Here is a 144,179-nt window from a genome sequence, read left to right on the forward strand (position 1 = left end):
CAAGAAGAACATCATCATGCTTCTTTCTTGCATATTCAACTTGAATGGTCAAAACTTGATAGTCTACAACTTCCTTTTGTGTGGCTATTACTACCTGACATTCAAGACCTACCTGATCTTGAAATGAATTGCATTCAAGAACCTCTTATTGCTTTTGATGAATCTTCAAGAGTAACTTTTCTTTGAACCTAGGTATCAAATATAAAATCTAATCCAAATTCAATTGCAAATGAGCATGTTGCTAATGCTTGAAATAACTCTTTTGAACCTCCTTGAAACTTCCCTAAAGTCTTATCTTTAGGATAATAATCGTGCTAATCAGGATTCAAGGTACCATGCCCCTCTTGATAATCAAACTCCTCAAGTACTACTTTTCCTACCATTTTATGTAGCTTCTTGACTTGCTTAGTTTCCCTTTTCCTGGCTTTCTCCTGTTCTTGCCAATCAAGTTTCAAACCAACTTGGCTTCTTCTACTAGTACCATGGCAATCCTCTACTTCAACGCAGTTAGAACGATCACAATGAACATGCATACTTACAACATTAGAGTCACCTAGCATCTCCTCCGCCCTTCCTTGATCTTGCTCTTGATTAATACTCTCATAGCCAACAATCTTTGCCTCTTCATTGCCTTTGCTCATCTTCATTAGGTAGTCCTATCAAGAGTACTACTATTGGGGTGAGTGAATGTTGTTGATGAGGTGCTCCTGCAAGTCTTCCAAGATGGTGGGTCCTTGCTACTACTAGCATTCCTCTATGAGTCCTATGCCTTCCCCAAAGTTCACAGTTTGGCCCTACAAAGTGTCCTTGACCTCCACAATAATGACATGCTCCCATTTGAGTAGTTTGTTGTTGTGCTTAGAAATTTTCCCATGGCTGTCTTGCTAGCATTCATCTAGGTCCCCTCCTAAAGGGTCTCTAAGGCATTGTATCAGTAGTTTTTTAAAGAGTAGGCCATGATTTATAAGTAGTCTATTTTTTGTTTGGTTTTGGTTCATTTTCTCAAGTATAAGGTGCTATGGGTGCATGGAGGATGAAGATTGTAGCATTTTTCTTTAAATACAATACAAATCAATGTCCAAATACCCTAGTTAATGATGTGATGCCCAAGTTTTGTTTGCAAACTTAATTATGAACTAGTGTTCCTTGCACAGGCAAGGAATGCTAAGCTAATTCGCAACAACTACCATGAAGTGGTCTTGCAAGGGAAGTGAAGTTACCATGCTACCACATGGTACCGCATGGCAACTTCCCTTCCCTCACTTCTTCCCTTGTCCTCCCTTTCCTCTTTTCTTCTTTTCTCTCTCCCCTCTTTTTTTTTCATTTTTCTCTCCTCTTTTTTCTTATTACCTCGCTCCCTCTCTCTCTGTCTCTCTCCCCTTCATTCTCTCTCTATCTACCTTTATTTATTTCTCTTCTCTCTCTCTTCACTTTCTAATGCATACACACACACACGCACACATGTTTGTGTGTGTGTGTGCGCGTATCATTTTAGTTTCTTTCTTCTTATTCCTCTCACTCTCTCTCTCTCTCTCTCTCTCTCTCTCTCTCTCTCTCTCTCTCTCTCTCTCTCTCTCTCTCTCTCTCTCTCTCTCTCTCTCATGTTTCGAATAGATGCATTATGACATTGTGATCATTTTTTAGGGATATATGCTTCTATAGTCAATGTGGATGGACTACTGAGACCAATCTTAACATTGAGGACCTCAACATGGATGAAGAATTATCAAATGGATCATCAAGTGAGGAGATTGAGATGCATGAGTACTTTGCTAAAGATAATGATATGACATCAGAAGAACGTGGTGGCATTGCATCAAGTGAGGAGATTGAGATGCATGAGTACTTTGCTAAAGATAATGATATGACATCACAAGAACATGGTGGCATTGCACCAAGCCCACTCAGTTTTACCTCGTCAAAGTACTTCCCTCTCAAGAGAGAGCTATAATTTGATGCTAAGTAATTTAAATGGAAAAAAAGCCATCACATTGGAGGTACTCAAATCACACAACAAAAGGGAGTTGCTAAACTTGAAGAAGTGGAGAAGGATCAAAGAAAGTCTTTACACTGACATAAATGTTATTGGTCAACTGCTGACCTTGAAATCAAAACAATCGTTGCAATTTCATCTTTGGAGGATTAGGAGAGCATCGTCTATAGGTTCTTATGAAGATGTCAATGTGACTATCGACTTTATCAAATCCAAGTGGTGTATCAATGTGAGGAAACACGACATTCCTCTTTTTTATGTGAAAGAGCTCATCAATTCTTGTACTCACAAGGTGTCTACAAAGTCCAGTGACTCTAATGGTTCTTTTCTATTTCTAGCAAAGGGGATGAAAGAAGAACACCTATCTTGGAGCTTATGTTAGATAGATCTCTTATGGAGCACAAGCTTTAAGAGATAATGGTTGAACACAAAGTTAGATTTGGCATGCTTCATTCAACCAAAATGCATGGTTCATCCAAGACAATAGTGGAATATGCATGCCATCGCTATGGTAGCATAGCTCAAAAGGGCCCTCAAATATGTAGATTGAGAACCTTTAAAAAACGTGGTTGCCCATTCAAGGTGCAAATCAAGTGCACAAATGATCTCAAAGAAGTTATTATATGAGTACATGCTCTACATGAGGGGCATATACCAAGTTCTCACATTGATTTGTATTCATTTACCAATGCATCCACATGTTATTGATTGCTATAAGGAGGATTTGTTTGATGTTGGAACATGCCACCACGTTGCCAAGATGAGCATGGCAATAGAGTAATTTCATTTGAAAAGTGCCTTAGCATTGGATGCCATCTTTAGGTTCTTCATGATCCCAAAGAAAGTGTAAGCATTATCTTATCAAACATGAAATTAAGCTATGTTCTCTTGTTTTACACTATAATTTTATGATCTAAGAGTTTTTTGAACATCAATGGTATTGCTACTTGTAGGCAAGCTTTCCAAGCATAGTTGGACAACAATGTACTTGGAGGCTCTTCATCTACGAGACCAAAACAAGTTATTCACCTTAATACTTTTCATATTTGGGTATTATAAATATTACTAAATCTATGTAAAAAAGTGTTTTTAATTCCTATGTGGGTTGTATTTGCTAGCCATATAATCCACATGCAAAAGAGGACAAGGATAGATCATTTGTATTGGTTATCCAAGATGGATGGATGTTAGAAATTGTTGAAAACATGGATCTAGAGAATGGCAGCTATGGAGGTTGGAAGATGAAGACTAGATTCATAGTGACATGGACAATGAATAGACCAACTGTTAGACAAGTGAATTAGGTTCCAAGATAGAAGCTTGGACTCATAAACACAATCTTGTGTAAGAGACTAATAATGACAATGATACTAATTGAAAGTACAAAGCATCATGATATTGCATTACTCATCTTGAAAGTGATAGTCAAGTACAATGCTTTATAGTAGTTGGGTTGTTCCACTCTCCTCATTATGCATATGGGATTCAGGACATCTCTTCCTAGAGCATACATCATTTGTCATTTCTTTCAACACCCCCCCTCAAATGATGAGTTCCTACACTTGCTAGCTTTTGCCCCCCTAAATGATGATATGGGCTAGGAGACTAGCTCATAGGTACGCTAGTCAAGTTAAAGCTTGAAACTTTACATCTTTGGCAAGGGTTTTGTTTTACAAAGAAAATCTACTAAGGAAAACAAAATACGCTATGGGAAAACATAAGATCCACTATGGGAAAGATAATTTCTTCAAAACAATCTATTAGAATTGTTATTGATGGGGCAAAAGCATCTTCTTCATTCATGAGCTGATTTTTGATTATGGTTACCATTCTACACCTGTTGTGCTCTTTTACGACGGAAACATTCACTGGCTATATGGCTAGTCTTACCACAATAATGACATGGCATCCGATCTTTGTTGTCAGAGTTAAATCCTTAGCCTCGGTCCTTTGCTCCATAATTTCCTTTGGTACACAACAGACTGTCTTTCTGTGTTGAGACAGTTCCCTTTGCATCTTTGTTTTTATGTTTAGTTTCTTCATCAAGAAGAGAATGCTCAATGTCCTTAAGTGAGAGATTTGGAACATTACTTAAGGTAGATACAAGGTTTTCATATGGCTCTTGATTTACACTTGCTAGTAATACTGCTATGGCTTCATCTTCATCAATGTTCTTCTTTAGAGTAGCAAGTTGAGTTTTTCGGCTATTAAACTTATTAATGTGCATGGTCATAGAAGAACTATCTTTTACATCCGGTTTGTAGAATTGCATGAGTAGTTTTACCTTGGAGTTTTTTGCTTGAGTTTCAAAGATCCTGTCAAGCTCATCCCATGCCTTTTTTGCATCTTTGATGCGGGAGATATGGTGCAATACATCATCAAATAGTCCCCAAGCAATGATGCCTAGAGCCTTGTTATTAATCTTTTTCCACTCTTTTGTCTTGAGCCTGACTTTTTCAATGAACCCATCTTCATCATCTTCCTTCTTGTTATCTGCATCTCTTGTATCATCCTCAAATAGATCCCAAAGATCCTTCCTCATGAGATGGTACATTGTCTTTTCTTTCCAGGTATGAAAGCCTTCACCATTTAATTTGGCTATTTGCTCAAGTTTAGACATTTTGAAGGAGGTCTTACCGCGAGTATACTTGGGTAGTGTCTATCCTTTTACAATGAGATTGAAGCTTACAATGGATTTAATCAATTGGGTATTCCATATTAAAAATCTTCATGTTTGTCATTGCAAGTAAAACTAGCAAATAAATTGTTCTTCGATGTGTCAAAAAACATAAGTGCCAAGAAGCACTAGATAAGTATCAAGAGATAATATCTTGATGTCAGGCTTGATGATGCTTGATCTTCAAGTAGGTTGCTTGATCTTCAAGCAGGTCACTTCAAATCTTCTTCTTGAAGTTTGCACTTGTTGGAACTGATAAGATCTAAATTATAAAAACTCCAGCTAATTGAGAAGGATGAGAAATTGAAGTGGGAGAAGAGCTTGAGTTTGGTGGCTATGGATGCTTGGTCTTCTCTTGAATCTTTTTCTTGCTGACTTGGACGGAAAATCTTGCTGGGAACTTCAGTGACTCAATGAATCAAAGTAGCATGGACTTCTTTGAGCTAAGAGACGTAAGAAAGTGAAGAGATTTTTAAGCTTGAAATGAGGAAGTTATGGCTTCCCTATTAGGGTTTGCAAGCAGCTACTAGTTTTCCTTCACGTGCAGCTTGTAGAAGAAGAATTTCTTGGATATATTTTATGGGGAGAGAGCTTGGATATGGAGCTTTAAAAGAACTATAGTTATGCAGAGTGAACCGTGGCGTGCAGGAGGAGAATCGACGGTACGAACAACATTAGGCGCAAACAGGACAGTGATGATGAATTTTTGAAATGTTCAACTGCATAGTGGCTAATGTCTCACTGTGATGGGCCAAGGAGAAGAACAGAGTCAAGGGAGACAACTCTAGAAGGATGCTCAAAGAGATAAGGCTTGAAGAGAGATATAAGAGCTCAAAGTGCTGTAGGTCTAGTCTAGCTATGGCTACCAAGCAGTGAGTGTGAAATTCAAGTGAGAAACTGAAGTCATGCATTCAAACTGAGCTAACTTGAGGCTGAGTAGAGCTGAGAGGAGTGAGAGGAGAGTTGAGCCATGCTCAATTGACCTCTGATACCATGTTGAAAACATGGATCTAGAGCATGGCAGCTATGGAGGTTGAAAGATGAAGACCAGATTCATAGTGACATGGACAATGAATAGACTAATTGTTACACAAGTGAATTAGGTTCCAAGATGGAAGCTTGGGCTCATAAACACAACCTTGTGTAAGAGACTAATAATGATAATAACACTAACTAAAAGTACAAAGCATCATGATATTGCATTGCTCGTCTTTAAAGTGATAGTCAAGTACAATGCTTTATAGTAGTTGGGTTGTTCCACTCTCCTCACTATGCATATGGGATTCATGACATCCCTTCCTGGAGCATACATCATTTGTCATTTCTTTCAACAAAAATGAGTAAGAGTTTCTCCAAGAATGATGCTTGGGTGATTGATAGTACATTTGAGACCAATGTGTTTGGATTTCCACTTCATGTAGTTGTTTTACCAAATCAGCATGGAATGAGCATCCCTATCTCGTTTATGTTGTGAACAAGTGACGATAGTTCCAACCAAGAGATTATGCCATTGTACATCACAATAAAGTTAGTGCTCTCTAGATTGGGTGAGGTGCACCTTGCTACTCTTATGATTGACAAGTCCTAACAAGAGCTAGAGACACTCTCCATGGTTGTTGCGGATGATCCTCATTGTTAGACCATTGACTACCTCAATGGTGATAGACCTCAAATTTGCATGTCATAATATATTGTGTTGGTTCCATACAAAAAAAGCTTGGGTTGAGAATCTTTTCCTGCATGCATACATTATTTTCACTTTTAATATTACTATATATGTGTGTAGAATGATTTTGGAAGTGATTGGTTTTGATCTTCTTAATATATGTCCCTCCAAATAAGCATTTCTATGTTTACATATCCTTGTCCAATCTCATGCACTATCCAACTGAGTTACAATTTGATGAGATGTTTCAATAAATGGTGCAATGTTATTCTTTCCATCTAAGTGTGGTATGTTATACCACTAATGGATGGTGTGGGCACACTTGTATAGAGGATGGCCAAAGTTTGGTCACATGTTTCCACATGGTAAGGTTGACATAAGTAATCTCATTAAGAGGTTATGGCAATACATCTAAATGCACTCTTCTTGATGCTAGGATCAATAGGTCTATACTTTCTCTACTTCATGCCCTTGTGGGAGACTCAACTTTAGGGTCCAAAATCCAAGGAACTATACTTGAGTTTTTCAAACAAAAGTAAAAGATAGGTAATGCCTTCTATTTCTAAATTTGATTTTTGTTGTCCTTATATTGCATTAGTCCTTTGAACATGGTTGTATTGAGTGGTTGAGTCTAAGCAGACTTGCTTTTGAGTAGTTGAACATGGTTGCATTTGAGCGGTCTTGTTGTGTCATTGAATAATTAGACCAACTAGTTGAAAATGATTTTCAACAATAGGAAACTTTGTATCAAAGTTGCTAAAGTTCATGCATTTCAAAACTCAATTTGACTAGCTTAGTCATTTTATGTGATCAAGTTAATTACATGTTTGAATATCTTCAAGATTGCATTCAAGAAATATTGAATATCTTAACACCTTATGTTCGCCTATGTATAACATTATCTTCATACCCTTTAGTCCAAACAAATCTAACAAAGCAATAAAAATCATAATGTTGCCCAATAATTAAAGGTACAACCCTCACTTCCAAACTACCATGTAAATATTGTTCATGGAGCCAATTGAGAACATAAGGATAACCTCACCCAAAATCAATAGGTTTAACTTACCTTACTCTAAGGCACAACCCTCACTTCCAAACTACCAGGTAGAAGTTTATTCATGGAGCCATTTGAAAACATAAGCATACCTAGCCCAAAATCAAAAGTATAACCTTACCTAGAATCAATAGGTTTAACATTACTCTAAGGTACAACCCTCACTTCCAACTACCATGTAGAAGCCATTTTATGTGATGAAACTATACATATCAATTCCATGACATCATGAGACTCAATGTACAACCATACTTGTGTGTACTAATGAAAATACCATACTTATCAATTACCTTGATAACACATTACAAGAACAAAGATACTTGCACAAATTCTACATAGACAAATTCCTTACTTATCAAGTACTTGCAAAAACAAACATACTTGCATAAAGTTCTGCATAGGCAAGTTCCACATAAAGTAGCTATAAATAACCATGAAGTCATTGCACTACACAATTACATCGTGCCTACATCTAACAACCATTTGTACAGCTCCTCTTTGATGACACAAACAAAAGCACTATTGAACTAAGCCCTTCTCAATTAGAAGCATGAAAGACAAAGATGATTAACCACTCATGCATTGAAATATGAACATGTAGAATACAATGTTTATATAAAATTTTGTGCGTGGTATGTCTACCCAATTTCATGATGGTTATCCAATGACGCCACCTTCAATGATGGCTTTCATGTATGCCATCACAAAAGCCAAAATCCATGGCACTGTGTTGCTAGGGACCCTGCAAAATGAGGAAAAACAACGAGATTAGGAAATGACAAAATGAGTGGAGGCTTGCATGCTTATTTATCCTTTAATGGCCTACCTTTAAGTTGATGAGCTTTACTTAAGATACAAGACCCAAAGCCTGAATACTGTCAATGTTTAGAAATCCAATGATTGCCATGTCACAATAAAAAGCAACATAAATTTTTTCTATCCCATGAAAAGTACCAACATAAATAGAAAATTAGAAAATTGCCTCCTAACACAATGTAAGTATTTCATATGATTTACATATCCTAGAGAGTCCAAAAATATAATGGCCCCTCAATCACTGGGCAATCGGGTAACCTCTTTGAGATGTGGGTTCTATACAACAAACAAGCACCAGCGACCTTTGCAGCAATTGCAGCTTACTAAGCCTAAACATTAATTTGTAGCAAATACTGAAGTAATGGAAACAACATTCTTACCTCAATACCACAAGAGGTAGGAAAATAAATACAGAATGACTAGCATCAATGCCCTCAAAGTAGTTGTTCAAGGATGCCTTGTCATCCTTGTCCTCGATTACATTGAGGTAAGGATACCAAAGGCTATCCACCATGAAGCACACTAAATGGAGGTGCTGCATCCAACTATGAAATCAATCAAATTTAGGCAAGCAACACAATCTTATGAGAGACATGTACTAGCCATCGGCAAAAATAAATACACATGGCAAATAAGTTCATCCTTTTTGTTGACATCTCCTCAATATGCAATAGTACGTCTATCAAGTGTGTGTCAACATGAACTCGAAGCTTCAATTAGCTTGCCATGAACTCCACATGTATACCCTACTCTAATCTAAAATGGGTAACAAACATATTACGAAATCATAAGAAGGTAATAAATCTACACCAAGTAGGCACTATTCATAATATAAACATGCCTCACCATTTCCACTTTTTTCCGCCTAGTATTGATGGGACTAATACCATCTTTTGGTATTAGTATCCGACATGAACACATAGTGGGAGGCATATGGGGTGTATTGCTAAGGAGAGGAGATGCTAATAGGGGGTGCGACACTCTCTAAGATGACTTGCTTGATCATTGTATGGTGATAGAAGTAGCACCATGAAACACTTCCCCTCGCCTTACAAATGCATGGGAATAAAAATTTATATGATAAATCAATATAAAAATGCAAGGGAGACCTCAAAAAAATGTAAGAGAATTCATCTACTCGCAATCACAACGCTTAAGAACTTACGAATAACGCAGTGTCGTGCAACTCAAGACCATTATGAATGGCCTCACGCTGATCAAGATCAATCCCCTCACCCTCAACTTGTGGCACTTCCTCTGTTTCTTGTGTGCATGATCATTTCTACATAGAAATTCATACATAATTAGGAAAATGTGAATGAAGAGTTTTATCATTTAGATCATACAATACATGGTATTGTTTATGTCAATAGTAATAATAATCAAATTTTGTTCAAGCTACTTACATGCTTTTTGTAGCCCTCACCAATGAGATTTTGCATTCTCTAGATATGATATTCTCTTTTTGAGTCATTCTCCATGGCTCTCATACAAACGCATGTATGTACTCCTCCCATGCTATGGTATGCTCTAAATCTTCCAGCAAGTCCCATAAGGAACTTCTCTTATTGTGTTGAGCCTTCTCGTGCTTTTTTCAAGCCAGATGCAACTTTCTTTCCAAATTTTCAAAATGATTTTGTGCTTGATGGTGCCATGAATCTATAGCAACATGAGCATGAGATATTCCTATGAGATGGCTTTGCCGAGTATATCAATGTGCACAACATGCTCAACTCTCAGATGCTCAATCATCCTCACTCTTCTAGTAATATTCATGTGCCTTTTTAGGCAAAGAATGTTAGCACGACACTCACATGTAAAGGACCCATCAAAGAATGCAACCTCTATGCATGGCAGGTGTCCTTACATAGAAAGTATATCTAGTTCGTAGTGGACTTGAGGCAGGTAGAGAGCTCTAACAAGATTCTACTCCATATCCTAAAGAAAATAGTTGAGGATAGTAGGAAGGATTGGGATGCAAAGTTGGATTTTGCTTTATGGGCTTTCAGGACTGCATACAAGGTGACACCAGGACTTACACCTTTCAAGTTGGTTATGGATTAGAGGAAATTGTGCCAATGGAGTTTGTGGTTCCTAGCGTAGGAAGTATATTAACTCCTAAACCCCCATCAAGAAGAACATCATCATGCTTCTTTCTTGCATATTCAACTTGAATGGTCAAAACTTGATAGTCTACAACTTCCTTTTGTGTGGCTATTACTGCCTGACATTCAGGACCTACCTGATCCTGAAATGAATTGCATTCAAGAACCTCTTATTGCTTTTGATGAATCTTCAAGAGTAACTCTTCTTTGAACCTAGGTATCAAATCTAAAATCTAATCCAAATTCAATTGCAAATGAGCATGTTGCTAATGCTTGAAATAGCTCTTTTGAACCTCCTTGAAACTTCCCTAAAGTCTTATCTTTAGGATACTAATCGTGCTAATCAGGATTCAAGGTACCATGCCCCTCTTGATAATCAAACTCCTCAAGTACTACTTTTCCTGCCATTTTATGCAGCTTCTTGACTTGCTTAGTTGCCCTTTTCCTGGCTTTCTCCTGTTCTTGCCAATCAAGCTTCAAACCAACTTGGCTTCTTGTAACTACTAGTACCATGGCAATCCTCTACTTCAACGCAGTTAGAATGATCACAACGAACGTGCATACTTTCAACATTAGTGTTACCTAGCATCTCCTCCGCCCTTCCTTGATCTTGCTCTTGATTAATACTCTCAAGCCAACAATCTTTGCCTCTTCATTGCCTTTGCTCATCTTCATTAGGCAGTCCTATCAGGAGTACTACTATTGGGGTGAGTGGATGTTGTTGATGAGGTGCTCCTGCAAATCCTCCAAGATGGTGGGTCCTTGCTACTACTGGCATTCCTCTCTGAGTCCTATGCCTTCCCCAAAGTTCACAGTTTGGCCCTACAAAGTGTCCTTGACCTCCACAATAATGGCATGCTCCCATTTGAGTAGTTTGTTGTTGTGCTTAGAAATTTTCCCATGGTTGTCTTGCTAGCATTCATCTAGGTCCCCTCTCCTAAAGGGTCTCTAAGGCATTGTATCAGTAGTTAATTACCCAATTAACTACACCTGGCTGCACAACTCTTGGCCTAAGCTACTTCATTATCGGCACCTGCTATGCCATCTTAATATTAGGATTGTACCACCAAGTTTTGGTTTCACAACCATTCCTCTGGCATATTTCATAGTACTTGTCCTTCCTCTTAGTTTTAGAAAGACCCAAGTCTTTCAAATTCTACTTAATCTTCTTATCCAATTTACTATCCTCTATCTTCTTCTTGATTTTCTCCTTTGTCTTCTTCTTCTTGCTCTTGGACGAACTTGATTTCTCCTTCTTCTTCTTCTTCTTCTTGTGCTTCTTTTTTCTGAACTCTTCATTGTCCAAATCACTAAATTCATCTTCTATTGTTGAACTTGACTCGGTACCCTCATGCTCACTATCACTTTCTAATCTTGAATTTGAGTCTAAATTAGAATGTCAATTTGAGGAATCGTCATCCTCACGGGTCTTTGATTGGGAGGTACCCAGCCTCCTCTCCACCCTCATAGCAGCCCTTATCATGGTATCTAGTGTATCATTCTGACCAATCTCCACATTAGCAATTGGATTCTCCATTTTATACCTCAAATTTCATGAAATAAGTAATATGTATCTCTATTGATTGTGCATGTGCAGCATCCAACCTATTAAGCAAGTTCTTAAGCTTCTAAGCATAATCTACAACCAACATATTCTTCTGCTTGATCTTCCTAATCTTTCTCAAGATGTCTCCAAGAGTTTTATCCTTCTTGAACTTGTCTAAGAATGGAGTCCTTAGTGCATCATATGTATCAAATGCAACCATGCCATAATTGCTAAACCAATCCATGGCTTTCCCCTGCAAGGTGGCTGCAAACTATTGCTTCTTAACTTGATATCCATACATTTGGTTCAATCCACTTGCTGTCCACCTTGTCTCAAACCGCGAGTCACATGGTAGCCATGATCTTCATTCTTTTTACTTGGAAACTTAGAAGTTCTCACCTTTGGGTTGACGTTGATTTTGATTCATTGTACTTTGCTTTTGAGACTTCCTCAATGGTGGCAAGGGATTAAACTTCAGATACTTCCTTGATTGAAGTCTTGTACTCCACAAGAACATTGTCCTCCCAAGCACTATATACTGCAATCTCTTAAATGCTTGTTTAGGAGGAGTATTGCGATCTTTAGGTGACAATATTGATCCATCATCATCCAACATATTTGGTAGGCTTGAATGAGTTGGAGGGGTTGGAGGAGACTTTATAGAGGTAGAGGGGAATTGTATAGTATTATTGCGGTACTTGCACAGGTACCCATATCTTGATAGTTCTATCTATCATTTGTGAATTGGTTGGATCTTGAGCTTTGATAACTCACCTGGTTCTTGGATTTTTTGCGGGCTACTTGGTTGATCAATGGACTTGCCAGTGTTTAGGTTGTAGTTATGGCTTTTATGCTCCTTTGTTGCCTAGCCTCTCTATGCTAGTTGGGCTCTTGTTGCCCGTGCATGTTAGAGAGCAGATGTTATGTATGCTTGTCCATCTATGCACATGGTCTACTGTCATATACATTTCAGAGCCGCGTCTTTGGATGTTGTCATATAGATGTTTGGGCTTTTCCTGGAGCTTGTCTCTTGTAGGATTTATTGTCGTTTGCCAGTCTTTGTTTGACTTGGCTGTTTCTTCATCCAACTTGCCTAGTCCTCCTACTTCTCCTCTATTATTCAGCAATGCATCATATTATTCTTGTCTTGCCAATACTTCCCTTAATTCCTAGGATTTTCTTGTTAAAAGAGGATTTGACAAGTATGGATAATGTTTTGACATATATGTTGTCCATGAAAGGCACCTGACACATCTTCAATGCCATTAGCATTGTGCACTCCTGTAGCCTGTTGATCTTGTAGTAATTGGTTCTATGCCTGATGCGTAATTCATGCAAATTATGCCCATGAAACCGCAAGGATTGCCAAAACACAAACCTGCCTAAAATATCCCTATTATTGCAGACAACTTCTTGAATCGATTTATAGCCATATTAAACATTTAATATTTTGGACTAATATGCAAACATAAAATACACATTATAATCATTCACAAAGCACTGCTCTCCTAAAACATATCAATCAAATTACTCCCATTATGATCATTCCCTGAACAGATAGCTTATCACAAACATCATTATTTTCAAGGGGACAAGTAGTACAGAATAGAAGAACCAGACATATGCGACCCAGTATGGACACCATCCTGAAGATTTTCACATTTCAAATGATCCAATATATGAAAAGATATAATCATAATACACACAATAGTCACCACACTTCAAGCGAAGTCACACATTTCCAAGACACTTTTTTACATATGTTGATTTACTAACGCCTACATGCATATAAGCATTGAGGGGAATGATGCAATTCGATCCCTAACACTTTACATCACAATGGCATTCCACTATTTACAATGAGTAAACAATATAAACCACTTAGAGAAGAATTGGAATTTTTGTATTAACAAAAAAGGTGATTCAACAATGGCTTTTTATGCTCCTACACCTCTAAAAGTGACACTTAGACAATGATTTAAATAGATTTTATGTCAATGTCTTCAAGCTTGCTAGATGATCTCTAACTCATTGAATGGATGATCATGATTCTAGGAAGGTTCACCTTCTTATGACCCACGAATATGGTAGGTCAACTTGATTGATATACCATATTTTCTACTTTCTTTCAATGTGGCATTGAGCATGTCTAACATTTAGGAGCTTGACACTGGGATTTTGCAATCCTTATTTTTTTTTAAACTACATCACTTGTTCTTGGCACATTTTTCTCACGTGGATGGCTTTACCTCTCACTCTTTATCTCTATCTCTTGCCTACTTCACTTGTCACCCCATGTTGAATGCAAGAAAACAAGAAAAGAAAACAAGAGAATGTGAGAAATGCTACTAATGCTCTCCTTCTCCATTGTGTTCTAGATTTTGAAGGTGAATCTTGAATACTTACTTGATTCAAGGAAAGCAATATGTAGAAGCTCATTTTTCCTCTACTCTTCCTTGATCAAATCTTCCATTCCTTAGTCGATGAAAGCGAATAAGAAAAACAGACTCATGAAAGCTAGAATTCTCTCTCTCTCTCTCTCTCTCTCTCTCTCTCTCTCTCTCTCTCTCTCTCTCTCTCTCTCTCTCTCTCTCTCTCTCTCTCTCTCTCTCTCTCTCTCTCTCTCTCTCTCTCTCTTCATGGAGTAGAATTTAGAAAGAAGAAGATAACAAGAAGCTAGGAGCTCACAAAATTTGCACAACCAAGAATTGGATCTCTATTCATTTTTTGTACTTTAAATGTGGGATTACAAGGTTTGGTACCCGCAACCCTTTCCTTTCTTGTCATATCCATTCTAATGTGCATAAAACTTTGCACCTTGCCCATGAGACTCAAATGTAGAGTATACAACTATCTTGATTTTTATAAATTTGCTTGTGGATTTAGATAGTTTATACTACTTTTATTTACAAGTGGAGAACAAATTTTATATGTACGTAACTTATACATGGAGAACAGACTTTATCGGCATATTAATAGAATACGTAGGAAAGTGAGTCAACATTCCCAATTACATTAGATAAATTCCCTATACTACTAGAGTTCTTTGAATCGTTGTTAAAGTTTATAGAACATAAAAAGTAATTGGAAAGCTCTACTTTCAACAATGCCAATACCTAAAATAATTCTAAAAATTACTCTTCATTTTATCATAGGAGGCATTCTTCTGTATGGAACCAACAAAAGTAGAGAGAAACAAAGAGATATATTTACACAAAATCTAGCATTGTTTAATACAAAGTTATTAAAGAATTCTCTACACCACACTGATTACATTGGCATATCACAAAAACCCGTCTATGTATTTTAAAAGGACATAAGTACTTACATCTACATGTCGTTACCTCTACATAATAACATAACACTAGGTCTACATATAAACTTAACTAAGATTTCAATCACATAATAATAAGCTTATCAGCAATGTAGAATAATGTGATATTTTCAAAACAAATCATACAATGCATATATATTTCTTGCCTCATGTATAATTACATTTTCTCAAAAGAAAAATCATCCTATTAGTATATCTTCATCTCTCTTAACCACTCAAATTTTTCTCCCGATTTTGGTAAATAGCCTATACATATTCATTTATGGAAGCAATTCATTACAAATAGAGCTATTATAACTTCATTTTCTTATATTCCCTTTGACTTTTGTATTTTACCAATTATTTTTTCTTTTTCTTTTCTATTCATTTTCCTACTTACTTGAGTCTCTATTTTGAAAGCTATTCAACTTATATTTCTCTTGTGAATGTATTTTTGAGTTATCAATTAGTTATTTATGTATAACATTTTATTTTTATTTTTATTATTCAAATAAGTATTATTAAAAAGTATGATTTAAATTTACTTTTTATTAGCTCTTATTTTATAGTGTAATTAAGACAATTGATGTAGCTGAGATACCCTTAAACTAAGATGTCATTAACATACAAACTCACTAATTAATAAATATAACTAAATAATTGTTTAATATTGTTACCATAATATATGTGTTGATGACATGGCTACATGTTGAGGTATAACACGTGATCAAATAATGTTAAAAATATGAGGTCTAACATGTTGATGAGATATAAGATATATAGTTGATGACATGTATGCGTGTTATACCTCATATTTTTATATCAATCCCATATTTTACATCTAATATGCATCCAACCTAGCTTCCAAGCCTCAATGCCTAGCAATAAGACACATGAATAAATTTAGTTGTCTAATATGTAGGCTATATATTGATATTGAGCTTGTTAATATTATCCAACCTTTACTTATGATGCTAGAGAGTACTTCAAGGTTAAAGAGTAAAGAACCAAAAGAGGGAAAATGTGGCAAGACCAATTTGGAATTATGTCTAGTTGTTATCATTAATTAACCAAAGTAGATGTGCTTGGCAATGCATCACACGGAGGACATAAAACCAACTTGGAGAAACAAATTTTTAAAGCTTATTAAGAAGAGGACACCAAAGTATACATGGACAAAATTTTGATGATGAATGGCTACTACTAGCCAACATTGATATATGCCTTAATATATGCATCAAAATAAACATTGGATTATATCAAGGCTTAGTCAAGAGCACATATTGAGGGTTTTATGTCCACACAATGTATATATATTGAGGTATATACCGACATCATTGAAGAAAAAAATATGACATTATTCCTCTCAATCTGCAAAAAAAACTACAAATTGAAGGCACAAAACATGTGTAGCAAGATACTTGCTCAATTGAAACCAAAAAGATGAGATTACTCCTTTGACTTGATCTACCAAAAACTTGCATTTTAAAGGCACAAACATGCAACAATATACTCCACACTCACTTTCTCATTTTCTTTCACTCACACACACAAGCATCTACGATTTCAAGGTTTCATAAGTTCTACACATGTTAGAGAGAGAGAGAGTAGTGTACATGACTATGGTGTGTGAAAGAGAGAGAGAAAGAGAGGAAAATGTTTAACTACTGTTCATTAAGAGCAATAAGTATGTCGATTTAGAGAGAGAAATAAAGAGAGAGAAGCTTGCATTATAAGCATGAGCTTAGTATGTCATACAAATGTTAGTGCATATAGAATAGGTAGAGTATGTGTATGCATGAGTAAGTGTGAAGAACAAGAAGAGAATGAGCAAGTGTAATTGATATGTATAAACCAATCATGTTTTTTTTTTAAATTATACATGCAATTACTAATTGAGGAACAACGAGAGAGAGAGAGAGAGAGAGAGAGAGAGAGAGAGAGAGAGAGAGAGAGAGAGAGAGAGAGAGAGAGAGAGTGTGTGTGTGTGTGTGTGTGTGTGTGTGTGTGTGATTTTGATACCCAAATATACAAACATTTAGTGAATATTAATTACAATATAGATGGACCAATAACACTAATTGAATTGGACTAATCAAATATACAAACACCTAGTAAATATGAAATACTATGTAGATAGACCAATGACACTAATTGGACTAACCTCTCTCTCTCTCTCTCTCTCTCTCTCTCTCTCTCTCTCTCTCTCTCTCTCTCTCTCTCTCTCTCTCTCTCTCTCTCTCTCTCTCTCTCTCTCTCTCTCTAATCCTGGCCCACGTATTTGTAATATATTCATAAGAGGATACAAGAGATTATTGCTTGTACTATAGTTAAGCCGCCCCATGTACCTCCATGATATTATTAGTAGTCTTCCATGTACACAGCTTCATCACTTATAATTGAACCAACTAAGGATTTTCTCATAAGTTACATTTATTATTTTTTTGTATCACCAAGCATATGATTGTAACACTTAGTCCCACAAGTCATTTTTGCCTTTTGCAAATGTTAATGAATCATTTTCTTTCAATTTTCTCTCACAAAAATATCTAGCACCTCCCAAAACCCTAAGCCTTACTACCAAATATAACCTTGCATGTGAAAACTCTAAATTACTCCCATCCCTTTCTCTTACCCTCCTCCCTTTTGATCAAGAAGCTATCCTAAGTATGAATAAAAAAGTCTAGGGTCCAAAAAATAAATTTAATAAACATTTAGGAAGCCTCTATATAAGAGTTAAAAGCTAAGAGAATATATTTCATTAGATTCTTGAGTTCTCTATGTTAAAATCACCATTGCTTGCAAAGCAAACCAGCCTTTGTGCAATATAGTTATTCTCATATAAACTTATTTATGCTAATTCGACATGGGCCCATCAAGCTTGTAACAACACAATTTCACAAACAACAAACATTGCTTGCAAAGTGAGCAAGTTGTTATTTAATTTATATACATATATATGCACTCCACTCTTGCATGCAACCTTGCACTTCCAATAGTATACTGCTCGTCATAACAGGCTGGTTGCCTGTCATAAACTGTGGAAAAGTCTAGTGACAATCAACATAAGTTCTATGCATCTATTGATACTTGTATGGATATAGTTATTACTGGGATGTTTTGCCACTAGCATAGAATGTTTTGAATTGATTTGAGCTTGATTTATGCTCAATTGACTATGTTTTTTTCATTGCTGGAATACAATTAATAGCAATTATGTTATCTGGAAACTCTACTTGAAGAACTGTAGGAAGCTAGTCTTGAACTGTAGGAAACTGTTTGTGAACTGCAGAAAACTATTCTTAAATTGTAGGAAGACCATTCCTAAAGTGCTGGAAGACTGTTTCTGAACTACAGAAAGTCTATTCCTAAATTGTAGGAAAACTGTTCCTGAACTGCAGAAAGTCTATTCCTGAATTGCAGGGAGTTAAGCACTTACAAAAAGATATACACACTTAAATTTGGTTGTTGGTAGCATTATCACATGTCATAAATGATAACTTCATTTTGCAAAAGAACACCCAAGGACACAAAAAGAGAAATAAAAGGTAAGGGACTGCGCATATAGTCCCCTAAAATTTTGGCAAAATGCGAGGTGCTAATACACATATCTACTAGCTTGTGACCTATAGGAAGCACATGCATTTTTACACCTAAATCACCTTCTCTAGCCTTCCAAACCCAATGGTTAGAGAGAACATTCTTGCCATCCCCTATCCCTACTCCCTTATATCATCAAGGAATAGTCATCATCACCAGCTTTGTCTTACACGACAAAAAGAAGAGCCATGATCGCCATGCTTTTGGCTTTTGCCTCTCACAATGGACTTGCACTCTCGTAAAAATCTTGAAAGTAAACTTGTTTCATTCCCCTTGATGACAACCTTGTTCACCGGCGTTAGAGTAGGTTCATACTCAACAGTAGACGAAAAAAGGCAAGGGATGCTATCTAATGTGTGTACTTTTCATTCGAAAAAAAAATACAAAAACACAATACTTCACACACCATAACTTGATTCAACATGTGCAAACTTTTGTAATTGGTGGTGCTTTTCAAGAATAAAAGACATATTACCATACACTTTTGCCACTAGTGTGAACACCCATGGCAAATCTCAAAATTGTTAAAACTTTTGCCACCTTAGTGTGAACCTAACGTTAATCTCATCTCTTGGGATCTTTGGGACACCAAGAGCCACTCAACAACAAAAGACTATATACAACAAGTAAGCGTTGGTGGAGGCGCGTCCTTCAAGAATATGCCGTTCTACTTCCTATTTCTGGTTAGTTTATGAGGTCAAATCAACTTAAACCCAATGCATATCTTTGCTGTGTCCTAGCAATACTTACGTGGCATATTATATTGGGACCCCAAAGGTGCTCTCTTTCAAACTCCATCAAGTATCACATATTTAATGCTTTTGATTACCATGTGATGACGTGGTTGCATAATGCTTATTGCTTAGCATGTTTTAATGTGGTTGTCTAGTCTTAGGCACAACTGCATTGCTGCAAAGTAATGCCTATAGACATTAACTTGTAGACAATGGAGTAGGATGGTGATAAGTAGGGTGGCAGAGCTCCCATCTCCTGACCAAATGAAATCCCTCATGAGGCCCTTCATTTGGCCAATACATGACCAAGCTCTTCAAAAGTCACAGGAAAAGCATAAGAGAGTCACACAAGTAGTAGCCATAGTGGCTTTGATGGCTAGCTACTAAGATAAGTGTTGGAGGAATCCATTCCACAAACCAGCCACTGCATTCAAAAAAAAACACTGGCAAACATGAATTTATATGAGTGAAGCTTATAGGCCTCCTGGTGTGATTTCACAACCTCAGCCAACTACAAAAACAATCGAGTGCAGATTATACCACATCTCAAACTGAGCATGAAGTGCATTCTGTAAGATTGGGCTTTCAAGCTAAAGCCCTATTTCTAGCCCTTAGCATCCTCTCTAAATAATGAGCACATCCTTGTGTTCATTATTATCCTTGGCAAGGTCTGTCGGCTGCAGCAATTTGAAAAACACCACGCTTGCAAGGATGGCCAGGTAAGCTCAGCCATTTTCAGGCCTATCATATGCATTGGACTTGTGACGTGGAGTGAAAGAAAAGTTTCTGGGGGCAGGTCCCAACAGCATTTCAGATATTCGAACCTGCAATAAAAACGCATTGCTGACTATGAACAAATAGATTTTGTACAGCTCGAACAAATGTGTACTGCACTAAAGAGAAAACTGACCCAATCTGCAGCACTATCAGATGCCATAAGAGTTTCAAGTTCATTTCGCCCATAATAATGTGGAGGCCTCCAATTGAGCCTTTGAGGCAGAACTTCCAACAAGCCAACAGGAATATAGCGATGCATATAGCTTAGCCATTCCAACAGGAAATGCCTTGTTGTCTCCACGCCTGCATAAAAGAATATGTCAGAATATGCAGTTCACTTGAAACTTGCCTGCAACTGCGTTATGTTGACAAGAAGCATGTCAGGCTTTTATACACTTATGGACTTAACTGCCATATCACCTTCACAATAAGCTTGTCCTCATTCGATTTTGTCTTGTGGCAAATGCAAGAGTGCAGTAAAACAATAAACTCTGAACCATCTGACAGATTATCCAGGTTTGCATAGCAAACAAATGAAGTTAAAAGTTACTGCTATCAGCGTGGAATAGGTGATAACTTGCTGACTAGCTCTGGTCAAAAATAAAAGTATTGAACCACAATCCTATTGAAGGAGTCAGGAGGAAAAACAAAAAGAGCATATTCATTTCATCGCCCAAGTAAGCTATTCTCATCTCTTCCAAGTGAACATCTACAGAACAGCACGTTTGTAATTCCTTGCAGTCCGAATGATCCAGAAGGCCTAATATTGAGTCAAGTTGGAAACAAAGCATGCAAGTACAGCTACATAGTAAATCCACCAAGCCCAAATTTTTCCTAAATCCACCAAGACCAAATTTTTCCTAAATCCACCAAGCCCAAATGAAAATTTTAGGCTTGGTGGATTTATTATGTAGCTGTACTTGCACGCTCTGTTTCCACCATGCCTTAATATCTAGTCAAGTTGGAAACAGAGCGTGCAAATACAGCTACATAGTAAATCCACCAAGCCCAAATGGAAATTTAATAATGCAATTAAGCCATTCATCTGACAGAATCTCTGCAATTTGCATCGTAAACTAACCCACCCCATATTGTGTATATGGCAGTTTCAACTGACTGTTGGCAGCTCCAAAAAATCATGAGATATTTTAGTCGTAATGGATATCAGTCAGGCACAAAACTCCAGGATAGTATCCCAAAGACTTGAACCGCCTATCTGAGTGAACCCTAAACAAGATAGATGTGGGATGAATATGGCTACTCGAGCCAATTCTCAGATAGGGCATTCTCCACTCCTACATTTTCCTCTTTCAAGAAACTTGACATCTTTGTCTACAGAAAATGCTTTATGTCACACACACGACCTTTAATGACAGAAATATTCTGTCGCACACAAGATGTCACTGAAAGATGATAATCACACAAGAACGTGGAACAAGAATACCAACTGGTACACGTGAGAAGCACCTATTCCTTTTCTGAAAGTTCATTCACCTGTTTCATGCTTTCCTCTTGTTGATTTTGGCTAACCTCATAAAGAGGCCTATCAAGAAATGAGCTCCCTAGAACATAATTAATTCATGATTCTCACCTGTAGATAAATTGTGACTCTGGCCATCACAACCCTAAACTTGAGAGTGGATCTATCATACCATACGGTGATAAACTGATACCAAAACCGCAATGTTTTTTCTGCTGGAAACAATTCCCTTTCAGTGGATGTGAAGGAGAGTAAACATGGGATTGAGATGCTCTATCACACAAGCTGCAACTCCATGCCACAGAAGTCTGCCATACTGCAGCTGCCGCACACTGCATAGTAGTTTCTTCAAACTTGAAATTAGCTGCCTAGACATGGTGCCCAGATTTTGCTTATGCTGCTACAACCGTGAACATACAGAAACCCAATATGATGATTTAACCAATCTCCTGTTGACAACGTTATACAAAGCCTTGAAAGTCATTCTGGGAATTGACCCTGAACTTAATTGCTACTTCCCAGCTCGGCAACTAAAGTAATTCATCAGACAGCTAACACCAAGGCCATAAAGCATGCCTTTCTTATTCACTTCAGTAAATCCAGTACAATACATCTACAGGTCTGCAATCATCCGGCAAATAGGTGAAACCTGATAACACGACCACATGCTAGCAATTTCCATCTAACTTGGATTCTCTCTAAAGACTTCATTGTTATAAAGGAACATACACGGAAAAGCAAACCAGTTGAAATTTGAAGAGTCAAAGAAAAGACACGTTTCTCATAATCGAGCTTGTGAGCGAAAAAGAAAAACTGAGAAAGGGGGACCTTTAGAATCTGATCCCCAATGCTCAAGTCCAAAGCGCACATAGTCCTGCAAGATCTTGAATCTCTCATTTGAGGATATGTCCCAATGATGTTGCTCCTTTATTTCTGTAAGCAACCAAGGCTACCCAAAACTTCTAGGTTAGCTTCAGAAGATGGCTTACACTACAAAAGCCATCTATGTGAAAGGGTTCCATGTTCTATTTTCACTTTTCCTTGAGCATGCTCCTCTAGACTTACCTTTATTAATACACCCCTGGCGAGCATGCAAGTTGACAATTTTGATCTGCTCAAATGGTCATTCCAATCTGTGTAAGAAAAAATGTCCCCATTCCCAATAACTTGCAACTGATCAGATGCAAGGGAGCCAATTTCATAAACATAATTCCAATCAGCAAGCTTGCTGTATCGCTGCTGACGTGTGCGTCCATGAATTGTTAAAGCAGAGGCTCCCCAATTGTGAACATCAGTAATGAAAGAATGAACACAATTCCTCCCTTCAAAGTAACCAGTGCGAACCTGAGAATAAGCAACACCAATTCTGTCAAAAAATGCCAATTCTGGCAAAGAAAACTTCTTGATATGTCAAGATTATTATTCTGGATATGACAGCATTGGGTTGTTTACTGGTTTGGATTAACGTTGAGAGGACAATATACTTCTTTGTAAAAGCTGTATGTGTTTGAACAAATTCTAAGAGCTCCAAAGTTAAGACTGCATCCTGAGGTAAATGTAAGGTTTGAGAGTTTTTATTGACCCTTTGGCACTACAATATTCTATGAATTGTCAGTTTAAGCTAGTATGAAGGTCAATTGAGCAAAAGACCCAATTTGGTGTTCAAGGTCAAAAAAAGATAGCATGAAAGCCAATCGGGAAGGTTTCAGATTAGATATTTGCCATTCTTCTTGACCAGTTTACTAAGCAGCTTGGGTTTTAACCATAGTCACATGGAACAGGAACATATAGATGGAGTGAGACTCCTTTTTGAAATCGGAACAAGGGCACGAGATATATTTGGGAACGCCACATTACTATGATGCATTGGCAAGCTTTCAGCATAAGATGATACAAAGGCTCAAAACATACAACTATGTCAGCGCAGCATTGCAGAACACTCTCGTATGATTGAGAAGTGATTTAATTTTAGGATTCACCATATAAACGCTAAGGTAGCTTCATCGCACCATGCATGCTATGGAAATCGGAATGGTGATGCTTATGGGACGTGTTCCAAGTTCCGTAAGCCATGGAACAGAGTTCCATTGGCTATGGAACTTTTAACATAGACAGATAACCAGTCAGAAGGCCAAGAAGAGGAATCAGAATAAATTAGTGATGGATTTAATGCAATGAGTTGATGGTGAGAACCACTTCAAGGATAGAAATATGGAAGTGAGTATGCAGAAATGTAAGTCAAATAACCATATCTGGGAAATAAGTACAGGAATTATAGCAGTGTCATTCCCAGATTTATAATAACCTGTAGAATTTTAAAAGAGAAATCAGCCTTTGGATGTGAGATTGGTGAAGCATCATGAAAAGGAAGTACTCAAAACTTCAATCATACCTTGATCTGTGAGCCACAGAACAAGTTGCCAATTAGAAAGAAAATAAGCAAATTCAAGGACGCCTATAATATGTTGCTGCAAATACACATGGACATATGAAGAAATACAAAGCAGTACATTCAACAAGGAAGATAAGTAGACAATAAAGATGCAGGATGTACATAGAAGTAAATTGTAATGGAGACAGCATGGAACCCAAAGTCTTCACCTAGAGACCATAGAAGATCGGGTATTTTTTGTTTAGCAATGATGGTTTTATGACAAGTGCGAATAAAAGGAGCTTGACTTTTAGAGCAAGTTACTTACAGAAAAGGTAAATTCAGCATGGCACCCAAAGTTTTAACTTAGAAACCACAGAAGAAGACAACAAATTAGGTGAGTATCTTTCGTTTAGAAGTGACGGTTTTATGACAAGGTGTGAAAAACATGAGCTTACCTCTTAGAGCAAGTTGGCTCTGACAGAGTTTGCAGGAATTTAAAAAGCTGCCATCAAAAAAAGATGTGATTTCTGACAAGGATTCACTAAAGCCTTAGCAGATGGAAACACGAGTGCAGAGGAATTTGGACAAAGGAAAGAATGAACACAAGAAATGTGAATGCCCAACAAAATAAGGATCCCACCTGGCAAAGCTGAGATAATGAGAACTGTCGATACGATCGTGGCATGTGGTATATGCACAGATGCTAAGATGGTCCAACCTGAAATGTTGTGAAATATGGCCAACCTAGTTACCCTTCTCTGTCCTGGATTGGCAGTTGAGTACCGCTAGTTGGTAGAGGACTTTGGGTGCCCCTCCCCTCATTTGTTGATGCAGTGATGGCTGCGAGTGTTCCAAAGGTACGGGCGGCAATGGAAGACACCAAAAAATACCCAAGTTCTAAGAGATCGAGGTGGGCTGGCACACATTTAGACAGCAGATTATTGTGATAGGGCAGCCTCGCCAATGCCTGTGATGCCATGGCTTCAGGCATCAAGCCCCTAAATGTTCTCAGTTTGGGGCAAAGGCATCTCAGCCTATGGCCCCAATGCAGCTGATGATGGCTTCACAAGGGTTCAGCAGCGACAGCAGGTGAGAGCCCCGCATGCAGCTGATGATGGCTTCACAAGGGTTCAGCAGCGACGGCAGGTGAGGAGGTAGGATGGACCTCAGTTGGCCTCTCAAACAACGCCTGCAACAGAGGGCAGGACGGGAGGTGACCACCTGCCGATGTCCCCAAACAGCCACCACACCCCCGTCTGCGGGAACACAGACACCCCCCTACCCCACTCACCTATCCTCACCCAAGACAGCCTCCCTCTCACCTGGTCACCCCACCCCAAGACTCGACACACCATCCCATCCACCCACCCCTGCCTCCTGAGTCAGCTCACCACCCACTCACTGCCCAGCCCACCCCCACCACAAACCTCTTGACAGCACAATCCCCCCCCCCCAAAAAAAAAGAAATTTCTCACCCCCCATTTCCCACCCCCAGCCTCTTCCCACAGGAGGTGGTGAGCCTCACACACCCATCTCTTCTCATCAGCGTTTCCCCCCCCCCCTCGGGCAAAAAAAAACAACACAGTCACTAGTGCAGTCACCCCGGCAATACGCTGCACTTTCCTCAGACAAGCACAACTCATCCCGCAAGAGTTCTTCCACGATGACCCTTGGTCCTACATGAGAGTTGTGGACCAAGTAGAGTTTTCGCTTCCTCTAGAAGTGGGAATCTTTATGGTCCACAAGGTGAGGGGCGGTTAAGGCGCATTTATTAGCACCACTAGATGGGCCGAAGTATAGCTTCTTCCTCTATACTTCTAACTCTACGACATGGACGCCAACACAAGTGGAGGAGATTGTGAGGGACTACGTAGCAAACCATGTCTCTCTGTGGCTAGGAGAGGTAGGACTAGCATTACTAGCACAGTAGTGGCCGGGATGCATGATGGACATTCGTCGGCATTGTGGGGCAAAGATCCCACACCTCAGCATTATTTTCAGAGCTTCTCCACTATAAATATTACCGATGGATGTAATCAACTGGACACTCGCACAAGCTACCCAATTCTACCAGACCACTAAGTCATGCCTCTTAGCCTAGCTTACGGAGGCCCTTGTAGTAGTGCAAGGGGCAACCATCAACCCCCTTCTCCACCCTAGGTCCACCATGGGGGGATGTAATTTTCCCTCTAGGCTTGCTACGAAGCGCATGTGCATGCCTCACAGTTCCTCTTCTTCATCAGCTTCTTCTATGTCGAACAAATGCCTATTCTTGAGAAACCCTTCACCCGCAGTTTGCGTTTTTTCGTTTCTGCGTTTTGCGTTTAGGGTTTGCAGCCCCAACAAGGGGCGCCATCCTAGACTGACTATGCCTATTTATAGGCCACTCTCTCATTCATTCCTTACAACTGATTCATTCAGTTAGTCACCTCTTCTCTTCACTACCCTCACACCCCTTCAGGAGGACATTGCGTTTCGTGGTTCGTGGTTCATGGCTGTCTTCATCATCTTCCTTGTGCTACAGCACCCTTTTTCCCTTGTATCACATTCACTCCATGACTCAGGTCTTCATCATTCCATTCTTCTCTCTTCTCTTCTCTTCTCCATGTTTGCCAAGTTCACTCCGTGTTCCTCCCCGCAAACCCTACTATCTCGCTGGTACGTCATCTTTTGACATGGTATCAGAGTTGGATCTGCTCAAACAACGGCAAAGATTCTCCACTCCAGTGAAGGCAAAGACCGGTGGCGGGTTCGGCATCCACTTCCCTTCTTCTTCCGCTGCATCAAAATCTTGTTTTTGCAAATTTCAATCTCTTACTGCTAGTCGCATCCTCCTCCCACTGGCAGCTCACTTCTAGCCTTTCCACTACCCTCCCACCCCTTGAGGCGAACATTGCGATTCGTGCTTCACACTGCCCTCACACCCCTTGAGGCGGACATTGCGGTTCGTGGTTCATGGTGGTTGACCTCTTCCTTCTTCAGCAAGGCACACCGGTACCATGGCGTCTCCCCCAATAGATTGCCCTTCTACTAGGTGTTCCTACTGCAACACGAACGGTCATCCCACCAAAGATTGCTAACTTCGACCCTTGCTCCCTACCCAACGAAGTATATGCGTCTTCCACCAGGCACTCCTTGTGCCACCTTTCCTTTCTGGGCCACAGAGATCGTTCTGCATCGGCTATCAGAGTACTATGCTCAAGGCACTAAGATGCATCCAATGCGCACTAAGTCCTTTCGAGCACATGGAGGATTGATTGGCGCTACAACCTCCTGGAGATCGTCGCAATGCCAACGGCAATCTTCTCCCACTTATTTTCAAGTATAGTGGCTTCCACGACCTACGGATCTGCAATCCGCTCCATCGAGAGACAATGTGTAAGAAACTGGGAATAATGACTTAGTGTAAAAATAATATTGATATTATGCCATGTCACACTAACACTGGTATAAAAGGAGAGGACATGTAATTTTTCACATCTTTTTGACACATTAATACAATTTCTGTTCTTTCCCATCTTGCTCACAGCTTCCATGGCTTCTCTCTCTTTCCTGTCTTTCTCTCTCCAAATCTAGTCTTTCTCTCTCCTCGTCACTCTTCTTCTCTCTCTTCCTGCAGTCTTTCTCTCTCTTCTACAGTCTTCTCTCTCCTCTTTCTCTCTCTCTAGTTCACTCTCTGACAAGTGGTATCAGAGCATTGGTCTTTGATCCATTTTTCCTTCTATTTTTCAGTCCTATTTTCCTTCATCAAAATCAATTTCAGACAAGTATTGTACAAGATAGTGACTAGTGGAGTGCTGCAGACCATCTACAGTTAGTAAGAGACTACATCTGGAGATATCCAAGGTCAGATATGGCGGAGGATGGCTAAAGTGACAAGTCGTCATCAAATTTCATGCAAAACTGGAGGTAACTAGGGTAAAGGAGAGTTAACCGGGCTTAGTTTGAGGTTAAACTCCAGTTACTTTTCAAAAGGGAGCTTCTCTTCTCTCTCTTCCAAGCTTTTGGTTGAAGCTTCAATGGTGGCTGCCAAGAAATCTTCCAAGTTCTCTCTCTACTAATCATTTCTCACAGTCAAACCATGGAGCAATGATTCCTTATCATCTGAGCTTCAAGTTGAGTATCCTAGTCAGGTAGTTGATGTAGAAGATGGAGCAGCATGAAGCCCGAAATTTGCACCAAAAAATGTGTTGATTTTCCTGCTCTCAATCTCTTCCTGATCTGCTCAAGATCTTCTACAGATTGATTACTTGCTTTGAAGCACTTCATCAGGCTCTATTTCAGTAACTTTTAGCTCGAGGGGAACTCTAATCTTCATCTCCTTTGTTCAAAACCCTAAAACACAGCAGGGCAACCATAGCCACAGACCCGGAAGCTCAAATTTCTTCAAATTTTGGACTTCTCCGACCTCCAAGGCTTCTCTAGTACTATGTGCAAGTCGGATAGACTTCAAAATTGAAGACATTATAGAGATTTCAGCTCGTGGAGGACATTGGAGCTCAAATTGAAGGATTATTTTGGGGCTTTTCTTCAAGAGGCTTGAATCTTTAGTATTCAAGTGTTCAAGCAAGCCCGGGGCATTGATTCTTTACGAATTTGATCATATTGGAGCTTGTATGGACTGATTCTATGGATATTTCAAGCTTTATGATGGATTTATGGTGGATTTTGAAGAATTCTTCCATCAATGAAATTGGAGCTGACATCTATCATCTTCTTCAAGCTTAACTGAGGTATTTCTTTTACTTAATCTCTGAAATCTCTCAATAATCCACTTACTAATGCTTTTCCACTTGTTGATGGGAGATTATTGATCAATTAATTCTCTGAATTGATCAATAGATCAGAGATTAGTGTTATTCCTCATTAATCTCAGCCTATTCCATTGAATTTCAGTCTTAATTCAATCATTACTTCATCATAGATATCATTTGCCAAGTTTGATGCATAACCTTGACTTGTTTTGGTTGAATTCTTTTTTCCAAGCTGAAAATTTGTAAAAGGGTAAGTACTAGCAATCAGTGAGTCACTGAATTGCATTGGTAAGACCCTTTCCCTATCCAAACCTTCAAGATTCTATTCAATTGCATCTCATGAAAGGGGCTAAATGGATATTTCAGAAATGCATTTTATGCTGATTGATTAGATTAGCAAGCTACTGCCATGTTGATATACCCACCGAGGAAAAAGGTGGATGCCGGGGGAGATAGTGAGACAAAAGAGAGATGACCCTTCCTCACTATCAAAGATCCCGAAGGGGTGCAACCAACTGACCCGGGGGAAACTTTGCCCACCTCCCAGTGATTCGGAACCCGTGTAGGGAGCTTGTCATGCCGTTTTATCCCTCACACAGGTACAGCGAGTGGAGAATTGAAGATTGAAGACTTTCCAAGCTCAAGTATCTTCAGGATCAAAACAGGGTAAAACAGGGATTTTACAGGGCACTACAGGGCATTTACAAGTTGTTACAGGTACACCCTTCATTACTGAAGTATAGGTGCAGGTACTACAGGGTACCCACAGGTCCTATTCAACCTTCTATAGGGTTTGGTAACCATTTGGGGTTACTATCTTACCTTATAGGGTCAAAACAGGGCACTTATAAGTTAAAACAATGTGCAGGCCTGGACAGTTCAGACTCAGAAATCGAGTTGCAGAATTTTCTGTCCTAAATCTGTTATAGCGTGCTATAGCTCATCTCGAAGAGTGTAAAAATAAAGTCCAAGAAGATTATGCTCAGCAAATCAGAGATTCCATGTTGGATAATGCACCTCAAGAGAGCCCTGAAGAGCCTCAACAACAAGGGGAAGTTAGTATACTCAATAATATCTTGTGCGTACATGAACAAAGACATAGGGAACGTCATGAGGCCATATTATCAAGAATGGAGCAAATGGTTTTGTCTACTGATCAAACGAAATCTTCCATTGAGAAGTTATTAGATTCAACGACTCAAACAAAGGCTTTTATTGATAAGTTGGTGGAATCTAATACTCAAATTATGGCACAATTCTCCCAATGGATGCAAATGCAAATGAGATCTAAAGAAGCTAAGGAGAAAGCTTATTCAAACAGTGAGCCTTCAGTCCCACTTCAGCCATCTAACCAAAATGGTCATGGTCATGGGATTATTGGAATAAGAGGCATCCCAAATAGCCAATATGAAGTAGGTGAGGCTTTGCAACGGCATGATGACTATTTGGGCAGTTTGAATGGAGCTAACTCTCAAGCTTTTGGGCTAAATACTCAAATTCCTAGGAGTCCTCTACAAACAGGAAGATTATATAGTGGTTCTCAGCCACCTATTGGGAGATTTCCACCTCAATTTGGGGGTTCCATACATAGTACTCATGATCAGTCTATTTTGGAACAGCAACCATTCCATGAAAGAGAGCTAAAGGACAAGATTGTTCTAGCCAAATTTAATGGTCAATCATCTTCACCATCTGATTTAGAGAAGTGGACCTCTAAGATGGAATCCTACTTTGACATATTCCCTAAAACTGATGACATGAAGATTCATTTTGCTTCCTTGCATTTGGAGGGATTTGCCCATACTTGGTGGAGGTATATAAAAAAAGAAAACATACTTGTAGAGAATTGGGAAGCTTTCAAGGCACTTATGGCTAAAGTATTTGTCTCCCCTCTTGAAAAAAAGAAATTGGCATGGAGATTGTATGGTTTGGAACAAAGAGGCCTAAGTGTAAGAGAGTACACTAACCAATTTCTCAACCTAACCATGTATGTAGAAAGCATCGGTGATGAGGCTAAGCTCCACAAGTACATGTATAGTTTAGAGCCATCTTTATCAGCTAATGTCATGGCACAAAACCCTACTTCCCTCTTTAAGGCTATTGAGCTTGCGGAGCGCTATGGAAGAAAATATAAAAGAGAATCTTCATTTCAGCCTGGTTTTGGACAGCCAAGGACTGTTTTTCAACAGGGGCAAGTTGGTAACACTTAAGGCAGCAATCATGTGCCAAATGGGAGCTTACGGGTACCAACTTATCCACCATTCAATGCTTCTAAACCTCAAAGTAATTTCAAGACAGCAAACAGTCCTAGAGTTGACTTCAAACAAGGGGACAGCAAGCCTAAATCCATTTCAACCAACATGAATCCTCAGTCTATTCCTATGGATCTTTACAAAGAAAGATTATGTTTCAAGTGTGGGGAAAAGTATACACCTGATCATGCCTCAAAGTGTGTATACAAAAATGTCAAACCCAAGCTTTAGAGTATGTTAGTCTTTGAGGATTTTGAAGATGAGATGGATGAAGCTAATGCAATTGCACTTAATGCTGAAAATGAAGATCTTGAGGAAGAAGTTGGATAAGAGTATTTCTATGATCCAGCCGACTCTTTTCCTTTTGATCCAAGTGAAAATGTTCCTTTTGATCCGGGTGGGACTTGTCATGAGCCACTTGCTGCCACTAATTGTTCTATTTCCATGGATGCTTGGACAGGATCTAAGAATCCTAATACACTCCGTATGAAGGGAAACATTTGTGGAAAGCCAGTGTTCATTCTGATAGACAGTGGCAGTACTCATAGTTTTGTGAATAAGTCCATCATGGACAAGCTGAATTGTATTCCCACAGATTTACAGCAGCCCGTTAGAGTTCAAGTGGCCAATGGTGAAGAGGAAATCAGCACACAAATATGCCCACATGTTTCTTTACAGCTGGATGAAAATTTTGAAGCAAAAGTAAACCTGATCACTTTGGAAATGGGGCATATAGACATTGTACTCGGTTGTGATTGGTTGATGATATTAGGCAGAATCACTATGGATTTCTCACAATTGTATATGGAGTTTATCGACAGCTTATCCATTTACAAGCAGGATCACTATGGATTTCTCACAGTTGTATATGGAGTTTATATTCAATGGACAGCTTATCCATTTACAGGCAGGATTACTATGGATTTCTCACAGTTGTATATGGAGTTTATCTTCAATGGACAGCTTATCCATTTACAGGGAATTCCTAGTAGATCAGATTTTCAGCTTATTACCATTCAACAACTCAAAAGGGAGTACAAGAGGCACTCACCAATATTTGTTTTGCATTTGAATAAAGAGATGCAAGACCAGCCCAATAATTCAACAAACCATCCAGCCTTGACAGCTCTTCTTGAGGAGTATAGGAATTTGTTTGAGGCGTCTACTTCATTGCCTCCCAAGAGAGGAGTAAATCACCCCATTGATTTGGAGCCCAACTCAAAGACAATCAATAAGCCACCTTATAGATTATCAAAGTATGAACGAGAGGAAGTAGCCAAGCAAATCAAGGAACTTCTTGAGATGGGATTCATTGAACCAAGTTCTTCACCTTATGCATCTCCAGTTCTGTTAGTCAAAAAGAAAGATGGATCTTTCAGAATGTGTATTGACTACAGGGATCTTAATAAGATCACAGTGAAGAACAAGAATACCCAGGATTGATGATTTGCTTGATAAGCTCAAGGGGGCTCGATTCTTTACGAAGATTGATTTGAGGTCCAGGTATCATCAGATTCGCATGCGAGAGGGTGACAAAGTCAAGACTGCTTTCAGGACTGATCGGGGGCTCTATCATTTCTTAGTGATGCCATTTGGGCTTACAAATGCTCCAGCTACCTTCCAAAGCCTGATGAATAAGATTTTAAAGCCTTTCCTCTTTCAGTTTGTCTTCGTGTTCTTTGATGACATTCTGATCTACAGTAAGACTTTACAGGATCACTTGGCACATATGAGGAGGGTTTTGATGTTTTGAGACATCATAGGCTTTTTGCTAAGGAGAAGAAGTGTTCTTTCATGCAAACTGAAGTGGAATACTTGGGACATATTGTCAGTGAAAAAGGAATACAGGCTGATCCGAAGAAGGTGCAATGTATAAAAGATTGGCCAACACCTACTACTACTACTTCTCTTAGAGGATTCCTTGGTTTATCTTCATTCTATCGCCGATTCATCAAGCATTATGCGGCCATTACAGCTCCTTTGACTAATAGGTTGAAGAAGGAGGCTTTCTTTTGGGATGCTCTTGTAGTAGCTTCAACCAATTAAAGGGACTCCTTACCTCTGCTCCTATCTTAGTATGCCCGAACTTTTCCAAAGAATTTACCATACAATGTGATGCTAGTGGCCATGGCATTGGGGCTGTTTTGTTACAGGAGCAAGGAGAGATTGCCTTTAAGAGCCGTAAGCTTACAGATAAAGAAATGGCCATGAATGTTTATGACCAGGAGATGTTAGCTATCTTGCATGCAATTAAGAAGTGGCACCATTACTTGTATGGCAGCCGATTCAGAGTACACAGTGATCACAGGGTTCTTAAGTATTTCCTTACTCAGTCCAATCTTACTCCTAAGCAGCGTCGGTGGGTTGCTACACTACAAAATTATGATTAAGTCATCACTCATACAAGGGGCAAAGACAATATAGTGGCTGATTCTCTTTCTCGTATGTGGGCTTGCAAAGTTTCAGCTATGACTAAATTGCATAATGATTGGATTGAAGAATTACAGGAGGCTTATCTTCTGGATGAAGAATTCAGCCATATTTTTCAGAAATTACAGCAAGGTCTTATGGAAGAAAACTCGCATTATCAGTTTAAAAATGGCCTTATTTGGTTGAAATGCAAGATTATTATTCCTTCTACCTCTTCTTTTACACGGAAAATTATGGAGGAACTACATTCTTCGCCTTTAGCTGGATATTTAGGAGTTTTCAAGACCTATGACAGGATCAGCAAAAGTTTCTGTTGGAAAGGACTGTGGAAAGATGTCAAGGACTTTGTTATGAAGTGTATGCCTTGTCAACAGAATAAGGACAGCACCCATAAGCCAGGAGATTTGTTACAGCCATTACCTATTCCTACAGGTAAATGGACTCATATTACTATAGATTTCATTGCTAGCTTGCCTACTACCAAGAAGGGATGGAATAGTATATATGTGGTAGTAGATAGACTCACCAAGGCAACCCATTTTATTCCAACCAAGATTCAGTTTACTGTCTCTCAAGTGACCAGTCAGTTTATGGAGCTGATTTTTAGACTACATGGATTACCGCAGATGATTGTTCATGATAGAGACTCAAAGTTTATAAGAAACTTTTGCCAGGCGGTATTTACATCTATGGGCACTAAATTGGCTCCATCTACGGCCTATCATCCACAAACTGATGGACAGACAGAAAGAGTCAATAAATGGTTGGAGACTTATCTTCGCCATTTCTGCTATGATGTCCAAACCTCATGGGATTCTTGGTTACACTTGGCTGAGTTTGCTTATAACAATTCTACCCACGCTAGTATTAGAGTTTCACCCTTTGAGACTTTGTATAGTTACAATGTGCCCTTACCCACAATCATCTTTAATGAAAGGATCAATCCTCATGGGAAGGAAGAGTTAGAAAGAATGCAAACCCTTCTTCAGCCATGCAAGATGAATCTTAGGAAAGCTCAAGACCAAATGAAGATGTATGCTGATGAGAAGAGGCGGTCTTTAGAGTTTCAAGAAGAAGGGTTGGTCTTACTGAAGGTGCCCAAGTCCAGGTACTCTACATTAAAAGATGGATCTAGTAATAAGCTTGCCCACAAGTTTTATGGCCCTTACCGGATTCTTAAGCGAATTGGAGACTTGGCATACAGATTAGAGCTTCTCTCTTCCACAAAGATTCACAATGTCTTCCATGTTAGTCAGCTCAAGTCTTTTTATGGTCCCATCTTGCTCACAGCTTCCATGGCTTCTCTCTCTTTCCTGTCTTTCTCTCTTCAAATCTAGTCTTTCTCTCTCCTCGTCACTCTTCTTCTCTCTCTTCCTGCAGCCTTTCTCTCTCTTCTGCAGTCTTCTCTCTCCTCTCTCTCTCTCTAGTTCACTCTCTAACACAGTGATTGTTTGATATCGTCTCCTCGTCAGTCTGCTCCTTCAAGAGACAGTGGCTGCTCAACTCCTTTCTCTTCTTCGGCTACCCAGCCTGCTCCACTGAGAGACAGCGACTGTTGCCTAGCTCTTGCTCATTCTGAGCCCCACCCTTCCCCACCCTCAACTACTCAGGTTCAAGAGGCTACCTTTGGGAGCTCTTTGGCACCCCAAATACCTTCTTCAGCACAACCGGCGGCACTCCTTCGTCATTAGACATTTCGTAGTCCGTGATTGAGTTTTTGGATTCCCTATCTACTTCAGAGGGGGATGTTATTTCTTTGCCCTCGAAGGGGGCATCTACTTCTTCGACTTCAGCGGGGGGCCCTCCACCTCCCACCTCAGAGGGAAAACCTACTTCACATGAAGTTCTTCACCCATCCTCCACTTTCTTGGGGTGGCTGTCTTCGACCAATCATCTCTTCTACTAATACCCAGGATCTTCAAGTACCACCTAGATCGGGACCTCGGAGGTTCAGCCGCGACTTGATGACGAGACCTTTATATTTCTTCCAGCATGGATGCATGGAGCTAGTGGCTTCTCTCCAAAGGTTGAGTTTCAAGTTCTCCAGTTCACTATGTCTACTGTCCTTTATTGCAGGTTCCCTTTCCGGTGGAAATCTTGGATCTTAGGGATCCTCTACATCTTGCTCCTCTTCTCTGCTTGCCTTGGTTACTTGGTCAGCATGGAGCCAACTCCCGAGATGGAGTACAGGCATATCCTTATGGTTCTCGGCACCACACAAAGTCCAACATTCCTCCTATGTATTGCATGTTTTTATCATCTTTGTACTAGGGCGCTTGGGCAAGTGAACAATTTTCCCACGAGGGACACTCTCCAAGTGGTACTTGCTGCACGAGCATTCTTTGGCATGTAGCATTGCATCTCCACCTCACTCTTTTCTTGTTCCCCTTTTTGGGCAATTTACGTTTTTGCGTTTCTGCATTTTGCATTTAGGGTTTGTTTAGGGTTTGCAGCCCCAAAAAGGGACGCCATCCTAGACCGACTATGTCTATTTATAGACCACTCTCTCATTCATTCCTTAAGGCTTATTCATTCAGTCCGTCACCTCTTCTCTCCAGCCTCTCCACTACCCTTACACCCCTTCAGGAGGACATTGCAGTTCGTGGTTCGTGGCTGTCTTCATCATCTTCCTTGTGCTACAGTACCGTTATTCCCTTGTATCACATTCACTCCATGATTCAAGTCTTCATCATTCCATTCATCAGAGTTTCTTCTCTCTTCTCTTCTCTTCTCCATGTTTGCTGAGTTCACTCGTGTTCCTCCCCGCAAACCCTACTGTCTCGCTGGTACGTCATCTTTTGACGTGTTAAGAAATATCCTAACACAGAAACATAAACAGAAACCGTACGACAAAGCACAAACTAATAAAAGAACACAATTAGGGTTAGGTAACTCAGAGACACTGAACACAATGAATAAATAAAGTGATATAACTACTGAATAATACGAAGCTCATGCAACAAACACACTATGCAGTGAATGAATACTGAACCTCGAACTCCTGTATCTCAAAAATCAGGGCAGGAGTAATGAGTTGGAGAGTGTGTCGTACTCCGAATGGATCCCGAATCGCAACAAGGCAACCTTCGGATGTCGAACAACAGCAAACACAACAGTGAGAAGTTGGATCTGATGTAGACAGCAGTGAGGAGAGAAATACTAAAAACGCAAGCAGGACAGCCTGCAAGAGAGAGAAAGACTAAAAACGTAGGCAACAGATGAGAGAAAAACTAAAAAAGCAGGCAGGACAGCCTGCAGGAGAGAGAAAGACTAAAAACGTAGGCAACAGGACTGTGATGACGTGGCAGGCTATACAGCAGCAGGTCTGCACAGAAATAGCAGTCGCCTACCTGAAATCAGCTCCAAACTGCGTGAAGAGGGCTCGAAATCAGGCGCCAACTGATGGAGACAGCAATGGACAGCTTCAGCTGAGATGTCCTCCGCGAACGGGGTGTGGGCAGCAAGTTGAAGCACTTGAAATCTGCAAAAACGAGATTGAGGGAAGAGTGGAGCGTTGGCTGCCAATTTATAGAAAATTAGAATTCTGGATACTCTCCCACTTAACTCTCTCGATCCGCTCCCCATTTTAGGGTTTTGGCTAAAATAAGCCTAAAATAAGCATGTTTTGGGGTTGTTTAAGTAACTACGTGCATTTCTTAGCACAACACCCCCTCTCAATCCCAAAATAGAGCTAGAAAAGTAGGCCAACCTAAATTTTGATTTACCCCAAGGCATCCTACCTCAAAGTAGCAAGGGCATCGGACAAAGGGTACGCGTTGGCTGCCCAGTGGCCTACCAAGACTACAGAGATGATGGTTATCTTACCAAGGGAGCCCAAGTGATCACCCCAGAGAGGCCAGGGCATCGGACCAAGGATGCACGTCGGCTGCCCAAGGGCCTACCAAGGCCTACAAAGGCGGATGGATACAACAATGGACTGTGTTGGTTGTATTTTGGTTTTTTTTTTTAAGTGTTTTAAAAATACATAAGGAATATAGGGAAAGCGGCCGATTAAGTGACAGATAGGAAAGGATAAAGAGAGTTTTAAACCCAAGTCATTCACAAAACTAGCAAGCCAATCCCTCGCACTGACTAGGATAAGTGCTTAACGATTATAAATGTGTGTGTGTGTGTGCCAATCATGTGGTGAATATATGTAGAGGCAAAAAAGATGATGGTGGGCTTAGCAAGACAAGCAAAGCAAGGGTAGGAAAACTGCCTTTTAGGAGAATTGCCATGTGTTATACCACGAATATGGTGGATCCTAGAGTTGACCACTCCAAAAGACTGAAGAGAGATAAATGCGCGCAGGTGCATGTTTACATGAACAGAATGCCAATGCATGGGGTAATGCAAAGGGAGATGCAAGATGACATGCTCATGCAATATGTTATGCAATAGTGCCACTTGGTGGACAGTGCCCTCACAGGGGAATTGTTCACTTGTCCAAGTGCCCTTTTACAATCATGTCATCCTGACAGTGCGGATGAAGTTACAAATGTCTATAATGCAATACAAAAGAATAAATGAATGTAATGTCTAAAAAATGTAAGCATCATCACTGTCACTATCAAGAGTAGAAGCTGCCCCCTCTCAAACTGGAAGGGAAAGCAAGAGGGAAGCACGCTCTCCCCGTCAAGCTGAAGAAGTAGGGGAGAGTGTACCCAAGCCGATCCTTGGTAGAAGATACTGAAGAACCGGCCGGATGACCGCTTTGGTCAAAATGTCTACAAAATTATCTGATGAAGGCACGAACTCTAGGCGAATAGTGCCTAGCTCAGCCTGCTCTCTCGAATCCTAATTTTCTATAAATTGGCAGCCAGCCCTCCACTCTTCCCTCAATCTCGTTTTTGCAGATTTCAGGTGTTTCAACTTGTTGCCCACACCCCGTTCGCGGAGGACATCTCAGGCGAAGCTGTCCATCGCTATCTCCATCAATTGGCGCCTAATTTCAAGCCCTCTTAACGCAATTTGAAGCTGATTTCAGTCAGGCGACTACTATTCCTGTGCAGACCTGCTGCCGTACAGCCTGCTACGTCATCACAGTCTTGCTGCCTACGTTTTCAGTCTTTCTCTCTCCTGTAGGCTGTCCTACTTGCGTTTTTAGTCTTTCTCTCACCTGTTGCCTAAGTTTTTAGTCTTTCTCTCTCCTGCAAACTGTCTTGCCTGCGTTTTTAGTCTTTCTCTCACCTGCTGCCTACGTTTTTAGTCTTTCTCTCTCCTCACTACTGTCTGCATCAAATCTAGCATCCCATTGCTGCGTTTGCTAGTGTTCGACATCCGGAGGCTGCCTTGCTGCGATTCGGGATCCATTCGGAGTACAACATACTCTCCAGCTCATTACCCCTACCCTGATCCTTGAGATACAGGAGTTCAAGGTTCAGTATTCATTCACTGCATAGTGTGTTTGTTGTATGAGCATCGTATTATTCAGTAGTTATATCACTTCATTTATTCACTGTGTTCATTGTCTCTAAGTTACCCTTACCCTAACTGTGTTCCTTTATCAATCTGTGCTTTGTCATACAGTTTTTGTTTATGTTTCTGTATTAGGATATTGGCAAACACTAGCTTGTCCCATGAGTATGCACCTAGCATCTTGGAACGTGAACTGCCTCCACAATAGTGGGGTGCATAGTTTGAGGAAGCTAATAGTGACACAAGAGCTAAAACTAGCTCTTAGTGGACAAGTTGACATCTTACTTCTCCCAAAGCATAAGCTCAAATAGTAGGGTGGGAAGATATTCCCGAGCAGGTCATACACTTTTCTTGTTGAAGCCCACAACAAGGTGGAGCATGTACCTCTATTGGCCTAAGTTTGACAACTTGTGTATGAGACCATGGGAAGATGGTAGCAAGCGAAGCCCTATGGATTAGACTTGACTTGGGGTCTCGTGTCTTGGGGACCTCAATGTCTATGCTCCAATCCACACATACATCAGTTTTTAGATGAAGATTGCAACAAGTCTTCCCGAGGTGGACTATTGGATTGTTGGAGAAGACATCAACAATCTAAACACCTTAAAAGATTAGTAGGGCCACTGAAACCAACCTTTCTCCTCGAAGATAGTGGTAATAACTTGATTAATCAACAATCACATCTAGCATAAAATTCACATAAATTGAACATACACATTTTACCTCTTAATTCTTGGACAATGGAGAGCTCGTTGGCCCCAAAACTAGCACCCCTTGCAATACTCCTTTAACTTCTGTTGCAAATAGATGGAGTATAATTGAGATTCTCTGATCTCCTCCACTAATCCAAGTGCCTCCTGCTATCAAAACTGACCAGAAAGCCTTCAAACCAATCAACCCCTTGGTTTGCTTGGGAATTAGCCTCCGCCCTGCTTCTTGAAAGACAAATTTGTTGGAGCTCAGCTAGAGAAGTGAGCAGCAGTTCGAGGAGTGTGTTGGTACACAAAGAATAAAATGTATTTATACTTAGGGCACATAAGGGTGCATTCACATGTACAACTAAATAATGTAGGTATACTATACACGGAGGTGAAAAATGGCCTTTATCCCAACAACCTTCCACTTAAAGGTCCGAAGTGAAACTCTAACCAACTTCCACTAGTCGTATGCAATTCTCATGCTAAGCTTTACTAAGACTTTTAGTGAGAACATCTGTAGGGTTGTCCTGCATTTTGATCTTAGTCAATGTGATTAGACCATCTTCCAGAATCTATCTGATAAAGTGATATCGCACATCTATAAGCTTTGTGCGTGAATGATACATGGCATTCCTAGCCAGATACACAACACTCTCACTATCACATCCCAACACTACACTACCAATAGACATGCCAAGATCCTTTGCAAGTCTACTCGACCATATAGCTTTCTTAGAAGCTTCAGTAGCTGATATGTATTCAGCTTTAGTAGTACTCAGTGCTACGATGTTCTGTAACATAGAACACTAAGAAACGGCCCCACCAGCAACACTGTAAAGACATACCCGCTAGTGGACCTACGAGTGTCCAAGTCACCTACCATGTCGGCATCACAGTAACCCTACAAACTAAGTGCACCCTACCCTGAAATTTGACCTTTTTCATATCTTCATTAGAGGCTAAAATACCTTTCAGCAATTTTGCCTCATTAAACACAACATTATGGCTGCCAATAATTTTCTTGGACTAAGGTAACCACACTCTGTAGCCAAATTTACTCTCATCACCATAGCCCATGAAAATGCCTTTGGTGGATTTTGGGTCAAGTTTGTTCCTCAGCTCATCTCTAACATGCACAAAAGCATCACAACCAAATATGCGTAAATGGTCATATGAGGCCAATTTGCCAGACCAAACCTCCTCACGGATGCCATTATTTAAGGACCTGTTTGGAGAGCAGTTGTAAATGTGAACCATGGTTTTAAGTGCCTCTCCCCAAAATTCATGAGGCAGATTAGCAATGGACAGCGTGCACCGCACTCTTTCACATAATGTCCTATTATATCTTTTAGCCACCCCATTTGAAGAAGGGTTGTAAGGAGCTGTAAGCTCCCTCTTAATTCCATCCAAGTCACAAAAGAACTTGAATTCAAAAGATGTGAACTCATCCCCATTATTAGTTCTCAAGCATTTCAGCTTTCCACCTTTCTGAGTAGTCACAAATGCATGAAAAGTTTTAAAGCTTTTCTTTTTCAACAGATAAACCCAAATCTTCCTGGAACAATCATCAATGAAAGAAACAAAATATACAGCACCACCCAACGATTTCACGGGCATACTACATACATCAGAATACACTAAGTCCAAGACATTTGACTTACGAGAGGTACCAAAGTAAAAAGAATTTTTCATTTGCTTTCCAAACTAACACTCATTACAAAAGTCAAGTTTAGAGCCTTTTCCATCAACCCTCTTCAAAGAGGTAAGGGCATCAAGTTCTTTCTAGCTCATATGGCCTAATCTCTTATGCCACAACTCCAAATGACAACCAATTTCAGCAACTACAAGAAACTTGCCATTCAAAGCTTTACAGTGCAAACAATACAAAGTGCCATTCTTGGTTCCCTTTGCAATCAGCATGGAACCCTTTTTCAATTTCCACAAACCACCACCAAACAATGTAGTATAACCATCCAAGTCAAGCTAACCAACGGATAGTAAACTCTTTTTTATGCCAGGCACATATCTAACATCTTTCAACACAAGCTCTTGCCCATTACTAAAGACAAGTGTACAGTGTCAATCCCATCAATGCTGCAAGCATGGTTATTTCCAAGGTACACTTTTCCATAACTCCCTGCATTGAACATAGCAAAACACTCCAAGCAAGGAGTTACATGGAAAGAGGCACTAGAGTCTACAATCCAAGTCTGAGTGACACCATCATTAACTGACAAAAGTGCATCAATCACATTAGTCTTGGTAATTTGCATATCTTGCATGTAACATACAAGGGCATCATAATCAACTGCACATAATAAATCAACCTCTGTATCCGAAAGCTCCTCTAGGACTACACTGGAGGCCACATTGGCCTTTTCCTTGCCTTTGGCTGCCTCAGATGCATCTGTCTTATCCTCTTTCTTCTTTTTGTCTTCTGCATTTTTCTTTCTCTCTTGTTCCTTCTTGTAGTTCTGCAATCAGGCTTCTTGTGGCCCTTTCAACCACACTGATAGAAAGTAATGTCACTCTTTTCCTTTCCTTTGCTCTTGCTTCTGTTTCTTTGTCCAGCATTTGCATTTTTCTTTTCAGCCCTGCCTCTTACAATATAAGCTGAGTTGCTGCCTTCTCCACTAGACATAAGTCTAATTTATTCATTCAAGATTGAACCTCTCACACCATCATATGAGAGATTGGGGTTATTGCTGAGAGAAACCACCAAGGTCTCCCAAGAATCAGGCTGTGTCATGATCAAAAAAATCACCCTCAACTTATCATCAAAATCCAAATCTGCATCCTTGAGCTGATTTAAAATGCCAGTAAATGCACTCAAGTGCTCAGCTGCAAGCTTTGACTCATCCAGTTGCATATTTACCAACTTGCGCATTAAATGCACCTGATTAACAGGTGTGGTGATCTCATAGGTAGTTTTCAGCTTCTCTCATATTGCATAACATGTAGCTAAACCTTTAATGTTCATCAGTGACACCCATCTTTATGTAAGCCACAGCCTTTTTGTTAACTCTGGCCCAATCTGCATCAGGCATTTGTGTGGGTTTATCTTCCTGCAAAGCATCCTCACAATCCTTTAAGAACAATATGCCCTACATACGGTCTTTCCAAAGGTCAAAGCCATGACCATCAAACCGTTTGATTTCCATCAAACTCTTGATGTCTAAACTGGAAGAAGTTGCAGCTATTTTTATCACGAACACAAGAGTAAATGCATTGAACTGCAAAAGCAAAAGCTGAACTAGTAAAATACACTGATGTTCTTTCTCAAACAGTAATAAGTCTCTGCTGTTTATACATAAACCAGCCACCACACGGGCAAATACTGCAGAAATTTACCAAATTCTGCACAAAATCCCAAAATTCCGGGTCCAACAATGCATAAATGTCAGCCACTTTGTCCCAGCTGAGTAAAATTTCATCAAAATATGAAAAGCCCCAATTTTTCGGAGTCCAATGTCAGAAAATTTTACTCGAAAGAGCAAAAATCTAACAAATTTGGCAAAATCCCCAATTTGACTGAGGTCAACACGCACAATGTCAGCAATTTCTGACACGAATGTCACTGCCAGGCCTAGATGAGATCAAATCTGGAAAAACCCCCAAATTTTATGGGCTAGATTTGCACAAATTCGAAAACTGTGCTTCCACGTGCGAACCCCTGTTAAGGCAAAAGAGGAAACTTTGAAATTAAAGAAATTTTTTTTGTTTTGATTTCTTTGGAAATACTGACCACAAGGGGGGTCTGTTGACCCGCCGACTCGTCACGTGCTGGTCGCCGCTCCGTCACGCTTGGTGCCCATGCGCCTTCTGCCGCCGCTGGTGGCAGGTTACTACAACGTCGTCTGCACTCCACACGCCTATTGGTCGTCGCGTTCCTATGCTGCCCGCTGAATGTCACACTCAGTCGCCTACAGGTGGTCATCGCGTTACTATGCTGCCCGTTGAACGTCATGCTCGATCGCCTGCAAGTTGTCTTTGCAATGTCACATGCTCATGACCCATTGTGAGCCTCATCTTCTGCTTGACCTGTTCGCGAGCTGACTGTCGCCTATCAATCTTGCAACTAACAGCTTATGCCTGTGGTCTCGAGAAGCGCGCACAACCTGTGCTCTGATATCAGTTGTTGGAGCTCAGCTAGAGATGTGAGTAGCAGTTCGAGGAGTGAAAGTGACACAGAGAGAAAGAGTGTGAAAGGACGATTAGATTTAGGTGTACCAACAATGTGTTGGTACACAAAGAATAAAATATATTTATACTTAGGGCACGTAAGGGTGCATTCACATGTATAACTAAATAATGTACGTGTACTATACACGGAGGTAAAAAAGGGGATTATCCAAACAAAATTAAGCCCCATATCTGATACAAGCTAGCTGGCCTCTTAAATCTCCTTGAAATTTTTAAATTTCAACTGCTGAAATTCAAATCCTAGGCCCTCAATTTTGAGTACGTATCCCAAGGTGGCTGTCAAACCTTAATTTTTGCTATAAATTAGGGTTTACAACAATAGAGATTTTCCAATATCTCCACCTCCGATGCCTCAAACGGCTAGATTTTGCTGAGATAACTTTGAGAGATGGCTGTAGGATGAGAGAGAATACTATAGAGAGAGAAATTTCAGAGTTTTATCGTGAGAAAGGCTGAAAAAATACTACTACTCTGCTCAAACAACCATAGAAGCTATCACCTACAACTTAGGACCACCAAAGAGGCTGTTTCCCCCTCTTCTATGCTATCACTTGCACCAAAAGGACTTTGGGCTACTATCACTTGTATCTAGAGGCTCCAAACTGCCGTCGGCTACTATAAAATTGATCCCTTGCGGCTGCAAATTATATCAGCAACATCTTCTTGGTCTCTCGTAGCCTCCTTCTCTCTAACAATGGGTGGAACAGACTTGCATGAACAAGTTGCCAAGAGGCAACCTCCTAATCTCATTTTCTAGCATTATCAAACTTATTAAATTAATTTTCTAGGACTACCCACCTGCATCATGAAGAATAGGTCATGGCTGCCCCAAGTGAGCAGAAAATGATGAGGGAGCTCCTTGTCCGCTAGAGAATCGCCCTGCACCTAGTCCCAATGGCCATAGAGGGAGTGGATGATGAAAGTCGGCCAAGGTCGATACTCATAGGCACTCTGTGCAAAAGATCATCTGACAACATGCCTTCCAAATGTGCCACCTTGTGAGGCTGCCAATGATCTGCAAAAGTGTGCTGGAAATCTGCTAAATATAGCAGAAAATAGGGAGCAGCAAAAATAGCAGTCCGCCTGCTAAATCTGGCTGACGTGTGCCAAATTTGACCAACTACAAGAAAAAACTCTGATTGCTAACACGTGGCAACCTGTGGCCGACTGCTGATGTGGCCAACTACTTGATTGCTAATGTGGCATCCTGCAGTAAATGCAACGACTGTACAGGCTGATCAAACTGCTGCAAGACACATACCTATCCAGGGGATGACCAAATGACCATATCTCTAACACCCCCTCTCAGATCTTAGACACAACATGAGGTTGAGGGGTCTGGAATGCTGACGAAGTAAAGCCAAGGGAAGCACCTTCGTAAACAAATCTACTAGGTTGTCCTTTGTCTTGCAATAAACCACATCGATAGTCTCATCTAGAGGCTTCTCCCGAATGAAATGGTACTATACCTCAATGTGTTTTGTCCTAGCATGACATATTGGGTTCCGGGCCAAGGCAATACAACTTTCATTGTCACAATGAGGTGTAGTAGGACTTGTTGGGTAGCAACCAAGCTCCTCCAACAACCGCCGAAGCCACGTTGTCTCACATGTGGTAGAAGATGCCGCTCGATACCCCGCCTTAGTTGAAGATAAGGCAACCACGGATTGCTTCTTACTACTCCATGGAACAACACCTACACCCAAGGTAAAGCAATAACCTATCGTGGATCTCCTGTGGTTCACATTGCCAACCTAATCTGAATCACTCCAACATATAAGCACAAGATTTGAACCATCTATGCCTATTGGATACAAGATCCCTAGATTGCCGGTCCCCTTCAAGAACCACAAAATCCTCAAAGCAGCCTGCCAATGTACATATTTAGGTTCAATCATGAACTCGGCCAACAAAACTAGAGAGTAACACAAATCAAGATGTGTTGAGAAGCCAAATCAGGGACCCAATAAGTTGTGTGTAATGGGTAGCATCTGCCAAAGGTCAATCAACATGGGTTGTGGCCTTCCAATTCGGATCCATAGGAGTCAATAGGGACTTGCATCCGTCCACCTCAAACGTAGTCAAGAGCTTCTGCACATACCGCTCCTATGAGATGAAGATGCCCAATGGAGTCTGATAGATGTCATGCCCAAAGAAGAAATGGAGAAGTTCCATGTCCCTCATCTCAAACTTCTCATATAGTGCTGCCTTGGTTGCCTTGACCATTTGTACATGATAACCTATCAAAATCAAATCATCCACATAGAGCACAAACAAAGCATGTGCCCCTTCTAAAATGTGGACATAAAGCTGTGGATCGGCCATGGAGCGCCAATACCCCAATCTTTGCTGGAGAAACGAGTCTACCTTCTTGTTCCAAGCATGTGGAGCTTGTTTGAGGCCATAGAGGGCCTTCTTCAACCTATATATTTGTCCATCTAATGAGAAAAAGCCAAGAGGCTACAACATAGATTTCCTCCTTCAAATCACCATTGAGGAAGGCAGACTTCACATCAAGCTGATAAACCGGCCATCTCCTATGGCTAGCTAAGGCAAGGACGGCTCTAATAGTAGCCATACGAGCTGTAGGTACAAAGGTATCATGGAAATCCAACCTTGGCCGCTATGCGGAACCCTTTGCTACGAGCCATGCCTTGTGCTTATCCAAAGTACCATCATTGTGATATTTGGTCTTGAAGACCCATTTGACACCAAGCACCTTCCTATGAGCAGGTTGAGGCACACGATCCCAAGTGTCATTTTGCTCGCTAGCATCCAACTCGTGCTCCATAGCCGGCTATTCTTCCAATGGGGTGACTGCAAAGCCTCTTCACGAAGGTGGGCTCCTTATCCTCAACGGAATGTACTTGGTTCCTCCAAGAACGTCGCAAGCCGTCCTATGGCTGCCACTCCTCAAGGACCCCCTCAATCCCTACATCACAGTGTATCGCGTGCCCAATGAGGAGGAGGCTGGATCTCTCCTCGCATTCATGAGAGACATGCACTGGGTAATGAGAACCAACTCGAGAACCTCTGGCCAAAACCAAGCAACCATGACAGATCTTCCATGACCTATCCTGAAGAGAAACAGAGTAACCTGCATCATGCAACTGACTGACAGAAATCAGGCTCTTGTTGAGCATGGGAACATGTAGAACATCCCTAAGCATAAGAGAAGTCCCATTAGGCAAAGCTAGGTGTATGTTCCGTGTACCAACAATAGCATAAGTCTGCTCAAGGCCTAGATCAATACATCCATCAACCTCCCTGTAAGAAGAGAACCATGCTCTATGAGGGGTAATATGACAAGATGCCATAGAGTCGAAAAGCCAATCAAAGGCATGGGCCTGATCATTGAGCAAGTAAGCTGTAGGGAAACTAGATGACAGGACGACATGCTCAACTGCATCATCATGGGTAACTACATGTACCTCACCACTAGAAAGAGTGGTAATACCTGCTGCATCGCTGACTCTCTGCTCATGTCGAGTCCGTCTCTGTCTCTGCTGCTCTCTAATCCGTCTAAAGCATTTTCTTTGAACATGCCCAAGCTTCCCACAATGGAAGCAAACAACATCTGAAGTAGAAGAACCTGTAGAAGATAACAAGGAATCCAAGTCATCATGAATAGAGCTATCCATAGCATCCACGGAGCTCAAGCAGTCGAGGGCTGTCCCAATATAAGAAAACCTGCTCATAAAGACAATCATCTGCTAGTACATCAGTGGTAGAAGCATGCTGCAAATGCTCATGAAACCTCAATGGATGGGAGGACATAAAGGCATCAATCAAGGATGCAAAAGCTCCCACATGAAGAAGAGTCGTAGCCAACTGCATGACATAACCAACCACAGTACAGTAAAGCATAAGACATCTGTCATAAGAGCATATGATATTCAGCCATGAAATCAACCCATAACCATATGCATACGCATAGCTCTGCAGTACATCATGCCACTAAGGAACATTGTGACATTAATGTGACATTAAAAGTGATACAATGATAGATGACGGAGAGACAGATCCGACAGATCCACAAAAACGATGAAAGCACGAGTATCCTTCTCCTCCCAACCATGCCTAGATAAGTGCTGGCCCTCCACCCGGATTCCTTTGCCAGCCGTCAACTACCTGAAGTCCTACTATTCCTGGACTCCCTTACTCTCTAGGCTCCCCTTAACCCCGTTCGGGCGCCCAAGAGCCCGGACAGTCATTCTCGTGCATGTTCCCCTAGATTTACCTTAATGTGACATTAAATGTCACATTCCATATTTATGACCTTAATGTGACATTAAATATCACTTTTAATGTCACATTAATGTCACAAACATCCAAGTCAAGTAAAGACCGACAAGTAGCAAAGTATCCTACAAGAGTCAAGCTTCAGGTAAAGCCCAAACATCTATACAACAACATCCAAATAAGTGGCTCTGTAAGGTATACAACAGTAGACCATGTGCATAGACAGGTAAGCATATATAGCATCTGCTCTCTAACATGGACGGGCAACAGGAGCCCAACTAGCATAGAAGCTAGACAACAGAGGAGCAAAAAAGCCATAACTGTAAATCCCAAGCACTATCCAAGTCCACTGATCAGTAAGTATCCCACATATTAAATGCAAACGAGCAATCACAACTCAATAGGCAACTACCAAAACAAGGGAGCACTTCACTGCTCAATACCTGTAAGTGCATCCAAGTAATAGCCAAGATCCATAATCGGAGCATCAAATCCCATATAGCATCCAAGGTCATAACGGAAAAAGCCAAGTCAATGTCCAACTACTCAAGGAAATACTCAAATGAATGTCGAGATGAGCTCAAACAACTGCCATCCAAGGTCATAACGGAAAAAGCCAAGTCAATGTCCAACTACTCAAGGAAATACTCAAATGAATGTCGAGATGAGCTCAAACAACTGCCATCCACAGCCAAAGCATAAAGCATTCACCAAGACATTATAACCCGTACTGGGTAGCCTAGGCATAAACCATGTCATAGATGAAATGCCAGCTGCAAAGAAGTGACAGTCAAACCCAAATCGAGCTCTAATCTCAGCTCAAAAGCATTCCGGAACATAAACAAGACATGTGGCATAGTCCAAATACATCATGGCATCATACCGAGTAGCCGGGAGCACCCCGTAACCAATAGGCATAACCCAACTGTAGCATAAATAGCTTCAGCCCTGAAGTTTCCAGCAGCATATAACCTCTGTAAACTGAGCAAATCAGTGCTTAATCCAAGCTCAAATCCATAGGCATACATTCCCGTATGTATAGACACCAACCGGGCATAATCGGGCATCAAATGCCAAGACCTGTAAGCATAAAATTGAAGTAACCGGTGGCTGCCCTATTTTGGACAGATCTGGGATTGTTCAAAATAGTCAATGGCTGAGCTAAATCAGCTCCAAATGCGTCTCACATAAGAGGCATAATATCCACAAGTGATCCGGTATCAATAGACATCAATAGAAGCATTACATAAGCCATAGGCATACAAATACATGATGTCTCAGACCTAAAATCTGTTGCAGAATATTCTATCATCAAAATTTGGCAAATCCAGCATCACCATCGCGTCCGGAGCATGCCAAAACCCCAACTTAGACTCTTACCTTGCCTGAATCGGGTTCCGAATGCCCGAGATATGAAAAAAGAGTGATTTTTTTGCCAGATTTTGAAACAGGCGCAAAAAAAACGTGAGCTGGCTGGGGGGGTCTGCTGTCCCACGTGTCAATAATGGGACCCAAAGGGGCACAAATGGGGGCCAAAGAAGACCTACACCAAGCCTCAACAAGCCTTGATAGGCTGGAAGTAAGATCCAGGTGAAGGAAGCTCCAAGAGGTGTGAGCTATGGCTACCCACAGCCTATGAAAAACCCTGTTGAGCTGAAAACTGAGTGAGAATGAAGATCTCATACCTCGTGTGGAAGGCCGGGATGAGCTCTTGAAGACCCACTCTGATACCAGTTGAAGGGGATGCAATGGCAGTGGAGAAGGAGAAGAGGAAGATGCGGGAGAGAAGAGCACACACAATGTAGGTGTTATCCAACTGAACTGACAGCCTTATTGTACTATCATATTATATATGAATAAAGAATGGGCGGTCACAGTATACACGGGTAGGCCCAGAGGCCTTTTACCCCAACAACATAGGCTTCACATCCAAAGATCTTGAAATAAGAAACATCTAGCTTGGTTCCAAAATAAACCTCACAAGGGGTCATATCAACCAAGACCGAAGTAGGTGACCAATTGAGGATGTGGACAGCAGTAGCCACAGCCTTGACCCATAGATACTGAGGTGTCTTACGATGCTCTATCATGGTCCCAGCCATCTCAACCACACTCATGTTCTTCCGCTCCAACATGTCGTTCTCCTAAGGTGCGTTTGTATTTGCAAACTCCTAGTAGATACCACAATCTACACAAAATCTAGCAAGCTCGTTAGAGACAAACTCTCCACCTTTGTCTAACCGCAAGGTCTTCAACTTCTGGCTTGATCAGTTCTCCTCCAAGAGCAACCAATCTTTGAAATTGGAGGCGGCCTCCGACTTCAGCATCAAGAAGTACGCCCATGTCATCCTACTAAAATCGTCAACAATGAGCATGAAATACAAACTCCCCTTAAGGGACTCCATCTGCATAGGTCCACAAAGATCTATAGAAAGCTCCAAGGGTGCTGAATACCGCCGCGAAGCCTTGCTGGGAATGGCATCACAATGCTATCTTCCATGAATGCAAGATACACAAGGCTACTGGCTCACCACTATGTCCTCAGACAAGCTATCCCCTAGAATCCTTCCAAAGGTAGTCATAATTCAAGTGACCAAACTGAGCATGCCAAAGCTCGAACTGTGTCTCTAAAGTAAGAAGAAGAGAAGTCAAGGCATGCAACCTCAACTTGTAGACTTCATTCTCCTTATAACGTATAGAAAGCACCTTTCTCCAGCCACACTCAAGAATCTGAAAAGAATCTGCATCAAACTCAACCAATAGGCCAAGAGCACAAATCTTGTGCATGAAAAGCAAATGGTAACCCAAACCTGGCACATAAAGCACCTCGGATATATGAGTACCACCTCATCCATCTAGAATCACTTGCATATCACCCCTACCCTGCATGGAAACAGAAGAGCTATCTCCTATGAGAATCTGCCCATACAAAGACCACAAATGGGCGACACCTGCAAAAGAAGGGGTAATGTGCCAAGAGGCATCACTGTCAACAATCCATTCATGGGGGTGTGGGGCCGTCAACACAGCATCAGAGGCCTTGGAGATCAATGCCTAAACCACCTCCAAATGGAGGAAAGTAGTTGATGAGGGAGCGGCCACCACTCCAAAATCCTTTGAAGCCTTCTCCTTCTTGGTGTCCTTCTTATCCTTGTCGGAGCAATCCTTCTTTTAGTGATCCATCTTGCCATAGATGTGACAAGTAGAGTCCTTCTCTTTGTCCGTCTTTGGTTTATCGTCCTTCTTCTTCTTGTTACCCTTCCCCTTCTTCTAAGAGGACTGACCTGTCAATGCCTCTGACTTTGAAGCATTCCACCCTTTAAATTGTTTCTCTTGGTCCAAGACCATAGGAACTAACTCCTCCCACCGAAGAGTCAACTCCCACCCTGAAGTAATCAAGGCAGAGTAAAAAGCATCAAACCTAGGCGGTACCTATGACAAAAGAGTTATACCATGCCTTCAGATGTGATCACCTTCCTTGCATTGGAAGTTGTTGTAGCTTGTTCACATTCTCCTGCATAGAAGATGACTTGTTAGGATTCAATGTCTGCACCTACACCTCCAAAGACACCCGTTTCATAACGGTCATTTGGTTGTACAACTGATCGAGCTCCAACCATATGTCCCTAGTCACCGTCAAGTGTTCAATTTGGACAATCACAACTAGAGTACATGAAAGGAAGAGAAAAGAACAAATGTGGACATTCAATTGATCCCAATGTGCCTAAACCTTTGCCAACTCCACACGATCATTTGTAGAAAGTTTGGACTCGTCTATCAATGTAGGACGGTCAATGGCCTCCGTAACAAGCTCCGCTAAATCATAGGACTCCAAGATGGCAAACATCATAACACGCCAGATGCAGTATTTCTCACAATCGAGCTTCTAATCTGATGGAAAGGCTGGTAGGACGGGCACATTCCAATCCATAATCGCCTGAAACTCCATATCGGTCTCAGAAGATATCTTCACCTGAAATACCTGCAAAAACACAAAAGCGGCCCCCTTTGACTATGAAAACACAACCTGCTAGGGTTCTTCACTGCTCGTCTCACACCTTTTTCACCTACCAGAGGCAATGAGAAGGTCTGCAATTGAATACTCAAAAAGCAGCCTTCCTCCTTCCTATACAGCAAAAATCCGCAATACAATCAACAACTTTGCTCCTCTCCTGAACGCCCACATTTGTCTCAACCTTGTTTCAATGCACAGCCCTCCCACTCACCCTCGAATGCTGAAAACACAACCTTGTGTCACGCTAAAAACTCCTCTTCAAGTCTACCCATCATCAATCAATCTTTGCGCTGCTCTAATATCGTGTCAAAGTGCAGCGGTGCGGAAGCGTATGACCGAGACTGAGGAGATAGATTGAACACGGAAAGAAGAGAGAGAGAGAGAAAGAGACAGAAGAACGTAGATCTCCAATATGAAGAATGCTGAATAAGGAATACAAAAATATACACAGACGTGGTTCGTATGTCTGCGTATCTCCATGTCGACGATGTCACCCTGCCGTACACCTCGAAGTCTGCAGCAGTCAGCACAATCTCTGCCCCGAACTGAGCCTGGAATCTGCTATCGGAAAGTGTGAAACTGTGTTGGAAATCTGCCATATATAGCAAAAAAATAGCAACCAGCAAAAATAGCAGTCGGCCTGCTAAATCTGTCTAACCTGTGCCAGATTTAGCCAACTGTCTGACTGCTGACATGTGGCAACCTATGGCCAACTGTTGACGTGGCAACCTGCTGATGAGTCCGACTGCTGATGTGGCTGACTGCTCGCCTGCTGACGTGGCATCCTGCAGTAAATGCAATGACTGTACAGGCTGATCAAACTGCTGCATGACACATGCCTGCCCAGGGGATGACCAGATGACCATATCTCTAACAACTCGGTCACGTCAGACGTAATGCAAAGATGATTTATGATATCAAACACCTTGGAAAGGTGGAAACCTGTGAAGGCCCCCTCTAGAGCGATGTGCTCAAAGGCTAAATTAAGGTTACGGTTTAGGATGTAGACCACAATGCCGACAGACTCTGCCCGAAAACCATCATTTAATTGTCTCCCCTATAGCATGGATCTAGCCATCTCCATCACAATCCTATTAAGAAGTGTACAAGATAACTGATGCTTCGTGCATGTATCTGTACAAATCTTCTCAAAATTTCATCGAGTGAACTCTACCCATTGTCATCTTGATTCCTCCTCCAGGTTCTAGATGTCCTATAAAACTGAGATATTACTGGATTAGAGGCATGTGTGATGCAATATTATCTAAACATGCATGAAAACCACACAAGCTTAGACCTGTAGCCCATTGTGTGTACAACTGTAGAATAGAAGGTGGTGTCATGCAATTTTAGCAACATATAGCAACCCCCAAAAAGACAACTCTCAGAGACCAGTAGAGTTTCATGCCCATGCAATTGTTGAGGCCAACGTGTAAAGCACTCCTGGACTTGACAATGCTTCAAACTTGATGTGATTCTAGCACAGTAGCATGGCACGGCCATTTTCCAACTTACCATCCCAATCCCATCACATCTTTATGCCATCTATGTGCCATCCCCATATTAGAGCCCCCTATCATGGTGACAGGGGATGGCACTTCTCGTCCCCATCCTTGTCCCCCAAAACCCATCCCATGTCATAGAAGGTGTCATCATGTGCGAGAATTCTTTTTCTATGAGGCAGCAATGCATGTATGCACTTCCTGCAACTGATTAGAGCTCCCATGATGCTTTACATTGTGAGCTCAAGGCATTTTTGCAGGCAACCTGTTGGCCCCTTTACCCTAGTAATCAGTAAAATATAGGACACAAGTTCTAGGATGCCCACAAATTCATCCCTTCATGCTTCTAATCTGTCTTCTAACCCAATGTCTCACATCGGCATAGAAACACAAAACACCATTTTAGCCCATTGAAATGATACAGATCTTTCTTAAACCATTTCAAGGTTTCAGAAACAACATAAGTTGGAAGCATCACAGGTTATTAATAAACAAATCCCCTTCATTGCCTCTATGCACCATTCACTTCTTATTTTCGAAGTTGGAATGTAATTTGCTGAAGCATGAGTTTGAGGTTATGTTGTAAAGGAGGATTACACATTTCAAGCCTTACTCTAGTAGCTACTACCTAGTAAAATAATGGATCCTACTTGAAAAGTCAAGCATTTTCTGATGCACATTCTAAAGCTATAGCTACTAAAAATTAGCACAAAACTTTTGACCAGATAGAAACTCCCATTTTCTTTTCGATGTCTGAAAATGCATGCAACTGTGCCCACACATTGGTTTGAAGTGATATTGTGTTGTGCTAAACATATGTTTTAGGACTAGGTGTCTGTATGTCTGCCTTCCCATACTACACTTCTTTTCTCAGCAAATATAGAAGTTCTGAAGATCCCTCTGTCCTACTTCTGCCCACTGCACATTGGAAGTTCTTTCACCTCCTACTGCATACAGGAGAGGAAGGGAGATACAAAAACAGATAGACAGGGCAAAGGTTCTATCTCCATCATTTGCAAGTCTAACTAGACCAAATTATAACTATTGAAAAAAGCTGCACTACGTTATACAGTGTCTGCACTGCATTATTAGATATTGCACATGATTCTGTAAAGCAAATTGGAGTACATCTGGAATAAAAATTTCAGTATCTGCAATGTACTATGAGGTATTTTACATAATTATGTGGAACAACACGGAGCCAAATGAAATAAGCATTTCTTCTAACTGCTACCTGGCTAGAGGAGTAACAAGCAACACTTCCAAACAGGCAGTTACCTTCAAGGTAAAAGGATTGTCAGTTGAGGCAGAAGCTGCCCTGACTATTTGTTGAAGCCTCATAGGTTTCGTCAAAAGACAGGATCCAGCTCCCTTATTGACAACCAGGTCAATAGGGCAACCAACATTTAAGTCAATAAAACTAACTTGGCATTCTCGATCTATCAACTCTGCAGTGCGTGCTACTGTGTCAGGATAAGCTCCACATATCTGTACTCCAAAAACATCTTCACTGTGATGCCGCCTCAATAGAGCCCATTCTGAAGCCTGGCCCTGTGATATGATAGCAGAAAATTGCAGTTGTGAGCATATAAGACTATGAAAAACCATTGTAGAACTCAAGGCAATTAATCATCTACCTGCAGCAGGTTGATACACATAGCCATCTCACCACATGTAATATCAGCTCCTAATTGTTTGCACACTCTTCGAAATGGCAAATTTCCCACTGTTGTCAATGGAGCCACATAAAGTTTTCCCTTAAAGTCAATAAGCTTCTTCTCACGTTTTGTCAATCTGCATTCAACATCAACTCCACATCGCAAGTTTTCTGGGTTGCTACAAGACAGATGAGCACTGTCTTGTAAGGGCAGCACACTTTCGTCATTTGTTGACTCAGGTTTCAAGGATTCTTTGGAAACATCAGTTTTCTGCTTCTTTGAGGCCTGTAAAATGATCTCCTCGTCAAGTTGCTTATCTGCAGATTCTGACACCAAACTGTGGCCATTTGTAGTACATTTGACCTTGGATGTACTCTCAACAGAACCATTGACTTCTGCTGGACATGAGCTTAATGTTAACATGCATTCATCCTGCATTATAGCAGATTTGTCTACATCTGATAATTGTGTGTTTTCAGTTTGCTGTATGCTGGATTGGTCCTTGGATATGATTTCAACAGTCCCATCTAATTGAGAATTGGAAGTTTTTGCTGCCACTTTCTTTGCTTTTCCCTGAATCAAGCTTATGCTTCAAAGCCTTCCCTCTCTCGCTTCCTCACTAAAGTCCATGCCTTTCTCTCTCTCTCTCTCTCTCTCTCTCTCTCTCTCTCTCTCTCTCTCTCTCTCTAGTAGATTAAGGGACACAATTAATGAGTGAATTTTCTAATTTAATTTAGGATTGTTCATCTAGAGCATGTGAAAGATATTGGTCATCCTACTCTTATATACACACCAAGATACATAACAAGCTTAGCGCTAGGTAGGTATGCCAATAGATCTATTGTCGCTCTAACAAATGTATATTATGCAACATGCACAAGACGTCTATGACTAAATAGATAAAGTAGTAGTTAAGTCTTGATTTACAGTTGATAAGCTAGTTTCTAATGATTCACAATAGAAAATTGAAATTATCTACACTCTCTCAACTTTCAATTTTTAAGTGAATTTGGGTGAGTCCCTATTAACAACTAACAAGGGCCACACTTACAAGTATGCATAGAAAACGAGATGCTGAGTAGAATGCCATATTTAGAGACCTCTATATGGAGCTAGAGAAGATTGACCAAAAGTCTCATGTACTAGAAGGCAGCAACAACCCATTTCTTGAGGTGTTATATTTGATGGCAACACATAAGTTGCAATCACAGCTTATGTGAGGCATGGCTCTAGGAGTTTATCTGCAATAGCTACTTATGCTTATAAAATGCTCCTATTTGTGAGCTTGAGTATGATGATCAGGGCAATTTCCTTAGAGGTGATGATTTTGGCCCAGCATGCATGAGTTCCATCTCACTTATGGGAACGAGGACTTGTGTGATATGAGCTCTTAGGTTTATTTTCCTAGGCCCTCTTGAGTCTTTTGTTTAGTGACTATTATATGTACTATGAGTCAGTGAATCATTGGCAAATATTTGCCTAACAGAGTCCACTTTTGCACTCATAACTTGCCTAGCTCTCCTTTCTTTTCATGCCTTGACTCTTGAAATTTATAAATTATATTGCACCTTGGATCTATCTTTATTACTACTTGCCTTGTCACTCAACTTACTCTTGTCGTGTTAAAACAACAAATTCAAAGTTCATACTGAATAGATAATGACTTGTCACTCTATTTCATGAGTTATGACGCATGATGTTCAAGCAACAAGTTTAAGTTTGTATTTCACAGATTAACTATTCATTTCATATGTATTTTTTATGGACAGTATGAAACCCTGTACTTTATCCCAAACTCTTTCTTGTATGTTCTATACCATGCTATGTCTGCGGACTAGACACATTATGCATAACATACCTGACTATTCTACTACAAATATCAGCACAGACTCTGACTAAGCTCACAAGTGGAGATGCCATAAAAGTCCCGATTTCTAACTCTTTTTCTAGCAAATATTTCCATTATGCAGTCAATTCTTGGAAGCTATCTGACAGCAGGCAATTGCATGACTGAAAGTCCAACGACTCTAGAAGATTCAGAGGACACATTTGCTCTCTGAGAGCACGCATCACTCTTCAGACCAACCTCCTTTGAGAATAACAGAGAACAATTCCAGTGAAATCCTGCCCATTTCACAAATCTGGGACCTTGTAACTTACTCCACCATAGGGACAACAAAATGAGTTAGCAAATGTATTTCAACAGACTTTAGCCAAGTGGTGAAGAGAGAATGTACAATGAGTGGAAAAAGGTACAACCTCATAGGAGAGCTCCAAATATAAAGTCAGAACAAGATGTCATAAATTTTACCAAGAGATCCATGGTTTGCAGTTGAGAATCGGCCCTTGGAAATGAAACTGAATTTTTCCAAAGGAGTTTTTGAAAGTCCTTTTTGAGAGCATTCAGCTCATCCCCGCCGTCAGCTTCTAAAGATCCCACATCCATGGCATTTATTTCTTGGTGGGTACCAGAAAGCCTGCATGCTGCTCCAAATGGACAAGGTTTGTTGAGTGCCATGAAAGGACATTGGCCTGACAAATCTGGAGGTTTCTGCACCAAACATAAGACTTTAAAGATGACATGAATTAGTAAATCTTTAAAGCAATTTTCAGTACAACCAAAACTATGGGCTGTTTGTAGGCTTGAAAACTCCAAGGAAATAATCCTTGCAACTTTGACGACTATAATGTTCAATAGCACATTGCTGTTACATTAATGTGATTCCTCGTGCAGTACATATTGTTACAACCAAATATATCCAGAGTCCATAAGAACTATGCATATTAGACAAAAGTGAGCCTCAGATGGTGGAACAGATTAGAGTGGCTTGACCAGCAGGTTGACTGCAGAGAGCATAAGCAACACCGTTAAAAAAGGCCTAGACTGAACCTAGGACCAGCAAAGATCATCTGTTGACCTTGAGTAGTCATGTTGGACTAGAGAGGAAAGGAAACTACTGTGGCAGAACACGATTACATCAGAAGGCATGATATGCCTGGGTTTACCATGAGGCTGCAGTTTGGCTTTTATGAATTTGAGAATCAGCCACCCCAAGCAAAGCACAAACTCTCTTGATTACTAAGCATCTCAAAGACTGTTTTCACTTTGGTGCCTACAATCAGCTTCACTTACATTGATTGAGCCACACATCACCTCAATTTTCACCCAACACTCTGGTACTTATGACTCCTCCCTAAAATGCACAACAACAAAAGAGATAAGAGGAACAAAAGGCCAAAAATTTTCTCTCACTAATATTTCAAGGTAAAAACAATGATGTGTGCAAGGGAGAAAGGGCTGTCAACAGCAATTTGCGCTGCACTCCAGCCCATATGCAGTCTTGCATGGTCCCACGCTCTGTATTCAAAAAGAGTATGCTTGCTGTCCTATCCAGGACAAGCCTCTAACAAACTGCAAGACATCTCAATCCATGAATTGGTACAATCCAGCTCTTTTTAAACTTGCCAATAATGACTGAAAAGGGAGAAGCGGCCCTTTATGCGGTGGGGCTCTAGCACTGGCTGACCAACTGCCACATGACTATGTTGCCCATGTGTGCTTGCCTGTTGTGCACCCTTGCCCGAATTCCATAGGGCAGTGCCTAGCATATGATATTCTCCCACACTATCAACATCCTGCACTGTGCTGCACTCGTCCAAATCCATGAACATGCAACCAACCTCTTAAAAATTGACATAAGGCCCTAATCTATGGTAGCCAGGGCCTGAACTTCCCACAGTTACCTTCCTCTCTGGAGTGTCCTCGTTCCTGATTAATGCCATTGCCACTATAAGGATCCCCCATAAGGTCACCAGCCAGAATCCCAAGCCATGTTAAGTAAGCGAATCCTATGCTCGCACTCGTCCAAGCAACTAGAAGACCTAAGAACCCCATCCATGTGACATTATCAACCCAATGCTGCAAAGAAGCCTTTGAACCACCATTTGGAAACTGTCCACCTAGCTCAAGAAATTTCCATCCTACTTAGGTTTCCTCTTTAATAGGCACCTATAACCACAACTAGAGATCCACCAACTGCAAGGCATACACCTTGTTCTCTTGATGACACTCCTCCATGTTTGGCTTATCCAAATATTGATTGTTTCCCCCTTATGGCAAGGTGCACACCAAAGTGCCACCAAACACCCATAGACCTATACGAGATGTGAAATTAGCCTTCAGTAGATAAAGGGCAGGCAGTATAACACACTATTTCTTTCCTAAATTCAAACTAGAAATCCCAATACTCTGGAGCTAGATAGTTCCTGCACAACTTAACAGTTCACCTAGACACTGAAAACAGATTAGCCCAGAATTTTTGCAAAAGACGACTTTGAATCCTTCTGTACCAGCAACATGCACCTACACCCTGTACAAGCAATCCTCAATCCCTACACAACATCCCCAAAACGCGAGCACAGACATACAAAACCAGCACTCTATATCTTCAACCAGCAGTGTGTAGTCCAGATCTCCTGCCACATGACTTACAACAACAAGCAGGCAACCACTACCACATTCCGTGCTATAATTGCAGGATCAATCGCATGACTACAAATCCATCTTAACAACTGAGCAGCTAACCAACACAATTAAAAAATCAGTCACACAACTAATTTAAATCGACTCTATGTTGCCAAATCTGCAGCACGGGCTCTCTCCCTATTTAGAAAAGCATAAAAATGGAAATCAAAACAGTAGGCACAACTGTATTTTTTAATTTTGAATTTATGATTATTTTTTAAAATATAAAGGTTGGGAAGTACCTTGCCTAGTCTAGATAAATTTTGATGCCACACCAGCAAGCTGTCATGCCACATTAATACTTCTACATCATCATGATGGAACGTGGTCATTTTCATACTCAAGTGGATTGTCTCAGAATCCTCTTTCCAATTGTGTGATTTTTATCAATAAATTACATCTCTGATAGAATTCCCTATTCTTGATCCATCACTAACTAAATTGGTACTTCATTGTCCACCATGCAATCCTGTACATTCCCTCTTTGTACATCACTATCGTATAGTTAGGTTATACCTTGATACATTAGGGTCAAGATTTATATACAGAGAGAGTTCATAATCACAGTTGGTCAATTACTTACGGCCATAGTGTAAGCCCTTTTGAAAAGTTTGCATACATCCTCAATTGCAGCCTCTGAGACAAATCGTGTCTTTTTGTAAAAGCTGGGCTCGAGTGATGTTAAATTTGAAAAGTGACTACACATATACATCCAGAAACTGAGGAGCCTCTGTCTACACCATAATCTTCAACTTCTAAAATACTGAAAAATGCAGTATTCTCCATTCTGATGTTTCGTCAATGCCTCACCAATTCAAAAAACTACGAACACTCACATACATCCCTCTTATTTCATAGATTTCTTTACAATGTCCAGAATGGAAACCCTAAAATTCACCAATCTCATTTAACTCCTCATGGGCCAAACTTGATAGCTGATAGGGAAAGTACAATAAAATTCACTCGTCTCCAGGAGAGAAAAGAAACACATCACGTCCCAAGAAATCTAACATCATCATATAGATTGGGTCCCCAAAAAGGATATCCATTGTAAATTCTCAAATCTTCTAGGAGTCCAATCATAAAACCACTCCATTTCCTTTTCTTTTAATCCAGAAATTAAGAAACTTTGAATATTCTGCCACTGTTATGTGGCAGTTTCATGCATGTGCCAAACACCAAAATGCTGTAAGCAAGCTGTATGCACAGTGCAATAGTCATGTTATATTTGCTATTTCACATTACTGAAAAGCATTGAACTCTTAGAAAATTTTGACAATCCAGAAAGCAATCATTCAATATACCTGTGCTAGAAAAGCTGATAAATCATGATTAAATCTGCAACCTTGGCCATATGGACAAGCATTTACATCATTTGCTTTTGCAACTGCTCCACAAATGTTTTCTGCTGATTTTCTTGCCTGAAATCCCCATATAGATAAGGTCAAGCTGCAGAAATCTTTTAGAAAATCATTTCTATCACCACCCCTTTCTCTTCCTTAAAGCACAAAGTGCAGAGAAGAATAACAGACATCAAATAGATACATAAAGATAAGGTGTGCTCTATCAGAAAGTACAGGGCTTGCAGCAATAAATAAGATCCTTATCTTAGATTCAGAATCTATGTGAGACAAAGAAATAGCATGCTTGAGACATCTGCTCAAATTTCACCAAAAATTCTGATGATATAAGATCCACAAGGAGAAAATGCATGGTATTTCACAAACTTAGCAAAGAATCATAGAATCTACAAATCGCATTAAAGGGATCCTTGTAAGTTCACAACATGAAAAGAAAAGATTGACTCAGCTGCAGCTTTTGAGAGAACAATGTGTCCATACCAATGAAGCTTCTGTTTTCAATAGCCTACCAAACAGTACACAACATTGTAAGACAGAATGGTAGAATACTCAACCAACCTACTTCACACATGTACGGATTGATCACTAATGATGCTGACAATATAAACTCCATAGAAGGGAATGTTTAACCTGTATCAGAAGATAAACAATGAGACACGATTCTTTTAAGAAGAGTCCACGTGATGGGACAAGCATTTCACATCCACTTGCAATCCCTGCACTAAGTTGTGGCTACTTGATACTCTAGTTACATCCCCTCGCTTGCATGCAGTACAGATTTGGGGGCCCAGCCTTGACAACCGCAGCAGATCACACCATACATATGATGGATGGAGATCTATGGAGAGGCCATTGGTATCCATGATTTCCAAGATGGTCAGGTGCAAGGCATCAGTCCCACATGAGATTGCTAGAGCTGAACTAGGGACTCTTCTCATTGCGGTAGAGGCTCCATGACAGCTTGCCGCAGAGGGAGATGCATCATGTTGGTATTCCTAGATGACACCATGGCTTGAGTTACACGGTTTTAGCATGGATAGGCTACCTCCCTTCTAGTACTACCTTGATGCACCATCTTTCACTTTGAGCCACTCGAGATTGGCAAGACTATAAGACAAGACCTTATTTAATAGAGACTAGGAGGGAATGGCATGGTTGACACCAATACATGAGATGGGGATGAAGATGGCTTTCTACCCATACCATTTTCTCCACACCACTAAGGACGGGTTTCTTATACGCCCAAGGTACATGGGCACTCACCTATCACATGGGATTAGATGTGTTATCGGACAAATACGCACCTCCCCATGTTAGAGTGCAACAAATGCAGAAGCGTATGGACAAGGACAAGACTAAAGGGCAGCCTTAGTCGATGGCTGTACAGCATCACCCTTTTGCTGATTTTTTGCATTTTGCCCAACCTTACCTTTGCCTTAGAACTTGGAAAGCATAGCTACATCACCTAAATGCAATGTAACATTCTTCCGAGTATGCTCCTCTTGCAACAAGAGGTCTTCCAACTCTACAAATGTAACAAAAATCCCCATAAGATTCAAAAACAAGTACCAAATTGTCACATAAATGCCAAAGTGTGCACAATGTCACCCAAATCAACACTCAACCGAGAAATAACAGCAATGCACTGCTGCACGCTAGTGTACTACACCTATCTCAAAAGTGTGCCCAAAAGAAAATAGTTTTCAATAATTTAATGCTGAGTCTCACCAAATTTTACTGAAAATCCACAAAATTTGTGGCCAAATCTAACTATCACAGCAAATTAATGCTGTTGTACCGCCTATTTCTTGCCTTGGAATGCATGTCGGGCTAAAGTCCCAAATTTCTTCACAAAATTTCAAAGAAATTGAAGAAATGTATACCTTACAATCAGAATTTCTGCAGAAATGTCACCTTGGGATGTGTGCCAACAATAACCAACTTTTGGAATCTACCTCATGATGCATGTCGAAGCCAAAAAACTGAAAAGCCCCAAATTTCTCGTACCAATGTCAAAGAAATTATACAATGTTGGCAATTTCGATGAAAATTCATGCATGGGAACTCAAATCTAGCAAAGGCCCCAACTTTCCTCAAATAAATTTCGAGAAAGTTTAAAAATTGGAAAAGCCAACCGAAAATCTCCAAATTTCTTGGCATAAAGTATGAGAAATTGAAAATTTCTTTGAAATTAGATATTGGAAAATTAGGGTTTCTATATTTTTTCTCAAATTTGTAAAAAATGGTAGACAAGGTTGAGAAAATGGTAACAAGGCTGAGAATATTACAAGCAAGGCTGAGAGAGGCTATGTGTGCAGAGTTGCATACAGGATTACGTGCAGGCTGACAACTGCAACAGCACCTCTTCCAAAACAGTAGCTCCCCTCCAAAATAGTAGCTCCTCTTCCTTTGTTGATTAAGTGGACTCCGCGTGGGTGGCACCAACTAAGCGGTGGAGAGACAAAACCCACGTGTCTAACTTTGATACCAAATGTTGGAAATGAAAGAAGAGAGAGTGTGTGAACACAAGACAATAAGCAAGAGTGGGCAACAATTCTACACTCAAAAGATGCAAGTGCTAGAATAATAGAATGAAAGTACAATAGGTCTTAAGTAAGTTAGGCCTATCCCTAACTCAACTAGTATTATTTTAACTCTCAAACTAACTCTAGAAGTGGTGACACAATTTATTAATGTAGTTGTGTTCACACTACAAACCAACTAGCTAAAGTATTGGGCATTGCCCATAGAATTGGTAAATTCTAACATACTCAAAGAATGAGGTAGAGCATAGAAAGCACTTGGACATTGTATTCAATGAACTGGTAATCATAGGCTCATTATTAATGACAAGAAAAGTGGATTCTTTTTGCATGATATCCACTTTTTGGGGATATTGTATCGGCTGATGGTATTCATATGTACCCTGCAAAGATTGAGGCAATACGATCATGGCCACCTTTGAAAAATGTACATGAGATCCATAGCTTCTTGGGTATATGCTCTGTAAACGCCCCGAACAACGTAGTATGCTTAACAATTATGATATTCGCTTGTTTTCGAGATTTAATATAAAGGAGAATGAACACTTAAAGCTGAAAATGAAAATTACTCATAAAATTACAGCCATGAAAATGTAAAAGTAATGGAGACAAGATTGAGGGTTGAAGATGGGCAACCCCCACCCGAAGGAATGTATTTTTGCTCAACCCAAGTCCCTTAGGGAAGAGCTCAGTTACAATCAACCTGAGAGTGAGGAGAAGTAATTCTCACTCTCACAAGATCATGCAAAGATGTACAAACACAATGCATTATGTATTATGCAATGATAAGAACTGATTTCTTTACAATATGAGAGAAGAAAGAGGGGAAATCAGCCTTTCTCCATCGTTGATCAGCAGTACATGGATAGGGCTTGCTTCTTGTTGCTAAAATGGAAGAAAGAGCTCGAGAAGGAGGTGTTGTAATGAATTTACAGGCTTGCTGTCCTGTAAAACAGCAGTGATAGAAGAGGGAATATGGAGAAATTTGATAATGGAGAAGTGGGGAATGATGATGGGGATGGATGGGGCCAATTTCTGGCTATCTGTGGGTGTTGTACATGAGTTTACAGCAAAGAAAAATGATGCTGAATGAAGAAAAACGAGCTCTTATTTATAGGAGAGGAAAGAGCTAGTACAAAAGGGGAAAGTGAAGTAGCACAAGACAAGTGTCCAGCTACATGTCATGAGATGTGACAAGTGGTGGGACACTTGGAAACTTGTGTGACAAGTGTCTTGACACTTGTCTCTTCTCTATGGCCTTCCTTTTTGGGCTGAATACTGTCAAGAATAAACAACCAAATTTAGTGAGCACAGTCAGGGTACAGAATTTACTATTTTTAAAATGTCATCCCTATTTTTTAGGACTAGCATTTTTAGGCTAATTCGAGGCTCCTAAAATTTAGGGACCTCCTAAAATTTAGGGACCCCCCCAATATGGGTATCATATGAAAGCTTTTTCCGTGTACATCGCAAAAACGGTATCAAAATCTTCATGTGACTTTCCTATGCAAAGAAATGTGCATTTCAAGCTTTCAGCCCACACATGCACATTGTACAAGCATTTCATGATCATGCCATCTTGTTGATTGTAACTGTCTGTTCTGGCGGATCTAGCCCACACTTCAAGGCATCAATCCTTTCTGTGTGCGAGTCTAACCCTGATATGCGTGAGTTTTGGTCACAGGCGCCCAATCGGCCATATAGGTGGAAGTGTGAACTATCTTTTCTCTAACCCACCGCGTAGGTCCACCATAACCTGTGACCACTCATCAGTGGCCAGCTCCAATGTACTTTTCTAATTAGTGCAAAGGAAACAAATTTTTGATAAATCATTATATAGACAAATTAATGAAAAAGAATACAAATTCTGTTTCTATAGAGTTGTGACATGCTCTTACTATAGGAAGTATGTACACGGGTTTGCTGAAATTGCATCTCCATTGCATGGTTTGCAAAAGAAAAATATGCCATTTAGATGGACAGCACTAGAAATTTCAGCATTTTAAAAGTTAAAAGAAAAGATGACTTTTGATCCTATATGGCAGAGTTATGGCTTATAAGAGTCAACTTCTCCATGGTGCAAATAAATATTTACATGTCTATGAGAAGGAGCTCTTGGCTGTAATTCACGCACTATCTACGTGGAAACATTACTTCTTAGGGGCTGATTTTACAATGTAGACAGACCATCAAACTTTGAGATACTTTTTAAAGCAAACAAAGTTAATAGAGAAGCATATGAGATAGGCAAATTTTCTCTCTATGTTTCATTTTCAGATTATACATATTGATGGTAAAAAGAATGTTATGGCTAATGCAGTATCACGTAAGCCGCAAATTTCAGCCATGAGCATGGTTTATCACACTGAGTTGTATACCATGAAAGAGCAATATGCTGCTAATTCGGACTTTGCAAACGTTTATGATCAACTTTGCAATGTCTAGAGGCATGAGCGCTTTGTGCTAAGAGATGGATTTCTAATGATGCATGGAAGACTGTGGGTCACAAAGCAATTGAGCCTTGGAGTAATCATTGAAAATCATGCTCCTCTGTATGCAGGACATAGAGGTATTGATGCTACAGTCAAGGCAATGGAGCATTTCTTCTATTGGTCAACTTTGAGCCATGATGTAAAGCAATTTGTTGGAACATGCATCATATGTCACAAGGTTAAGCATGATAGACAAAAGATGCCGTGTTGTTGCAACACTTGCCTATTCCTGATAGGCCTTGGAAGAGCATTGCTATAGATTTTATTTTTCATCTTCCTAAGACACCTACAGGGAATGATGGGATATGGACTATTATTTGCAAGTTTACCAAACACGCCCATTTCATTCCAGTGAGAAAGAAGAAAAAAACTGATCATATGGCACAATTGTTTTTGCAACACGTCTTTAAGGATCATGGTATACCAAAGTCCATCGTCAATGATCGAGATCCTCGGATGACTAGTCTATTTTGAAAGGGGTTACTTGAGAATATGGGTACCACGCTGAAATTCTCATCATCCTTCCATCTACAAACAGATGGTTAGTCCAAAGAAGCTAATTCCACAGCGTTGGATCTTCTAAAGTGCTATGTTTCAAACCATGAGACATAGTGGAAGCAATATTTGCCATTGGTTGAATTCGCATACAACAACATGGTGCATAGTTCCACTAGCAAAGCTCCATTTGAGATGGTTGAGGGTGGCATGAGGGTACCCTATCTTGCAGACAAATAATAAGATCTTTGAGGCTAATCGCTATGTGGAAAAGTTGGATGCAACCTATGCAAAGATAAAGTATGCACTTCAAAGATCACAAGAAAAGCAAAAGAAGACAAATCATCGCCATAGATGTACTTTGCAGTTTGCAAAGAGCAATTATGTATTGCTCTACTAGCAAAGCTCTATTTGAGTTGATTGAGGGTACAAGAAGGTACTACCTATCTGGCAAACTAAGAATAAGATCTTTGAGGCTAATCGCTATGTGAAAAACTTGGATGCAGACTATGCAAAGATAAAGTATGCACTTTAGAAATCATAAGAAAAGCAAAAGAATGCAGTTGATCACCGTAGATGAGCTTTGCAATTTGTAGAGGGTGAGTGTGTATTATTGTGTTTAGAAAAGACAAGGCTAAAAACAATGGAGAAGATCAGTGATATGGCATATCAACTAAAACTACCTCCACATTGATGAATACACAATGCCTTTCATGTCAGTTTGTTAAGGCTTTTCATGATGATGTACTAGAGGATGTCTTTGCTGAAATTCAGCCTAAGGTTAAGGAGTTGGATGAGATCTTAGTATCCGAGCAAATTTTGGCACATAAGGAAAGAAAGGTCAGAGGTAAAGTTTCTAGGAGATATTTGATGAAGTTTCAGAACTATCCACCAATGGATCAAAGTGGATGGAAAAGGATGACTTGGTAGATCATCCTCAATTGTTGCAATTTTACCTAGATGCCTTCAGTTAGAGCTGACTTTAGATCGGGCTCATTCAGGTTCAGTAGAGTAGAGGTCCAAAGTAGTGCCTGATGCTCAAAGAGGAGGTAGCACTTCCACTCCATCGGTTGTGGACTACTCTCATCTATAGTGAATCTTGGATATTCAGCATGCATCTAAGGTACTGGTAACTATGCTGACAGTATGTCTGACATGAGGTCGCTACTCAATATACTAGTCACTATGAGATGTATGCAGATGAGTATGGGTTTCACCATGGCACTAAAACTATACATTTGCATCAGTTTGGCATGAGTTTTTGCCTCAATTTTGAGATCGATTACTGATCAGTTTCAGCTCATTTTTTATCAATTTGAGAATAGTTTATGATCACTTTGGGATCGATTTTGCACTAGTTTTTGCAGTAGTTTCTCATCTGTGTTTGCAATCAATTTGTAATCAATTTTGGGGTCACATTTGCAGCAATTTGTGATTAGTTCTCAGATCAGCAAATGATCAGTTTATGTTCAATTTTCAATGGTCTGCAGCTGGTTCCATGGACAGCTGCATGTTAATGAATGCCATTGAAAGTTTCAGCCATGGTTTATGCTGAGAATATACTTTACTATGGTTGTGAGAAACATGAGTTAAGGATGCATCCAATGGGTTTCTTGCAACAGTTCTAAACTGATTTTCAGTTTTATGTCATGTTTATGTTGGCTGAAAACTTTCAGCAAGTTTTGGACATATGACATGGTTAGACAACAGTGGCCAATGTTGTGACTGTGATACCTTATGGAAGTTCCAATGCAGTATGCTTTTGCTTTGGCACAATGGGATGCAATCAAGGACAATTGCAGGGATTTCAAGGGGGAGGTTTGTCACGAGGATGTGAAATTTTTGAGATGCTTTAATCTTGCTAGTAACATTTGATTAAGTAAATAATCGAATGTGCAAGTTTGTTAAGCACGTCTTCCACATGGTAGTTATTTCATGGCAACAAGCCAAGAACCCCAAGGATGTAGTGGATGTCAAAGACAAAAGTTGTGACAAGTTATGCCACTTGGGTTTTGGTTATCAATTGGTGTCAATTTTGACCCTAGGATAATTCTTTGGCCATTAAGTGTCAGTGGTGGTGACACTAGGAACTAGGCATTAATTAATTAGTTGATGCTAGTCTAAGGATCAACAAAGGTTAGGAACCACTCCAGGTTGCAAATGGCCTAGCCAATTTATTTATGGATGGGCATGTTTGATTTTGGAAGGGTCAAAAGGGCTGAAATTAATCTTTAAGATTAATTATTTTTATTTGAAAATTAATTTAATGGCTAGATAATACTTAAAAATGGATTTAGAAGGCTACCACTTGCCACAAATACCCATGCAACAGAGAAAAACGTTTTAAGGGCTGGTTTGAGCCATTCAATCTATTTAGCTTGCAAAAGAGAGAAAGGAGGTGCTGCTGGTTTGATTTGCAGCCATTGCAGGTCCTTCTGGGGTAGCCAACAACAAGGGAAGGCATCCAAGAGCAGTTAACAGTAATTCCAGCCCTCCAAGGTGTAAGCAACAACAACCAGGGGCTAGCGACAGCATTTAATGCCCTCTTGGCAGCACGTGACACCATCTAGGGGCAATTCTAGGCAAGCAAAAGTAATTTTTTTACTTCTCCCGCATGGAAAATCAAGGAATTCTCTCTCCCCAACATTCTCTCACCCTCTCTCAAAAGGTTTCAACATCTCTCAACCATTCTCAGCAAATCTCAACCAATTTTATTGAACAAGAGGGAAAATCCTACTGTAAACCCTAAATTTCTACAAAAATTAGGGTTTAGTAACCACCTCGAGACCCGTGCTACCAATCAAGGCATCATACACTAAAATCAACACCTAAAATTCAAGGATTTGCCAAGCATTTCAAATGCCAGCTCATCCATTGTGAATTTGGGGCAACATTTGGCCAATTGGGGTCCATATGTGCAAGTCCTAGTGAAATCAAGAGGCAATTGATCCAAATTGCTTGCTAATTGTTTGTACAACAAGGGGTTTTTGGATCAACAAAGGAGATTGTGAAATCTCAGCTTGTACATAATTCATTAGCAATATAAGTTAAAGAAATACCGCAAAGGGTACCAATTTTGGAGCCAACAGGGTGTCTACTATCCAAGATTATTAAGGTAAAGTGTCATGAGGACATATATCTTTGAAACCTCACTTAACATGTGAATTAATTTTTAATCACATGGTTAAAGTAAATGTTAAACATGTGAGATGTAACTAGGGTTAGAGTAAATTTACGAGCTTGGGACCCAAGGAAATCACAGGATGTCAAAGGCAAAATTTGCTATAAGTTATGCCGCACAGATACTTGGTGGTATCTAGTGCCAGTCATTGGCCTAGGTTATTCATTTGGCCATAAGTGTCAATTTGGTAACACTATAGAAAGAAGTGGCATTATCTAATAGTCAAAGATGGTACAGAGACACTCGAGAATGAAAGTTGCCTAACCAATTTAATTATTGGCCAGTCAAATTATTTTTTTGGGTACCGAAATAATTATTAGATTAATTTTCAATATTTAAAGACTGAAAATGAATATTTAATTATGGATAATGCTAAAAAAACCATTTGGGAAGGCTGCCACTTGTCAAAAATGCCCATGCAAGACTGAAAAACGTATTTAGAGGCTAGAAAGAGGCGTATATTCATCCTGCAAAAGAGAGGGAGGAGATCTTGCTTGTCTAATGCAGCCATTGGAGGACCTTCCGAGGCAACCAGGGGCAAGAGAAGACCCATCAACAGCAAGTGACAGCATCTACAAGCCATAGTTACCAGAAACAGGGAACGGGAACGGAAACAGGACCCCTCGGAACGGGGGAAACGCTTAGGATTGGGGAACGGGAACGGGGGGAACAGCATATATATATATATATATATATATATATATATATATATATATATATATATATATATATATATATATATATATATATATATATAGTCAACACATTGGATGGAAATGCCCCAAATTTGGGGACATTGCAGCCAATGCCATGCCCCAAATCCTTGCTGAAAAAGCCCCAAATTTGGGGCAAAGCTCGATCTGAAATACCCCAAAATTGGAGACATTACAGCCAAGTTCAATGTCCCACATCTTTGCTGAAAAAGCCCCAAATTTTGGGCAATCCTTTTGGGGACATTGTAGCCAATTCCATGCCCCAAATCCTTGCTCAAAAAGCCCCAAATTTGGGGCAATGCTTGATTTGAAATGCCCTAAAATTGGGGACATTGCAACCAAGACCAATGCCCCAAATCCTTGCTGAAAAATCCCTAAATTTGGGGCAATCCCTGATCTGAAATGCCCCAAATTTGGGAACAGTGCAGTCTGATTCCAAGGAACGACCGTTCCAAACAGGGAACGGCTGCTGGAACAACTTGGAACGGGGTTGGAATGGGCAGGAATGGGGCTGGGAACCGGCAGGAACGTTCCATGGGCGTTTCGCTGGTAGACACATGTCGGAACGCATTAATCCGTTCCTAAGGCCCAGAACGGGTGTTCCCTATTTCTATACTACAGGCTGTTGAGATAAGGCAGCAGCAGTAAATGACTGATTTTCTTCATTTCTTTACATCTACAAGCTGTTGAGACAAGGTAGTAGCAGTCAATGATTGATTTCTTCAATTCTTCATGAAGAAAGCCTGAATTTTCTCTCTCCTAAGCATTCTGTCTTATCTCCCAGCCTTTCTACAGCCTTGCTCCGAAGACTACAGCATTGAGATCACCAAAGGCCGAGAAATTTCAAATTTCTTTGCTGTAAACTCTAATCTGCAAAAATTAAGGTTTAGCAGTAGCCTCAGGAAGCGTGCTAGAAATTGGAAGCTCCAAGACTTGGATTCGACAGGGCTGAAGCTATTTTAGTCAAATTCAAGTGGGTGGACTTTGGGGCATTTTCCATCTCCATCAAAGCAAGTGAAGGCAAATTGATTGCCTGAATCAAGGGACAAATCAGATTGAAGACTTGCTGGTCATTTTGAACACCAAGGGGGGTTGGAATACCGAAAGAAATTGGGAGAATCCCATTGTACATCAACTTCTTCTTCAGTTAAGTTAAAGAAATACCGAAAGGGGCGCCAATTTTGGAGGCAACAGGATGTCCATTGTCCAAAATTGTAAGTTATTTTGCATTTCTCAGTTTTGTATTAAATGTTATTGTTGTAACTAAATTGTAATAACCAAATTACCACCCATCCACCGAAGAAAGGTTAGTTTCATAAAGCATGCATTTCAATTTATGCTCATTTATTGATTGCTATAATTAAGTGCTCAATCATGTATTATCACCCTATTCGAGAAGGATGGCTAGTTTCACTACTTGCCACAAATGCAAGATACACATGGTGGGTGCCTCACCTCAATCTCTAGCAATCCACACATAAGCTGACTACGAGCTGCCTTCAGAGGTACTTGTAGTTGAGGTGGCCAAATCGAGCATGCCATAGCTCAATTTGAGTTTGAGAAGAAAGAATAAGAGAAGTAAAGGCTAATGAAGTCCACATCTTGTAAACTCCATTCTCCTCGTGACTTGCATAAAAAAACCAGTCAAGAAGCTCCATCAAGAACTCGAAAAGAGTCTTTATTAAACTCGACTACAAGACCAAGAGCACAAATCTTGCTCACTAAAAGAATATGATATCCTAAACCCACCACATAGAGAACTTCTTATGTGTGGGTACCACTTGCCCATCAGAAATCAACTACATATCACCTTTGCTTTTGATAGGGTTTAAAGAACTATCATCTATGAGAATTTGCGCATGCATTGGACGCATATGGGCAATACTATTTGAAGAAGGAGTCGTGTGGCAAGAAGTGCCACTATCCACAATTCACACACAAGACCAGGGGAGCAACATTACTGCATCAGTGGCCATCAGAGGAGCATCCTCAATCACCTCCAACTAGAGGAAGCCGGCCGATAAAGGAGTAGCCATCACTCTTGAGTCCTTCGTAATTTTCTCCTTCTTGGTGTCCTTGTCCTTGTCGAGGCAATCCTTCTTCCAATGACCTGTCTTGCCATAAATGTGGCGGCAAGTAAACTCCTTCGCTTTATCTTGCTTAGTTTTCTCGTCCTTCTTTTTCTTGTTGTTGTTATTCCCCTTCTACTGGGAAGACTAACCTATCAATGCCTCTAACTTGAAAGCGTTTTAACCTTTGAGTTATTTCTCTTGGTCCAAGACCATCGGAACCAACTCCTCCCACTTAAGGGTATCTATCCATCTTAAAGCAATCAAGGCAAAATAGAATGCACCGAATCGGGGTAGAAATTGTGAATAAGAGTTGTACCCCATGTCCTCCAAGGTAATCACCTTGTGTTCTAGACGGCAATTGCCAAAGTTTATTGAGATGCTCCCGCATAAAAGAAGACTTCTTGGGACTCAAAAGTCCGCATTTGAACCTCCAAAGACACCCGCTTCATAACAGTTTTCTGATTGTACATTTGTTCTAATTCCAACCATATCTCTGGAGCAACCATCATATGCTCGATGTGAGCAATAACAACTAGAGTGCAAGAGAGAAAGTGGAAATTGCGAATGCAGGCATTTAGTTTGTCCCAATGTACCTACCCCTTGAGCAATTCAGCTTTCTCATTAGCAGAAAGCTTGGAGGAATCACGAGCTTTAGGACGGTCTATAGCCTCAATCCACGAGCTCTGCCAAATCATAGGACTCCAAGATGGCAAGCATCATTACCCGCCAAATGTAGTATTTCTTCCCACCAAGCTTCCAATCTAAAGGAAGAGCCAGTAACATGGGGACCTTACAATCCATAATAGCCTGAAACTCCACCTCAATCTCAGGAGACATTATCACTTGAATAACTTGTACAAAAACAAGGGCAGCCCCATCTCACACCGCAAACAGTGTCTGTTAGGGCTTTCTTCGCTCGTCCCACGCTGGTTTCAAGCATCGGAGGTGATGTAAACTCAAAATTTGCTCTAAAAGGCTGAAAACACAGCCTTTTCTCCTTCACAAACAGCAAAAAACAGCAATTTTGCTCCTTTCCCACATTGCGCCTATTTGTCTCAGCCTTCTAACACTGAAAACACAAACTAGAAAGATGTTGGAGAGCAATGAAGAAACTCATCATGAAACTAGATAAAAACCCTGCTTGCCTAAACTGGTTAACGAACCTGACTATCTAACCTAGAGTACAAAGATGAAAAACTTGGTTTGCACAGAAGCCACTCCAATATGTTGTTTCAAGATATGCCTTGCGTCCCCAAAAGCCACCTCTTCCATCTCATTGAGACAAAGACAACTATGAGGAAACACTCCTAGATTAGGACAACAACGATGTCAAAGCATATTCATCTCTACTTTGATGCATCTCAAAGAAAGTCTTACAAGAAGCTACCTCCTACAACACAGCCAAAGGTGTGGGAGAAGCTCTAGCTTACGTATGAGGCTCTATCAATCATGACAGTTGACACTCCTTATGACCAGTTGTAGACTATCTATTTCAATGCAACTAATACAATTCAATTACTTCTTTCAAGGGTAACGTACATCCAAGATCAGCTTTGCCACATGTAGTCTACTCTTCTCGAACCCATCTTATGGTGGCATACTCTACAAATTACCTTCGAATTTGATGGTGTTGCCAATGCCTTACAAGCTAAAACGTCAACTATACCCATCTATTCTGATTGTATGACCTCAATGCTACTTGAGCATCAATCTACTTTGCGTTTACAAGGGAGGTTACCATCTCATTTGGATAGCCACCCTTGGTATGCATTGTCTACTTCTGAGAGGGGTGACAAGCAAAACACAAAGAAAAGTCAATGCTACCATTGTGGTAAGAAGAGGCACCTTGGAAAGGATTGCAAGGAACTAGTGGCAATACAAAAGGAGAAGGGAAAGAAGAAGAAGAAAAATACGAATTCCTCTAATAAATCATTGTCCTCGAACTAACTCTTGGCCATGTTGGTCTCTATAGCTTTCTAGCCCTAGTGATATTGTCATTCCTCATGACTCTCCCATGCCAAAGAGGGACTGTGAAAAGGTGATAGTGGTGGTGTGGTATCCAAGCCTCATCCATATGCGAGTGTGGTGGACCCTGATTGTGGCTTTCTACATGCACTGACTAAGTCTAGCATATTCATGTCAAAAGTGGAGCAGCAATGGAAGCGTAAATATATATTGTAATAAACTGCTCAAATACAAGACAAAAGAGAAAGGGAAAGAAAGAACACTGGATAACACAATATAGATGAGAACTCGGATGTATGCTCTGGAAATGAAATCCATATATCCAACACAAGACAGTCGCATATAACAGTGAGTCATTGGCTGCATGGGCACCAGCACTAGCTTCTCTCTCCATAGAGTCTCCACACATGTGATGGCAAATGAGTGACTGAGTGAGGAAGAAGAGCCTAAATATATAGGACAAAAATATGTCCTCGACATGATCAAGTCGGCTAGCATTTAATGCTCAATATGACCAAAATGAAGACCATAAAAAATGCCTAAAATACCCTAAATAATATGCCTAGCCTCTACATGCACAGATTCACACATGGGCTGACATATCTGCTAACACCCTCTCTTGAATGATGGATGATCTCATACAATACAATGGTACAACAAGAATGAATCATAAACCATACAACATAGAACCACCAAGTAGAACCATGGATACCCAAGCAGTGGGTGATCAAGTCACCACCAAGGTGCCTCCACCCAGAGAGAACCTGATGTCGAGGTCGATCGTACCAGCTCCTGAAAATAGAGAAGATCATAGCATAGCTCTATATTTGTCCCACTCTCTCAGTAGCATACATGACCATCCTGTCAAAAATGCCTCTAGAACATATGTAACCATGGATTCCCCGCCTTTGGCTAGACCGTCAAAGTGTCCCCTCATGTGAGCTCATGACTAGGAACCAATCCCACTCTCTGTCAAATAAACAGCCCATCATGAACCTAGATATCAATCCCAGCTCCAGGATTTGAACTTGCCAGACTTCAATCGATGCGTCAAGGAAGTCCCTCTCTGGATCATGTGCATCTGTATAGACATATAGATCAGGCACGGCTGCCCCATCTCACCACCCTCTCACACTCCCTCTCTAGCATTGGAGAGTCACGAGGGATGTCATCATCACCACCACTAGAAAGCCATTGAGAAAGGAGCCATCAATCCCTTCCCACGATCTGAAGAAGTTGATCCTTTCCGCGCCTTGGACTTCTTCTTGGCTGGAGGATCCGAATCTGAGTCAGAGGTAGATGATGACTCGTTGGAGGAGTCCACATCCCGCTTCGTCTTCTTCTCCTTCTTCTTCCTGGAAGCCGCTAACTCGTTGCAATCCTTCTGTAAATGACCTTTCTTCCCACAGTGGTAATACTAGGTCTTTGACTTCTTCTTCTTTGAAATCCTCTCTGAAGCTGCAAGAGCCTCACTAGAATCTCCATGCAAGTTATCATCAATGGATGTGTACGGAGGAGCCATTTATAGAGGATTTAGAAGAGAAGTGCAGAAAAGAAGGGATTTGGAGAGAAAACACAGCCAAACCACAAGCACAGACTGCAAAAAATGAGAGTTTGCATGCAATATTCACCAAAATCTAACCAAAACAAGAAGAAATCTGCTGCGAAAAGATAAAAAAGCAACCAAAAACCACCTGAAACAGCTAAAACGGCCTGATAATGCAATCACCCAACCAGGAGGAGATGCAAAAACACTAAATCGCAGGCTGGAACTGACACCCAGGAGAGGGATTAACGCAAGTGGTACGAATGCTAACACTAGTAAAAATGCAAGAAAAACAAGTCGCTTGGTTGGAGCAGCAATTGCCTATTCAGTATTGATCAAAAAAAATTTGAAATCAGCAAAGAAAACACAGCAGGAGGACAGAACCTGAAACCTAATACTATGTCAAAAGTGGAGTAGCAATGGAAGCGTAAATATATGATGTAATAAACTGCTGAAACACAAGGCAAAAGAGAAAGAGAAAGAAAGAACACAATACAGATGAGAACTCAAATGTATGCTCGGGAAATGGAATCCATATATCCAACACGAGACAACCGCATACAACAACGAGTCACTAGTTGCATGGGCACCGGCACTGGCTCCTCTTTCCATGGAGTCTCCACACATGTGATGGCAGATAAGTGATTGAGTGAGGAGGAGGAGTCTGAATATATAGGACAAAAATATGTCCTCAATATAATCAGGTCAGCCAGCATTTAATGCTGAATATGACCAAAATGAAGACCATAAAAAATGCCTAAAATATCCTAAATAATGTGCCCAGCCTCTACAGGCACAAACTCACACATGAGCTGACATATCTGCTAACAATTCAAGCTTGGAGCTAGTTTGCAGTTTAGGTTCATGATGGGATGTTTGATAGAGAGTGGTATTTGCTCCATAGTGTATTCTCACATGAGAGAACACTTTGGCAATCTAGCCGAATCCATGGTCATGATAGTGTGTCAAAAATAACAGGTATGCTTTGATACCATGTCAAAATAAGCAACAGTGCAAAGAGATAGTAGGGTTTGTAAGAAGTGACACAGAGTATGTACGGCAAACACTGAGAGAGAAGAGAAACTCAAAAAAACAAAAAGAACACAATGATGATGCACTAAATCATGCTATGAGAAGAAAAGGTGATACAGCGAAGCCGACGCTCGAGATAATTGCACTGTCCTGTTTGAATCAAGCAGCAATACCTGTGGGAAATCTACACAGTGAAGGGAGCGAAACGCAATCCTCCGAGCAATGGGCTATCAAAGTAATCACTTGAAGGTGAAAGACAGCTGTCAAGGGAGTAAACCCCAGCCCTCTGATGCCATCGGAGATGTGGAAGATCATCGCCAGATATTGAGGGAGCAAACCATAATCCTTTGATACCGGGGAATGACCTGGGCAGCAAAATGCACATCCCAGAGTGTCGAAGCTGTCAAATACAGGGAGAGCAGCCCAAATGTTGATGCCAAGTGGATAATGATGATGCCAGATGATGGAAGATGAGCCGGCGGGCTGCAAAAACACTTGTCCCAATAGCCTCTGTGATAGACGAGTGACGCTAGGTGATGGAGGAGGAGCCAAGCTACAAAAATGCAAGTCCCAACAGTCTCTGTGATAGACGAGTGACACTAGGTGATGGAGGATGAGCCAGGCTACAAAAACACAAGTCCCAACAGCCCCTGTGATAGATGAGTGACATCAGGTGATGAAGGAGCTAGGCTGCAAAAACGCATGTTTCAACAGCCCCTATGATTAGCAGCCAAAGCAATATGGCTTTTTCATTAAGTGTGTGAATATTGTAACTTTTTTGGTGACCATAAGCATTTTAGCTACCAATCCGGAATCACTACCACCATTACTACCTACCACTAATGCTTAGATTATGTTAATGTACTATGTACATGAGGTAAGGAGGCGAAGTCTCCAAGATTACAAACACTGTGCTAATATTAGAAACATCAATTGATCTATCTAGCCCATAAAGAAGTAAGGCCGGTTACACACCAAAAAAGGGACGCCCACTTTGTAAACATTGACCAATCAAAACACTTATTTAAAGGTTGGCGTCTGCAGTCATTTACCCACTGGAGAGGATATGACATGTTGTTTACCTGCTAAACAGGTGAACTTCCCGCCCACTTTTGGACAGGGAGTCTCCCCTGCCCACTTTGTAAAGTGGCGGACAAGGGTGTACTTTTTGCATTTGCAACCAATCAAATGATTTATAAGTTTATTCTTTTTTATTTTTTTACAAACTATGTCCCTTTGGTGTGTAAAGGTATGACACCCATGTTCGTGCCCAATTTCAAAAAATGTATGTCCACACTCTGGACGGGGGTTGACCGTCCATTACTTGGTGTGTAACCAGCCTAATTACAAGGAGGCCAAGTCTCGCTACGCCAATATTCGAAACATCAATTGATCTATCTGGCCCACAAAGACGCAATTACAAAAAGATTTTGAAATTTTGCTTCCGAACGAAGGATGTCCATATAATGCGCTTCTATACCACTATCACTACCAATTAACAACTACTGTTGTCTTATCAAAAGCACTCCTTCACAATGAATCAAAGTAGGGCTTGCCTCTATTCTCTCCCGTTTTTGTTGGCGTTTGGACTTCTTTACTGTAGAGATTTTGGAAGCCCCGCCATCGTTCTTCTCTGATTGAGTATCATTTTTGGTCCCTTCCAAATCCTGGTCAGGCAAAGATGCACTCGCAATGACGCGAACCCCGGCGGCACGAAGAAACTCGCGTTTGACAGGAGCTCTCCCTTTGGCAATCAATTCCAAGGCAGAAGAATGAGCATCGGGAAGAAGCTCCACGGGCGTCTCGTCGGCCTTCTCTTCCCCTTCTACCTCGTTCACGGCGGCACCATCGTCCATTGAAGCCGCAGGGACTTTCGCCGCATGGTCTTCGTCCAGCTCCGTCATTGGCTGCCGCGGCGAGGTTGGAATGGAATGGATGTCCTGTGCAGCTTCCATTCCAGATACTAGCTGCGTATTAAGCCACCGTAGTCATAGTCAGACATACTAGCTTTCTCCCCTTAAGACTTCACTTAGGCTAGGGCCTAGGGTGGTAACAAAAGCATCGTCCATCGTTCAAACAAGTTTGCTTGGTCAGCCTAAGGGCCTCATCATGCCTTTGGACACGAATATATATGTTGTGGGGGAAGCGGGGCACATGGTTTGGAGTCCGGTACCGTTCTAGCTCAAACCACAACCAAACCACTATGCCACAACCCTATTGGTGGCCTAATCATACCTTTGCTTGCTAAGAGCTTCCTGCTCGTACAAGCCAATGAAGTGACATCCTCCAATAAGAAAGCATGTTGGGGCCAATAGAGTTTCACAAACACATGGAGGTTGCAAATTGTTGTCATGGGGTTCAACTTCATTGCTATATTGGTCCATCAAACAAACATGTTTGAGTTATTATGGTTTTCACACTTTATGTGTTTTTGCCACAATGGCTATGGTTTCATGTTACAAATTCATCTCAATCAGATACAATTACCTACGTACATCAATGCAAGCTAGCAAAGGATCCATCAATAATCTCTATCTTCAAGCTCAAGGTTTTTCCTTTTGTTGACACTATTCTAGTTCCTTTATCTTGAGTGCTTGGCAATCAATTGGCTCTTTGTTTAGCCATGTTTAGAGTGAGGTGATTGCTAGTTAAGTTGCAAGTTTTTGATGTTTTAGGGGAAAAAATGAAAAATTAGACTTTGAATGTGGCCTAAAGCACGTCCACTAGCAACTTAAAAGTGATTTGCAACCCTCATAGGCTTAGACCCCTAGAAATTTGTTATTTTCAATTGGTGTTATGCATTAAAAGTTTGCATTGTCTAGCTATATATGCAAGTGGAATGACATGGCATGTACCATGTTGAGTTGCAAGCATGCTACTCCACATACATATTAAGAATTTCACTCAAGGATAGCTTAATTGCATGCTCTCTCTCTCTCTCTCTCTCTCTCTCTCTCTCTCTCTCTCTCTCTCTCTCTCTCTCTCTCTCTCTCTCTCTCTCTCTCTCTCTCTCTCTCTCTCTCTCTCTCTCTCTCTCTCTCTCTCTCTCTATATATATATATATATATATATATATATATATATATATATATATATATATGAAGGGTTCAAGTTTCTTTTTCATAATTATTTAAAACTTTCAATGTGGGGTATGCTTTAAGGCATCTCGAAATTGTGGCTACCATGTGATACTCTCTTTAAAAACATGGAATGTGGGTATATTGCCATTCATAGTTGTCCTTAAGGTACCTTAAATCACAAGTACATCAACCAAACATTTTGAAGATGAACACCCCTAAGATGAATGGGATAAACCGATATAATATTGATTTGATCTATTTCAAAATGGGTAGTTTACATAAAATAATGGCACTAGATTGGTAAGAAAAGTGATGAGATGAATATAAAACGTATGGGGGAGAAAGCCCCAAGTCACACTTCACAAAATTGCATTGAGGTCATAATTGTTTGCTCTTGGTAGCTAATGGAGGAGCGACCCATGAGATTCTAAAACATAAGGCATGCTAACACATCACAAAAACTGTTTTAGAGAAAGCAATCAACATAGACAAATAGACAGACAGAACATAGAAAGATAAAGAGTCCTCTCAAAAACTTTCATTTTTCAACAAGACATAAGTTACACGGATCCTTATGCTTCTTTTTCTCCTCCATCATTTTCATCTTATTGTTACTACATACATAAACCAAACATCTTTGCCAGTCCTTGCGGATTTTGCATGCTCTTGAAAGCATTGTTGTCTATTGTGAGACAACAAGGCAACAATAGCCTTCTATATCCAAAAATAACACTCACAAGATATACATATGGCGGCACAAAAGTACAAGTATAATAAACAAGGAAATTAGTCATAGAGATAGAGAAGATAAGAGAATAGAGATTGGAGAGAAAGAAACAAATATATGTTGAGTGTGCGCGAGAAGCAAGCTTTTCTGGGCAACCTCCATTTGTTGTTCCACATAGTCCACTTATTCCTTCTCTTCTCTTGTGCGCATATCAAGCACCACTACTGCCCCTTATTGCCGCCGTCGCCACCACCACCATCACCACCTCTACCACCGCTGTCACTACCACCTCCACTGCTTCCACCACTACCGTCCCCTTCCATGTTTCTCCCCCGTGTTGATTGCCTCGAGTATAGCTCTCTCTCTCTCTCTCTCTCTCTCTCTCTCTCTCTCTCTCTCTCTCTCTCTCTCTCTCTCTCTCTCTCTCTCTCTCTCTCTCTCTGTGCAACTTCTCACTTTCTCCCTCTCTTACACTCACCTTCTCTCTCACTTTCTCTCTCTCCTTGTGTCACTCACAATACATACACATACACACACACACACACACACACACACTCTCTCTCTCTCTCTCTCTCTCTCTCTCTCTCTCTCTCTCTCTCTCTCTCTCTCTCTCAATTAGCAACGCCTCTTTTTCTCCCTCTCTCACTCACAGACACACTCTCTAAATTAGCAATTTCTCTGTCTCTCCCCCTTCTTAATTTTGCAAGGGTCATCTATCTGTTTTTCACAACCCTCTTATTTTTGCAAGGGTCAAGGGTTTGCATGAGATCCATTGTCTTAGACACTTTTAGTTGTTAACATTAGGATGAAAAGAAAATCGCATTGTTAATCTCACATGCATATATACATTCACGTATCTCTCACTTTTATGTGTATGATTTGATATTATATCCTAATATATCACATCCATTGTGCACACATAAGCGAAACCATATCACACATATTTTCACTACTTTCAATTGAGCATTATTGTTGTGTGGACTTACTATAAGAGGATAGGGTATCAAATAGTTTGTTACACTTATTGCAATAACATGCAATATCTATTGCTTTTCACTTTGTTTGAATAGTTAATATCGAGACAACAATATTACCTCATTGCTACTCAATCCACTGTGCACATATACATTCACATGCATGCATGTTTCTACACTCCACCTTTCCTTATATATTTTGCAAGTGCTTTATTTACATATCTTGTAATATTGCAATTGAGTGAATGCCTATACATAATCTCCTTCACTTGCATATTCTTCTCTCTTTCTCCTCTTCCCTCTCTTCCTCGTTTCATTGGGCTTGTAAATAAACACAATCTAATAATTTTGAAAGTACATATTCATCATGCACATCAAATATCAATCGAGTTCCATTACTGGGGGTGGAATTGGTGATCCCTAACAAAGTCTAGGACTGAACCATGGAAGCACGCTAGCTCAATCAAGTAGGGAAGCATGTGCTCTAGAAGAAGGACAATATCCAATGGGTTTCCCTTAAATGGGGGTGGGCATATAAAGACATTGGGTGGGTTCATCTGCATCTTCTCCATGCTATCATCCACAAATAGTGTCATTGTTAGGCTGAAGTGTGGCCAATCAATGTCATCAAACATTTCATGAAAAGGGGCTTTGTGTAACTCCTTTTGTTGGAAGTTGTTGTGGGAGTTGCCTTGCACTTGCCTTGTCCATATTGAAATACAAAAGTTGGTGTTTGCTTTGACGACTTCACACATTCACTTCTAACCAATTGGAGTATCTCACTTAAGGTGTCTTCCTTCATGGGGCTTCGGATGACAATGTCAAACAATGTAGATATTTCCTTCAAAAACCTTGTGAGCTCTGGCCGCAAAATCACCCAATACCTGCCCACTTCCAGGGGCTTCACCAGTAACGATCCCTTCAGCTTTGGCTGCCTATGTAGAAGCACCCCATCCATATCAAACACGATTAATTTTTGGGTTGTGGGAGGTAGCTGTACATATGCAAATGGAATGGTGAACACCCATGTATTGGTATGGTGAAAAAGAACACTACATTACAATCAAATATTGTACAAGTTTATGTAAACATGTTACCTTTGCTCTTAGATATATTCCATCTTTGGCAAAGCAATATAGACATGTAATCTATCTATTGGAATTTAGCGCTACTGATGCAAAGTCACCACATCACGCATTGCAATCTAAATTTGTGTCCCCTTCTTTTGTGTATGTTTGCAAGAACGAGCTCCAAAAAGCCCTTCCACGTTGTGTGCCATCTACAATATGTGGTATTCATATAACAGATTATGAATCTACTAAATGTTTACAAAACATCGTTGTAGTATTTTAACAACATTGGATCTCATATTGACCTCTCAGTGATTGAGGATCCTGATGTATCTCACACCCACTCATTCGCAGTAATGTCATCTTTCGTGAACTCTAGAGGGATGACTCCATTGTAAGTGACATTTGAATGCATGTACACTAGAATATATGTCACATGTACCTGTATTTAAAGCTCAAACTAATAATTTAAGTAATTGCACTCACTAAACGGAGCCAACAAGTGTGATACATAAACAATATCTAGCACGACCATATCATGACTTTTAAACTCTTACCTCTCTACCTGCAATGACATAGACAAGCATCTCGCAATTACAATCATGTGCCATGCATAAGGCCCAACACTTTTGCCTTAATTCGATCAGTCAATGTCTATCCTCCACAACTTGCTTGACAAGCTCTACAATGGAGTGTGTTGTGGCAAGGAAAAGCAATATATCCTTGTGTCCTTGAGAATATGATCATCCATATACATTGCATCGACTGACTCTGCCTCAATATGGGAGTTCCATGATAGAATTACATCCCCCAATCCATGCACAACACTATCTTCAGGGAGACAAAGCACCATGATATCACATGTTGTGTTTATGGTTTCTTTGTCAACCTCGACCATCTTGTGTTGGTTGACCTCCTTCAATGCCTCTGCTAATTGAGAGAATGCCTCACTTGGCTAATCATTTCGCAATGCATCTCCTGTCTCGAATGGGTCGCACAAAACAGTATGCCACTCCACCTTCGCCATCATAGTGGCATGGGAGATAGCGACTTGCAAGGGGTCTTCCATGGGGCTTTTAGTGTGGACCTTTGCACATTGACTCTTCGATTAGTAACATATTATTCTTACTGATTGTTACTATATATAATATTCTTGATACATGTTTGTTTACCTGTGTGTGTGGTTGGCACATCTTACATCATTGTAGCTTCGTGGGAGATGATGTCTTGCAAGGGGACTTTCACGTGACTTTCAGTATGGCCCTCTACACGATAAATTCACAATTAGCAACATATTCTTCAATCAAAATGTTATTGCAGATAATATTCTTGAGGTACATTAGTTCACTAGTGTCTATGGCTAGCACATCCTCTAGCATTATAGATTGATAATAAAAAATTGTATCCCCCTCTGCAAAAATACAGACCATTCTTATTGACATTGTATTGTGGGAAAAAAAACCATGAGTCATGCTTGTTTACTGGTAGCTACCACATCCCCTAGCACAGCTAGTTCGCGTTCTTGCATTCTTTTATTTCTTACACAGGGACACACGTCACTATTAACATCATATAATGATAGAATGTTTTAAAGCTCTGACATTATCCAATCATGGCGCGTGTGGAACTCATGATCATTGTTTATTTACCTCTATATACGCATAAGCCACGTTCGAGGCGACCTCAAATCTAAGACGCCCAATTCTTCCACCCTCTACATAGTAAAAAAATATATTCTTATGGTTACTTTGGTCATGAACAAGAATTACGTGCCATCACATCATGAGCTTTGTGCAAAAGCAAGCTTACCATCTCGGTGCTTTATAATACGTGTCAATTTGATGTGATACCTCACCACTTCTTGTCATTATCATGCATCTCTCTATAGCGGTGTGTAAGATAACACTCTCCATCGCAAGATCTAGAAGAACTTGTTGTATTCTTCTATCCATGCTAATGACACGGACCTCCTTGATGGTGCCTTCCATTACAATCTACTCTTTAGTGGTATCAATCAAGGGACCTACATGGTTTGGTGGTTACGATTAATATTCTAGGAACTATTTTCACTACAGGGACACAAGAAATGTCTTAGCTATAGTACTTCAAAAAATCAAACCTTTTGGGCGTGGAGAATCCAAATCAATTGGTGATGAGGACCGATCTCTACTTGGCCTCTCTTCAATGATATTAGATGTGGACTTACTCTTTTGTTTTCTTTTATAGTAACCATACTATTAGTATCAGTTTCCTATGAACCCATCATAGTCTCTTTATTAGGAGACAACAAAGTGCAATATACTCTTAAGACTGCAGCTCGTTTTCCTTACCATGCCTCTGGATCCTTGTGTCTCTTGTGTTTGTTTTTTCCTTGATTTATTTTTGATACAAACCCTTCTCATTGGAGGCCCATTCACCTTCTAGATAGTTGAGGAAAATAGGGCATATTCGATATACCTCCTCATCCCACTCTTGCTATATCTAGTAATCCTCATACATGCACTGATCCTCCTGCATGTTTGCCCACTCTCCTCACATTCTCCCAATAGAGTTTGTATAGCCCCCCCCTCTCCATCTGCCTGTATATGAACTTGACTTGCAAAGTCACCGTTACATTTCTGGAATGTATTGGCAAGATAGCATCGTAAACATGCTAGTAAAGAAGGATACTATGAACTACATGTACAGAAGCCTCCATTTTGCCAACTTCGTTGACTTATGTGACTCTATATCTTCATTTGTCTTGAAATCATGGAAGACAGTGTGAAACATTTGTTCTCTATGTTTGCTATTTATCTCATGGGTATATTAGATGCAATAATTTAGATGAACAAGAGTAACCTACGTTCACACATGCCCATCAATGTTCAATTTTTCCTATCAAAATTGTTCATGGCCTTCAATACCCTTACGTGATCTACCTCGTTTAGCATTGAGGATGCCAATGTGTATACTCTCTCCTTGTTCAATACACCCCCCATCTTGGAGTCCCACTCCAAGCATGAGATAGTTTTGCATTGACAAAAACATTGTTAGTTTGGACCAATGTAGCTTGAGTACATATAAATGGTAGGTACAAAGAGGTTGCAACTTATTGATATCACTTCTCTCTGAGGCTAGGGTTTGCAACTCTTATCAAATGTCGAGTTTCCTTGACGAGCTTTTCATTAACACTATAGTACACATTGCCCCACTTGGTTCTAAACTCAGAGTCAAAGAGATGTGTCTGTTTATTGTCAATTAGTCACACTACCATATCATACTCGTCCTGCACTTGGTAATTAAGGACAACGTCATTGCATTAGGAAAAACATTGTTAAGTTAGCTTGAAGAACTACCTACCTTCCACATAATGTGGGCAAGTACAATCAACAATGCCTTGTACCATGCAGGAACGAGTGCCATCTTTCAGTGCACTTGCACCCATGCCTTTGCCTCATCAATTAACTTGTCAAAAATAGTTGCGTGGTCAGCCTATCCTAGTATCCTTGCTTCGCAAACAAGGTCTAGATACGAGGTATGGACAACCCCCTTTTGTGCCGGCCTCCTGTGTACATTCTATATTAGGGTCTCATGAGAATATTTCATCATCCACATGACCTTCAATGCACAAAGGTAATAGAAGCATATGTGAATATGGTCCATTGTATACTTGTTTGTACAAGAAATAGCTGACAAAATCTCCCCCTCTGCCACACTTGTCACTTTTACAAGGTGACAATCAATGCACACGTGTTGCCTCGTGTTATCTAGAAAGGCTGTTGCAAACACTCAATTATGTTAACGATGATGTAAGCAACAAACACATTGCAAAATGTTAAGGTACTACTGTTTAGAGCTACTTACATTTGCGTATCTCATTCATCCATGTTGTGAGCCGATGGTTACCATCCCAAACGTAAAACATGCAATTTAATAAAAAGGCCCAATCAGTATCGTTGATTTCTGCCTCAAAGTCGTCATGCTTCTTTAGCTAATGGGGGTCCCACTCATTTCCAATCATATAATCCACCTCTTTGCACTAGTGTCTTGGAGTCTCTAATGATACTATGAATATACCCATCCCTCTAACATACTCGTTACTGAAAAATGTCGCTGAGTGTTGCTTGTACCTCGATGTGACTTGTCTAATTGTAGGCATGGAAACCAAACGACATAGGATGGGTGACAAAGGGGTGGATGTTAGCATCTAAATGAGATGATGAAGTGATTAATATCCAATCAATGTAAATAAATAAAAACCATAATCTAAATCATGCTACCATCTCTTACAAGCACTCACTGTCAACGTTTCCAACTGGTCTTCTATGTATGCCTGCATAATATGTTCATCGCAAGTGACTGTGAGAGCAATCTCTCTAGTCATTTCACTAGCCTCTGTCATGTGCTCTGTAACGTGTTTACCTATCCGTTGTCCAGGCACGTTTTTAGCGGTCCATCGAGAGACGAGTCTAGGTGACGCCGCCCGGTACTCCCATGGAATGTCATGGGGTTTGTTACCTAGGGTTTCTTGAGTCCGCCTCGCAACAGAACGTTCATGGTTGAACCCACTAGGATCGACCTAAAGCTTGGGTTCCTAGAGGTCAAAGTCTCCTGATAGTATTCTAGCGTAGGGTTTTGGACATCCTACTTTATGCAGAGATACCCAATCCGAAGCAGATCCATGCCGCACTTGGTTCAAAGAGAATGGGAAACGAGAGGGACGCGCTGCTCAACCTCTCTGCCCATAGGGCATAGTCCCATTCCAGTCTCCTAAAACGGCATGAATCGGGTTTTAACCTAGCAATGCCTAAGGTCAAATGATGGTAAAACCTTGTGAGAAGCCTCTCAGTTCTTTGGGACCACCCTGCCATAGGACAGACCCGTCGGGGTTCTGCCCACTTACTTCCCTTGATAGCTTTAGTTTTCTAATTAGGTCCTACCACAATTATGTGTGACATTTAAAATCAGCTTCATTAATTAAGCCTTTTAGGGAACAGGGTTCGTTTGCGTAGTTTACAACACATACATGAATATAGAGCAAGCAGTCCTTTGACAAACAAGTTCAAACAAATTCCTCAACTCATCTCAAGTTAATCTTTGTTTCCTGCCCATACAAGAGAATTATATATCTCCTTCTGTCCAACAGACGTACCTCTTCTACCCTAATTTTGAAGTAACTAGCCCAAATCACATGGCACCACAATTTCCATCCATTATCTAGAATAGGATCTTTCAACACCTTAGATGTTGGGCTCATGGCAATCTACAACTCTGTTTTGGTCTAGGCAAGGGGTGTCCAGAGCTCCGTTGACCCCAAGCGACCTAGGAGAGAGACACAACTTCCATGATTGCCATTTTCACCACTCAACCTTCGGCCCGTGAATCGAGCAGTGCCCTCTCGGGTTGAAACGTAGCATCACCTTGGAGATGATCCGCTTGCGCAAAATATCCTTCATTTATTAATCCAATTAAGAACCAAGCACAATCGAGGCAATCAGCCTATTATCATCCTCCAAGAAAACATTCCTTTATTCCCATGGCAACTTGTAATCACAGACCCCTGCTATGCATTTACCATCAAATACAATCACTTGGAATAGTCATCCAAATCACATCCCACCATTAGTTTTATGCAAAAGCATTTATGATGTTATTTGATCATTCAACAAAAACAATGGTATCCTTTTCCAAACATTGCAAGAATAGTCGTGATAACCTTTCCATTGCGTATTTACTCTCCCCCTTGGGATCAGGAGTGGTCTTACATAAAACTTACTTAACATACCTTTCTTTCGGCTAAGGCATATGTTAGGGGTTTTAACACTGTACGCGACGTAAGTTCTATAGGTCACTTGCATTGTTCGATAACCCAACCCTGAATTGGATTGGTGGGAGTCATAGTTAACAGATGGATCTTAAGACATCTCAATTCCAATCCTTGTGATTAATTTCTTGTACTAGCCCCTAGTCAAGCCATAAACCAACATGAAATTATTTCCATATATCGACCATGTTATGGACATAATGTGTAAATACTTGATAAGATAAGTGCTAGATAATCTGAGGTAAACTAGACTCTAACAAGCCTTGCATTGAACTAGAATCTAGGTTTCCTTGTTATTTGGGCCCTTAGGCTAGGTACTTTTGAAGTATCCAAACTTTAAACTAGAACCTACTATTTCTTGAATCTTAATGTCATATTCTTTTGTCAATTATGCTAGTTTTAAACCTTGACTATGCTTTAACTTAGCACTTGTATGCACAATTTCTAGTGTCGTTCTTTTAGCGACTATACTGTTCATAACCCTTGACTAGTTCCTCCTTGCGATTGCGCTATTAGCAAATAGGTCATATGCAACTAAGTTGGATTAAAAGGAACAATTGGAATGCCAAGTTATAATGGTAGGAATAGGTTCAAGCTATTTGCACATATCGAAGTGATATAGCCTATGACTCATGAAGGCAATTAATACATGGGTATTCGGAGATGGCTTAGCCATACCCAACGTTGCATATTCGAATTGACAGTATCGCCCGGACAGATGGTTCCACTGCCGAACGTGGGATTTCCATTGGTGCGTGTCACCCTCCATTTTGGGGCCATACTTCGGCTTGTAAATTAGTAGTTGGTAATACATTATTTGACTTACAAGGCTACTTTTCTTTATGTTGTATCTTATCTATACATTGTGTACGTTGTATTATGTGAGAAAGAAGAAGAAAAAACCAGCAAGAAAACATTTTGGCCTCCATCTGTCTTCTTGTGTTCTTAAGCGAGAAAAAAGAAGAGAAAACCATCAAGAAAATGTTTTGGCCTCCACCTCTCTTCTTATGTTCTTGAGTGAGGTTCCTCTTGTGTGTATTGTGTGTTTGGCGCAACAGCTCAAGCAAGTCCCCCCACTGTGTGATTCGTGACATGGTATCAGAGTGACGCCACTAAGAGAGGCTAGTTTTGAAGGGATGTTGACGTGAAGAAGAAGAAGCAAGAATTCGAGCAAGCAAGCAACGGTAAAGAAGCTCTCCCATTCTTCTACTCTTTCTCATAGATAAAGCCTATGGAGGCATCGGAAAGCATGGGAAAGAAAAAATCTCATACTGCTATGAGATTTGGTGTGCAAGCAGAGCATTGTATATTCTACAAACATGCCCTTTAGGACTTTTGTCACTGCCTTTTTAGCCATCTGATGCCATTTCAGGTCCTATTTTAGATCCACAAGGCTGTGGACAACAATGTTATAGTATACTGCAATTTCGGATGTGTTGACCAAAGGTGGGTGCATAGGTTACAAATTTCAAATTTGTAAATTTGGAGGTGTTTGCCAAGAAGCAAACACAAGTTTTATCTGCAAATAGGTTGTAGATAGACTACTTAGTGTATTGCTATGCACTTGTTGTAAAAACAATGAGGGGGCAAATTCTATTACCAATGACATCAACAAGAGATTGTTAGTGGTTGCCAAAAATACACATGTAAATGGCTATTGATATAAAAGTTTCACGCATGAGAAAAGTCTAGTGTTTTTGAGTGGTTTGAGATACTTGAATATGGAAGAGTTATCTTTGGAAAGAAGTTTCAAACAAGAAGAAACTTGCAACGAGGAGAAAATCGTCCAAATCTAACGTATAGACAGTTCAAGAACTGATTTGAATGAAGACTCGCTATTTGTTAAACTTTCTTGGTTCTTCTACTTTTGAAAGTGACCTTCTTATAGCAACCTTCCATGTGTGTTGTTGTTGTTTTTGTTGTGTTAGATCTTTTATGGGCTATTTGCTTTTACATGTCATCCTATTCTAGAAGTTTTCTATAGCTTTTTAGGATATTTACAATAAATAATATAAAAAATAGGCTAAACTTATCCAAAATTCATGCATTTTGGAACTAACCATCCTATGGACACTAGCACTAATGAGACTAAGATGACATTGACTCTCTAGATTCATGAGAAAGCCAGATGATGATGCACTCCATGTTTTTTCACACAGTGTCCGCATAAGACACAACATCCATCCCCTCTAAACCTACACATACTCCGATATGTGCCCCCGATGCACCACCCGGGTCAAACACCCATAGCGTCAACTTTTCGCTTATCATGCAAATAAGAAGGCATCCCCCTAGATCATAGATCAAAATACTTAGTATTTGGATAACTCTTGAACCACACCTAGTGCCCCATCTAGGGTCATAAGGCCTTGGGTGTGCATCATATACTAGAGACTGTTGAATCTCCATATACAGGCTATCAATGCACCCATCAACAAATACATAGCAACATGCCTACTCTTTCAAAGTCCAGCGCATAGAAATTTGCTTATATTGAAAATTTCTCCCTCTCTCCTTCTCCTCTCTCCCTCCCTCTCTCTCTCCCTCTTCTTCTCCTCTCTCTTTCCTCTCTCTTTTTCGCCCTCTCTCTCCCCCTCTTCTTCTTCTTCTTCTTCTCCTCTCTCCCTCTCTCTTCTTCTTCTTCCTCCCCCCCTCTCTCTCTCTCTCCCTCTTCTTCTTCTTCTTCTTATTCTTCTCTTCTTCTTATCCTTTCTCTCTCCCTCTCCCTCTCTTCTCTCCCTCTTCTTCTTCTTCTTCTCTTATTCTCCTCCTCTCTCTCTCCCCCTCTCTCTTCCTCTCCCTCTCTCTCTCCCCCTCTTACTCAGGCCGACAACAATGGGGGGAAAAGAAATTGATGTGTTATCCTCTCGTTAAGGGGGGGGGTTATAGGGGAAGGGTGGGGTATTATAGGCCGGAATGAGCCAGTGGGAGGGGGAGTGTGGTGGCACACGTGTGCCCCTCCCCCTTTGATCTCATCACTGTCTTCATCACTGTAATCTCCCATGTTGTAGTTGACGTCGCATCATCTCCCTATCAACTCTTCCTCGCGATGTCTTCCTCCTCTTTTCGCCCGTCAACTTCTTCTTTCCTCTCCCCCTCGCCACCTGTCGGCGATGAAGGGGGAAAAAAGGGAAAAAAATTGATTATTTATTTATTTATAATAATAGGGGGCATTCGTAATGACGGAACGTTACACGCTCCTTTTCAGTTCTTTACGTTCACTTAGTATCACTCTTCGATACTACGAGCTTTCTCTTGCCCTTCCTTGTTTATGTCATCAAAGTGTGTCCACCTTCTCCTAATGTCACTCCTTCCCCACATGCCATTGCAATGGTTGCCTGTAACTCAACAGAAGTCAATGATTGCATTTGTGTTGCTCTCCCCCTCACTCTTGGAGGGCGACTCCCCCCTTGTGACTACATGTTGCTAGTGACAATAGCCTATCCTGATCTAGGCCGTGGAGGCAAGTCAGAGTCCTCGGGAGACTCATCCGTTCGTCGCTCTCTTTCCTACAAACAATGATTCGAATAGGGTAAGAGGGGGAGATAGAGCGATCATAACAAAAATTAAGAGAGGGGCTCCTTAAAATCTGTTCCATTGGCCATTGCACAATTGTGTTTTTCTCAATGTCAATCTCAGTATTGCTTTTGCTTCCTTGATTTCCTACCAATCAAACACCAATTGTGATAGAGAGAGAGAGTGGGGGGAGAGCGAGAGGGGGAAAAGAGGAAGAGATGAAATTGGGATAAGAGAGAGAGAGGGGGAGGAAGGAGGAGAGAGAGAGGGAGGAAGGTGGAGATAGATTGAGAGAGAGAGAGAGAGAGAGAGAGAGAGAGAGAGAGAGAGAGAGAGAGAGAGAGAGAGAGAGAGAGAGAGAGAGAGAGAGAGAGAGAGAGAGAGAGGGGGGGGGGGGAAAGCGTGGGATAGAAAGGTGAGATAGAGTGTCGGTGACTGTGTGAGAGAGAGAGGGAGAGAGAGAGGGAGAGAGAGAGGGAGAGAGAGGGGGGAGAGAGAAAGAACCGTGTCGAGGGTAGAGGGGGGTTCTTTTAAAGACAAAGGAGAGAGAGCGAGGGAGAGATAGAGAGAGAGAGTCACATATCGAGAGTTGTGGTGGGAATGATTCGCAATGTGAAAAAGGGGGGGATGGGTCCTTTTATAGATGAAGGAGAGAGAAAAAGTGATGAGAGAGGGGGAAGAGAGAGAGCATACAATATGTGTAATTTTTTCTTACCAAAAAGGGGTCGCTGGTAGTCCCTTATTGGATGCTTTTTTTTTCGGCGACCCATTCTTGGCGAGAGTAAAATTTGGTCCAACTAGATTTGTGGTTTTTTCTCGCCCAAATAAGGGACTGCCCAACAACCCCTTCTTAATGAAAAAACAAACCACGGTTCCGAGAATAGATAGTATGGGGTGAAGAGAGAGCAATAGAGTGTGGGTTTTTTTCGTCCAAGAAGGGGTTGTTGGTGACCCCTTCTTGTCGAAAAAAAGAGAATCCATAGGTCCAAGAATAGAGAGTATGGGGGAAAGAGAGAGTAATAGAGTGATGAGAGAGGGGATGAGGGAGGGAGAGCATGCAATATTTTTTCATCTAGGAAGGGACTGCTGACGATGCCTTCTCGGTGAGAAAAAATACTACATATTGCATGCTCTCTCTCTCTCTCTTTCTCTCACTCTCTCATCCCCTCTCCCATCACTTTGTTACTCTCTCTTCCACCCATGTATTCTTGGACATGTGGGTTTTTTCCTTCGGCTCCTTCTTGGGCAAAAAAAAAACCCACACTTTGTTGCTCTCTCGTTTCCATGCTGTTTATTCTCAGAACTGTGGTTTGTTTTTTCGTCAAAAAGGGGTCACCAGCAATCCCTTATTGGGTGAAAAAAACCAACAAATCTAGTTGGGTGAAAAGTTACTCTTGCCAATAATGGGTTGCCAAAAAAAATATTTGTCTGATAAGGGGCTCTTAGTGACCCCTTTCTTGTGAGAAAAATTTACACATATCGCATGTTCTCTCTCTTCCCCCTCTTTCTCGTCACCCTTTCTCTCTCTCCCCCCATTTTCTCAACTAATTAACTAATAATTACTTAATTAACTTTACGATATATATACATACATACATATATATACAAAAAAACACACACACACACACACACATACACACACACACACACACACACATATATAATTTCAATAATAAACTAATTAAGTAATTAAATAATTAACTAACTACTTAAATAGATATTAATTACTAATTAAATTTTAATTAATACTTGATGGTTACTAATTATTAATTATTAGCTACTAGTTATACTTTAATTATTAGTTACTAATTATCAATTACCAATTTTAATTATGAACTAATGATTAACTATTATTAATTATTAACTACTTTTTAACTAACTATGAACTAATAAATTAATTAAAAATTACTAATTATTAACCATTTAAAAATATTTTAATTAATTATTAACAAAAATTATAACCAATTATTAATTTAATAATTAAATTAATTAACAAATAAAATTATTAATTATTAATATAATTTTGAATAATTAAAATATTAGTAAACTAACTAGCTTTCTAATTGCTAACTAACAAATAAAATTAATTAATTAACTAATAAGAAATTTCCTTTTTAGGGGATATAGACCTAATTATTCTTTTGGACATTGGGGGATGAGAGCCAAAAGGTGTGTTGGTTGTTTTTTTAAAAAAGTCTTTTCGTTGTTTTTTTTTTGTGGAGAGGGAAGCAAAAAGTTTGTTTTATTTTATTTTTTATTTTTTTGGAGGCAAAGAGTTTTTTTGGGGGGAGGGAAGACAACAAGTATTTTGTCTAAGGGCTTTGTAGCTATACCATGGTGTTGCTACCCAAAACACCTATATTGGGAGTAGTAGTGGCTCTAAGCCTTGCTCGGTTTCCACTCTACATGTGATTCCATATACGCAGTGGTGTACCCTCATATGTGCAGCATCACGAGGGTATAGTCTTGGGTTGTGCCGGGGTATGATGCCAGGAGGCATATTCCACGGTGGATTCCGTGAGGTTTTACGGTGGATTCCGTAAACTTAGATGACCGGGGCTCATACGCAAAGAGGATTCTTTGTGCGAGAAGTTGATGGGGACGCCTGTCCTTTTCGGGCGTTTCATTAATTTAGTGTGTACATGGGTGATTCCATAGCGGGTGATTCCGCAAAATGCATATTAAATTAATAAACGTCTATGAGTTTAGAGTGCGCACTCGTAATAAATTAAGGTTAGGATTTATTTCTAACCAGTTGATTTATTTATGTAGCTGAAGACTGCTAGGTATTCACTTTTGTCGGTTTAATTGTATTATTTTACTAACGATTGTGAATGCTTCAGTTGATGTGTAGAGATAGCAGCAGTGGCTGAGGAAAGCATTGGAGTCTAGCGGGTTTTCGACTTTTGGACTAGATTTTGATAGGCGCCACGCCTATATTTTGTTATGTCTATAGAGACATCGATTATTTATTATTATTTTGTATGCGCTTATGCGCCTAGATATGTTATTTCTATTTGGACATTGAGATTGGGCGTGCTAGATTCTATGGGCACCGTCCATTAGCTTTATTTTCTTATTTTTGGTAGAAAGCAAACTCAAAAGCTAAAAGCTTGTCATATTTTTGTAATTGGGCTATTATTGAGCATGAAGATTGGAAATATACATAAAATACATGCTTTGTGAAGCGCTCACACAAGGCATGGGGGAGATTGAACCCAATTTGTCTCTTGCCTCTTGTCGTGCTTGCTTTTACATGGGTTTTTGTGCTAAAAAGTAGAGTACTTTGTTCTTGGGGACCTTCCGGGATTCACCACATGAGCTATCTGCGTCCGATCTGCGCACCAGTGGTAGGGTATGATGCCAGGAGGCATGTTCCACGGTGGATTCCGTGAGGTTTTACGGTGGATTCCGTAAACTTAGATGACCGGGGCTCATACGCAAAGAGGATTCTTTGTGCGAGAAGTTGATGGGGACGCCTGTCCTTTTCGGGCGTTTCATTAATTTAGTGTGTACATGGGTGATTCCATAGCGGGTGATTCCGCAAAATGCATATTAAATTAATAAACGTCTATGAGTTTAGAGTGCGCACTCGTAATAAATTAAGGTTAGGATTTATTTCTAACCAGTTGATTTATTTATATAGCTGAAGACTGCTAGGTATTCACTTTTGTCGGTTTAATTGTATTATTTTACTAACGATTGTGAATGCTTCAGTTGATGTGTAGAGATAGCAGCAGTGGCGGAGGAAAGCATTGGAGTCTAGCGGGTTTTCGACTTTTGGACTAGATTTTGATAGGCGCCACGCCTATATTTTGTTATGTCTATAGAGACATCGATTATTTATTATTATTTTGTATGCGCTTATGCGCCTGGATATGTTATTTCTATTTGGACATTGAGATTGGGCGTGCCAGATTCTATGGGCACCGTCCATTAGCTTTATTTTCTTATTTTTGGTAGAAAGCAAACTCAAAAGCTAAAAACTTGTCATATTTTTGTAATTGGGCTATTATTGAGCATGAAGATTGGAAATATACATAAAATACATGCTTTGTGAAGCGCTCACACAAGGCATGGGGGAGATTGAACCCAATTTGTCTCTTGCCTCTTGTCGTGCTTGCTTTTACATGGGTTTTTGTGCTAAAAAGTAGAGTACTTTGTTCTTGGGGACCTTCCGGGATTCACCACGTGAGCTATCTGCGTCCGATCTGCGCACCAGCCTATGTTGTACCATTTCTTTGATTGTATAATACAAGAGTATACCTTGCTTTCACATATCGTGTTACCTTTTTGTGCCATGTTGAGTGAGTGAACAAGTGCAAGTGTATCACACTTGGTATATCGGAGCAACTCTTGCTCGGAATGAAGGAGTGCTTATGGAAGTAGGAGAGGAGACCTAGTGCCCCAAAGAAGTCATGCTGAAACAACCCATGTCGTGTCAATCCCCATCGCGTCGACCCTCGATGTGACAATCCTGACACGATGAACCCGACACCAGCTAACATTTGAAGACGTGACGTAGCTTCCCCACAATGCGCAACCACCACCCAAAAGGCAAAACGTGGCTTCCTCACATTGACAACCCTGAAAGCCAATGTGCAGCTTCCCACGACCACATGGAGGATGACAGAGAGAATGCACCCATCCCAACAATGGAAGAGAGGAAGAAGAGTAGAGGGCAAGAATGGAGAGTAGCTCAAGAGGAGAAGGTAGCCGAGGACTAGAGAGGTAGTTGGAGGGCACGTTAGGCCTATTGGACTCAATTTGGAGGAACATGCAAATGAAAGAGGAAGAAGAGGAAAGGAGAAGAAAACTAGAAGTGGAGCAGGGTTATAGAGAGTGGGCATTACAGCAACAAGAAGAGGAGAGAAGACACAACCTGCAAGAGGAGATAGATAGGTTAGGGAGAGAGGAGACTTCTAGGAGGGCGCAAGATACAAGAAAGGACAAGGAGAAGGTAGTGGAAGTAGGAAGTAGGAAGAGGGATAAGAAGAAAGACAAAAGACATAACCATAGAGAAGAGGAGGAGAGCAATAGTTTAGAAGACGAATACGGGAAGTTCAAAATGCCTCAACCCACTATGTACAAAGGAGAGAGGGATGGTTTGGTTTTGAAGAAATGGATGGCCGAGGTAGACAGATACTTGAAGTATGCTAGGATCACAGAAGAAAGGAAGGGAAAAGTGGCAACCATCTACTTAGAGTTGCTAGTTGGTACCTACTAGAACAGGAGCAAGGACACACCATCTTTTCATGGGAAGAACTCCAAGAGGAACTCAAAGACTATTTCATTCCAAAGATGCAAAAATTCAAAGTTAGAGATGAATGGAGAAACCTCAAACAAACACAAGGGAAGATGAAGGAGTATGTCAGCAAATATAGGCAGCTCATGCTGCAGTTACCCAACATGGACATCGACACTAAGCTACATGGATTCCTATTTGGCATGCAAGAATGGGCTAGAAGAGATGTAGAGACATGAACCAACTAGTTTAGCTGAGGCCATGAGGATGGCTGAAAGATTAGTGAACATAGAAGGGAGGAGGACGACCCAAGGAAGTCAGCATACCAAATTTAACATCAACCTCAACAACAACTCCTGGACCCTGAGACCTGATACCCCTAGAGGTCCATTTCCCGAGAGGTGCAGAGTCAAACCTCAGGCACAACCCCTGTTGTGTCACAATCCACCTTAGAACCAAGAGGAGCAATTGGCAGATGGGGGAGTAACCACTACAAACCAACTCCAAGTGCATCATATGGACCCACGGGATCAAATACATCATGGTGGAGATCCCAAGGCTCAACCACATGGATTAGATGTTTCAAGTGCGAGGGATACCACTATCAAAATCAATGCCCCATGGACAACACAGCCTCATCAAGCGGGTCTAGAGTGGCAACCACTAGTGCATATGGAGGAGAGGAACCACAACCCTTGCACATCCAAGAAATACTGAGTGGAAGTGATGAAGCCTAGACCATCCAAGGGTGGGGATAGTCAATGCTTGTTCCCAACGCATGGCAGCCCGTGTTGCAATAGTCCAACACTTATATCCGCCGCAAAAGGAAACCTGCAAGACGCAATCCAAGGGTTAGACCTTGATACAGGATACAACTGTTTGCATGGAAGGGATTTTAGTGTGGTTTATGAAGCGCATATGACAAGAAGGGGAGAGGTGAGGCATGCAGTGTTTGTTGTAGAGGAATGGCCCCCATGCTGATGTTCGCGTGGTCTCCAGTCATTAGCGGGTATTAGTTTATGCTAAGTCGCGTGGACTGGTTGTATTGTGTCAATAACTAAACGAGATGATCTATAGGATTCCTAAATAGACAATCAATTTCTATAACCATCACTAATCAATTCTTAACCTCGTCGCATTTGATCATATCTATATTGAATGCGCATAAAGACATATGTACACTAACCTTTGGCAATTAATTCTATCCTGATTCTATGCCTTAGTATCTCAACTATTCTAGCTACAAATCATAGTGATTAATCGTTTTATGCTTGTACTAATATGTCTTTCTAGATGAGTTATCAGTTTAATGTGTAAGTGAAGAATATGGAAGCTAATATCTTATGTAATTATTTTATATTGAAAAATGATAATCTAGTAATGAATAACCTGGTTTGGCAGTATGACGACATTAGGAACTTCTTCTTTACTCGCGCTCGCATTAGCCACACCCGATGTTCCATTTGTAATGGCAACTCCCGCAATCTCGGGCACTCCCATATCATTGGCAATACCTGTTGCTTGACCGGTTGCATTGATCTCCATGGTTTTTCCACTTCGTTGCTTTGGAGCCATCGTCCACGAGTGGTTTGAGAGATAGGGAAGGTGGGATAGATTTGAGATGAGAGAGCGTAAGAGAATACGGCTTAGTTAAAGATCGAGACAAGGGATTTGAGCTAACTCTCTTCCTCTTTCTCTCTCTCTCTCTCTCTCTCTCTCTCTCTCTCTCTCTCTCTCTCTAGCTTCTCGCAGCCTCTTGAAGGAGTATTCTTCTTTCTCTCTTCTTCTCTTTCGCAGCCTCTCGGGGTCTCCTTATGTCTCCCTAAGTGCCCCCCCATGCCTCTTATTTATAGTGAATTGGAGAAGAGGGCTTGTGGTTGAGAAGTGGAGCTCTTTATGGAGGGGGATCTTGGAAAGATAAATGATCCGATGCTCAGATCATAAATTTGATGGTTCCATTGGCTCCGAAAGGGGGGTAAAACCCCAAGACGCTTGCTTAGAAAGCTCTCAGTTCACTCCTTCTTTTTTCTGTTCGAAGTGCTGTCTACTGCCTGTAAACTACGATCGCAGCGTGCACGATTTCGCCAGTCAGTTTTCTTTATTTTCCTTTTTATAAAATCATCAAACTAACTAACACATCACTTGTTTTTTTTCTTTTAAATGACATCTAGTTCTAGAAATCTCCATATCTCTTTTTTTTAAAATTTAAGATAATTTCTAAAATATCTAAAATATTCTAGTCTTGTCCAAAAGTTTAATATTCTTAGACCATCCTTATTACGCATATTAACATTAGTGATTAATATAGTTCATATCTCTTGTTCACGTTATAACTTCCATGAAGGGTGGCTACGGCCCTTGTTAATTCATAAGAAATATCAAGTTATGACTCTCGGTTTTATTTATTTATTTATTTATTTTAGTTAGTTATTAATGCTAGTTAATTTTTTCTTTAGTTAGTAACCTTACTAACTTATTAATTGAATAACTAACCTTTGAACTAACCAACTAACTTTTATTGCCTGGGAATATTACATCCTTCTCCCCTTAGAGAAATCGAGATGTCCTCATCTCGAGAGAAACTATGGGTATTGTTGATGAAGAGCATCCTCATCTATCCATGAAGCATCTTCTTCACGATAATCCTTCCATTGGACAAGGTATTCTCTAAGGGTTCTACTCCTCAATTTTCTTTCCCTTACATCAATTACTCTGTCAGGTTGTAGCTCAAGGACTCCTTGGCTAGGTATTACAACTTGTTCATCATCAAGGATATGGTTAGGTTAGCTACATATGCTTTCAATAAGCTAACATGAAATACATTGTGGATTTTTATATTCTCAGGGAGTTGTATCTTGTAAGCGCTTGGTCCTAGGCACTTGAGAATCTTATAGGGTCCACAATATCTTGGAATTAGCTTCTTAAACTCTCTTAAAGACAAAGAACTCTTCTTTGGATGGACACGGATGAAGACCATGTCTCCCTCTTTGAAGATTCGTTCTTGCCTTTTTAGCTCAGCATATGTCTTTTGTCGATCCTTGGCAGCTTGAATATCCTGTCTGATGATCTTGATTTGATCATCCATTTCTTCTAACATTTTTCTCGAGGCTTCTACCCTTAGAGTAGGATCGGAAAAATTAAGTGGCATACGACAATCTTGACCATGTAGTGTCTGAAATGGAGTCATCTGAATACTTCGATGATAGGAGGCATTATAGGAAAATTCCACTAAGGATAGATACTGAATCCACCTTTTAGGTTCCTTGCTGCAATATGCACGCAGAATATCCTCAATTACTTGATTAACTCTTTCTGTCTGCCCATCAGTTTGTGGATGATAAGCAGTACTGAAACAAAGTTGGGTTCCAATGGCTTCAAATAAACTCTTCCAGAAGTGTGATGTGAAAAGAGAATCACGATCACTGATGATCCTTTTAGGTAACCCATGTAATCTAAAAATCTCTTTTACAAAAATTCTAGCAATATCTGAAGCTTTGTAATTGGTTTTTATTGGGAGAAGATGAGCGACCTTTGTTAGCATGTCTACTATTACCATTATTGAGTTATATCCTCCTTGTATAGAAGGTAACCCAACTACAAAGTCCGTGCTAATAAATTCCCATTTCATCTGGCGAATGTCATGTGGCTGGAGTTTTCCTGGTAACTTGACACGTTCAGATTTTACCCTTTGGCAATTTAGACATTCAGTGACATACTTAAGTACATCACCCTTGAGTTTTTGCCAGTAATAACTTTTCCTAACAGCATTAAGAGTTTTTGCATATCCTGGGTGTCCTGAAAAAGGAGAATCATGTGCTTCCCAAAGTATCCTTCTCTTGAGAGTTTGACTTGAAGGAATGCATAGTCTCATTCTGAAATAAACAAGTCCTTCATCTTCATCTATAGAGAATTCTTGATACTTAGTCTTGAGTTTGGGATCTTGTTCCTTATTCTGAACTTCCCAAAATAATTGTTGATAGTCTGGGTCCTTATTTGATTCCTCCTCGGTCAACTCGATGATAGGATTAGTCGGCATCGATACCATTTTAGCCAGAGTTTCTGACCTAGATGGTTCTTCAGTGATAAGAGCATTAAGGAGGGCTTTACGGCTAAGGGCATCTGCTACTACATTTTCTTTACCGGGTCTGAACTTAATTTCAAAGTCATATTCTTGTAGAACCTTGATCCAACGTCGTTGCCTCAAATTAAGATCAGGCTGAGTAAAAATCCACTTAAGACTTTTATGATCTGTGACTAAGGAAAACTTATTTCCAAGCAAGTAATGTCTCCATAATTTGAGAGCATGAATCACAGCTAATAACTCCAGGTCGTGAGTAGAATATTTCTGCTCATGGATTTTCAATTTTCTTGAAGAGTAAGCTATAGGATGTCCTTCCTGCATTAGTACACATCCCAAACCAAGAGAGCTGGCATCTATGACAACATCAAATTCCTTGACTAAGTTAGGTAGCCTTAAGATATGAGCAGTTACCAAACTATGCTTTAGTTGCTCAAAGCTAGACTGCTCGATTGGCGTCCAATTAATGGCAACTTGCTTCTTAAGTAAATTTGTAAGAGGTGCTGCAATTTGAGCATAGTTTCTGATGAATACCCTATACCATCCTATTAGACCTAGAAAACTTCTCACTTCCTTGATAGTGGTTGGGGGTGGCCAATCTTGAACATCCTTGACCTTGGCAGGATCTACTGATATACCCTCAACAGACACTATGAATCCCAAGTATTCAATCTTTCTTTTGAAGAATGCACACTTCTTCTTCTTGGCATACAATTTGTGTGTTCTCATTGTCTTTCGGACAATGCGAAGATGTGGTTCATGATCCTCTTCCTCCTTAGAATAAGTTAGGACGTCATCAAAGAATACAAGGACAAAGTCATCAAGATGGGGTCTAAAAATGTCCTGCATTAACCTGTTGAAGGTAGCTGGAGCATTTGTCAACCCAAATGACATCACGATGAATTCGAAATGTCTGTATCTTGTGTTGAAGGCGGTCTTTGGAATATCTTCATTCTTGACTCTAATCTGATAATATCCTGATCGAAGATCAATCTTAGAAAAGATCTTTGCTCCTTGTAGATGATCAAGAAGCTCATCAATCCTTGGGATTGGGTACTTATTCTTTACTGTCACCTGGTTTAGCCCTTGGTAGTCGATACAAAGACGGAGAGTTCCATCTTTCTTCTTTTGGAATAACTCCCCATGGTGAACTACTTGGCTGGATATACCCTTGTTCTAGCAGTTGCTTGAGTTGCTCTTTTAGTTCAATGGCTTCAGGAATAAACATTTTGTAAGGTCTTTTTGCCACTGGAGCGGCTCCTGGAACAAGTTTGATCTCATGATCAACTTCTCTTTCCGGAGGTAACTCAGTTAGCTCTTCAGGGAATATGTCAGCGTACTCTTTTAACTAGGATGGTTCTTCTTCTGCACGACCATCTTGATTTATCTTATTAAGCTTGATCAAGTAAACAGGTAATCCTTTCTTCAAGCCTTTCACAATTCGAGAAGCTTTTGCTAATTGAACTTTAGGTTTCCCTGTTTCACCTTGTGTAGTTGCTATTTCACCATTCAAATCCTGAAATGTGACTTGACCTTTTCCACAATGGATATGAGCATCATTGGGAATCAGCCAATCCATTCCTAGTAAACATTCATAGGCTCCTAGGTTCATTACTCTGAACCTCATACTTGAAAGGTTTTCTCCTAGGTTAAACTCTACCTTAGCAGTTTGCTGTGTAGAAAGTACTTTCTTTCCATTTGCTAATTCCACAACAGCTTTGATGCATTTACCGTATCTATACCTATCTTCTTAGCACAGTTGGGTGAAATAAATGAGTGTGTACTTCCACAGTCAATCAAAACTTTAAATAATTTACCTTGGTGACTAGCCGGTGTCTGTATTATCGAATATTGACGATTTGGTCCTTTCCTGTGGAATGCAGCATGAACAGTTGCTCTTTCAATATCTTCTTCCATAGTAGGGTCTTCCTCCTTATTAGTCTCTTTTAGGGTAATATTTGACGTTCTTCCTCTTGCCATAGCTACATGACCACGACCTTGGGCAGCTCTGCCTTGACCTCGAAATTGGCCTTGGTGATGGTTTCTACCAAGCTTTGGACAATCTCTCCTGAAATGTCCTGTCTCATTACGGTGGAAGCACCTAAGACCATCCATGTTTCCCTAGGTAGGAACAAAATTTCCAACTGCGTTGGATTTTGCCTTCTTCTTTTGTCCTTGGAAAAATTGTCCTTGTGTTCTTTTTGCTTGACCTTTGAATCCTCCTTTGTTCTGGTTATTGTAGCTCCAGAACTTATTGTTATTAGGCTTTGATTGTACTTCCCGCACAATAGGAGCAGTTCGAATCAAAGCATCCTGGAGGTCTATGGGGCGCATTGATTCTAAACGAGTGTTGAGAGGATAATTTAGCCCATTGCAAAACTTGGACACTTGTTGAACAGTATCCATGGGGGGTGCATATTTAAGAAGAGAAACAAACTTGGAGTAGTATGCTTCCAAGGTCAGTCCCATTTGCTTCAAATTGAAGAACTCGTTCATCTTTTGGGTGCGATAAGCTGGAGGTAAATACCTTCCTCTTACAGCTTCTTTCAGCAAGTCCCAAGTAATGGTATTTTCAGGGACACCTTGATCTCGGCACCACTGCTTTCACCAAAGTCGAGCTTCGCCAATTAATTTTAGCTTAGCTATCATGGCTTGGTTGGCTGGGATAGTTCTAGCAGCAGTAAAATAATCTTCCATCGATTCGATCCAAATTTCTGCATCAGCTTCCACATTTTCGCCTTTCCCATCAAACTCTGGAGGTTTGACTTGCTTCAAAAGATTCCTTTTCTCTTGAGCTTCGTTGGGAATTGTTGTGGGTGCGAGATTCTGGGAAATTTTTAGCAATTTGTAAGTTAAATTTTACAACCCTATGTAACGTCAATAATAGAGTTCAGTACTCAAAATATCTCTCGCTTAGTTTACTGAAACAACTCTCAAATCAACTCTCTTCCCATGCTAAAGTTAAATTGCAATTTCAGAGGTTTCAAGACAAAAAATAAAAATAAGATTGCATTATTTCTTTGATTGATAAAGTATCAATCAATCTTTTATTACAACGGATGTACAAGGTAATCAGATGGAAGGAAATACATTATTCAGATGGCTTGCAGGCTCATCTTATTTTCTCTCAGGAAAAGATTCCCTACTACAATCTAAGTATGACACTCTGATACATCCTTTATGAAGTAACTTGGATTCGGAGAGTAAATATCTAGGAATCTATATTTTTGAAGGAGTTCAGGAAATCCGTCTTTTTAGTAGTTGCGGCGGCTAGAGCGACCTATGACTTTTATTCTGTCAGCCGGAAGGATCTTCGTAACTTCCCCATAGATATATTGGTTTAGTTTGATCTTCTTGCCTCTAGTATACAGGGTTGAGTTTACAGTGGCCTCATGATATAGATAGATCTTAACAACTTTAAGATCTTCCATCCATTTTACCCTTTTCAGATTATTTTGAAGATAAGCTAGACGGCTTGCATTGATATAGCAATATCCTCCACTAATCATCCACCGTCTTTCACGATATAGAGGCAACGGATTGTACAACTGATCTAGTACTCGCATCATCTGAATTCTCCAGAAAAAATTGGATGAATGCATAGCTGACGTAAACATTACTTGAAAGATCAAGAATCGCTTCCAAGATTCGTTACTTTGCCATAATTCAAAAAACATAATAAAGAGAAGAAAACATGTCCTAGGCTATGCTTAGAAAAAATAATATTTTTCTTAAGCTTACGTCGTAATCTATACTAACGTGCGCTCTGATACCAACTGTGAGGTGTCCGCTAGTCTCAATCCATGGCACACCTTTAAGTAGTCTATCAGTAGGTTTTCCCGTAAATGATGCCGCCCGGTGCTCCCTTGGAACATCACGGGGTTGTCACTTAGGCCCTACTGAGTCTACTTCGCAACGGGAGAGTTCCAGCCGAACCCACTAGGATCGACCTGAAGATTCGGGTTCCTAAAATCGGATGGGTCTCCTAGCAGCTAGCTAGCGTCAGTAATTTCGAGTTTCACTTTTTAGAGGATTACTCGATCTCAAGCGGAATTGCCATTGCTCTTGGTTCAAAGAGAATGGGAGACGGAGGGGAGTGCGGTACGTCAACCCTCCTACCCATAAGGCAAAATCCCATTCCGGCCCCCTAAAACAATGCAAGTCGGTTCTACCTAATGACTACTTGGTCAATTTATTGTCTTCCTATTTCTATATCCAATGTAGAAAAGCTGCCAGCTAACCGGGACCACCCTACCATTGGACGGACCCGTTGGGGTTACGCCCACCCGCTTTTCTCTGATGATGGGTCATCTTTAGTTTTTTAATTACCTACAATACATTTATTGGAACATATACAACCAGCTTCCTTAATTAGTCCATTAAGTCACATGTTTCTTCACATAATTTATCTCACTAACACGCATACAATTTGAACAGTAAAGCAAACTTCTTTATTATATTGGAAGTTTATTACAATTTCCATCATTCCGTCCCAGCGGAAGATACACAGAATTCCATAAGGACATTCTGTCCACCAAGATTCCACCCTCATAACTAGTATTTAGGGTTCCAGGATCCCATCTTCGGTCACGAAGGGGCTCGTCAGATTCTTGGAACAATGCAGGATTTACAGCCAGGGCCCCCTCTGGCAACTACAATTCCTATTGCCCGAGACTATCCCTACTGACAGACCTTTCGCCTACGGAGCCGGTCCAAGCCTCTCGTAGCGATAATCATGACCTCCTTGGAGTAGGGTCTCGCCGCTAGCTTGGGGGTAGCCTAGTGCGATCCTTCCTTTTATTCTGTTTGACAATAATTTCAATCAAAAATCTAGATTCTAGCAGACACAAACAGTCCTTTCAAATATGTATCAAATAATGCAATGATAATCATCCCAACATGTAAATCACAGCTTCACATAGCCAAGGTAGACCTTATCCTAAGGTAACCTTACATTCTATTGAGGATTCTTCTCCCCATAAAGAAGTGTTGAGTACACCTCTTATAACATGTTAAGCAAGGCATGAGTTTTCCATTCGGATTCACTTATCCAACATAAGAAAAATCCCTTAAGGAAATATATTGTGTCAATAACTCAACGAGATGATCTATAGGATTCCTAAATAGACAATCAGTTTCTATAACCATCACTAATCAATTCTTAACCTCGTCGCATTTGATCATATCTATATTGAATGCGCATAAAGACATATGTACAATAACCTTTGGCAATTAATTCTATCCTGATTCTATGCCTTAGTATCTCAACTATTCTAGCTACAAATCATAGTGATTAATCGTTTTATGCTTGTACTAATATGTCTTTCTAGATGAGTTATCAATTTAATGTGTAAGTGAAGAATATGGAAGCTAATATCTTATGTGATTATCTTATATTGAAAAATGATAATCTAGTAGTGAATAAGCTGGTTTGGCAGTATGACGACATTAGGAACTTCATCTTTACTCGTGCTGGCATTAGCCACACCCGATGTTCCATTTGTAATGGCAACTCCCGCAATCTCGGGCACTCTCGTATCATTGGCAATACCTGTTGCTTGACGGGTTGCATTGATCTCCATGGTTTTTCCACTTCGTTGCTTTGGAGCCATCGTCCACGAGTGGTTTGAGAGATAGGGAAGGTGGGATAGATTTGAGATGAGAGAGCGTAAGAGAATATGACTTAGTTAAAGATCGAGACAAGGGATTTAAGCTAACTCTCTTCCTCTTTCTCTCTCTCTCTCTCTCTCTGTCTCTCTCTCTCTCTCTCTCTCTAGCTTCTCGCAGCCTCTTGAAGGAGTATTCTTCTTTCTCTCTTCTTCTCTCTCGCAGCTTTTCGGGGTCTCCTTATGTCTCCCTAAGTGCCCCCCCATGCCTCTTATTTATAGTGAATTGGAGAAGAGGGCTTGTGGTTGAGAAGTGGAGCTCTTTATGGAGGGGGATCTTGGAAAGATCAATGATCCGATGCTCAGATCATAAATTTGATGGTTCCATTGGCTCCGAAAGGGGGGTAAAACCCCAAGACGCTTGCTTAGAAAGCTCTCAGTTCACTCCTTCTTTTTTCTGTTCGAAGTGCAGTAGCGCGTGCGATTTCGCCCGTCACTTTTCTTTATTTTTATTTTTATAAAATCATCAAACTAACTAACACATCACTTGTTTTTTTTCTTTTAAATGACATCTAGTTCTAGAAATCTCCATATCTATTTTTTTTAAAATTTAAGATAATTTCTAAAATATCTAAAATATTCTAGTCTTGTCCAAAAGTTTAATATTCTTAGACCATCCTTATTACGCATATTAACATTAGTGATTAATATAGTTCATATCTCTTGTTCACGTTATAACTTCCATGAAGGGTGGCTATGGCCCTTGTTAATTCATAAGAAATATCAAGTTATGACTCTCGATTTTATTTATTTATTTATTTATTTTAGTTAGTTATTAATGCTAGTTAATTTTTTCTTTAGTTAGTAACCTAACTAACTCATTAATTGAATAACTAACCTTTGAACTAACCAACTAACTTTTATTGCCTGGGAATATTACATCCTTCTCCTCTTAGAGAAATCAAGATGTCCTCATCTCGAGAGAAACTGTGGGTATTGTTGATGAAGAGCATCCTCATCTATCCATGAAGCATCTTCTTCAGGATAATCCTTCCATTGGACAAGGTATTCTCTAAGGGTTCTACTCCTCAATTTTCTTTCCCTTACATCAATTACTCTGTCAGGTTGTAGCTCAAGGACTCCTTGGCTAGGTATTACAACTTGTTCATCATCAAGGATATGGTTAGGGTTAGCTACGTATGCTTTCAATAAGCTAACATGAAATACATTGTGGATTTTTATATTCTCAGGGAGTTGTATCTTATAAGCGCTTGGTCCTAAGCACTTGAGAATCTTATAGGGTCCACGATCTTGGACTTAGCTTCTTAAACTCTCTTAAAGACAAAGAACTCTTCTTTGGATGGACACAGATGAAGACCATGTCTCCCTCTTTGAAGATTCGTTCTTGCCTTTTTAGATCAGCATACGTCTTTTGTCGATCCTTGGCAGCTTGAATATCCTGTCTGATGATCTTGATTTGATCATCCATTTCTTCTAACATTTTTCTCGAGGCTTCTACCCTTAGAGTAGGATCGGAAAAATTAAGTGGCATACGACAATCTTGACCATATAGTGCCTGAAATGGAGTCATCTGAATACTTCGATAATAGGAGGCATTATAGGCAAATTCCACTAAGGATAGATACTGAATCCACCTTTTAGGTTCCTTGCTGCAATATGCACGCAGAATATCCTCAATTACTTGATTAACTCGTTCTGTCTGCCCATCAGTTTGTGGATGATAAGCAGTACTGAAACAAAGTTGGGTTCCAATGGCTTCAAATAAACTCTTCCAGAAGTGTGATGTGAAAAGAGAATCACGATCACTGATGATCCTTTTAGGTAACCCATGTAATCTAAAAATCTCTTTTACAAAAATTCTAGCAATATCTGAAGCTTTGTAATTGATTTTTATTGGGAGAAGATGAGCGACCTTTGTTAGCATGTCTACTATTACCATTATTGACTTATATCCTCCTTGTATAGAAGGTAACCCAACTACAAAGTCCATGCTAATAAATTCCCATTTCATCTGGGGAATGCCAAGTGGCTGGAGTTTTCCTGGTAACTTGACACGTTCAGATTTTACCCTTTGGTAATTTAGACATTCAGTGACATACTTAAGTACATCACCCTTGAGTTTTGCCAGTAATAACTTTTCCTGACAGCATTAAGAGTTTTTGCATATCCTGGGTATCCTGAAAAAGGAGAATCATGTGCTTCCCAAAGTATCCTTCTCTTGAGAGTTTGACTTGAAGAAATGCATAGTCTCATTCTGAAATAAACAAGTCCTTCATCTTCATCTATAGAGAATTCCTGATACTTAGTCTTGAGTTTGGGATCTTGTTCCTTATTCTGAACTTCCCAAAATAATTGTTGATAGTCTGGGTCCTTATTTGATTCCTCCTCGGTCAACTCGATGATAGGATTAGTCGGCATCGATACCATTTTAGCCAGAGTTTCTGACCTAGATGGTTCTTCAGTGATAAGAGCATTAAGGAGGGCTTTACGGCTAAGGGCATCTGCTACTACATTTTCTTTACCGGGTCTGAACTTAATTTCAAAGTCATATTCTTGTAGAACCTCGATCCAATGTCGTTGCCTCATATTAAGATCAGGCTGAGTAAAAATCCACTTAAGACTTTTATGATCTGTGACTAAGGAAAACTTATTTCCAAGCAAGTAATGTCTCCATAATTTGAGAGCATGAATCACAGCTAATAACTCCAGGTCGTGAGTAGAATATTTCTGCTCATGGATTTTCAATTTTCTTGAAGAGTAAGCTATAGGATGTCCTTCCTACATTAGTACACATCCCAAAGCAAGAGAGCTGGCATCTGTGACAACATCAAATTCCTTGACTAAGTTAGGTAGCCTTAAGATAGGAGCAGTTACCAAACTATGCTTTAGTTGCTCAAAGCTAGACTGCTCGATTGGCATCCAATTAATGGCAACTTGCTTCTTAAGTAAATTTGTAAGAGGTGCTGCAATTTGAGCATAGTTTCTGATGAATACCCTATACCATCCTGTTAGACCTAGAAAACTTCTCACTTCCTTGATAGTAGTTGGGGGTGGCCAATCTTGAACATCCTTGACCTTGGCAGGATCTACTGATATACCCTCAACAGACACTATGAATCCCAAGTATTCAATCTTTCTTTTGAAGAATACACACTTCTTCTTCTTGGCATACAACTTGTGTGTTCTCATTGTCTCTAGGACAATGCGAAGATGTGGTTCATGATCCTCTTCCTCCTTAGAAAAAGTTAGGATGTCATCAAAGAATACAAGGATAAAGTCATCAAGATGGGGTCTAAAAATGTCCTGCATTAACCTGTTGAAGGTAGCTGGAGCATTTGTCAACCCAAATGACATCACGATGAATTCGAAATGTCTGTATCTTGTGTTGAAGGCGGTCTTTGGAATATCTTCATTCTTGACTCTAATCTGATAATATCCTGATCGAAGATCAATCTTAGAAAAGATCTTTGCTCCTTGTAGACGATCAAGAAGCTCATCAATCCTTGGGATTGGGTACTTATTCTTTACTGTCACCTGGTTTAGCCCTCGGTAGTTGATACAAAGACGGAGAGTTCCATCTTTCTTCTTTTGGAATAACTCCCCATGGTGAACTACTTGGCTGGATATACCCTTGTTCTAGCAGTTGCTTGAGTTGCTCTTTTAGTTCAATGGCTTCAGGAATAAACATTTTGTAAGGTCTTTTTGCCACTGGAGCGGCTCCTGGAACAAGTTTGATCTCATGATCAACTTCTCTTTACGGAGGTAACTCAGTTAGCTCTTCAGGGAATATGTCAGCGTACTCTTTTAACCAGGATGGTTCTTCTTCTGCATGACCATCTTGATTTATCTTGTTAAGCTTGATCAAGTAAACAGGTAATCCTTTCTTCAAGCCTTTCACAATTCGAGAAGCTTTTGCTAATTGAACTTTAGGTTTCCCTGTTTCACCTTGTGTAGTTGCTATTTCACCATTCAAATCCTGAAATGTGACTTGACCTTTTCCACAATGGATATGAGCATCATTGGGAATCAGCCAATCCATTCCTAGTAAACATTCATAGGCTCCTAGGTTCATTACTCTGAACCTCATACTTGAAAGGTTTTCTCCTAGGTTAAACTCTACCTTAGCAGTTTGCTATGTAGAAAGTACTTCCTTTCCATTTGCTAATTCCACAGCAGCTTTCATGCATTTATCGTATCTATACCTATCTTCTTAGCACAGTTGGGTGAAATAAATGAGTGTGTACTTCCACAGTCAATCAAAACTTTAAATAATTTACCTTGGTGACTAGCCAGTGTCTGTATTACTGAATATTGACGATTTGGTCCTTTCCTGTGGAATGCAGCATGAACAGTTGCTCTTTCAATATCTTCTTCCATAGTAGGGTCTTCCTCCTTATTAGTCTCTTTTAGGGTAATATTTGACGTTCTTCCTCTTGCCATAGCTACATGACCACGACCTTGGGCAGCTCTGCCTTGACCTCGAAATTGGCCTTGGTGATGGTTTCTACCAAGCTTTGGACAATCTCTCCTGAAATGTCCTGTCTCATTATGGTGGAAGCACCTAAGACCATCCATGTTTCCCTAGGTAGGAACAAAATTTCCAACTGCGTTGGATTTTGCCTTCTTCTTTTGTCCTTGGAAAAATTGTCCTTGGGTTCTTTTTGCTTGACCTTTGAATCCTCCTTTGTTCTGGTTATTGTAGCTCCAGAACTTATTGTTATTAGACTTTGATTGTACTTCCCGCACAATAGGAGCAGCTCGAATCAAAGCATCCTGGAGGTCTATGGGGCGCATTGATTCTAAACGAGTGTTGAGAGGATAATTTAGCCAATTGCAAAACTTGGACACTTGTTGAACAGTATCCATGGGGGGTGCATATTTAAGAAGAGAAACAAACTTGGAGTAGTATGCTTCCAAGGTCAGTCCCATTTGCTTCAAATTGAAGAACTCGTTCATCTTTTGGGTGCAATAAGCTAGAGGTAAATACCTTCCTCTTACAGCTTCTTTCAGCAAGTCCCAAGTAATGGTATTTTCAGGGACACCTTGATCTCGGCACCACTGCTTCCACCAAAGTCGAGCTTCGCCAATTAATTTTAGCTTAGCTATCATGGCTTGGTTGGCTGGGATAGTTCCAGCAGCAGTAAAATAATCTTCCATCGATTCGATCCAAATTTCTGCATCAGCTTCCACATTTTCGCCTTTCCCATCAAACTCTGGAGGTTTGACTTGCTTCAAAAGATTCCTTTTCTCTTGAGCTTCGTTGGGAATTGTTGTGGGTGCGAGATTCTGGGAAATTTTTAGCAATTTGTAAGTTAAATTTTACAACTCTATGTAGCGTCAATAATAGAGTTCAATACTCAAAATATCTCTCGGTTAGTTTACTGAAACAACTCTCAAATCAACTCTCTTCCCATGCTAAAGTTAAATTGCAATTTCAGAGGTTTCAAGACAAAAAAATAAAATAAGATTACATTATTTCTTTGATTGATAAAGTATCAATCAATCTTTTATTACAACGGATGTACAAGGTAATCAGATGGAAGGAAATACATTATTCAGATGGCTTGCAGGCTCATCTTATTTTCTCTCAGGAAAAGATTCCCTACTACAATCTAAGTATGACACTCTGATACATCCTTTATGAAGTAACTTGGATTCGGAGAGTAAATATCTAGGAATCTATATTTTTGAAGGAGTTCAGGAAATCCGTCTTTTTAGTAGTTGCGGCGGCTAGAGCGACCTATGACTTTTATTCTGTCAGCCGAAAGGATCTTCGTAACTTCCCCATAGATATATTGGTTTAGTTTGATCTTCTTGCCTCTAGTATATAGGGTTGAGTTTACAGTGGCCTCATGATATATATAGATCTTAACAACTTTAAGATCTTCCATCCATTTTACCCTTTTCAGATTATTTTGAAGATAAGCTAGACGGCTTGCATCGATATAGCAATATCCTCCACTAATCATCCACCGTCTTTCATGATATAGAGGCGACGGATTGTACAACTGATCTAGTACTCGCATCATCTGAATTCTCCAGAAAAAACTGGATGAATGCATAGCTGACATAAACATTACTTGAAAGATCAAGAATCGCTTCCAAGATTCGTTACTTTGCCATAATTCAAAAAACATACGTTAATAAAGAGAAGAAAACATGTCCTAGGCTCTGCTTAGAAAAAATAATATTTTTCTTAAGCTTACGTCGTAATCTATACTAACGTGCGCTCTGATACCAACTGTGAGGTGTTCGCTAGTCTCAATCCATGGCACACCTTTTAGTAGTCTATCAGTAGGTTTTCCCGTAAATGATGCCGCCCGGTGCTCCCTTGGAACATCACGGGGTTGTCACTTAGGCCCTACCGAGTCTACTTCGCAACGGGAGAGTTCCGGCCGAACCCACTAGGATCGACCTGAAGATTCAGGTTCCTAAAATCGGATGGGTCTCCTAGCAGCTAGCTAGCGTCAGTAATTTCGAGTTCCACTTTTTAGAGGATTACTCGATCTCAAGCGGAATTGCCATTGCTCTTGATTCAAAGAGAATGGGAGACGGAGGGGAGTGCGGTACGTCAACCCTCCTGCCCATAAGGCAAAATCCCATTCCAGCCCCCTAAAACAATGCAAGTCGGTTCTACCTAATGACTACTTGGTGAATTTATTGTCTTTCTATTTCTATATCCAATGTAGAAAAGCTGCCAGCTAACCGGGACCACCCTACCATTGGACGGACCCGTTGGGGTTACGCCCACCCGCTTTCCTCTGATGATGGGTCATCTTTAGTTTTTTAATTACCTACAACACATTTATTGGAACATATACAACCAGCTTCCTTAATTAGTCCATTAAGTCACATGTTTCTTCACATAATTTATCTCACTAACACGCATACAATTTGAACAGTAAAGCAAACTTCTTTATTATATTGGAAGTTTATTACAATTTCCATCATTCCGTCCCAGCGGAAGATACACAGAATTCCATAAGGACATTCTGTCCACCAAGATTCCACCCTCATAACTAGTATTTAGGGTTCCAGGATCCCATCTTGGGTCACGAAGGGGCTCGTCAGATTCTTGGAACAATGCAGGATTTACAGCCAGGGCCCCCTCTGGCAACTACAATTCCTATTGCCCGAGACTATCCCTACTGACAGACCTTTCGCCTACAGAGCCGGTCCAAGCCTCTCGTAGCGATAATCATGACCCCCTTGGAGTAGGGTCTCGCCGCTAGCTTGGGGGTAGCCTAGTGCGATCCTTCCTTTTATTCTGTTTGACAATAATTTCAATCAAAAATCTAGATTCTAGCAGACACAAACAGTCCTTTCAAATATGTATCAAATAATGCAATGATAATCATCCCAACATGTAAATCACAGCTTCACATAGCCAAGGTAGACCTTATCCTAAGGTAACCTTACATTCTATTGAGGATTCTTCTCCCCATAAAGAAGTGTTGAGTACACCTCTTATAACACGTTAAGCAAGGCATGAGTTTTCCATTCGGATTCACTTATCCAACATAAGAAAAATCCCTTAAGAAAATATATTGTGTCAATAACTCAACGAGATGATCTATAGGATTCCTAAATAGACAATCAGTTTCTATAACCATCACTAATCAATTCTTAACCTCGTCGCATTTGATCATAACTATATTGAATTCGCATAAAGACATATGTACAATAACCTTTGGCAATTAATTCTATCCTGATTCTATGCCTTAGTATCTCAACTATTCTAGCTACAAATCATAGTGATTAATCGTTTTATGCTTGTACTAATATGTCTTTCTAGATGAGTTATCAATTTAATGTGTAAGTGAAGAATATGGAAGCTAATATCTTATGTGATTATCTTATATTGAAAAATGATAATCTAGTAACGAATAACCTGGTTTGGCAGTATGACGACATTAGGAACTTCATCTTTACTCGCGCTGGCATTAGCCACACCCGATGTTCCATTTGTAATGGCAACTCCCGCAATCTCGGGCACTCTCGTATCATTGGCAATACCCGTTGCTTGACCGGTTGCATTGATCTCCATGGTTTTCCCACTTCGTCGCTTTGGAGCCATCGTCCACGAGTGGTTTGAGAGATAGGGAAGGTGGGATAGATTTGAGATGAGAGAGCGTAAGGGAATATGGCTTAGTTAAAGATCGAGACAAGGGATTTGAGCTAACTCTCTTCCTCTTTCTCTCTTTCTCTCTCTCTCTCTCTCTCTCTCTCTCTCTCTCTCTCTAGCTTCTCGCAGCCTCTTGAAGGAGTATTCTTCTTTCTCTCTTCTTCTCTCTCGCAGCCTTTCGGGGTCTCCTTATGTCTCCCTAAGTGCCCCCCCATGCCTCTTATCTATAGTGAATTGGAGAAGAGGACTTGTGGTTGAGAAGTGGAGCTCTTTGTGGAGGGGGATCTTGGAAAGATCAGTGATCTGATGCTCATATCATAAATCTGATGGTTCCATTGGCTCCGAAAGGGGGGTAAAACCTCAAGACACTTGCTTAGAAAGCTCTCAGTTCACTCCTTCTTCTTTTTTCTGTTCGAAGTTGTCTATTGCCTGTAAACTGCGATCGCGGAGCGCGCGATTTTGCCAGTCACTTTTCTTTATTTTTCTTTTTATAAAATCTTTAAACTAACTAACTTATCACTTGTTTTTTTCTTTTAAATGACAGCTAGTTCTAGAAATCTCCATATCTCTTTTTTTAAAAATTTAAGATAATCTCTAAAATATCTAAAATATTCTAGTCTTGTCCAAAAGTTTAATATTCTTAGACCATCCTTATTACGCATATTAACATTAGTGATTAATATAGTTCATATCTCTTGTTCACGTTATAACTTCCATGAAGCGTGGCTACGGCCCTTGTTAATTCATAAGAAATATCAAGTTACGACTCTCGGTTTTATTTATTTATTTATTTATTTTAGTTAGTTATTAATGCTAGTTAATTTTTTCTTTAGTTAGTAACCTTACTAACTTATTAATTGAATAACTAACCTTTGAACTAACCAACTAACTTTTATTGACTGGGAATATTACAGCGATGGAGTTGGGTAAGTGTTAGAAAATCCGAGATACATGCTCGACTTTCTTATATACTTAAAATATATATGGCGAATATTATGTTGTCACAGAGGGAGAATAGATGAGAGAAAAGAAAGATGTAGAGAGAGAGGTAGAGAAATTGGCAACACACTAGGGACTGGAAGATGGGCCTGGAAGATGGGCCAGTCCCCCACCCCCTTTGTGGAGTTATATTATTGACAAGCAGCAAGCTCCTTTGTTACACATAAGCCAGTTCTTATTTGTGGATCTTGGAAACAAGATCACGGTTCCTTGCACGGTATACAACCGACTAACACTTGCACAACTTGGAAGTTGGCACCTTTTGATCCTTCTTGAGTCTCATTCTCTCCTATACATTTCTCCTACACAATATGTATAGGGATCTCCTCTTGGCACTTAATTTCAGCAAAGCTTCTGCAGCACTTGATTTCAGCAGGGCTTCCGCAGCACTTGCACCTTCTCTTCTCCTCTTGGAACTTGCAAAGTGATGCTTCCTTCACCCCTCTCTTACATCCAAAGAGAGCCTCCTCTGTTATAGGCTTTCAAGAGCTTCTCTTCTTGGAGAGAGAGTTGAGTTGTACTTCATGCAAGATGTGGTTGTTCCACTCTATAGCACTAATTTTGAGATATCTCTTTGTGCGTTGTTTGGATGAAAAAACGTCCAACACGAAAGTTGTAGATCTCGCTGTTTTCGATAACCCACACGGCCCATTTTTAGAGATCGTTTTTTTATTGCGAGATATTTTTAAAATGGATTTTCCAAAAAAAAAAGCTTTTTAAACTGTACTCTTAACTTGTGGTCCATGCAACCACTTTGAGTCATAGATAAGGAGAGTTCATTAGATTGCCTTGGGCCTCAACCTTAAGATTGAATTCCACACAAAAGCTTGTGTCATTTTAGACCTTAGAAAGAGAAAGTCACTTCTCTCCTCACTTCCAGAGGATCACGTTCTCTTGTCTTTCTTAGTGAGAGAATTCCCTCTTTCGTCTTTCTTAATGAAAGAAAATATCTTAAACCTTGACTTGTAGGGGAGAGGATGAACCCAAATGAATGCAATGCTCATTACACACAAGTAAAACATTCCTAGGCATCCCTGGATGCACATATAAATACATAACACAATGCTAATGCACTTCCTCTTCTTAGAACTCAATCCATCTTCATTTATGTGTAACTCCTTGGTTCTTGTGTACACTCTTACACTTGGCAGACACTTCTTTCCCCCTTCATAACTTGTACTGCCTATACCAGATATCCCCATTACAGTGCTTTGATCACCCCATTAAGTGATACACTAGGAATACTGGTCTCTAAATGGTCTCATGGCCATGCTAGATCATCATCAACACTTAAAAGAAAAGTGAGTCATTAATTTATTAACATGAATTTATTAAATAGAGAATGCATAATAAGCAATCAATTTAGTCACAGTAAGAGTAGAATTTGTATCCATCTTGAAGAGAATGTGAGAAGAGTGCTGTGTTCTATTATGTTTGTTTTGGAGGTAGTTATATGTTTATGGCACAACGTGATCGTGTGTATTTATGATTTTTTTTCTTTCATGTTCTCTTCCTTGGGCCTAATATATTTATGATGTATGTCGATATTAAGTATAATTTTTCTTATTATTATATGCATAGATTATGAATTTATGTGAATGGGGTGAAAGTGTCAAATCCTGCACATACTAATGCAAGCTTTATGTAATTATATGTGCATATATGCACTTGTGTACATGACTAGTGTGTGAATAAGGGCCTCGGATGAAGGACGCCTATTCACAAAGGCCCAAAAGAAAGACGAGGAATGAAGGCATGTGGAGAAAGAAAACAGAAGATCGAGGTAGCCCTCCTCTCAAAATGGAGGGTTCTTTTGGCAAATCATTTTTGGGAAAGAACAACAGCTCAAACAATTTTGCAAAGAGGCTTGGCCCAAGCTCTCATGTTTAGCTTCATCCCCACATAAGAGATGGGGTATCTAGGCTTCTTCAGGAGAAGTTTGATGCTTTCTCATCTTCTCTTTGTTTCATTGCTTGAAGGGAAAAAAAAGATGTGCAAATTTTAGTAGAAGCAATTTCGATTTTGATTATGCAAGAGTTCCATATGGGGAAAGATGATTGGCAATCCTGATTATCAAACATGAAGAGTTTTGAACAAATTAATGATTTATCCATAGCAAGTGCAATTGGACCTCTAGTAGGCACTACAATCTAAGAATCATAGTATAGTAAATTGTGATCAACAAATACCTTAAATAAGCAGATATTGTAGGGCCTAAAGAGTATAAATTAGTTGTCGTGGAGCTATGGATGTTGCTATAGTGCTTTTAGGATCTTTTTTTGGGGGGGGCTTTATAGCATGAAAGAAGGAATTATCAAGCTAGGCTACTTGAGGTTAGAAATCTATACGAGCAAAGAAGGAGACCCATTGAAAAATGTCAAAGTGGGCAAAAGGAAGCTAGGGAGAAAATTGCAATCTCTGTCATATTTCAAATTTGATCTAGGGCTATTATTTATAAGATACCATGAATTGAAGTTTGGTAGCAACAATAGCAAACCTCGACCTATAAAAATAGCCAATGTAGGCTCATTCTTGATTACTAGGGTTCAATATGTTCTATATACAATAGATTAAATGGCCTTGTGCACATGAGAGATGCAAAAAAGTATTATGTTCTACATAGAGAAGACTTAAAAGACCTTGGATACAATATGAATTCAAAGAATGTTACGAAAGTCAAGGGCCATTTTCTTATATAAGAATATTAGAAAAGGTTGATTGCTTGTTACTTGAAGTATGCCATAATTTTTACGGAAATAAATACAAGATAATTATTGATTCTTATACTATGATAGATGATGTTGGTTGGGGTTAAAATTTTCAAAACTACTTTGTACAAATTATGGTGTTAGAATAGTTGATGAGGGTGACTATGCCAAAGCCCTGGGTTTGTACTAGTGTGCATGTAGTTAATGGATGACAAAGCACATTGATGAGCTTCCACAAAGCCAAAATTCATAGAAGTTCACAAGTGTGAAAAGGAAATCTCACTAATGTAGAGCAACATTTGTTGATTCAAGAGTATGATGTCCTATATAAAGGACACAAATGAGCTCATGCATAGGAAATTTATAAAGAAGTTTACAAGAATAGACCTATGCCTACCATCCTGGATGAGAAAGCTCTGTGGAATAAATTTCATTCTTGATATTGTCTTGTGTTTTTATAGAGAAAGCATGGAAATGTTTATGCTCCCTATGAAGCCTAGAAAGGTTGGTATTGAAGAATTGTAAGTTCATGGGAAAGGGGGATGATAGGAGAAAGACCTCTTACTGTTGATTGTGTGCTGAATATTGGAGGGCTTTTGGAGGACTAGTTAGTGGTGTTGGGCTACTATCACAAATTTAGACAAGGCAACTAAAAAAGATCATGTGCTACAAAGGTGGGGGGCTTTATCTTCATGTGTGGGACCACTTGGGAAAGGTCACATGTTGAAGAGGTTGATGCAAGTCATAATGGGGGGTGGAGATGCTAAAATGTTAATAGAGGCAACTAGTCTAGCATGAGAATTTTTGGATCTTTCCTTGTGGTGGATAACGTAATCACTCAAAGCTAGACTCATGGACTCAATATTTCATTGGCAGGGCTAGATGGTCATGTAATAGAAGCATAATGGCTAATGGGAGCTAAGGAGGACTAGAGTTATGAGCCTACAATTGATGTCACATGTCTTTATTGCTAGTGTATGTATATGTGTCAAATGAGTTTAGCCTAATCACTATCACATTTTTCCAACACTCCTTAGATCCTCAACTGAGCAGGCTAGAGTGGGTTTCCCCTTTTAGTTGAGCATGTGTCACCATATTTAGGGTCTAAAATAGAGCTAGGGTCAAAAGCTCTAATGGATAAGACTTGCCACTACCTTGCATGCCAAAAAATTTCTCTCTCAATGGAAATCTCTATCCTAGTCACCATTTGCCATGCATTTTTGCAAAGAGTTTATAGAGCAACCTTGCATTACCATTCTATCATTAAAACTCAAGTCTTCTAGTTATAGTCTTTTCAAGCTTTACAAATCTCAATGTTGGCTTTATGCAAAATTAGAGACAAAAAGAACCTTTCTTGAAGCATTCAGAGAACGTTAGCAAAAGCATGCATGGCAAGGAGCTATTCCTACCTTCTCCAAGTAGGTGTTTTTGAGTTGTTGATGAGAGTCAGCTAATTTGCTTGTTCTAGCTTTGTAGCATTTACACATTAATAACTTCTTGTAAGGTGCCAAAGATTAGCAAGATTCAAGTTCCTCAAAGTAAGTTGTATGTTGTTAGCATAGCTCCAATAGGATTTTATTATACAACATACCCCCAAGGCATAATGGAGTTGATCCACATATTTTAATATAGAAATAAGAAAAGTAGCCTCTTAATGTAGAGGACTTGGGTACTATGTGGGTTTGCTTGCAAGAGAAATGTGTTCTGGATGATTCCACCAATGTTAAAAAGGTATGCTCTATTTCAACTATCTTTTCCTCTTTTATGCATAAGAAGATATAGGTTCGACCTATTTTTTGTACTTCTAAATTTTGATAGACCCAAATCTTCAAGTTTTCATGTCTTTCAAATTTCGAAGTTGTAATTTGGATATTTCATGCCCTATTTTATTGAGATAATTGATATTATGATTATACTAGCACTCTTCATGCCCTCTTCTATTGAGACAATTGATATTATGATTATACTACCATTGGCTTCAAGGTATTATCGAATTTATTAGATACCCTCAAGAGTGGAGTAAAATGGCATGTTATGTCTAGGTAATAGGAACTACCATACCAAGTCATCGTTAAGCACAAATCAGAGGATAAGTAGCAAAAAGAAGCCTTGGTACAAGGTTCTTCTTTTTTTTTTGTCATGTCAAAGATTTCTTTACACTCAATGCATGCATAAGGAACTCTTTTTCATTCTATTCTCTTTAGGTACCTTGTCAAAGATTCAATAACCATTTAAATTTAACTTACTCTACCTTTTCATTACAAATTAACATCAAACTTTGCTTGAGGATTGTTTAATCAAGTATCCATTCTTCCATCCACCCATTGCCTTGCATGCTTCTTTTTGCACTCATCATTCGCTCTGTTGTGTGGTCTATCTAGACACATATCGACTAAAGTAGCTAGCTAGCCTACTTTTCACTCCTATATCAATGTTTGCCTAGTCCCTTGCTCATGTACCCATCGTAGAAATAGTCATCTTGACATGGTAGTGCTAGGTTGCTACATTCTCTCCTCTAAGCTATAACACATTTTGCTTATATGTTTCCAGGTAACTATTAATGCAATCATAAAAATCCACCATGGTAAGAACACTTGCCAAATTGTCTAGTCATTCTAATAAGCAACTACTATGCTTGGACACATCCAAACATTTGTGTAACTAAGAACTCCATTTAGTAGCTTGATGCCCTAAAATTTTGTCTCTAAAATGTCCAAATTACTTCCACATCCTACTATGATCTACTATGAAGAGCCATTTATACATCTCTATTTATTTGTCTCTTTTTCATTTTCTTGTAATCAAGTGGCTACCCTAGCAATAAGCCACTTGTTCTTATTAACCCACTAACCCATGTTCAATTCTCCCTTTTTGTAACACCTATCCTAAATGACCATGTGGAATGTAGGAGTTGAACCAAAGACCTTCTAGTCACCACCCTATTCAACTCAACCAACTGAGCTACATCTATTTGGTCATCTCTCTATGTTCATTTGTGTGTGTGTGTGTGTGTGTGTGTGTGTGTGTGTGCGTGTGTGTGTGTGTGTGTGTGTGTGTGTGTGTGTGTGTGTGTGTGTGTGTGTGTGTGTGTGTGTGTGTGTGTGTGTGTGTGTGTGTGTGTGTGTGTGTGTGTGTGTGTGTGTGTGTGTGTGTGTGTGCGTGCGTGCGTGCACGCATGCGTGCATGAGTGTGTGCATGTGTGCATGCGTGCGTGCGTGCATGTGTGTGTGCGCGTGCGTGCTAGCTAATGGTTTGTTTTTGTCAGAATAGGGGGTGTTGAGATGCCAAAGTCATTAAGTTCATTGTATTCCATTAATTTCTATTTTGGTATCCATTTATAACTGCATAAAGGCTTTATTTGTATCATTTATTGTTTAGGTGCCATTTGAGAGAGTCGCAGTGCCATCCTATAAAATTTCATGATTGGCATGCCTATAAATAGGGCATTTGTAGAGTTTGTGAGACATATGCCGAAAGTTCTCCAAAAGTATGAAAAGTCGAATTTGGGAAACTTTTTCTAGTTGCGAACTGGGAACACCATACGAGACTTTGCCGTGAGCAGTGGTAAATTTCATCTCTAAGAAACTGGGTTGCCACTCAATCCAAACATTAAATGCAATGGTATGCAAAAACTAATAGATTATATGGTTGTTAAGAATGCATGTACTATAGTTACGGCTTCTATCTTTGGCTTACAAATTGAAAAGGATACTTGTTGTGAGACTATGTTTGGCAAGAAAATAGAACTCTAGACACATGCAATGCATAATGCAAAGAAAGGGAAGATTCGGGGAGATGAATTAAACAAGACAAGTAATTGTATCCATGAAAAAAATTAGATGGGATGCTCTAATTTATTATTTCTCTATTTATGCATATCTTGCCAAAGCCCAAAATGATAAGGCTATTGTAAAATAAAAGAGAAATCATGATGATTGTAAATCAAAAGAAAAGCAACCGTGTTGAAAATTGTAGTCTGATATTGAGACTACTCTAATGATTTAAAGAAGGTTTTGAAAGAGTGGATTTTGAATGGCAAAGTGGGATTCACCTTGGGTGAGATTCTTGGTATTACTAAGTGGGAATTCTATGAGGAAATTCTTGATCTTATAAAGAGAAATCGACAATTTGTTGGGGATCCAATGTGTGCTACTATTTGAGGACAAGAAGAACCAGGCTTGCAGGGTATACAAGCAATTTAGGAATATGATGAGGATGCTAAAACTGCAATTTTTCATATTAAAACAACAATTATTGATGATGAAAATATAGTGCTTTGTAGCCATACTTCAAGAGGAGTACGTCAAGTTCATTACAATGAAGAATAGGAAATAGATGTTATACCTAGAAGCCACTATACATGAAACAATTGGGTTAGAGCAACCACTAAGACATTAGTAAAAGTGAGAGATCCTGAGGTGCATTGCATTACTTTGATTGATCATGGATCTAAAATTAATGTGATGATCAAAAGTCTTTATGAAAATGGTAGATGGCTAGGGGATATGGACTATGGATGGAGGATGCCAGCTACTAATCATGTTCTCACTGGGACATGTATGTAGCATGTCCTAATGTGAAAGCCACCATTGGGAATGTTCAGGATGAACAATACTTCCTTATACAAGATTCCTTTTCATATCCTTGGTAGCTATACATCACTAATTTTCAAGAAAACCAAAGTTCTAGATGATACTTCATATGGCTACAGAGTAGTATACTTGCAAGACAGAAGAAGATATGGAGAGACATGGATTCCTTGAAGTTAAAGAATGTATATTGAGAATGTATGGTGGGGTATCTTATGCTAATACCATGGGTGAACTTTCAACTATGCTAAATTTTGGGCTGAAAATTAAAAATTGCATGGTTTAACTATAATATTTGGATATTTATTAGATGTTAAAGTCCAAGCAGAACTTTACAAATACATAATGGCTAAGCAATAAGAACTCTTCAAAAAGTAGTAGCACTAGTGGCTTATGCACCATAGACAAACGATTCAAAGGATCTCATAGCATAGTTACGATTGTTAGATTGATCATTGATACCTTGAAGAGCATGGAACACGTTTGTGAGTTCAATGAGATGTCTCTTGAGTACACCAATGTAGAGGGAGCTCACGCTCAACCGCCAAGACCCACAGACCGCTTATTCATTCAAGCGTTTCAAACGAGCACCTATGGCTATCTCTCACTTAGCTGATGTGCCTTCCATCCTACCAAGGTGTAGTGAGCTTACCTTGATGCCCAAATGAGTTGCCTCCTCCCTCAAGCACACCGGTAGCTCCACGATTCTTGATGCAAGCTCAAGCATCCTCAAGCCTCCACCTCGAAGCTCCATCCTCCAGAGCCATATGCGAGACAAGAGAAGAGAAGAAGAAGAGAGGAGATGGTGGAGAGCTTCACCTCCTTGATCCCTCACCCTCACACACTCACTCCCTCACACTCTCACACTCCCTCTCTCAAGCACACACAAGAAAGCAAAGAGAAAAGAAGAAGAGAAGAAGAGAAGAAGAAGAGTCTCTTGTTGCCACACACCCAAGAATGAGCTCTCATTCACTTTTTGAACTTTATATACATGCCCTAAAATCCCATGGGCACCCATCCCCCTTTTTTACATGACCGGCCATTGTGGCAAGGTCCTCTTTTCTACTCCCTTCTACTTGGCCTATTTCTTTAGCCTATGCCCATCTACCCTTTTACAATTTGCATAAGAGGGAGCCTAGAACTCTCTTACAAAAGTTTTGGGGTGCCTTTCACTTAAAAATGCACCTTTGCCTTTGAATTGATTTTAGAGGCCGCCCTTGCACCTTTGCTTGTTCTCCGTCCTACTTTCATTTCATCTACATTTCACTTCTTTTGCTTCTATCTCGAGAGCTGGGGTTGACATTACCCCCCTCCTAGACGAGTGCCAGTCCCATGGCACTTGCAAGGCTTGGTTGTTGAGGGTCTGGTGCTTCAAAGGATGGTTGCCTAAGTGGATGATGGGGCCTTGTGTTGATTGGTAGTGGTTGAGGAGCTTGGCAATGATTGCGTTGTTGGAGACAGAGGGTATGTTGAAGTGGAGGGTGGGGCCTCTGATGTTGGTGCTTGCAGCATGCGAGAGTACCCAAAAAGAAAAGACGTGCTCTACCTAGGGGAAGTGTCTACCTCAGTGTGTAGTGCATCATGCTTGTGCTAGTGGAATGAGGAGCTGGGTCTAAAGCCTAGGTGATATCCCACACTTGAGGACCCCGTGCATGTAGGAGTGAGGTGCAGTGGTTGCCGCTCGGGGAGACAAGTCTTAACCGTAGGCGAGTGTTATCTCCCTAGGTATGTCTTGCCCTTGACATGCCCTAAGCATGTGTAGTGGGGGATCAAAAAGGGCTAGGGGGTTAGACATGGAGCACCGGCCGAATGAGGCCACCGGACACGCCTAACTTGAGAATCCCTAGGTGCAGTGACTGTGGTCTATGTGCAACTCGATGTGTCTTTGTGTGATTCTCTCTTTCCATTTCCATTCTCTTTGTTTTTCTTTTTGTTTTGCACTTTTGCCTTTTCTTTCTTTCTTTCCTTTTTTTTTTTTTTTGAGTTACATAATCATGACAGAAGCTAGTATTTTTCATCAGAGTGAGGCGAAGAAGGAGGCTTAATAGATTTGTTAAGGAATTGGCAGCTTTGGAGGTAACCCCTTGAGGTCTAGGCGGACTTGGAAGGGTAGTGGTAGAGAGGAATGGATGATTGCAACTGGGTGAAGCAGCTATTATTCATATCCTCTAGAAGAGCTAAGCAAAATGAAGGTAGTAGTGCAACTTGCATCATTAATTGAGCCATTTCACAACTATATATAGCATTAGGATCAAAATGGAGGGCTGAGAGGCCGCACTCCTATGGAGTGGGGTCTTACCTAAGGAGTATCCTAAGCAATCTAAGGTAATCACAAGTGGTAATAAAGGCGAGGCTAGGGCACAAAGAGAATTCGTTGATGAAGTAGACCATGGTATCATACAAATTTTTTGATGTGAAAATAAGGGCATCTTCATATGTAGTACAATGCAGATTATAGATTATCAAGAAGTCATAGTGGCCGTGGACATTGGGGCGAAATCCACTCCTACCCTTCGAGGGTATGGCATGAATGTTGGGTTTTGCTCAAATGGTTGAGTGTTGCAAAAGGCCATCCAAGTGTCCATGTTGACATCGTAGATATGCCTTCTCCATGTAGGTTGGCATTCATAACCAGGCACAGACCTCGGCACTTCAAAAAGTTTGTTTTGCCAAAATTCAGCATCTTCAATGCCCCACATAGTGGGTTTCTGTTCTCTCTGCTTCAGCCATTTCTCCCTGAGTCTGCCTCTGATATTAATCACCTCCTCCACCACCTTGATGGGCAAAACTCTACGCAGGGTGATGGGAATTGAAAATTAAAATTGAAGGGGTTCCTAACCGTTTCTTACCGTTCCCAAATCACAAGGTCGGCATGGAAGCTTGTTGGGAATTCGTCCTTGCATGGTGGAATAGGTACAAGTGGTGCTATTACTCCTCTGGCATTCCTTCTTCTTCTTGTTTCCTCCACCATTTGTTTTCTCCTTTCTCTCAGTGATGCCTTTCTATCTGCTTGATGCTCATTTGGTCGTGGGGAAGGAGGTGGTGCGACAAGCTCTTCCTGCTGCGGTCCCATTTCAAAGTTCATTTTAGTCACCTCCTCCTGCCTTGGTTCTTGATGTGCCCCTTCTATGAATTCAAGTGCATCAACTTCTTGTGGGGTTAGACCTGCCAATAGCAGGAGATAGTGACATTGCTCTTCAAGGCTAAAGCCAGCTCCCACGGGTTGTGGTGGCATCTACAGGCCTACTCTTAGGGCCCTGCATGCTATCCCTAACTTCTTCTTTACGGTTTCTATGGATTCTCCTTCCTCTTGTACGACATCTAGTAAGGTATTCAGGAAGGCGTGTTGCTAACTTTGAAAGCCCACTTGGGTGGCCTCTGCTCTGCTTTCAATGAGTACTTTGTCTTTCTCCACTTGAGCCAGATGATGCGTCAAGGTTTTTACCCTCCTTTCATTGAGGGTTGCCCATTCTTCTGCTCTCTTCGTCATCTCCCCGAAGCTCTCCCCTTGCCTCTGTGTTAAGGCAGTTATTGCCGATTCCTATTCTTTCCACTTCTGAGTTATTACCTCCTTCTCCTTTTCTAGGTGATCGATCTCTCTCTCCAACCTCTCTTGCTCATCTATCTCTAGCATCACCCTTACTACCAAGTCTTCGACCTCTCAGTGATGCTCTTCCTCTTCCTGCTCTCTTTCTGCTTCTCTTGCAGTAAGCTCATCCATGCCCAGTTGGACTCTCTTCAGTTGAGCTTCCAAGTCCTCATGCTGCATTATTAAGAGTTTATATTCACATTGTAGTCCACCCATCTCCTAGTTCTCATCTTTGAGTTGTTTTCTTCAGGTTTCCTCCTTTTCTTCCTTGGTATTGAGCTTTGCTTTTAGCTCGCTAATCTCCTTTTGGTACATGGCCACCTGCTGAGCTTTTTCCAACTAGAAGGCCACCACTGACTCTTTCTAAGCTTCCAACTTAGCCCACCGCTATTTTCTTTTCCTCCTTGGCTTTCTCCAGCTAAGAGAGTAGCTTCGGTGACATACTCATCATAGTTAGCGGGTGGCGCCACAGTTGTGGGGATGGGAGTTGTGGAAGTTCCCACCTTTTGCCACTTAGGGTCCTACCTTGACTTGGGCGTCTGCTTGTTGCCAGTCTCTTTTGCCCTACGGTTGGGGTTTCCACACTCTTTGCTTAAGCCAGTTCCTTGTTAACAAAATATTGCACCCACGCCACCATAAGATTATTAGCATCTACCATGGCCAGGGTGTCCTCTCTTCTTCGGCTCTTTTTGACTCTGCCTCCAGCCTCTCAAACTCTTCTCTCTTTTTTCTTTTTTTCCTTCGCCTCTTTCTTTAATGTCCCCATTACTTGGTTTATTTTAATAAACAATGTGCATATACATTCCAAAGAAAATTGATTTATGTTGCACATTTTTTAAAAAAATAATGAAACTGGCTCTACTTATAAAGATCATTGTTTTTATTAATAAGGCATTATATGCCAGTTCATGGAAAAAAAGACTTGGGAAACCCTCCCAAGACTAGCTTATTAAAACTATGTTTATAGTATAGAACAACAAAAAGAACTAGTCTAGTGGATAGTCACTTGGCAATTAAGGGGTGACGACACTGTCGAGATGGATGACCTCCAAGGAAGATTTTCCTACAAGCTAGTGGGAGATTCTCACGCACAGCCAATGGCACCAATGAAGCCTTCGTAGCCCGTTGCCAAGTATGCCAAGGCCAAGATGCCAAGGTCTATGCCTTGGTCGCCGCCTTAATTGCTGCCCGCTCGACCACACGACACACAATACATCCTCGCCCATATATTTGTTAATTTTTATCTTCGAGCTACAAAAATGGAGCCCCTCCCTGACATCATCAATGACATTGTCAAAAACTCTAAAAGAAAGTGTTCTCTCTTTATCGTCGATGACATCTTCAAAAACACTAAAAAGCAGGTGCCCTCTCTTTTACCTGCCCCCCATCATTACTATATAAACATGGGTAGAGCGTCATGTCAAGGTCACACAACGATCCATGTATAAGTCTCTCTGTTGCTATTGACACAACGAAACTCTGCCGCAATCAGGCAAGCCTCTCTTTCTCTCTCTCTCTCTGTCTCCACCCCTATGCGAAAGCGCTGCACGAACCCATCAAACTTCTTCCATGGCTCCTAAGAGACCTTGAGATGCTGAGCGAGGTCACACTCAGAGAGTTCCCCAACAAAAGGAAGTGGTCATCGTTGCTGCTGAGGGAACTCAACACGATGCTAAAGCACAATCGAAAGTTAACCCCGAACCCATTCAAACCGAAGAACTAACCATCCCACAACAAATTGAGGTTACAGCTATAACCCGTAATCACGATGGATGGCCAAATGGAGATAATCAAGTTAGTACATAAGAAAAGGATCACGATTAGTTAGAACTTACTTAGACTTGTAAAAGCATGTGAGTATTATCAAATGCTTTTTAGGAAGGAACACAAAAATTGATGAAGGGGATAGATTCTATGCATCACATTAACAACTGTGTTAAAATGTCTAATGGTTATGACTGCTTTTGGATCTGTGAATGATGAGTTATGGCTCTTATGGTTTCAGGCTTGCACAGCTGGATGAGTTGTGGATTGTGGTGGTTCGGGACATTGGGGTCCCCAACCCAATGCTTCCTTACACTCTGCGAAGTGTGGAAAAATTCACCTACGAGTGGGGGTCCTACACTCCCGAGGGAGGTAGGTGTTTTTGGTTTTTAATCACTCGAGCACCTGAGAGGGCAGAGGGCCGAGTGGTAAGTGCCCCTATTATGTAGGACAGCTTTGGAGGCTCAGGGAATCTTAGAGGGGCTCTGAGCCAGTAAATTCCCTATTGACCGCAAATGGAGTGCGATCACATACAACCCAATCCCGAGGGATTGGAAGGTCATATCCTAGGCTAGATGATGTCTTTCTACGGAAAGATGGTTTTGTATCACTTTGCAGAGTGATGATGAAATAAAGTACTTGATTTCTGAATTGTTTGTTATATGCTAAAGATTGAGGTTAACGAACCCACTTTAACGGAGTAATAAAAAAAAGTTGATTTTATATGTCCAAACAGTGTGGTAGTATGCTTTGCTAATCAGAAAACTAAGCAAACCCCATCGAGGAAAGTGGGAGGCTTCGATCCTGACAATTGGACGCCTATGGCTGGGTGGATCCAATTAGATAGAGCTGATTAAATTGTGACCCTCCCAATATCGATAGGATTAGTTACTAGGTTTAACATTATTTTAGGGGGACAAAGCTGAGATTTTACCTTATCGGTAGGGGAATCGAGTTACACTCTCCCTCGTCTCTCACTCTCTTTGAACCAAGTGCAATGTTAACCTCACTCCTGCCTTTGATTGATTACAAAGTGGTCTTTCTTAGGTACGTGTTAGATTGCTATTAGGGGTGACTTGTCCACGCTTCCCCTATGAAGTAGAACCGAGATTCACATGTTCAACTAAGTCCAAGGTTTCCCATGGGGAGATGGGATGGTGATGTGCATGGATATGAATTTCAATTGACTCTACTAGAGGACTCCTCCAAATACATATTTGGAGGAGGCACCTCACACTTTCTTCGACTCTTTCTTGGCTTTCTGCAAACTTTCTTTCTCCTTTTTCTTCCTTTCTTCCTTCTGCTTTTCTGATGTCGTCTTCTTCTTAGATTTCTTTGATTTCCTTCTGCTAGACTGAGCTTCTTGCTCTCCCTCCTCTTCACTAACTATCCTCTCACTGGATTGTTCTTCGTCGTGATGGGGAGGTGACCTATCAAGTGTTTCATCTGCTCCTTCCTCTCCATCCTGTGCCTCCTTTATTGTTCCTGGATAAGAGCGGTCAAGATTCCTCCATACCCAATGAACAAGGCTTTGGCTAAAGGCATCTTTCTCTTGGCTCCTTTTGATGCTAGAGACTCTCCACCCGCTAGGGTCTGCTTCTAAGGGCTGGTTCTTTAGTAGATTGATCAATGGTTTTTTGCACATATCCATTCCAATCCACCTCATCCACCAAGTGAGTTGCCATGCTCTCTAACACAAGCACGCTGATCCTGTGCATAAGCGAGTTGTACCTTTAGCTGGAGAAGAGGGAGTGGATCACCTTAGCTTGCAATTTGACTTTCGAGTCGAGGATGTCTTGAATGCTTATGCAATGTTTTGTCAAGACCTTCTCGTTTTTCATCTTCAACATGTCATAAACATCTTTCTTCTACCTCTTTTCCACCTTTGGTTTCAATCGCAACGCCTTCTCTACCAAGGCCTTACTGAGTGAAATCTACACTTGCCTGGCTCCTTCTCTACTCCCCACAGTTACTGTCCCACACTCACTTTCAGGTTCATATGTCCTTAAGAATTTCACACACTTAGTGTGTTGAACTTTTCGATATACTTGGTGAGGTTGCACTATTCTGCAACCCTCTTGGCAACCTCCTCATTGGCCACCACCTCTTCGATGTTGTGAATGCTCCTAAATTTGAGTTGGTTGTAGGCCCGGTTTTCAAGGGAAAGGCCATACTTTGCTCTTTCCTCTTCCACAAAAGGAAGACGATGGGATCGGTCTTGCTATGACATCTTCAACTCCTGTGATGAACCATGGTTCACCATAGTGCTTTGCAAAACAGTTACTTGCTGAAAGAAAAGACTCCATGCTTGCTGAATTGAAACGTTTTTAGTACAAAAATAGACTTTCCCTTCAAGCTTTATTTCAAAATTTTGTGACATTTTCCTCAATCATGAGTTAATGTTTTCCTTCCTTTTTTGTTCTTAGGTGTGGATTGAGGCTTTTAAGGTATGTTTTTCCTTTTTTGTTTCCTCGAAATTGAGAAGAATCCTTCCTAGGATGATTGAAGGTTAGAGAGTAGAGGAGGGCATTCAGCGCATGGGTATAGTGTTTTACTTTAGCACGAGCCAAGCATAGAAGTTTGGATTATATTCCATATGAGCACATTGGTCCATGTTGAAAGGTCAGATGCCTACCTCGGTGATGTAAGTAAGGACATTGCATGGTGCAAGAAGTCACCGGAGTCTACGCGGTGAGGATGCGATCTAAGTAGGGGTGTCTTTGAATGTGTTCTTCCATGGGTTAGTCACGAATGGTCATCATTCAATACCCTATAAGAGGTTGGAGCGACATAAGTTAGGTCATACTCCGATGTTTTGATTGCACGTCGTTGCTCTGCATTTGTCATGATCTAACATCCTTCGAGCTCCCATTGAAGGCGAAGAGCGTACCATTTCCTCAAGAAAGGGGAGTTGCTATCAGCAAGCTGTTTCAAGTCTTCTATTTCTTGATTGTTGGCATAAGCTGTGCGATTGTCATATGAGGTGATGAGGCATTGTTTCTGCACTTGTTCACGGGAGACATCAGTGGCAAGTAGCTCCTCAACTGCCTCAAAAGCCTTGACAAACACAAATTCCAATTCTTCCCAAGAAGAAGGGAGTGTCCATACTTCCGTTGCTATAGGCTCATCCATGAGTCCCAAGTCTAAGCAGTCATAGCTTTTAGAGAGCCACATGAAGGTGGCATCTAGGCGTCTAAGACAAGCAACCAAGTCATCCCCAGTGTTCTCCACTAAGTCCAAGTCCACAGTCAGAATCGATCATCGCTCCTAAGAGGGTCTAAGGCCGACAGGGGTTGGGTTTTGACAGAACTAGAGAGGTTAGCAGCTGATGGGGGCCACTTTGGTTGTTCCTGAGCTTGCGGTTGGGCCTTTTGTATTGTAGGCTAGTGGGTTGTGGCTGCTGCTATGACAATGCACTGCGACATTCGAGTGATCTTCCATGAGCTATAGGACTAGTCGTGGCATGTGTGGGAGTAGCAGGCTCTGGTTTGGGTCGATAGGCTTGCTCAATCTTCATTGGTTTGTGTGTTTGCGATTCTGAAAGCTTTGAATCCAGAGGCTTTTGCGGCCTTGGCCTTGGATGTGTCATGTGGCCTTGTGTGGTCAAGCTTGAGGGTGGCATTCGATTAGTGCCTTTTGCTATTTTGGCCTTAGGAATCCATATCCAGGCATTACCCTCGTAATAGCCTTGCACTTGCAATAGGGTCTTGAGGATCCAGTGTAGCTTGATTATACGTGGATGTCTATAGTTGCGTTTTGGCCTGCTAGGGCACAAGGTGGGATTTTTAGCCTTGCGGGGTTGTGGGTGTTTGCTCCTAGGTGGTGGTCCTTGCAGTTTAGGCATCCATTGAAGCTTTGGCTCATGGGCCTTAGTTTTGACTTTAGTGATTTGCTAGTCTTGAGGCTTGGTGGGCTGTGACAAAGCACTACCCCCTCCTTAGACTTGGTGGCAGGTTTCTCTACTAGTGGCTTTGAGAACTTGGAAAGAGTCGTGCAACCCTTGCTGAAAGCTGTAACTATGTGGACGTTGCCCATGGCTAGGTGGATACATTGTGACTCATAGTTAACATTACAACGAGCTTACTTCTTAAAGGTTTGTCCTAACAGTGACTCCGTGCCTGCATCTTTAGTGTTGGGTAACACATTGAAGATCATCGGCATGCTTTCAAACTCGACAGAAACTACAATCTTGCACTTTCCCAAGAGTGCATATGATCAGTCCCCCATATGGGCTAAGTTTAGCATTAGTGGGCTGTACGTACGGTTTGCCAATTTGGGTCCAATGATCATTAGTTAAGACATTAAAGTCAGCTCCCTCATCAATCAATGCATTGAAGGTGCATGTGTGCTTGGCACTTACCGTTATGCTTAGGTAAGCTAGTTCTAGAGCTTCCTCATCCTCATCATCCATCTTAGTGATAGTGGCTACTCATACATTGACAGAGGACACTAGCATTGGAGGCTCATGCAGTGGGTGCATGGGTGGGCAGTACTTCTTTATGCGGCTACCATTGAAGAAGCCTATGCCCTCATCTTCTAGGGTTTTGAGTTCTACGTTGCTAGTTTGGGAGATGGCCTGAACTCTAAAAGTTCCTAACCCCCTAACCTTCATTTTCTGTTTATGTCCCTTGACTGAGTACAGTAGTACTAAGTCACTCTGTTCAAAGTCTCGCTGCTTGACATGCTTGTCAAACGAGCTTTTGTGTCTTGCCTTCTCGCATATTAGTGCATGGGTGGCTAGAAGCCGAGTTTTCAATAAGCATTCGAGCTCAACCAGGCATTCCGTCCATGCCTCCTTCCCATCCCATCTCTCTTGAAGGGCTATCCTCAGGCTAGGAACGAAGAACTCTAAGGGTAGAATTGTCTCAATTCCATAAGTCAACCTAAAGGGAGTCTAACCCACAATCGTTTTATAAGCCGTGCGATAGGCCCACAAGGATGCCATCAACTTGTTATCCCAGTCACTGCACGAAGCAAAGACTACCTTGGTCAGGACATTCACCAAGATTTTATTTATGGATTCAACTTGGCCGTTTGCCTAAGGGTAATAAGGTAAATATTTTTGATGGATGATTAGGAAGGTGGATAGGAGATGAGCTATCACTTCGTTGATGAAGTGTATGCGTTGGTCACTAACGAGTTCGATGGGGCAACCAAATCATGAGATCACTTGCTCCCATAAGAACTTGATAGTGGTCTTAGCATCATTTTTTCTCGTAGCGCATGTTTCTATCCATTTTATTAGATAATCGGTGGTGACAATGATGTACTTAGCTTGTGAATACTACGCCACGGAACTAATGGGTCCGATGAAGTCAATCTCCCATTTGTCAAAGGGTTCTCATGCAATGATTGGGGTTCGCTCCATGTGATCCTTACAAATAGGAACCTTAGTCTATTGGTACTCATCACAATGCTTTACGAATCTTGCTTCTGCTGCATCTTGGAAAAGAGTGGGCCACCATAGCTAGGACTTCAACACCTTGCGAGTTGTTGTGTCTCCACCACTAAAGTGTCCTCCTATGATTCCATCATGTGCCTCTGTGAGTACATCATGCATTTCATGCTCACACATGCATCTGCACAAAAACCCGTCTTGCCCCAACCTATAAAGTTGGCCTGCTATCAACTGATAAGGTTGGATCTTCAAGATTAGTCATCTAAGTCGGGCCTTTTCAATTGGTTGTTCAGGTAGTCCATGTTCAAGCACTTGCACTATGTCATCTACCCAATATGATGTCATGTTGGCTCTAAACAATTCTCTTTCACTGGATAAGTTGAATAGATGCATGTCTGGAAATTCGTCTACAATGCCTTGTCTAGCAGCTTCTCCCGTGGGGATGCAAGACATATGGTCAGTCATGTAGTGCTGCTTCCCTTGATGTACCACCACGGAGAAGTCAAATTCTAAAAGCAAAATTAGCCATCAAGTGGTGCGTCCTGTAGCACAAGGTTTATTAACAAGATATAACAAGGCTTGATGGTCAACAAAGAAGGTAAAAGATGTAGCCAAAAGATAGTGCTTAAATTTCTTTACAGCAAATACCATGGCCAAATGCTCTCTCTCCATTGTTGAGTAATTCATTTCGGCCTCAGTGAGTTATCTGCTAGCAAAGCTCACTGGGTAATCTAGGTTGTCTTCACCAGGCTGGCACAACATAGCTCTTACGGTGAATTTCAAAGCGTCACTGTGCACATGGAACATGAGTGTCCAATCTGGGACTCATAGAATTGGTGCATTGGTCAGAGCCTTTTTTAGTTTCTCATATGCGTGTTGACATTCCTCGGTCCATTCGAATATGGTCAATAGCTCATATAGAGGTCTAGCAATCAATGCATAGTTCAACACAAATAGCCGATAATACCCTATATGGCCTAAGGAGTACTGAACGCCCTTGTAATCAGTTTTGGGGATGGAAGATTGACAATGATCCTAACCTTTGAGAAGTCCATGGCAATGTCGTTCTTCGACACTATGTGCCCTAGGATGCATTTGTGCTTTACCCAAAACTGGCACTTCAAGGGGTTCAACAAGAGACGATATAGTCGACATCGTTCAAAGACCGCTCGGAGTTTTTCTAAGTGTTCCCTCCAAGTAGAGTGAACACACAAGTTATCCACGAAGACCTCTAACTCTTTTCTAAGCATATCTTTGAATATAGTGCATATAAGTCGTTGAAAGGTAGCTGGCATGTTAGTCAACCTAAAAGGCATAACTATGTAGGCAAAGACGCCCCACTCAATGGCGAATGCAGATCATTAGGATACACTTGCACCTGATTGTATCCAGAGAAGCCATCCAGAAAACTGTAGGCCTCTTTACTAGCCACTCTCTCAAGCATGTGCTCGATGGATGGCAATGGATAGTTATCTCTCTTTGTAGTAGCGTTTATCTTCTTGTAATTGACGCACACTCCAACCTTTCCATTCTTCTTCAATACGATGACTATGGGCGAAACCCAGTCCGTGTGCTCAATTTCATAGATGAATCCTGCTCTCATCAACTTGTCAATTTATTCCTTGACAGCATGGGGATGCTTTGGATTCATGGGATACAATCGCTGCTTGACCAACGTTGCGTTAGGTGTCATGGGTATGTTTTGAGTCACTATACTCGGGTCTACCCCTTTGAGCTCTTCTAGGGACCAAGCAAGGACATCTATATACTCTCATAAGAGAGCAATGAGATTTGCTTCCTCTTCCTTAGTCAAGTCATCTGATATAAAGACAAGTCAGGGTGTCTCCCTTGCCTGGCTAAATTGGCCTCCTTAACCTTAGCGGGTCCTTCGATTAGTTCGCTTGCTTGCCCTTGTCGTTTGGCTCCCAGCAAGATCACTATCGTGTCTCCTTTTTGAATTTCATGAATCGCTTTGGTAGGTCTTGTGGCTTTTTCTACTCTTCTGCCTGCGTATCCTTAGGCATCTTTCGTCATTCCTCCCTTGACCGTTGACGCCTTAAGTGGATGGGTAGGTCCACCTTGGTGCATCCGTTCTCAGTACTGGTGCAGCACTTGGTTGAGCTAGGCATGCCTACTCTAGTCAATTGCACATATGTGCTCCAACCACATTCAATTGCAATCCATGTGCATGACTCCTCTCTCTAACCTAAAGGCATTCTACTTGCGTGGTCTAGAGTTAGCTCGTATTTGTTCGATTACATGTCCCTCAGTGTCGTATTCTATAGTGTCTATTACCTTTTCGCTCTCATCATTGAAGGAACAATAGTCTTCATATTTTTCGTTAGAGATATCTTTGTTCACATCATCTCCCAAGTCCTGATACGTCTCTTCTCATAGGTTGAGGACTAAGGCCCAATTGTACATCAAGTTTAAATCATGCACCCTAGACCATCACCACTTAGGCTCATCCAAGAGATCTTGGAGTGGCTTGAGATTTGTTTGTTGGATTGCCAACCAACTTGTCAATTAGATATCCTACAAGGAGCTCTCATCTATTGTTTGGGACTTGGAATGTGACATGGTTGGGCCTTCCGCATAGGCTTCCAGCCATCATGTAGATTGGTATTGAGGGTGTGTCCTTGGGCTTGCCAATTGTCTTGATGGCTTTTTTGTACTCCTCACTGTCCGAGAATAGTAGGTCGATGGTAGCAAGAACATGCATCCAGTCTTGCTCGTTCAGGACACGGGATATACTTGGTTAAGGGCCCGTAGGATGTCCTAATCTGGCCGTCACCCTTCAGCACGGTGGAGATGGCATCTAGGTTAACTGACACAGTCTTCCAGGTGTCCATCTCTACCCTTACAGCCTCTGTTTGATTGCCTAGGAAGATGAGACCATTGCTCCAATATTTTATGACTCTCATGTTTCACATCTAGGGTTGGTCTTGCAGGATATCGTAGTCCACTCCCTCTATGACTATAAAGGCAATAGAGAATTGGACTCATACAATCTTCACTAGCCAATTCTTTAACACACTGAATGGTTTTACCTTCATTCCATTAACCAGTGTGACGTTGAACCTAGCAATCTCAATCGGTGGGTTATCCCAAGTTTGGAGTATTGCATGGCTTAGCACACTAACTCCCGCTTCCGTGTCTACGATTCCCTTTCTTATGACATCTCCAAGAGCTAAGACTAGCAGGACTGCATGTATCTCTATGCCTTCTCAAAAAGCATTGACATGCAAGGACTTAGGTATGGAGTGTAGCGTCAAGCTTGGTATTTGCATTTCTGGGTCGTGCTTGTGTAAGTCTGTGGCAGCTTGCTCATTTGATTCTTCGACCCACTGTTTTAGCTCTTGCCATAATGTTGGGTGCTGCTTAAGCAAGTCTTTAAGCTTAGAGTCACAAGGGTGGTCACCAATGTATTAAGGTTACTAGTTGCTTGCCTCTCTCCTAACTCTGTGGTTCATGGCCAATGGCCTTGACTAATTTGCTGGCATATAGCATTTAGACTTTGTCTAAGTGACACTACTTGTGGTGCAATCACATCCCTCGATTTTGGTCGTGAGGGTGAGACTGGCATGCTTATACTTGAGAGATCATCGATCTCATCCTCTAGTATGGGCTCAGTGTCTTTTAGGTGCTCTTGGGCTTCTTTCATCTACTCCTTCACTTTCTCGATGGATTCAAGTTGGCGCTTTGGGTTAGGGTACTCCTCAACCTTAGCACTTCCCTTTTCAATTGTCTTTGGAGTTGACGTTTCTACCTCTGCGTTAGTGACTTTCTTTCCAGCATGCAGTGTTGTGGCACTCTTAGTTTTGAGCATGACCTTAGTGTCTAGTCTCTTCTTCCTCTGTCTCCAACTCTTCTTTTCGATTGAGGTTGCATCGAGATTGCTAGGCCCTAGCAATGATATGGCAGCATGCTTTGTCTGTGCACGGGACGTGACATGCAATGGGATAGGTGTGGCCTCCCCATCGAGTGTGTCAACACTGAACAACCCCAATGGGACCAATGGCTCATTTGCCGAACTAGAGGATGGCTTCTATCTAAGGAAATTGACAAAGAGATGAGTGATTCCACACTCATCGCATCTTAGGTCAACCTTATCTCTATTTGCTTGCTCCCTCTTAGGGCAACACGAAGACACATGTCCTAGGTGACTGCAAGTCCAACACACAAATGGCTCTTGGGTCTGCCCTCCTAGGCCTTTGCCTCTCCCTCTACCCAATGCCATCATCGATATTGGTCGGTAGTCCATAAGGACTGCATTGCCTTCTTTATCATATGATACATAAGGGTGTATATATGGCTCTTCGCCATTCGGCTCCTCCACATAATGGACTAGAGCGTCACTTGATGGATAGGTTACCTAGGGTCTATGTGGTCTAGGGATATCCATAGGATTTATCTTCATCCTAAGGATGGCCAGCTTAGTGTCATTAGGTGTTGGGAGGGCCAATGGGGCTCCCCTTCCAAAGAAGTTCGGCGGCCTATTCGCAAGGTAGGATTGACCGTAAGGCTGAGAGCATGGGAGTCTCATAGGTAATTGACAATGCATGGCATCAAGGCCAAACCTACCGCAATTAGCGCAAAGTCATGACCTAGGGTCTTGACACTCAACTGCAAGTGGTTTCCACCACAATACATGCATTGGATGTGTGGGCGCGTTGGTTGTCTCATCATCTCCTGCGATTTGGCTATGTCTATCTTTATCTCCACTAGCTCTTATCTTGAATCAGTGCCCTTCCCTTTATCCTGAGCACTTGGGCCTGATCTCTCACTTGGCGTTGAAACTCTCTCGGAATTTCTAGTGCTGGACTCTTCTCAATTTGAGCTCTTGGAGCTTCTCTTCTTGAGTTGGTCGTCCACTCTAATAGCTTTTTCAAAGACCCCTGCCAACGCATCTCATTGCAGGCTCGAGTTGCATGCCAAGGCTTTGTAGAGCTCTTCACTTCGTATTCCGTTAATGAATACTGTGGACACCACTCTTTCATTTGGTCTCTCACCTATAGGGATTCTCTTGAAGAGGCTCCTCACATGGGTCACATAATCTTGAATGTCCTCTTTCTCTCTCTACTTGACATTCATGAGTCTCACTAAGCATGTTATTGGAGTATCCACGTTCGGAGAATCTCTTAATGAAGAGATTTTTCAAGCCATTGAAATTGGCTCACTTAGCAACATCTAGACTCGTGTACCAGGTCCTACCCTTATTGCCTAGGCACAAACCAAAAGATTTCAAGCATTGAGTGAGATCAGTGAGGTCGTTGGCCTCGTAGACCTACTCAAACTGCTCTACGAAGCTGTACATCGGCTGGTAATTGTCCAGCTGCTTTGTTACTTCAAAAAATTTTTATTGGCTTTTAGAGCCTTGGTTGACTCCTACCCTGCTAGTAGTGATGTTGCTAATGCTACAGCACTCTGCTCCGCTGTCGTGTTATCTAGTAGCTGCTTCATCATCAAAAGCTTGATCAGCATGAGGTCTCCTTCTAACGCTATCTCATTCTCTGTTTGATTTCTGCCTGGTAGGGCTAGCACTCTCTAGATCTTGGTTGTAAGAGATTATGCCTTGCAAAGCTTTGCATGCTAGTTTCCTCTCCTCCTCAAGGTCTACTATGATGTCCTCTGCAGGTATGCCGTGATGTTCTATCTGGGTTTCAGTGTCATATTTTCTCATTAATTGCTGGATTGCCTCAGGAAATTCTCCTAGGTCAAGTTCTCTGTCGCTTTTATGATCTGAGTTGCCCTCTTCCATGTCTAGGATTTCCTATTATGCCAAGTTGTTGATCAAGTTTATCAGATCGGGTAGATCCACATCCCCAATAGTGTCAGTCCTTGCTATGTCTAGCTTTTCAGTTGTGTTCTTCACTTGGTCCTATACTTGGGTATTCGATCACCCATCTATGTCTTGGGATCTTCTCTTGCTCATGGGTTCTTTCAAGTTTTTATGTCTAAGTGAGTTCCTTGTTAATTTTGAGCAGTACTGAACTTACCTTCACTCTGTGTGCGTGCGTGTGTGTGTATACTCTTTTTCGTGCACTGTGCGCAATCAAGCTTTTAGCTTTTCTTAAGTATGTTTTGAGTGCTAAAAATCAGAGTGAGGAAAACAAAGTGTCTAAGCAACTCTTGCGCTCTCATTTATGGGTTTGGCATGATAGGCTTGTATATTCGGTTTCTAACCGTCCTCACTAGTTTATAGGGTTTTCGTTGCGCTTTCCGCTCAGTCAAGATTCGTTTGGGGGGTTTACGACTCCATTTGATGCCGCTAACAGGTTGGATCACTAGATAGTCGACTAGCATCACTGCTATGTCTATGTCTTGCTGGTTCTTCTATTCCTTGTGCCATAAAGGTGTTTTAAGTGTTTGTATGGCCTTCAAAGGTTCGCAGGGTCAATGTCTAGGTGGGTCTAGTCTAGAATGTAAAAATTTTGAGAAAAATCAAATTCGGCCCAATAGGTTTGAATTGTAAGGGCCGAATGTATAACTCGAACGGGCTGAATGGCCAAGGGCCGAGTGGAACTGGGCCAATTTGGGACATCCGAATGACACATGGCACAAGTGGGCCGAGGCGAAATACGAGTCGAGTACCTAATGTGTCGAAATGTGCAGCTTGACTGGGCCAAGTCCAGGTGGGCCAAGTGGTTGTGTGTCCGAGTGAGCAAGACCGAGTCAGCTAGGCCGAGGAGGCCAAAGACAAGTGCACGAGGGCCGATTCTAGGACTCAGCCCAGAATCGAGCCGCTTGAATGGGCCGATGTAGCGCGTTTCTTGCCGAAACAACAAAAAATCTGACAAATTGAGAGATTCAATGCAAGATACTTGTTGAGCACTTCCAAATCATATCTATGGATTAAGGAGAAGGCCTGTAGAGCGGGTAACAAACTCATCAGTGGGTGGCAAGATCAAAGCGAATCCACGCAATGGAGCTCTCTCTCTCTCTCTCTCTCTCTCTCTCTCTCTCTCTCTCTCTCTCTCTCTCTCTCTCTCTCTCTCTCTCTCTCTCTCTCTCAAGGTTTCAAATGCGCTCTTCCTTGGCCTCTTGGCTATTAAACCCCTTTCCGACAAAGGTCTTGCCACTCCTAATCACTCACTTGTCGACCTTAATCCCCTTGGGCACTCTTTTTTCCTCATTTTTCTTGATTTGTGCCCTGTTTGGGCCTATTTTATAGCAGCAAACCCTACACTTTTCCAATCTGATTTCTTAATCCTAACCTACTCTACATGCAACAAGAATCGAAAGAAAATTACTAAAATGATTTCTCCTACTCTTCTAATCATCAAACCACCAAAATAACCAAAATACTTACTTGTTGCGAAGATTAAAAAACCCAAAATTTCCTATCTATCTCAAGCTCCGGTTTGGGAATGAAACCCTTACTTTGCTGCTTGATTTAAGGCGTGCAAGCACTCAAGCTTGAATCTGTTGGTCCCGGAAATGGAACCAAAATGTAGAGGGAGCTCATGCTCAACCGCCAAGACCCATGGACTGCTTATTCGTTCAAGCATTTCAAGCAAGAACCTATGGCTATCTCTCACGTATCTGACGCGCCTTCGATCCTACCAGGGTGTAGTGAGCTTACCTTGATGCCCAAATGAGTTGCCTCCTCCCTCAAGCACACCGGTAGCTCCACGACTTTTGATGCAAGCTCAAGCATCCTCAAGCCTCCACCTTTAAGCTCTATCCTCCATAGCTGCGCGGGAGACAAGAGAAGAGAAGAAGAAGAGAGGAGATGGTGGAGAACTTCACCTCCTTGATCCCTCACCCTCACACACTCACTCCCTCATACTCTCATACTCCCTCTCTCAAGCATACATAAGCAAGCAAAGCGAAGAGAAGAATAGAAGAAGAAGAGTCTCTTGTTGCCACACACCCAAGAATGAGCTCTTATTCACTTTTTGAAGTTTATATACATGCCCTAAAATCCCATGGGCACCCATCCCCCTTTTTTACATGACCGGCCATTGTGGCAAGGTCCTCTTTTCCACTCCCTTCTACTTGGCCTATTTCTTTAGCCTATGCCCATCTACCCTTTTACAATTTGCATAAGAGGGAGCCTAGAACTCTCTTACAAAAGTTTTGGGGTGTCTTTCACTTAAAAATGCGCTTTTGCCTTTGAATTGATTTTAGAGGCCGCCCTTGCACCTTTGCTTGTTCTCTGTCCTACTTTCATTTCATCTAGATTGAGAAGACCACCTCCTTTGTACACAATATGGTTTCTCAATGGGGCATTTGAGAACATACACACAAATGGCTTGCCCAATTGAATCTCATGGCCTTTTGTACATCTTCCCATGCCTAGGAAAGTAAAGGTAGATACCTCAAGGGAAAACCTAAGGATGCATTGCTAGGCTAGTTAGAGTGGTGTTACTCCATCCTCAAATCCAACAAAAGAGCATGGGAAACTTATTGCTATTTGCATCAAGATGACAGAGCAAATCACTATTTTGCCCCTAGTGATAGAGGCATGGTAGTCATTATAATGAAAGTGAGCATGAAAGGTATAACTTCCCAAGCATTCCAAATGTGAGGATATACAAATAAGACTTATTTATTCTAGCCCTCGAATCTAGTGCATTCCTTCAGCCACTTTGTGCATGACTTCTAAATCCTTTTTTTAAATCACAACTTGCACTACCTTAAGCTCTTAATCAAGCCACCAAAATAGTTGATCACATGTGCCCTATGAAGATGAGCTCCCACCATTATCTTTGATGTAAATGCAAGAATTGATCGTGTGGCAACAATGAGACTCCATGTGCGAGCATTGTTGTAGCACACTTATTGTACACAATTCCTAGAGGATATTGTGGATAGCATATTCTCTAAATGTACCGCCCATTTTTCCCTAAGTCTTCATTGCAACTTTGAGAGTTTGCATCTTAGCAAAAGGGATGCCTTTGGAGGACGCTCCATCCTCTAATGGCATTGAACAACCGGCTCTGTCTCTAACACCCTAGCCCTAAACCCCATGGCATAATATTAGGGCACATCAAGGGTAAGGACATCTTAAGCTTACTTGGATGACCTGCCACCTAAGACTTGCACATCAAAATCAAACTTTACACCAATTGGGTTGTCAAGTGTGGGACAGTATGTTGGACTTACTTAGAATTTAACATATCTCTTAGTTACAATCATACATGCACTAGACATTATACAAGTGAGGTAGACACGCCCCTTAGAAAGTGTATGAATCGGCTTATAGGTTTGTGAAGGATCCCCTAAGGACCCCTTGACATTAGTGGCATGCATCATATGCGTCATCTTCTTCCACGATGCCACCAGTTAACTTGAAGTAGCTATCACTTTTTCACCCTTGTAATGCAGCTTCTTACTCATCACCCACACCAAAGTACCAAATAGCTTCAACCTTAACAAGATCCACTCCATATTCAGCTTTAGTTATTTATCAATAGTTTCCATCCCTCCTCTACCAAGGCTCTTCATCAATAATCCCAACATTCCTCATATTTGATGCAAGCTATAGCATGCTACCTTTGACATAAGTGCCATGGGACTAGCACTTATCTAGGATGGGGGAATAATGTCAACAAATGTACAACAAGGTGCAAGATCGAACACACTATCATTTTTGGTGGATAATTTTGGTAGCATGGAAGCTTTTATTTTTTGTAATGTGATA

General features: G+C 40.7%; 1 protein-coding gene across 2 annotated transcripts; it reads right to left on the bottom strand.

The window, feature by feature from the left end:
• Nucleotides 1-19,568: 19,568 nt before the first annotated feature.
• LOC148020134 (tRNA-dihydrouridine(47) synthase [NAD(P)(+)]-like) lies at nucleotides 19,569-79,258 on the bottom strand. 2 transcript variants are annotated; one of them, XR_015694931.1, is made up of 10 exons: nucleotides 78,792-79,258; nucleotides 61,140-61,256; nucleotides 57,622-57,861; nucleotides 55,290-55,883; nucleotides 54,931-55,203; nucleotides 22,830-23,108; nucleotides 22,593-22,713; nucleotides 20,418-20,587; nucleotides 20,048-20,331; nucleotides 19,569-19,931 (listed from the first exon to the last, which is right to left on the bottom strand). XR_015694931.1 is itself a non-coding variant. In XM_087700418.1 (9 exons), the coding sequence occupies exons 1-9, from the start codon at nucleotides 79,188-79,190 to the stop codon at nucleotides 20,233-20,235; spliced, it is 2,292 nt and encodes a 763-aa protein (XP_087556544.1). In that variant the 5' UTR covers nucleotides 79,191-79,258; the 3' UTR covers nucleotides 19,569-20,232. The 2 variants fall into 2 exon arrangements, 1 of the variants encoding a protein (XP_087556544.1); XM_087700418.1 differs by having other exon boundaries at nucleotides 19,569-20,331.
• Between the last annotated feature and the right edge of the window lie 64,921 nt (nucleotides 79,259-144,179).

Source organism: Lygodium microphyllum, chromosome 19 (assembly GCF_053477565.2).
Source record: "Lygodium microphyllum isolate KBCC chromosome 19, Lygodium_microphyllum_v1.1.10, whole genome shotgun sequence".
NCBI lineage: Eukaryota > Viridiplantae > Streptophyta > Polypodiopsida > Schizaeales > Lygodiaceae > Lygodium > Lygodium microphyllum.

Coding starts and splice junctions, on each gene's coding strand:
- LOC148020134 (XM_087700418.1), bottom strand. CDS start 79,190: ATGGAAGCTGCACAGGACATCCATTCCATTCCAACCTCGCCGCGGCAG. Junction 61,257..78,791: donor AAAAACGGGAGAGAATAGAG/GCAAGCCCTACT, acceptor TGGGGATTTCAG/GCAAGAAAATCAGCAGAAAA. Junction 23,109..54,930: donor ACAATCCTTTTACCTTGAAG/GTAACTGCCTGT, acceptor GCTTATTCTCAG/GTTCGCACTGGTTACTTTGA.